Below are 144,179 nucleotides of genomic sequence, written 5' to 3' on the forward strand. Positions count from 1 at the left end.
TCCTTTTCCTTCGCCCCCATTTGGTGTTGGCAATGTGCGAGTTTGCCCCTCTCATGTTGCTTGGCACTTGACAACAATGTTTTAAAGTCCAAATACACTTTAGGATTGTACAAAAGTGTGACTTTGCACACATTCAAAAGTAGTGTCTTTAAACTTTCTCTTTATGGTTAAGGAACCAAGTATAGTTTGCAATAAAAAGTTGCATAGAGAAAATACTAGTTTATCCAGAGTCCGCATTGCTAGTGTTCATTAATAAGCATTTTGTGTAGAATTTGTTTGCTATAATTAGTCAGTAATGCGATCATAGATTTTTAATTTTTGACCATCTGGAATGATGCAGGAATAGGTGGATTTTGACAACTGTTCAGGAATTAGGGATAAAAATATGGGTGTGTCTAAAACAAAATAAAACCGATTTGTAACAGATTGAAGGTAGGATATGTAGAATTTGTCAATATTTCATAAAAACAGGTAAAACATTTTCAAATCCAATATTGCTTATACTGATAACAAGTCTAATGTCAAATTCAACGTTTGTGTTGTGTTGCTAAAACCTGTTTTCAATAAACCTATAAGGGTCCTCTCTCACCTTTATAATCTCAATATTGTCCTTATTAGCACTAGTGCAGCCTTCAGTAGTAAAAACTCTGCTTTCAAATGAGAAAATGCTAAGTTTATGTAGCAAGATACTAGCTAGGATCAAATCTTTTTACTTATTTGTGTGTAAAGAAAAAGAATCATAAAATAGCAGCTTAGTTTGTTATGATTTTGTGGATGCCTTGGCATTTCTTTTATAAATGTGTTAAAGTGAAGTAAAATAAAGCCCTATTCAAAGGGGAAGAGTGGAGGTCTGGTCATTGATCAAGATGAGACTGCCCTCTTGTGGTTGCGTTGAAAATTGTAAGTCATATTAAAGTTTTTTTGCGTTCATAAAGTAAATGCATTGCTCTAATCAAAACTACTAAAAAGCGTCTTTCTAAAAGCCATGCTCCTCTGGATCAGACCAGCATTTAGTCACTGTATGCTGGAGGTAAAGTGCTCTGAAAAATACTGACATTTCATAAGTAACGCTTCAGAGCAAGTATTTGCTCACTTCGCTAGGAAGGGTTTAAAAAGTCCAATATTATGCTACATAATATGCCATTTTAAAACAATGCTATTCATACTAGGGTGACCAGATTTCCAAGTAAAAACAGGGCACAATGGGAGTTTGTGGTGGGAGCCAAATTGTGACTTTTTTCACCCACGTTAAATGGTCAAATTACATGTTTATAAAAGTCCAATATCAAATAAATGGACCAATCAGCATTGAGGTAATAGACTTTCAGCCAATTTATTGGCATAGTCACTATGGAAACGGTGCGTTTGATGTTCACATCGTCAACAGTCATAACTTTTCAAGGCGTGATACTGGTGAAAAAAATGGGCCTGGGACAGAGCTTATGTAAAATTGGGACAAATTAAAGGTTTTTACGAAATCTACTGGGACATGGGACAGAGGGCTCAAAACTGGGACATCTGGTCACCTTACTTTCGACATTAGCCATGGTATAGTGTAACAGAGGAAATGATATGTTTATAAAAAATACCCCGAGGACTGAGAAACGTTCATCTGTTTTACAGATACACATTATTTTAAAGGTAGTGTACCCAATTCCCCTCTCATAGTAAAGTGAAATCTATTTTGCCTCCTTGCTGTATATTGTATTCGCAGACATTTGTGGGAATAAATAAATCTTTACATGACATCTGCGTCGTGTTATTAGCCGTTTTAGCAAACCTGGAAGTAGCGCTAGCAGTTAGCAGGCTAGTAGTTGTTAGCATTACTTTACAATACAGCTCCAGTGTGCTCACTAAAGTTGTGACATGTTCTAATCAGCTCATACCCATGAACTATTGGGATGGTAGGAATGCGTTGGAAAAGTTAGGAATGAGTTTGGACCAAAACTAAATTTAAGATTAAAGTGGTCTCCTTGGGGGAAAAACTGGGTACAGAGCCTTTAAGTTAAAAGCCGGAAATGCCAAAGTAAAAGCCAAGAATCATAATATTGGACCTTGAAAACGCCCGTCCTACCATTATTCCACCAGTTTGACTTTGAAACGTGTTTAAAATTGACCATAAATTAGTAAAAATCATCAAGTTAAAATGATCTCAAAGCTGTGGTCACAGTTTGGTTGTACTTCATAGCGGTTTTAAATGTGATTAGTAATACTACTTTATACAAAACGTTTATCTAAAGAGTTTGTTTTTTCCGTATTTATTTTTTTTGGCAACAAATAAGAAGCGGCTTTAGTTGGAACACATTTACATGCACTTGAATCTGTTGAGTGTCTGACGGTTCCCACGGTCTTCCGTTCAAATTGTTGTTGTGTACTTTGGCGAGACACTTCTTCCAACTTTTTTTGTATACAGCACTTTTCAGTACACTCAAATGGTTTAGAAAGGTAACTGAGGCGACTGCAAAAGGGAGGAATAAAGACTAAAGGAAAGACCAATGCAAAGACTAATGCAAAGACTAATGCAGTGACCGATACGATACAAAAAGACAATGTATTTCTCTGACTATATGTTAGTTACTGTTTCTGTGAGAAAATTTGTCGGAGTGAACAAACAAATCACATTTAAATTGCAATTACTTACAATTGGCAAATAGGAACAGCAATTATTTTGAAGTCCAGTGTAGAAAACTTGACGCCATTGGACTTACTGTATTCATATGAAGACTATAATTAGAAATTTGCTATCGCAAAACCTGTCCGAAAAATTTAATTATTATGTCAGATAGAATCTGATGGCAGTTCAATCTCCTCCTACGGAACATGTTCCTAAAAATCATGCCGCCTATGCTTGTCCGATCCCTCCAGATGTCGGAGGGTAAGCAGGGAAGGGCCTGGTTGGTACTTGGGTGGGAGACTGTTTGGAAACACTAGGAAATCTAGGTGAATGTAGTAAGTGAGTGAGTGAGTAGTTGGTGGTGGTCGGAGGGGCTTATTCCGTCAATCTACTGCAAGGCAGCTGTGGCTATATACGTAGCTTACTAGGGCTGGGACAAAATATTGGATCGGACTTGGATTGCAATACTTTTTGTTGTATACCAAGTATCGCAACACTTCCACTTGTGTTTGGAGGCATTTTCATCCATTTTCCAGTGTTAATGCACTTTTCAATCTTAACACTTAAATGTCAAATCGTGTTTATTTTATACACTTTTTACACTTTAAAAGGTTAACAAATAACTTATCATAATTACTTACTATATTGTGATACGTATCAGATCGGCCCCTGAGTATTGTGAAGTGTATCGTCCCAGCCCCATAGGTTACCTCCACCTAATAAGGAGTAAATTAATAATGCAAAAAAGCTGTAAAGCGACTTTGAGTGTCTGGAAAAGCGCTATATGAGATTGCATTGTCATTATCATCATTATAATGAAAACGACCAGAAAGATCGGTAACTTTGCACTTGTGGGGCGGAAAAAGCTGCAACAAGCCATTGCAGTTCTCCAGGTCCTGTCAATCAAAGAAAAAAGTTCAAATTTTAAAAATCAATAGAGCAAAAACCAGCACAGTTAATAAGGAAGAAACTCTAATTTCTAGAAACAATAACATTTTTTGGATTCCATATTCTAAATAAGCCTTCTGGGGTTGGCCCAAGCCACCCACCATGAGGACCAAAGAGAAGTGCTTTCCTCGCCCATTAGTGTCCTCCCAGTGCATCAGCTCCTGACCAAAGATGGACAACCTTCACGTGCAATAACAAGATACTTTTAAATGTAATCATTATATTTTCAAGTGCATGTAAACGCAGTCAATGTAGGTCTGAATAATGTCGAGTTAACATTTTGTCCGACCTACCTGCCCTACACATTCTGAATTACACAGGGTGATAGCACTTAGCAGCACCGTTAGCCCGACAGACCAAAGCACGAGGCCCTTTTGTTTTCAGTTCTTTATCACAACACTGCCCAGCTTCGGGTGTATTTGGTCCTTCAGACGTGCCCCTTTGGTCTGACCAGCATCTTCACCACATGCTACAGAGCTTCAGGTAGACGCGCCCCAGTTCAAAAGTTCATGTTTGGGGCGCGTTCGCAGTTAGCATGAGAGCTAACGGAGCATTAGCCGCTGTTAGCTTCTCAAGGCGGGGCTTCCGTTTCTGTCTGTCTCTTTATTTGTGTCTTTCATCAACGCAGAGAACACCTGGAGGAGAACAGAGGAATCAGAGGTTGAAATTTCAATATTCACAGAATGTTTCTAGCTTTGACGGGAGATTGTGAAGACCGTCCGTCATTTTGACAGATTGAAAATCAAGCCTTCCTTGTGACATGTTTGATAACTGCCCGCAGACTGACCTGTGTCCAGCGGCGGTTGCGGCTGACCATGTGGGTGTTGGCCATGGCGTAGAAGAGCGTGTGTGAGTGCAGGTCTTCGGGCAGGCGCGACAGGAACTGCGCAATGTGGATAAAGTCCATCTGTAACAGAATGTCCTCGTACAGCCGCAGGATCCCCAGCCCCGTCCGGAACAGGCTCTCCTCCCCGTCCCGGCAAAACACGTCCCACACGCGGCACGCCACGTCCAGAGGGAGGGACTTACTGTACAGGGTGAAGATCCTGAGGGCAGCGCAAGGAACAAGAGTTACTTTAGTCTATGTCAGGCTTTTTATCTGGACTTTGTTTATGTAAAATGTTAGGTGAGGTTAGAACTTTTTTAATTGCAGTGTGTATGGATATTATGTCATTCTCTGTGTAAATATATCTGTTTTCATACTATTAACTTGGCAACATTAAAAAAGTGAGACATTAGGGGGACAAAGGCCACCATATATACAGGCGGCAACATGTCATACAAGGGGCAAGGCCTAGCTGAGTAGGAAGATAACCTCGCATTGGAATCACAATTTTTCAATCCTTTAGCCGATATCTGACGGACTATAAATATATTCATCACACACAACTCGGGTCCATATGGAGAGTTTTTCAGAGCAAATTGTTCAGTAGAAGCCAACAACGGCCCTCGCAGCTAACGTTAGCGGCACAATAGCGCAGCAGTTAGCGCTCGTGCCTCACAGCTACAAGGTCCCGGGTTCGATTCCCACTTGGACGGGGTCTTTCTGTGTGGAGTTTGCATGTACTTCCTGTTTCTGCATAGGTTTCCTCCGGGTACTCCGGTTTCCCCTACCACTAAAAACATGTACAATAGGCCAGGATGAAAGAGAGTGTGTTAGAGTGTGACTGGGGACAACGGGTGCAAATTAGTCCATGGCTCAATCCAGCGTGGCCTGTTTTCATGCATGAATCCATGTGTGTTCATTAACATGCACTGTCCCGACCAAATAACCAATAAATAAAAATGCAGCATAAAGCTAACGTTAGCTTCCTGGTTAGCATTTGTAGTTTTTTTTAAGTTATGGGTTGTTGACCCACTTTTTCCATGTCTCTGTATCTTTATTTCGTAGAAAAAAGGGCAGGGAAAAAATCTATTTGACTTAAAAATCGAGTTGGTAGGTCAGATTCATATAAAAATAAAAATAAAATAAAAACATCTTTTTTTTTCTTTGTTAGCTCACTGCCCTCTGCTCAGAGGAAGAAGGCCCTGCTGTACCAATGTGCCAAGAGGAACAGAGCCCACCTAAGAAGAAAACTTTAGCTGCCTTCTTTAAGGAAGATCTGCATCACTGTCCCACCAGCCAGTCAAGGACAAAATCAAAGCAGAGCTCACTTTTTTGTTGTTTTATTACTCAATCCAAATGCAGTATAAATAATGTGGATGCTTAACAAACTTTGTTGCATACTGCACTGTGACTTTTCAGTAAGAGAAAGTTTTTGCCTTTGCAATTTTGTTTATATTCATAATTCAGCTTTTTTTTTTAAACAAGGAAAGTCCCGCTGAGGTGAAGGATTTCTTTTTCAGGGGAGGCCTGGTTCCAGAGGGGAACCTATTGCACATGTTTTCGTGGTAGGGGAAACCGCAGGACCTGGAGGAAACCTTGGCAGACACGAGGAGAACATGCAAACTCCACACAGAAAGGCCCCGAGTGCTAACTGCTGCATCACCGTGCCGCCCATATTTGTTAAAGTAATGATGGAGAAATGGTTCATTTTTTTCTTTTCTTTGTTTCCCCTCCATGGCTGTTTTGAACATGACCATATATGGGCAGTTCCAAACAGAGTGAGGAGAAAAATGGTTCAACAATCCATAAATACTTAAAAACTAACAATGCTGACCAGGAAGCTAATGTTAACAATTTGCTGCAAAAAAACATCCACACGGACGTGATTTTGACTTGTCATTATTTGTGTGTGATAAATATATTCATATTCCATCAGATATCGGGAAAAAAAAAAAAAAAAAAGAGAGAAATATTGTGATTCCCATGAGAGGTTTTCTTCCCCCTCGGCGAGGCCTTGCATGACATGTTGCCGCCTGTATCTATGTCCTTCCTAATGTCTCACTTTTTCAACGTTGCCAAGTGAATAACATGAAAACAGATAACATAATATCCATAAGCACTGCATAAAAAGTACAATGTTGGGTGTTCTAACTTGATAATTTGTGTGAGGCAGTTTGAGTTGCCTTGTGAATGAATTCTCTTTACATTCGGGGCGGCATTTTGTAAACTTTGACAATAAAGCAAAATGAAAGCGGTTTCTGTTTATGTGGATAAACCCACCAGTCGATGAGATAGAGGTCAGGGGTCAGGTTGTTGCACTGGAAGTGGTTAAACAGACGAGGCAGGTTTTCCTCGAAGAAAATCTCGAAGGCCGCGAAGTACTTCAGCATCTGAGGGTAAAGAGAGGCAAGTGCTTTACCATGACGACAGTGGATAATGAGACGGCTATTGCGGGCGAGTGAAGGGAGTACCAGCTCGTGGTCCACTCTGAAGAAGGCCATCTGGCACGGCTTGTTGAGCAGGTTGGCGAACGTGATGAACGCGTCTGCCTCCTCCAGGTTGAGAATGAGAACCGCGGCGATGAAGGACATGCCCTGCACCTGAGCAACACACACGGGCGAGAAATAGTCAGCAAAACCAAATGTGGAAATAAAGCAAGCAAATTTGGGTCGAATGATTCAGGTTTATGCTTCTGAACATCTGAAATCAAACATCAAATACAATATCAAAAGTAGAGCTGTGTACTGTACATTTTTTTCTGATATCAGTACTTTAACTATACCTGGTTTTCGATACCGATACTAAATTATTTGTCTAATAGAACCTAGGGCTGGGGGAAAAAATCGATTTGACATAACAAAACAAGTTGGTAGGTCAAATCGATTAATATTTAAAACAAAAATATATGTTTTAGATTTTTTTTTTAGCTCTTTGCCCTCTGCTTAGAGGAAAAGGGTCCAGCTGTACAAATGTACCTCAGTTACCTCAGGATTTTTTGTTGTTTTATTAGCTCAATCCAAATACAGTATAAATAATTTGGATGTTTAACAATCTTTGTTGCACAGTGACTTTTCAGTTAGAGAAAGGGTTTGCCTTTGCAATTTTGCTTATGTTGATTTAATTAAATACAATAAATATATATTTCATATTTCATATTATATTTAAAATATATTTACATTTTGCAGTTATTTGGTTTTAAATGGGGGGGGGGGGAATCGAATCTTAAATCGAGTCTTTTATATAAAAAAAAATTGCAGCTCTAATAGAATCAGAAATAGAACAGATTAATAAAATAATTAATAATAATTAATTCCTTCCATAATAAAAAAAAAAAAAATCATTTGTATAATTTGGTGAAACAACCAAGAAACTTCATTTAACATCAAAAAAGTGGAAAAAACACTAAAACACTCTTATTTCCCCAATTTCTCCCAAAATTTTCCTCAATTTTTCCCCCTTGTTTTCAATTGTATTTCAACTTGAGTGTCACTTTATTTTCATTTAAACTGTAATGAACAGCATCAAAACTTGAATATCAAGTTTTTATTTATTTTCGCTACCTGCTTTCAGTACTTTTATTTTTTTTTCATACCAGACTGATATCGCTTAACGGTACCCAGCTCTAATCAAACGATGTCTCAAATCTAACATATAACTTTTACAACTGTAATAATGTTGACCCAGCATTTTATAAGATTTATTTAATTAGTGGATGAACATTCATGGATGAATTTCCATCCATTGTGCCGCACTCGCACACACTGGCCCCAGAGGAGATCCTATTGTTCATGTTTTTATCACTCACATAGCCGATGTCTGGCCTGTAGCAGGTGTAGGCCCCCAGCACGCTGTGGAGGAGGTCATGGTACGGGCCGCCCTACAGAGCACAACATGGACGTTTCTTTTAAGTCACCAAAGTAACCCGGAGAGCAAGGTCACACACGGATTCACTCTGAACAGGAAGTGTTTACCTTCTGGAAGATGAAGAGAGAGGGAAACGTCCTGGAGATGTCCAGTTTGATGAGGTCCAGGCTGGATTCTCTGTCAGCCAGAGAGGCTCCCTCTGCTGGAGACAACACAAAAGCACCTCATTTTAACATCATAATAGACCCATGTCATGTGACGTATGCATACTAAATTAGGTGTGTGTGACTTGAACTATTTTGAGCCTCAACAGCGGTTCATTCATTGCCATTATTCGAGCGTAACCTAAACAACTGATATCTAGACTAATATAAATAACTGATATGCGATAATGGAAGCACATGGTTTCAGTACCGACTATGAGCCCGCACTAGGGGTGGGTGATATGGAAAAATAGAATATCACGATTTTTTAATTATAAACTTACGATTTCGATTTTATCACAATATTTCATAATGGCGAAATTACTTAAATTACACACAAGAAAAATATTACACTAATTTATTCAACTTCATGATCAACATAGCAATAATAGACTTGGACATAAAGCAAACTCACTTTATAAATGAAAAACACAATAAAACTCCAGATAATAAAATGAAGTAGAAGTAAGTAAAAGAGTAAGTTTGGTAAAAGCTTGTTTGTTTGTTGTTGTTGAGCTGCTGTAAATGTGACGCTCTGTAGCTGTTGGACCCTTTCATAATAAGAGTCTTACTAAAGCGATAACATGCAGTGCCTTTTATTGTGTAAAACTCAAACAGGAAGCATTTGGCCCTGTTGGGCGACTAGATAAGGAACTGAGAGTCACGGTGTGAATACAGTCCAGGATTTCAATGAAACAAATGAGAAGGATGCGGCGCCTGACAGAACTGAAAGGACGAAGGACAAACTCGCTTCTTCTTCGCCAGGCAATTAAAAAAACACACGCTGCGATCTACACGGAGCAGCGGCGTGTTACAGTGGAAAGCTGTAGACAGGGCTTAAAGTGAAAAAAAAATCCTGAGCCTGAACTTTCTGTGGCTCAACCAGGACTTTTATCGATACTCCTTATCGATCCGGTACTTTAACGGTACTCTTATCGGTACTTTAATAGAAGAAAAAAACGTTATATAAAGGCTACTGTACATGTAGCCGAGGCTAATATTTTTATTACACTTTTTATTACACATTTACTCTACATTTTGGACCTAATGTATTTCCAATTTGTGCAAACACTTAATATATGGGAGGTAAAATACAAGTATAGACCAAAATATAAAGTTTAATATTTTTCAAAATAATCTAGTTAAAGTAAAGTAAAGGATTAAGTGTCATACATGTTTTGTTAATCAGGCTGTTGGTTAGATTTGGCTGGAGCTATTGGGACTGAGCCTAAAGGAAAACTGCTGTAAAATAATGACCTGGAGCCGGTCACTTACAGCTTGTGTCCAGTGGGTCAACACCGGCTCGCACACGTGTTCACGCCACTGTGTGCGCCGCTTGCGGAAAAAATAGACTCCACTGGAATCGGGTATTTGTGACAGTGCGAGGCTCTGTTCAATATGAAGGAGTTACGTTTCGCTTTTTACAGCGGGTTAGCGGCAGCAGCTCGGGGGGGTTTACACCGCGTGTCTTTCCCGTGCACACCTGTCTCACCGCGCGCATGGCTACAGAAGGGAGGCGCGGAGTGGGGCAGGTTCGGGGCACCGGGGATGGAGAGATCCGATGCAGGGAATGAATTCATGTGAGCGACAGAGCCTTTTAGTGCTTATTTTAGCGCGGGTGATGAGGGCGGCAACACAGCGACCCCGTTAGCCCGACTGTACTCACAGAATACATAAACTCTACACTCACTGTGGATCAGTCGTAGAACTTGCTGCTCTTCGCTCTTTATCCGATGATTCTCACTGGTCTGGTCATAGCGTCCATTTGGCAAAACTTAATCCATAACAAAAGGCCTGTCTTCACCTGCCCATCGCCGCTTCTTTTACGTGTAAACTGTGCTGAAGTGCTTAAATCCGTGATAAAACGATACCCACATAAATGACAGATCATCAGCTCTAGAGATCGCAAGACTTTCTCTAGAGCCGTCTCACGCCCAGCCCTAGCCCGTGTCTCATGTTTGTCCACACTGAAATCCGTCTACAACTCCAGATGAATTATTGCAGCGCTCAAGACACTCACCGCTCTCGCTGTCATTGACCGAGCTGGTCTCGCTGTAGCTCCTCCACTTCTCTTTGGCCCGGGACAGGAAGATCTCATACAGCTCTGCACATATACACACACACAGTAAGAGTAAAGAAACACAGACTTATTTCCCACTATACATTTTTTTTTTTTTGCTATGCCGCTAGTCTGGCAGCAGCGTTCAGAAATCTAAATAACCACCAAGGAATTATTGACATCAGGTGAAACATTTATCAAATGAAAGAATAAGAGGAGGATTAAGGATAAAGTGAAAATTTGAGAGATCAATATGGAAAAATTCCATCTTTCCATATTTGCCAAAAAAACACAAGAGACTAACAGCCCATTAAAACAAGACGCACTCAGTAAACAGGATCTAATACTTATATCATTAATTACACATTTTGGTTTATATTTGTATTTTACATGCCTTAAAATAACTGTATGGGCTAAACTTAATGTGACAGAAAATCGTGAAAAAAAAGAGCTTTATTATAAAATATTTGTATCGTTTTGTTTTTTTTACAGACCCCATGAGTCATCTTTATAGACCCAAACGATTCTTTTGTCTGAGTAGTTAGCCTTAATGTTTCCACAGGTGAAATTTGCGCTCCTTCCTAAGCGCTGAGCCACGTACCTGGAGTGATGTTGAGCTCATTCCCGATGGCCAGACTCCACACTCTCCCCCTGACGCTGGGAGGAAGGCCCTGCCACCAGAGGTCCCTAACACGCCGCGTTCCTTTCCTACAAAAGCAAAGACACTGTTTCAAACCACCGCTGTTCAGGTCAGACCGCCCCAAGGAACGGCTGGAGTAAAGAAGGGGCGGACACACAATGAGGGCTTATTATAAACATACAACAACGTATGTATACTGTACGTATACAGGGTTTCTACAGGTGCCAGCAAGTTAAATTTAATGCTTCTTAATGCCATTTTAATGCCTTAATAGGCTAGTCATTCTTCATTTGGTATGATTTGAAAACATTGAATAAAACAGAAGATGAACCACATTGGAAACAAAGAACCAAAGATTGTGTCAAATTTCAGCGAGAACTGCAGTAGAATACGTTTTTTTTGTGTTTTTGATGAATGACTGCAGTAAAAATAATTGAACAATGTGATTGAGTGGGTTCTGCCTCAAAGGGAGAAAATAATGATTTAATGCCAGTTTTAATCAAATTAAATGCATTTTAATTACTTTTTTAGGCCTTAAAGACACACTGCGTAGAATTTTCCCCAATAAATAAAATTTAAATACAAGTATTTATTTTATGATGGATATTTTCATCATTGAAAAATACCTCATAAATGTACAAGCAAACATTTATGAGGCTCACCCCTCCTAAGATATGACTGTAAACTTTACTGGGAGTGGGTACGTCTCCAGCTCGTCGCCATGGAGATGTGACGAAAGGCAGAACAATTTGAGATTTAAACAGGTTAGTTTCTCATCCAAATCCATTCTTTTATTACACACTGCAGTAACATCATTTTCTGTGTTGAGCTGGCCATTAGGAGCATGTTTTTGTTTTGCCGCATCAGTATAGTCTAAAATGTTACGCAGTGTACCTTTAAATTTTGGCATTTAACTCATTTAATAACTTTTAATGCTTTTAATGCCGCCCGGTAACCCTGGTATATTCTAATAAATAAAGAAACAGAGACATGGAGAGGAGCAAATTGGAGCAAAGTAGTTAAACGGTTCAAAATACTGAAATAAAAGAGAATGTTTATCATAATACTAATGTTAGCTCCATGCTACATGCTAACCGCTAGCTTCGAGTGCAGTTTTGATCACTTGCACAATCTGCTTGATTTTCTAATACTAGAATGATACGACATTCAAATGGACTTGAATTTGACGAGACTTTATTTGTGTGTGCTTCACAAGCTTATAGTCTGCTGGAAAACGATTTTTTTTTTAAAAGTTAAAAATTGTAATTCCCTAAACAAGTTACCTTCCTCCTGGCTCCTAGCATGACGCGTGATAGAGCCAGGTTTCAATTTATGGTTTTATTGAGTGGATAGATTAGTTACAAAGATTTGTTTCTTTAGTTTTTTAATAAGTGGAAATATCAGCAAAAATGTCGCGATAAAACGTCTTAAAATAAGCATCGTAAAGTCTCGTCTTTTTTTTACTCTGACATTAAACCTAAGATGTTAAGGGAGGGAATGAGCTAAAAATCTCAACATTGACCATTAATGGTCACCTGCCATGGCTCGCTTTAATGCATAAAAACATACAGTCAGGGTTTGTTTTGTTGACATATTAGACACAAAGAAAGCTTGTTTAGATTTTGAATAAGCAAGAGGAAAGGTGCAATAATTAAAAACCACCATCTGTTGCCAAGTGAAAGTTGATCCAAAAATGTGAAAAGTTAAAGCCCATCCCTAGTCCATACACTAAAGTAAAGCACAGAGCAGTTGAAACGTAGTAGAAGAGTGGCTGTGGACGTACACAGAGTCCCAGTGGGGGAGGATCTCCGTGTTCCAGATCACCATGGCGTTGGAGATACTGTCCTCATGCCGGTGTCGCTCCTTCATCTGCAGCTTCTTCTTCTGAGCGTCTTTCATCTCTGTAACACCAGAGCAAAGGGCTTTAGAATGGTGTCTCTCACTTAAAGGTGCACTATGCAACTTTTTATGTAACAAAAGTTGATATTAGTGCGTATTTGACCTTTGACCCAGTGGCTGTATGGTGGTTAGCTTGGCGCCTTCGCTTTCCATCCCGTGGCTCCTATGAACCTCCAGGACCAATTTCATTTTAGGTTTTGAAGGTTTCTGGTAGGTTTTTGGAATGGAATGTATATGTATCCATGGATACGGTTCAATCAGCAGCGAAAACCTAAAAAATAATTGATCCTGAAGCGTCCTACGGACCATCAGGGTGCAAAGTATAGGCGCTATGCTAACCACTCAAGCATCCGTTGGGTCATTGAGAGGTCAAATACGTATTAATACCAACTTTTTTTTTTTTTTTTTTTACATAAAAAGTTGCATAGTGCACCTTTAAGGCTGTACTTTCTGGACATTTTATTTTCTGCTGCATTGCTACAAGAAATATTGACTTTGTATATTTTGACAATGTATTTTTGACATCAGGAAGGCCAACCATGTTTAATATGCCCTATGTTAGTATCAGTATTGGATATTTATATTTTTGCAATTGTTATTTATCACATTTTTTATAACTCAAAGGATTCTTCACTCATGGCCAGGATATGCCTCGGGGATTGATGAAGATATTTTAATGATGTACCTCTCCTCTTGGCCCCCGCCACCATCTCCTCGTACTCCTGCTTGTGTCTCTGCGTCTCCTCCATAGACTTGGCCGGCAGGTTTCTGTAACACAACACATCTGTTTATTCATACACTACAGTTCCTTCAGGCTAACAGCAGAAAGGTCAGTCCACTCGTGACTATGCACTGATCAGACCTCATAGAGAACTGTATTAGAGATCTGTATTCTTTTCACAAAATAATCGATTAGGGGATCTAAGAAGTCCAATTCATCCTTTAATAAGGTTTTTACTTAAGGCGAGACACTGCGGGTAAATAAGGAAAATACGTACTACTGCTGAAGTCATAAATTGTTATTGTACTATTATCGACAATCATATCTAAATAGTGGATCTAAATAGACTGTATGGTTTTATTTTGCTGACTCATTCTTAATGGATTCTTGTGCACTGTAAATATATCATTATAGATGTATAATGTATATCTGATGCCTGTTTGGTCCAGAGACAGCATTAAAGGAAGTTACTTGGTTGTTTCAGCTCAAATAAATGATACACATTTAAAAGAAATAGATAAATAAATAAATTCTGTTTTTCCTCCCCTACATGTTCCAGCCATGTCCTGATGTGTAGAATGAGCCCAGACGTATTCACCACAACTGCCTCTAAATCCTACACTGTCACTCTAAATGTTGTTACTTCGGGTCCAAAGTGCCGCCATGCACGAGCTTAATATAGAAGATGCAGTTACACGTATGACTTGAGGTGGCAGTAGTGAGTAAAATGGCCAACTTGCATCTAGCCCCTTCAAAGGAATACATTTATGTTCATTTACTACAGGTATAGAAAAAAGCATTGTTCAGGTATCACGATTTATTTCAGAGGGGTCTGAATAATCTATGTATCAGTGAAATAACAATCTAATTTCACTTTGTTTCAAAGTGACCTCACGATTTGATACGATGCACCATACATGGCTTACGAGAACGATAACCTTACAATACGCCGATAATCGATTTATTGCACAAAAATGATATACAATAATTCACAATTCATTATGTATATTAAAAAAACTATTGTTAAAAGTAATATATTTGTGTGACTGGTCCAAGTGCTGCCCTCTACTGTTCTGACTCAATTCTTGATCATTATTGGCCTCTATTGACTGTAGCACTGCAACCTCATTAATATGCATGACATGGTAATTTGTACGCATGACATCAGTGAAAGTATCGTATTGCAATATATCATGATATATCACAAACTTGATATTGTCACAATCTTATTTTATAGCACTCAATAAATCAGGCCGGGAACTAGATAATGGCAAAAATCAGAGGAAACATTGAAAAGAACAAGACTGTGAAATACGAGGTCTGTCGGTGCTACTAAAGTAGAGAGTGGAGTCGATCCTACAATGATAGAGTCTGAGAGCGGCACTCACGCGGGCCGGTCCTCCAGGATGAGCGCGGTGGTGGACAGAGGCTCAAACTCCAGGTTCTTCCTCCGGCCCGAGGAGGAGGGGCACTGGGGACAGGATGCTCCGCCGGAATCCCTCGGCTGCTCCTCCTGAGACATACAGGGGGACATTATCACGAGATGAAAAACACAATAAAAAGGATTAGTTTATTCACTAACTTTTGTGTTTGGGTGGGGTCTTTAACATACGGTAAAAGCAGGAATAGTAGAAGAAAATATATTGTACTTATAAATTCATCTCCTCTTTTGCGCTCTAGTCATTAAAATTCATCGTACTTTGCTCATCAGTTGTTTATTTGTGATGCTTCTTTCATGGCACAGATTAAAGACGCCATTGTCTCTGTTGAACAGAGCCTGTGTCCTCCTCGGCACCGACAGGGCACAGCTGCAGGCAAACGCCACAACGGGCCTTTCATCAGCACCACTCCAGCTCACAACCAGCAGGGGGAGCCACATGGACAGTCTTCAAATGACAGAGCTTAGGAGTCCCTAGTTTACTATCAAGTTCACATGACAGGAGTATGGGAACACTGCAGCAGAACATGATAGCAGGAATCTCGGTTTGAAAAAGTAACAGCGGACAGAATGGTCGTACATTAAATTAATGCTAGATTTCTTTTGTTTTTGCATTTTCTATGGAAATATTACGATTTTCACAATACTGTATTTCATGTTTCTCGTAATTGATGTCACTATACTTGTACGTTTCCGCTCCACCAGTTACGCTACGCATTTTCTCTTACTGTAGTAAATATTTGGGTCCCTACTGAAATTTACTTCTACCTATGGTCTTATTTTAATACAATGGCTGTTTCCCAATTGCCAGGATCCTCGGCGTCTCAACCACTTCGGACGTCATTCGCGTCATCACGGCGCCGCCAAGTGGTGTTCCATTTCACCTGGACCACTCGCCCCCTCGCAGCTCGACTCCTCCGTTTGGCTCATTTACGAAGGATACAGCTGTGGATCCTCCGCTGCCTCGGAGAGCTGAAATTACCCATGATGCACTGCAGCATAGTTTTTTTTTTCTTGTCTCGCAAAACTTTATTAGTTTTAACTCACTTTAAAAAAGTTTTGTTCCACATAAACAGTTTCCTGGCCTCTGTTATTCATAAAACAGTTGTTTTAATAAGCATAGATTGACATTTGATTATATGATTTGGCACGTGACATGACGCAGCCGCTCGCTCCGGAGGCCGTTCCATTTGAGCTCAAGGCGGCGGGGAGAGGACACTCCGCTCCGTTTTGGAGGAGCCACCACCGAGGACGTCAATGAAGTGGCCAAACGGAGGACGGATCCTTGCAATTGAGAAACAGCCATTGACTTGATTTTATGGTTTCAAATCAGTACTCATCCCACAGCCAAAATCGGGCGCAAATCGATGCTTTTTCACTGGTAATTGTTCAGTAAAAGCAAAAAAACAACAACAACAACCTGGCACTTGTTAGCATCACTTCACTAACGTTAGCATATGTAGCATGAAGCTCGCATAAATCCCTGGTTAGCATTGTCTGTTTTTTTTTAATTTATGGGCTGTTGAACCACTTTGCTCCTCTCAATGTCTCTGTATCTTTATTTAGTACAAACATATATGATTTAGCATTGGTTAAAATAATGGTTGAGAAATGGGAGAAAATTCATTTTTTTGCTCTTCTTAGTTTTCCCCCTCAGGCTGCGTCGAACATGTCCATATATGGGCATTTGCAAAGATGCCGTCTGTATACATAAGATTATGTTTAGTGGCTATTGGATGTGCATCCGACCCCACGAAAAGAAGAAACTTAACTGAATATGAGCTAGCATTTAGCTCAGCGGACACTTTTCTACGCTAATTCTTATCTAAAGTAATATCTAAAAAGGTCGGTAGATTCATGAATGAATTCTAGCTAGGCTTTGGGCTACAGCGGTGTATCAGCTGAAAACATCTGTATCGTTCATAATTTGCGATGTTTGTTGGCTAATGCTAACGGCTATAGGAAAAATAAATTACGCTTAGCAGGCTAACAGACTCTGAAAAGTTTCCCGGACTAGTTGACTTGCTAACTGTCCGCATAAGATTCGAATGCCACTTCTCCTTGAACTATGGTTTTAAACACGTCCAGGGGTATTTCCACATGAGAGAAAACTGAAATATATGAACAGCGAATACATTTGTGGAGCTCCATTATAGCAGCTTTTAGGATATTTTGCTAAACTTTGCAGGGACTTGTATCTAGCATCTCCAGCACAAAGCGATCTCTATCTGGGTGTTTGTGGACTGAGATGTGAAATGACACCACTGTCTCACGGAAACACAAGGAAACCCAACCTCACAGGTCACAGAAGGACTAGAGCTTTGAAAAACCTGTAATGTGGAATTTAGCCAGGTGTCTATCAGGTGTCTATAAAACAAATCTGATGCCAACTTGCTAATGTTTTCTACGACGCAGGCACTTGGTTTTTGATGCATTTAACCTGTGGGAAATGGATATAGAGGTGAAATGTTGAGACCAATGGGCAAGGATTGTACTTCTCTTTCTGCTGACATGCTGTTCGAAATCCACGCAGTAATCTTCACTTTACTGCGCAGTAATCTTCACTTTACTGTGCGGATGCCAAATTACTCCTGGTATTACTACGCCTTACATTATAGTTCCCCCTTTTATCCGCTTAGAAAATCCACATTGTTTAATTTTGTGTAATTATACTTTGTAGTGTAACATTTCACGTAACCATATTTAAATAGGGAAAACGTGGAAGAGCTTAGTAGCTTCTATCTTGACCTGTTTTGGAGCTATAGAGGAGAGAGGGAGAGGCTAAATGCTAACGCCGTCTGCGCTGTGTTTACGTGATAGAAGGCACGGGGGACGACCAGACAGGTCCTAAAGAACTTGTCAAAGCTAAGGTAAGAACATATCTCAGTATGTAAAAACGGTGGCCTATTCCTTTAACACCTGCCAAAAACAACTTAAAAGTATGGCTCCAAAGAATATTCTTGTTTCTAAAAAATAGAGTTTCCTCCAGTGACACAACTGAGAGGAGGATAGTATTATTAACAATACTGGTCTTTGCTCAGTAGATTTTGAAAATTTGAGGTTTTGACATTGGCCCTGGAGAACTGTGGAGGTCAGATCTTCACAACTTTTTGGGAACATACTCTGCAGAACACCGAGCTACCATGTTGGATTCTCTCTTGATTCATTGTAAAAGGGGAGGAGAGGGGAATAGCCTATTTCCAACATGTCTATGATGGAGACCCTTGCTAATATGCTTTATATCAAAACTAATTATCAAATGAAAAACCAGTTTAAGGACATTATTTTTACAAATATACAGGAATTATGTCAAATGTACGACCTTTACTTACTTTAAAGACAACTATCTTGATAATCCCAGAAGGGACAGAAATTAATCTTTGACACAGCTTTCAAACACAATAAAACAAACTGTTCTGATCTGGGGTGGCTGCAGTTGGTCAGGTCTAGGTCTAGGTTCATGGACACTCTGTGCCAAATAATGAGATCAGCTGACGACCTGAACATCCTGAAAGACCAGGTTATTCCATTGATGGATTTCTTCTTCCCTGATGGCACAAGTATATTCCAGTATGACGATGCCATGATTTATCAGGCTCACATTATGAACGAGTGGTTCAGGGAGCATGAGATGGATCGAAGTCTAGATCCCATTGAAAATCTTTGGGATGTGCTGGAGAAGGCTTTGCGCAGTGGTCACACTCTCCCATCATCTATAGAAGTAGGACTGGGTACCGTAAAAAAAAAAAAGATTGAAAGCAGGGACCGAGAAAATCTTTCAGTGTAGGTAGGTATCGGAAAAAGGTAATGTATTGGTATCATAAAAATACAACCTTTTTGATTTTGTTCATGCTTGAATATTGGACGTGGACACAAAAATAAGCTAAACAAGCAGGAGCGACATTTTCCTTTTGAATCCCCTCCTTCCTCCCTCCCACGTTGGTAGTACTTTAATCCTCCTCTCCCATGAGCTAATTACTGTTTATGTTGTCTAACTCCGCAGCTTTTCTTCTCTCCCTCGCAGTTTTGACGTGTCAGCAGTGTCGCAGCCAACGCCACATCTGTCCTTCCTGCCTCCCTGCGCTCTGTGTGTCATGTGACTTCAGCTCCGGTCATGTGCCGTGGCGAACGCTCACGTCCAAAGGCCATCATGCACTTGACCGTTAAAGCTGACTTCTGCTGCTCTCTCACCGGGGCTAACCAGGGACACGGGTGACATTCAGCTGAACAAGGCAAGGTTTTTGTCAGGGCGTGAAAGGAGGAGGGAGTGGAGCATAGACTGCTAGCTGCTGCCCCCAACTCGTTTAGAGCTCACAGAATGCCTATCTCAAACTCACAGCAGCAAAGTGAAACACATCAGCTTTGGCGGTCCTCTCTGCCTCAGACACTTTTCTTGGAAGTTATTGATAAAATATATGCCAGATACAGACAGCACTACGATTGCTTCCTCTTCTTCTTGTAATTCCAAGATAAATTTTATAATAAAGCATTTTGTCTGAGGGGGTTGTTGCGTTACGCAGTGAACAGCTGTGGAGGCGACACTTCTCTCTCACTCCCTGGAGCGCATTTGACAAAGCAGAGTGAGTTCTCATGAAAAGATCGAGACATTTCTCTGAGCGCTAATGTGGCTAAGAAACATCCTCTTCTCAATCTGAAATAGGCTATTTAAATAAGCACACTATATTTAGGGATAGTGATCGATCGGCGCCAACAAATCGGAGCCGATGGTGAAAAAAATACAATATCCGGTATCGGCTATAAATAGCCGATACTGAACAGATACCAATTCTGGCTCTTATCGCCTTAAAAGCAAGCTAAAGCTAGTGGCAGCATGCTATTGCTAACGGCAACTGATCAAAGCTGGGACAAAAACTAGAAACTAGAAATACCTAAATCCGACTAATAAAATGAAATGACCACTGCTGGAGCGTCCAAGTGTTTTAGTTTATGAAATGCTGTTAAAGAATAACTGATATAAGATATTTGTTAAGCACAAGTTGTAATGAGCGGAGTTTGCAGGTTCTCCCTGTGTCTGCGTAGGTCTCCTCCAGTTACTCCGGCTTCCCCTACAACTAAAAACATGTACAATAGTATCCCCTCTGGGACCAGAACTCCCCTGAAAAAGAGAATATTAATCTCAGTGGGACTTTCCTGGTTAAATAAAGGTCAAATGAATAAAAAAATGATCTGATAACTTAATGTGAGCTGTTAAATAGCCTGTCCCAAGGATATCCAGTGATCCTTGTTTAATGTTTTTCCATTAGTTTATTATAGTAGACTATAATTGATAATTGATCTGTAACAGCATGACAAAAAAAGACTTTATTGATCTCACATTGAAGAAAAGAGGACCATTCACTTTTTCACTCAGAGAAAGCCACTTTTAAGAAAGTAAAAGTATCTGTTAATATCGAGCAGCCAATCATTGAACAGAAAGGAGGTCTGGATGGCCAGGCAAAGTCTTTCTGCTTTGCACTTTCTGTATATGCTGAATATGTTTTAATGTATATTAGAAGTAGACATTTTTACTAATCCAAGTTAAAGCAGTGCACATTAGGCCATTAGTGCTGTAGGTTTCCTCACCAGCCTGGACTAAACTAAGGATCCAAACAGAACGGTATCTGGTCTGTGACAAGAATTAAGCCTTACATGGATTATCAAATAAAAACTTAATTTTTTTTAAGGTAATGTTGCAACATAACCTGCATAATCCAATCAATGTTCCTGAATTTGTACAAAACAGCTGTGAGACACATTATCACATCAGAGCTGAAAAGGTTGAGAACCACTACAATATAAGACAGTCGTGGCAAGAAAAAAATAAAATAAAAATAATCCACTCTACTTGAAGAAAATAAATCGGGTACATCTTCTCCTTTTCTCCCATCTCTTCACATCCACCAGACTCACTGCCCTGAATAACTTTTTGCTTTGCAGCCCTTGAAACGATCAACGGCATGTTTATGACAATTCAACTCCCGCAGCTCTTGTGAGAAGTCCCAGTCCTGCCCGACCACAGGCCCTCAAACTGACCTTAATCCAAACGATTTAGAGGCTGACCGGCACACAAAAGAATCATTGCCTACCAGACATTTACCCGTATCTATTTATCTTAGAGCGAACCAGGCCTTTAGCTGCCGTCAGTGTGGGATGTTAGCCTAATTTAGTGATAAATAAATCAGTTGTGTGTATGTCGTCGCTAGGTAACAACTTAGCCTTCTGTTCTCGGTCCGCTTCTCAGCACAATCGGTCCTCCCATCTCCAAAGGTTCTTATTAAAAGTGCCATAGCAGCGAAAGATGTTTTTCAAGAGAATAGGGGCGTCTATCCAGGATGGTTTTGTAATTATTGGATTTCAAAGTCACAAATTTAAGTCCACTAGAGGTCAGTCAGTAGGTACATTTAAAAGCACTATATAAAGCAGCTGCAATCTAATCAAGAAAGCTATTTCAGCTGTCATAATCAGCAATCGCGAAGAAATTGATCGTAGCATTTTTTCATTATCTCGCTGCACTTTCAGTCGAGCTACAGCAGCATGATTCTGCCAAAGGTCTGCTTCTATTCTTCTACTACTGGGTAATAACTTCTCTGTGATTGGTTGGGTATTGTCTGCAGAGTGTTCAGTCAGTGTGTTTCTGCTGCTTGGGGGTGCTAGCGGTAGCTTGGAATTGCTACAATGCTAAATTGTAAGCGTATAGCTTCCATTCCATTTTAAGTTAAGGCCCTGTCCAGTCAAGCTGAGGACCAAACGCAAAGATATTTTCTCAATCCAGTGTATCGTCCATATGAGCCCGGTGTTTTGGGGGTCTGTAAACAAACATTTTCCAGACTAGGTCCCAGAGTGGAAAGATCTCAAAACGCTGTTTACGTGGCGCCGTTTTTACAATGTCTCGATGACATCACAGCACCATCACAGCATCAGTTTCATTTTCACCGTTTACATTCCATGCACAGTAAACGTTTGTGGAATGTGGAAATGGTGAAAATGAAACTGATTCAAGGATTTACGAAGTAGAGAAGAGACGAGGAGGCGAGTTTATTCTTCAGATGTAACGGGACTAAAGCAGAAAAACCTGTCAATGACTTTTACTGTCAGTCCAAAAACACAGACTGACTCGTGTTTTTCTACTTGTCACCTGTGGCTTGTGGACTGCCGTGGAGCAAAGAGGAGCGGAGTCAAACCATCATAGATCCATGAGTATAACTCATTATAAGGTCAGTAGATTATGGAACACCACTCTGGTGCTGCGATGTCATCGAGACATTGTAAAAACGGCGCCACGTAAACAGCGTTTTGAGATCTTTCCACTCTGTTGTTGTTTTAGTTTGTGTGGTATTTTATCATAACTTTATATATAATTTGTTCATTTAAAAAAAAACGAATTTTATTTTATATTGACAGGTGGAGGCGTCATTATAAGCCCATTTGGGTTTTCTGCCTCTTCCTGCACTTTTATGAGTATATCTTAATGTTATAATGGATTGTTTGCTATTATGTGCAAAACTAATAAATAAATAATAAATAAATTATTTCTTTGAGACATGAAATTGCCCACCACAGCCACCGGACACGACGACATTGTGGTCGCTCGTTTTGTGCAATGACTTAGGAAATACGAACACATGGGACCCTAATCTGCAGAGATTTAGTGAAATATGTCCAGCAAAGCAAAAAGATAAGAAAATTATTTAATAACCATCGCTAATCACAAATATTCTGTCCAAGCTAATTGTGCAACAACATTTCAGCGTCAGCCATGAAGCTGAAGAGGTTTATTCCCACAGCGCTGTACTTTGTTGATCATGTCTAATTAGCCAGACAAATACTAGGCAAGTTTATTTATACCGCGCATTTTGTACACAAGGCAACTCAATATGCCTTATAAAAGATGATCAAGAAGACAAAGGGAGAAATAATAATGATACTGCGCTTTTTCAGACATTCAAAGCCCGCCTGGATCCCTGTAATTAATTTACAGGATGCCACTAGCTGGCAGAATCCCTTTTCCGTGTCAACTGTCCGTTCAAAGCGTGTCGTGCAGGTACTAACCTGTGGAGAGGAGTCCCCCGAGTCTCCCGTGGGCTCGCCTTCCTTTACCGGCGCTTTGCTGAACAGCCTCCAGCCTGCAGCATTGTGGGCCGACGCCTTGGGCTCTTTGGGCTTCCTAGTGAACAGGCTCCTGAAAGAAAAAGAACAATCCGTGTTACATAAACCCAGGTTGTGGCAAATGTGTATGATGATCAGGCGACAAAAATAAATGTTAGTGGGATTGTGTTTAGATTTCCATCTTTCCAACTGCGTATGTAAATCAAGTTTGCAAACAAGCCATTCACGTATTTTTGAGTAATCTGTAAAAACTCTCCGACACGCCCCCTCCACACGCCGTCTGTGGCATCAGTGGGGAGGGGGTTCTGCTGAGGAGCAGTGGTTGGTTACTCGGCTGGTGACGAAAGCTCGGAGGCGTCTCCAGGAGGTGGGGGCGTTCCTAGGAGGACTCAGGCAAACCTATCCCTAAAATGGCTGCCATCAGAGTTTTTACAGATTACTCAAAAATACGTGAATGTGCCAAGGCAACACTTCAGGCATGTTTTTAATGAGGGAATGACATAATGACATGATGTAAAGCTTGAAAAAGTCGATTTTGCATAATACCCCCGCTTTAAAGAAACACTGTTCTGGTGTCTTGGTATTTGTCAGTCATAGAGCGTCGTAGCATCAACTTCCCAACTTTTTCAAATTTTATTGCAAAGGTCATTGACATATATGACTTATAAAAGAATTTATGCTGAACTGACACTTTAGAATTGGTCTAATATGGCATTTTCGTTGAGTTAACAAATGAGGTAAAGTCACTGTAGGTAGTGCAGGTTACAGGCGGTGTTGTTGCACTATATTGCTACAATAATTGATTTTGTTCTACTAAAACTTGGCTTTTGTAGCATACTATTTGCATAGATAGAATTAAAAGCAAATGTATACCAAAAAAGAAAATAAAGTGACTATTATTATTTGCAGTTATATGTGTCTCACCCTGACATTGCCATGATTGGCCCGCGACCCTTAGGCACTTTTTCATTTTGGCCCTCGGAGACAAAAAGTTTGGGCACCCCTGCATTGGAGAGACATCACAGTCTCACCGCTTGAGGTAATATATACAAATATTATTTGTGACACAACTGTTTGAGACCTCGTGGTGACCATGAGCAAACATGTTTGCTTTCATCGACGCTACCTGGAGACTCGCCTTATCTCCAGGCCCAGGGGATGTCACTGTAACCAGCAGCAACTCGAGTCTTCAACTAGTCTCCAGGTCAGGGAGATAGGCCCTTTATTGAAACAACGCCACTGAGAATGATGTTGTAATTAAAGCCAAAAGGGCTACAATGACAATGAATGAATGAAAGCAATCTTTTACGAGTGACTCAATCATCTTGTCCCAGTCTTGATGCGTTAGAGCATCAAGACGTTTTCAGGGCGACCATTAGTATTTGTGTAAAACTAAGCCACTACATTCTCGAGATTAAAAGAGAAGAAAAGGCTGTGAAGTCTTAACTCAAGTGTTAGCAGGTTTATAGCTACCAGACTCAATGGATTTGAGATTCTTCATTCTCTGCAGAGGACATTACTCTTCCTAATAGTATATCATAACCTTTGCAATTAGCCAAAAGTAATCTAGATGAGATTTTTTGATCAATTGTTCACTCCCAAACCAACGCACATAACCTAATTGAAGCCAGTAATCAATAGCCAGTGCACACGTGTATTGATGTTACGGTGTAGCGGGCAGCTGTGTCGATTGGGGAGATCATTAGATTGAGATTTTCAATACTTCAGCATGGTGATGAAAGGTACAGTGAATAAACTGAACAGAGGAGTTTCATTACAGCAGAGACTTGGGGGCTGCATTTTAACATCAACTCGATTTAGACTTACAATCTAGGGTTGTGCCGATGGACGATATCATCATCCATCGGATTGGATGAGCAAAATCACGATGGAGAGTCACCATCGTGATGCCACGCCCCCTCCTGTCAGAAACACGCACTGATATTCTGTAGGCCTTGTAAACCTACAAACTTTGCAGGGACTGCACTGTAAATTAAATCACGGATGTAACTAATATGCGCACTAGTTTCAGTACCTGCCAGAAGCCATGATGTGTTAGCCGTAATTATTAAAGTAAAGACGCAGCGCTGCTCTGTTTCTGACGCGGGGCTCTGTCTCTCTTTCTCTCTGCAGCTCAGAGTTTAACAGCACGTGGTTTTGTTTTGCTTTGCTGCGTACGGAAACTTAAACCGTTTTAAAATGACGAGATGGCTCTCACATCGGAGCTAGATGAGCGCGCGGATTATTCTCACGAAGGACTGAGAGAGGAAAGAGAGAGGAGAGAGAAAGGTGTGGTGCAGGAGGTACAAAGTTACGAGCACACGGACCGGGCGGCACGTGGAGCGGCTTCAAAAATGTAGGCTACGACGCAAACTTCTAAATATTGTCCCGTTTATCCACTGTTTCTTAAACATTACGTTAAAACTGAGCAAATGCATATAATGAGCTCCGATTTACATTTGTATTAGTGTGATAAGAGCCTTGGAGTTGACCCTCTGAATAAGTCGTTCTCCTCTCAGACTTTACGCACGAGTTTTAACACATTTCTTTTGCAAAAGTCGTGTTCCATGACTCTGTTCAGATCATGTTTAGTTTAGATCCATTTATCATGCAATCTCACATTTTCCTAACATAAATAGTAATATGCAGCATATATATAGGCTATGTAAATGTCTTTAAAAAATGCTTATAATGAGAAATGGACGATATCATCGTCCATCACGATGGTTCACTGTAAACATCGTCAATGGCCAATTAAGGGGACATCGCCCAACCCTATTACAATCATCTATTTTCTCGCTGCTACGGACTCATTTTTCACTTAATCAATCCAATGAGCTTTATTGTCAATTCTTCTATCACATGTAAAGCACATGGGAAAAAAATAAACCAAGAGTCTTACACAGTTCACTGAGAAGAGCGTAGTTCAGTTTGATATCCAAAGAGCATACTCTGAAAGTATGGACCGACTCCGATATCCATTTTCTGCCACTCCACTTAAGTCTGATAAAATGTCACGATTTAAGGGTTTGGTCAATGAAGACAGAAGACATGTTTTCATTGACTATATAAAACATTAGCATTAGTATTGGCATTGAAAATTATGATTTTTTTTTTTTTTACTTTTTACCACGTCGCACCGTTGTTCAAAAACAGACCTGGAGTCGTGTTTTGAGCCACTCACACATTTTTGAGTAACATTTGAATCTTCTCCATGTGGCAAACCTTCCAAGGTCCAACGTATCCAGGAAATGCTTTCCTCACGTCTCCACCTCTTGCTAAGCCTAATCCTTTTATTGCGGAATAAAATCATCATCACGACTTCACTAAAGCCATAGGGGGCCTAGGGTCTATTTTCTTTGTCTTTATTGAAACAGCTGCACAGCGAACGAGAGCAAGAGGAAAAGGTTGAGAGGAACTTATGGGGAGGTCGTGTGGAAGTGAAACTACTGTACATTTTTGTTTCAGCTGTTTTAGAGCAATATTGCTATTTCAAACCAACAAAGTCTAAGATGGTGATTAAGATACTACATTATCATCAAATACCTGAAAAAAGCACAATCTCCCCCTTTAATGTTGTGGTTTATAAAGGGTTATTACATTGTTCAAAGAACAGGTCTAGGTTAAAAAGAAGCAGCATATGAAATGAGCTGAGTTCTGGTTAAGAGAGAGAGAGAGAGATGTTAAAAAAAGCTTAATGTTCCTTTATGTTGATTTATTCAAATGAGGGATTTGCTTCGTTGCTCTTCATGCTTTTATGTAGGACTCCCTACAAAATAGTAAAATGCTCAGATGTGGCCGTCTCCTTTTTGGATGGAACCGGGTGCAAGTCTCCATCAATCCATTAATGGATAAGCTCACAATCAACAGCTAAAGAGAAAGTTGTCGTAAACAGCTAAAGTATTACTACAACATGTGCATAAGTGGATCTTATGATCAATAAATGATGTCATACAAACTGCTTAGCTTTCAAACTGGAAATGAATCACACGAACCGCAAAGCATTTGCAGCACTTTTTGCAGCGAGACTGAAGTTGTGAAAATGGACACTCTTACACATGTTCCGTGGAAGAAAGTTGGAGCTGAGCGGGAGAGAGAAGTGCGAGGGGGAAGTGACTCCTCGAACGCACACGCTATAACTGCTGCTGTAGCAGACAGACACCAAGGCAAATATTATCCCTGCACTGTGCCGCTCCCCGCAGCCTCGGGGAAGCTCCCTCACAGACAAACCTGTCTGGGAAATACGTCCACGTGTCACACTCTGGCATTTCAAGGCCCAAGGACACGTGCAGGATGTTTTAGACACAAGATTTATCCCACAGAATGCAAGCGCTGACAGCTTTCCAAAAGGCAGAGAAAATTCAAAGCATAAGCTGAGGTTGGAATCTGTAACGGTAAAATGTCAGCTGTGCCTGCATAGCTGTACAAGGGATACATATATATTACTTCTAGTGCACTGTTAATCCATCCATTAATTTTCTTCCACTTGTCCGTTGCCGGGTCGTGGGGGCAGTTGTTGGAGCTGCCCAAATCACATTGCACCAGCCCCTATGGCTAACCGCTCTTTGTCTGACCTGTCACCTAGGACCTCTTTGCCATGGGAGACCCTACCAGGGGCACGAAGCCCCCGACAACATAGCCCCCAGGATCATTCAGGTGCTCAAACCCCTCCACCACGTTAAGGTGGCAGATCCAGGAGGGGTGCACTGTTAATATAATATAATAATACAACTCCTGTAGCCATTATTCTCCATTTGTCAAACAGCAACAGAAAGAGGAAATTAGTTAAAACTGGTAACTGCTGACTCAACTCGTTTGTAGAAATCACTAATCTTTTAGCTTGGGGTGCACTGATCCAATACTGGTTTTGATACAGACATCTCAGGAATCGCCCATATACTGTATGGTCATGGTCAAACAATTTGGAGAAACTAAACTTTCTCTAATTATTCAAAAACTACAACAAATGCTGAATTATGAATATAGTTTCTACTAAATAAAGTTACAAATACATGGAGGAGCATAGGGTATTGGCTAATATCTGATGCTGAACCAATATTCGTTTAGGCTCTCAACGCTTAAAAACACAACTTTCACCGACTAAATCTAAGTGAATATGGACATGCTGCACCTCATTTTCAGTCGCCATGCAAAACACCGTGGCTAGCAATAGCATGCTAATACTAGCAGCAGCATGCTAATGCTAACGTCAACTAAACAAAGCTGAGACGGAAATTATGATTGGATCACCAAATAAAATAAAACAGCCACTGCTTTCCTTTAGTTTATTAATAGATATTGATCTGTAAGGGTTAGACTTTATTTATCTCACAATGAAGAAAAGAGGCCCATTCTCTTTTTTCTTTATCTTGATATATTGAGTGATAATATTATACCAGGCCATATCACCCTGGCCTACATGAAGAGATGGGAGAAGACATTAAAGTGGCCCTGACACACAGTACTAGAGCTAAAGTAGGAGCCCTTCTACAGCTCAGACTCAGCCTTTATCCTCCGCGCATCTGTCTTGGAGCTCCAAAAGGGCGCATATTTAGGAGGCACATTCCTGGCCCTCTCTGTGATGCAGCGTTCACGAGGCGGCCCTCCGAGCTCTTGCATGTGTGTGTATGTGTGTGTGTGTGAGGAGCTTCTCTGCGTTCCCCCGTGTCTGTCTGGGACTCCTCTGAGGCGCTGCAGTGACGTTCACACCAGCTGCTCAGGCCCAAACCTCAAACCTCAAACCAAAGCAGGTCATGGCCGCAAACCCAGCTTCCACACAGCTGTCAGCGCAGATTTCAATCACTATATATCACAAAATATCTCAGCCAGATTTTACTTTTAAAAAGTCTTGTTTGCTGAAAAAAAAAAGCCATGTTGAAATGCTTTTGTAAAAGATAAGATAATCCAGCTATTTATATTTTTTCTTTATTCCGGAAGTTCGTGTGGGCACCGCCATGAATTGTGCCCGCCCCTTTTCTCCTATCAGTTTACATAGGACTGGAGAAGTCCAGATAAAATCAGTTACTACACTGAAACAAAGCCGTTTTCAGGCAGAGAAACGGTGCAGCGTTGACTTGTTGGTGCAAGTGAATATTGGACATTTTATACAAATCAATCTAGTACACATCAGATTTGAGCGGCGAACATTTTCCCTCATTCTCCGTTTAAATGAACAGGCCTCTACCGGAAGTGAAATGACGGACACTACTGCTAGCCAATGCTAGCATGTAAATTTAATTTACCATTATGTTTGCCGCTTATGTGTGTGGAAATGTATGTGTAAGTAAAACCGTATTCCAGTTAGGTCATTATGATGACACTTGTAAATCCTGTGACTAAACGATGCTTCAGGCAGTGCAGTTCCTCCAGGGCTACTGTCCAATAATATCAGAAAACTATGTATAGATCATAACAGTTTATAACTCTGGTTGGACTTTTCACCAAATATAATCCACAGACAGACTGTAGAAGTCTTTTTCCCCTCATGCCATTAGACTGCATAAAAACTCTCTCACTTTGCCAAGAGATTCAAATTGATTAATCGTCTTTTTTTTAAATTCGTAACGTTTTTTTTTAACTGTATTTTAGTTTTTTGGTAATTGATTTGTTGTGCTGTGTGAGTGAGAGCGGCCAACAATATCCTTTGGGTTCAATAAAGTATCTATCTATCTATCTATCTATCTATCTATCTATCTATCTATCTATCTATCTATCTATCTATCTATCTATCTATCTATCTATCTATCTATCTATCTATCTATCTATCTATCTATCTATCTATCTATCTATCTATCTATCTATCTATCATCCATCCATCCATCCATCCATCCATCCATCCATCCATCCATCCATCCATCCATCCATCCATCCTTCACTGACAAACATAACTGAACATAACTAAACCAGGATTTATACAGAAAGTATTTGAAACCAATGGAATGTGCTTTAGTGACATTTAAGTCACAATGCATGTGAATGACTTTTATGCCCCATGGAAACGCTGTAAACAGACCGTCTTACATAAAGTTTATATTGGCATAGTTACGGATGGAGAAATGCTGATCTGCTGGTCTGTGTTTGACAGGTCAAGTTGACAAGCCCTCGCTACAGAAGTGAAAATAAAGCTCCGATAGCCCACACATGCCACCATATTTCCAGGTACTGTCACTGTGGAAAAGAATGTGTAAGGGCCAACGTGTGGACGCGGTTGTTACCCGTCACGAGCGGTTCGGTCTAAACTAGGTCACAAAGATTATGTGATACGCTGACAATAGCAAAATACCGGCTTTTCAGGAACTGAGAGTCGGGCTGCACGTCAAAGCAGTCAGAGCAAATATATCCCGCAATCGGGACACACTTGTACTGGCAAGAGTTTGAAGTGCACTAGAGATTGTAGGGGGTCCCCAGAGCTTTGCTTAAACCAGACACGAACATCTTTGGGAAGACTTGCACTGACCAACACCACTCACGTGTTTTTGAATATAGTCACCACATTTCCAGAAGTTCATATTATCTGACAGAGAAGATGTTGAACTTTGTCACTGTTTTGTTTCATGTGGATAGGCAATGGCAGAGATAGAACCCTTGAACAAAGTCAGAGAACCCACATTTTGATAGTTCCTGCAGTTACTTAGACGTCAACTTCAAGTTCTTTAGAATTGTTCAACTCAGTTCGGATTTTAAAAGTAGGAGAATTCAATGTGACTGTGTTCATATCTCCTGTTTATTGGAGCTTGTGTGGTATTTTGGATATGACAACACACTTTTAGAACAAAGGTTTACTGTAATTTTTATGCCTGAGAGTTGACAGTATCTAGTATTGTTTTTTTGTTTGTTTTTAAACTTTATTTATACATTTTACATTTTACAATTATGCAAAACCATAAACAGACAAAGTATAACTTTCATCAAAACACACTCTACCCCTTACCTAAACCCACTGTACATGCCCAATTAGTCAAAAAGGCAAATTAAAAAGATAAATCAATCAATAAAGGGAGGGAGAACATTGAATAAGAGTGGTAGTTGCAAAGAGACAAGTAACCCAGTAAGAAAAAATAAAAATCTTAGCCCGAAACATTCTGAACAGGAATATTTTCAACATAAAGTAGAAAGGGGTTCCAAATTCTTGAAAATTTGTCCTGAGAACCACCTGCACTGAGTCTGATTTGTTCACATTTAAGAAAGTACATCACATCTTTAACCCATTGAAAATGAGTGGGAGCATGTTGAGACTTCCACTTCAGAAATATCAGCCGTCTAGCCAGCAGTGTAGTGAAAGCTACAACATAGTATCTAGTATTGTTGTTGTCAATATATTGAACTTCAAATTTGTGATCGTGACAGGCCTAGCCGTTACAAGTTCTGGGATCTCTCAACAACAAAATGCATCTGATGATTTGTATTTGCTAATGCTATGCTAATGAATTAATCACACACACACAAAAATCCAGAAAGTAACAATAGACATCTTAACAAGCTCTGTCTCCCAGATCAGAGATATATTTTATATGTGGATACAAAGTGGTCTACCGGTATATCACTTAAACGATTGTTTACTGTAAAGTGCTTTTTTTAGCCATACTTAAAGCAGTGCTAAGTAACGTGTTTACCTTAATAAATCCTTTACGTAGTCCCTGTGGGGGTAATACAAGTGTTAATGGGATGATTGTCGGGTCATTCATCTCCCCCTGGTGTCTCTGGCCAGAAAACCATGTTTGCAACTTGACTGCCACCGGACCGGAGCGACCAATACACGCTAATAGAATCACAAAGAAGAAGCTAACATGCTAATGGGCAAAGCTAACTGTGGGCTAACGTCACTTTAAACAGTATTTACAGCCAAGTTTGAGTGAAAAATAATATTTCCATTGTATAATTGGATGCACAATATCGCTCTCTCCCTTCGCCTTTCCTGTCAGCGTAGTACTTTATTTTCCAAGACAATTAATAAGTTATAAAATCGCAACTTGCTACTACACCTGCAGGTGCGCTTATGGCCTCTAGGGGCAAGAGTTACTTAGCACTGCTTTAAGGTTAGCCTAACCTAAAAATCAAACAAGCTTTTTCCCCATACAAGTTCTGACGGTTTTCTAAAAATAACAGATTACAGCCTCAGATGTAATTGAACAGGTGCTTTCTTGTGTTGTGTCTTTCATGTGTTAACAGGTGCGCGCTCCCAATGAATCTATGATTCTTTGATCAAAAGGCTCCGGAGCGATTCCCTGTCAGATCCTGTGTGCACATCCGTTTGCCTGCTTCACTGTAATGTCCCCGGACTGTTGTTTGTGAAAAGACGCGTATGTGCACATTAGCACATTCCTTTCAAGTTAAAAAGGCTATTAAACACCTTAAAGTCTGTCGTACGGCCTGCAGCTGCTGATCGTTACCACGGGACACCGTTACAAATGACCTTGTCAGGCTCGCGCTCTGATCAAAAACATCGTCTTTAGTGGACTGGTCAATATTAGACTGCAGTTACTTAGGCAACATAATGTCCTCTGATATGAATATAATGTCGCCGATGGGATTTGTCATAACATAGTTGTAATCATTCCCTCCTGGAACCGCCACCGTAACGTGGTGGAGGCGTTTGAGCGCCCGAATGACCCTAGAGCTCTGTTGTCGGGTAGGGTCTCCCAGGGTGATGGGTCCTAGGTGACGGGTCAGACAAAGAGCGGTTCAGAAGCCTCTTATGAGAGACCAACAGGCCAGATTAATCGTGAGGCCGTCCTTCTGTGGACCCACCACCTGCAGGAGGAGCCATAAGGGGTGGTACAATGTGATTTGGGCAGCTCCAACAGCTGCCCCCGCAACCTGGCAACGGACAAGTGGAAGAAAATTGATAGTTGTACATTCAGTTGATTTTCTTGTAGTAGAGCACATTTCATTTGCGACCATAGACCTACATTGCAAATGCAGCATATAGTATGTGCGTCTATATAGATCGCAAATACAGGAGTAAGGGTCTAAATAAGCACTATGTTTTATGAGGTCCGACTGAAACACTCGTCAGAGCTGAGGAGGAGGAGTCTGTAAATCCGCCATGATTTTTCCATGAGTTTTACTCATGGATCTATGATGGTTTTACTCCGCTCCTCTTTGCTCCACTGCAGTCCACAAGCCACAGGTGACAAGTAGAAAAACACAAGTCGGTCTGTGTGTTTGGACTGACAGTAAAAGTCACTGAAAGTTTTTTTTACGTCTGAAGAATAAACTCTCTTCCTCGTCTCTTCTGTAGATCCTAAATCCTTGAATCAGTTTCATTTTCACTGTTTACATTCCACGCCTGGAAGATGAATTGTGCCGTTTTCACAGGCCTGAGTCGACCCATGTGGATGCTCACATTTGCTGAGCTGGCTTCAGGCTTACAAAGAAAGTTTCTGAAAATATAAGCGTTTTGTCTTCGTGTAGATATAGCCTAAATGTGCTAAAGAAATGAAGTGGATTGAATACTATAGTCTATAATGTACCAAAAAGAGTAGGAAATATTCATCTACATTGACCTGTGAGTTCGATTCACTCTGAAGTGGGTGAATGGGTGAATCTCAGTCATGTTGTGATTATATTGTGACTTGTTGCAATAAGGAAAATACCTATTATAACATTGTGCAGCCTGAGCGTGAATGAAACGACACACAACCTCAGTGAATTATGATTTGACTAAGAAACAAACCTTAATCATCATCATCCCGTGACATGCCAACGGGCGACAGTGTGTTTGACTGGAATAAGCCTCAGATTCTTTTATATGAGACCGGAAATTCCCCCCGGCTCGTAAAGTCTGCCCGTCTTTGGGGAAGCAGAGAATCGACTTTCTCCACTGCAGGCTGATTGTTCAAGCAGACAAGCACAAACCAGGATGTGGAATGATCATTAAGCCCGATGTATTCAAAAGTTTGCAAGTAAACTCAAAAGAGACCAACAGGAAGCTACAGGCTGGATGAAGACATAAGGTTTAGAAGATTTGGGGGAATTTGTGGATTTCCTTTTACCGGATTCCAAAGATTCTACAGGAGAAACGTGCAGCTTTGTTGGCTGCCATTTCCAAAGAGGATTTTCAAAGAGGAAAGACCAATGCTAAATCGCTTGAGACGGAAAATCATTCAGACGAAAGGGTGTTTTCTTTAGTTATTCATTCAAGACATTGCTTTACCTGCCCAAAGGATAACATCACATTCTCAAACATTCTTTTGCTCGATCCAAAGACAAGGCATTGTCTCAGATTCCTTCTAAAGCCCTGGATAAACTAAGGCTGCGGCTGTGAGAGAGCGCTCCGTTTAGATCCGTGCACTCAGAGACGGGTCAGGTTCAGGTCAAGGCTCTGCAGACACTTGGTCCGGCCCAAGCTCTGAGACCCATGTTTGTTCCCACTAACTACCACTTCTGTACGCAGTGACTGGACTTTCCTCTTTTCAGCTGAGACGATGCAACAGTGTGTGTTCCTGTGACAAACACAAGCACAGCGCTTCATCATGTACACACGAACCCATTGTGTCTATAATAAGATGACATTTCTTTTTACTTCTGATGTTTTTCATTAGCGGAGGAGCTGATCTTCATAAAACCTAAAGCTCACTTCTTTTTTCTTACGAATCGAAGACCGATTTGGTTTGATAAATTTAACGTCGCAAATGAACAAGCCGGGAGCAGGGCTAGGCACCGTTCCATTTTTTTCCGTATCAATACTTGAACAATACTTCCCCCTGAACGATACTTTTCCCAATACCTATGTTACATTATTCGTCACCAGTGTTTCCCAACCATGGGTAGGGGGACCCACTGAGTAGGGGGTACTTGGAATTACTTCAGATTAAGAAAAGAAAGAGAAACTGCGAATTTAAACAATAAATTCTAAGGAAAGATAGTTGGTAACACTACCCTTGACACATTGTACCTGCCACATTAAGTACAATGTAATGTGCTGTGTAACAATGTGTAATAACTTGCACCTCGATACACAATGGAATAATGTGTATTAATACTTTGGAGATACATAATGTAATGTAATAAGACATAAGGCCCTCAGGGTTAGAGTTTGGGTCTTATGTCCTATTACATTATGTACCTGCAAAGTACTAATACACACACCGTGTATGTAACCTGTAAGTACAAGTTATTACACATTGTTAAAGAGCACATTGCACACAGGGGCACTCGGAGTTTAAATAAACAACTCAAAAGGTGGTTTTCCACAAATGCAGGCGTGTATCAGTCAAATGGCTGTTTCAATCAACACAACTTTATTCATCCCAATGGGCAATTCTGTTCGCTGCTCTCTGGTCATAAAAAACAATAAATGCAGACACATACAACCACATTGGATACATACATCATGAACTGTAACTGCATCAGGACACCAGAGGACCAACACCAGAGACACAGCTTTGTTTCACCTGCTTTGTCAAGCTTTTCCATAACAAAGGCCAGGGCCAAACCGGTCTGACCAGGTATAGGTTTTGGGACTGACCTCTGGCTGTGGCCAAAGCGCTGACCCGTGTCTGATGTGACGTGAACAGACTCTGGCCTCTGATCGGCAACGAGAGAGAGAACAGCCCTCACTATTAACACGCAGGTCATAGGATTTAATATTTCACAACATCATACCGCTGTTCTAAAAGGGGATTTTGCCGATATTAGCATTAAGCCACTGTTAGCGCAGCTTTAGCTGACGTTAGCATGACATTTGCACGTAGCTTACCTCCATACTTGTATTTAGCAGTTTCTTTTCTGTTTTAATACAGCTTGGCACCTCTGAATGATTCTATAACTCCCACCAGAAGGCAGTATTTGTCCACATTTGTTCTCATCGCGGTTTACAAAACTTTTAATGACGATCTGTACAACGTGCTCCTCCAACAAAATCTGCGGGCGTGTGTGTGGTGGAAACAGAAGTGTGTGTGGGGTTTAGTCAATACATGCACGTAGATCGTGCCCTGCGCGGTTTGGGTCGCGCGATGTGGAACCACGGCTAAAGGGAACGAAAGACAAATATGGTTGAAAACCACTGATATGGTAGATCCATAAAACACAACAATTGTATTTCTATTCCAGACTCTTTTCATGTTTTTATCATGGACCAACCAGGCATCAACACTTACTATGTAAACAGGAATCTGTTCAGAGGTCAATCACTACCTGTAACATTTCTCCTCAACACATACGGGAGGGTATCAGCTCTCATGATGTTAATATTGTACATTTATGATACTATTTTACAAAGAATTTTTACAAAAATACTTTGTAAAATAGTATCATCATCATTAAAAACTTTAACCATTAAAAAAAAAAAACAGGGAGAATGTTCATGACCAAAGGCAGTACATATGGTACTGCTATACACAATTTGGAGGCAAACGTGGTGAGTTTAATTATTGACTTAAAAATAAAGTTTAATTCATCATCCTTATGGCTGGGACAGAAATACACTATGATACACTGCGACGCACCTTTACAATCCTAACAGAGCTGGAACCTTCCCAGCAGCAGATTGAGCGGAAAATCAATGAAAAACACTGCGGACTCAGTTCTGTGCATCACCAAACTTGGAGACAAAAAACTAAAGTTTATTCCTTAAAGGGGCTAGACGCAAGTTAGCCATTTTATACTCACTACTGCCACCTCAGGTCATATGTGTAACTGCACCTTCTATATTAAGCTCGTGCATGACGGCACTTCGGGCCGAAGCAACACCGTTTTTAGTGACAGTGCAGGGTATTAGAGGCAGTTGTGGTGAATATGTCTGGGCTCTATCTACACATTAGGACATTGTTGGAACATGTAGGGGGAGGAAAATACTTAAGTTTAACATTTTTAAACTCCGTATAGTCCCTTTAAAAGTAATGCATAGGGCGGGGTACCATTAAACCATCGATAGAATCGATAGAATCATTTTTGGAATATAACTGACCTTGATCACATGAATGATCTTATTTTGAGGGACTATTTTCTAGCAGATCACTCCGCCACTGCGTAGCTACAACCACGAAGCTGATGCTGCTCAAATATAAGTTATTTTATAAGCAAAATGGTTAAAATTATTCTATCGACACAGACATTTATATGGTTAGTCTGGTGTTATAAGTGATTTGCCTCAGGTGCACTGTGGAGCCGGTCACTGTTTTTAATGAAGGCTAGCTGATACCATAGAAATGCGCTAGCCTTGCATTAGCCTAGTGCCACAAAACTCTTCAAATATAAGAACTGCATGAATTACAAAAAAAATATCTCCAGAAATCAGCAACACTTTGGATAACTAGGAAATGAGGCCCTACGTCAAAAATCCTGAAATATCCCTTTAATATAGAAGGTGCAGTTACGTGTATGACCTGAGGTGGCAGTAGTGAGTATAAATGACCAACTTGCATCCAGCCCCTTTAAGGCCTTGATTTGGGCAATGTAATGTAAATGTTTTGTCTTCTAATGCTTTTTCAAACCCAGCCTAAGGAGTCTCTCACCTGGTGAAGAAATCCGCGATACCGAACCTCTTTGGCATCAGCTTGGGGTCCCCTCCGTCGCCTTGGCCGATCAGATCGGGCAGTTTGTCCGGCGCGCTCTGCCGCCGCCCCGCCTCCAGGACGTTCCGGAAGTCCTCGCTGCCGTAGCCCTCCTCCCCGTAATAAAACCCCGCCGCCTCCTCGTCCGGGGACAGCGGCGTGGCGTCGCAGCTTAGCGAGACGGTCAGGTTCAGGTTAGTCCTTAAAGTCTGAGGCCTGACGGGCAAACTCAGCTCGCTGATGTCCTCGTCCTCCTCGGAGAGCGCGCTGTCGCCGTCGTTCGCGCCGTGGTCGGGGAGTTTGGCACTTGTCGATGAAGCATTCGGGGTGAAGCGTAAGGAATCGGACGCGTCCTCAGGCAAAGTAAAGCCCGTTTGCGCCAAATCCGTATCGGCCATTTGATCGAACGCTTGTAGGAAGTGTAAACCGCCGTTGGCCATTTTCACTTCGTCGCTCGACTTCCAGTCCACTGCGAACAATCCGCTTAGCTCGCATTTCGAAGAGCGCAGATCGCCGTTCGGCATGTTATAAGACAAATCCGGAAACGGCGTGTCCACGTGGGGGTCCCAGATCTCCCCGATAATGTCTTCCAAATCAGCGTCCACGGCCTGGACAGATCGGGTCACGTCTCCGCTGAGCCCACCTTCATCACCCCTCCCTCCTCCACCTCCTCCTTCCCTCGTCTGCTCCTCCGCCTCCTCCTCCTCTTCTTCTTCTTCTTCCCGATCAAGCGATGACTCAAGAAACCCGTTGAAGCCGCTGTGGTCACCGCAGATCCCGGAGATGACGCAGCCGTCCGCCAGCCGGTCCGGGAGACACTTGTCCAAGTCCAGCATGACGTCGCTTCTGAGGAATGAGAAATGAACACAGCGCGGAATGTTAATTTACGGTTTGACACGCTAAGTACGCTTTAAGTGGTTCTGAGCAATTAGGCACAAAAGAAAGGCGGCCACTCGGGTCTGAGAGGGAAAGATTTGTGATTCGTAATGCTCCTGAAGTGGGATTTGGACGACTGACTGCGGATGAATTCACAGGCAAATAATTTCGTCTCTGGGCGGCCCCCTATCCCGCATTACTAAATAAAGGAGACTTTTTGGTTCTGGGACTTAACTTAACAGCACAGTGACATGGTGATAAAAGAACTACGGATTATATGGAATGAAGCACCAAAAAACAGTTTCCTGGTCATTTACAGTGTTAGAGTTAGGATTATTAATGTTAGCATAGGATAAATTAGGTGTGTGTCCCATGTAATTACCGTGATTATAATGGTATTACACTTTTTACACAATTTAAAGGTGCATTATACAACTTTTTATGGGAAATATATATATATTTGTGTGTATATATATTTCAAATTGTAGTGACTCAGTGGCTGTTTGAGTGGTCAGCCTTTACCTTCCATCACAGTGGTCTCTACAACGCTCTAGGATCAAGTGTTTTGTAGGTTTTCTAGTGAGAGGCTCCGTCAGCGGTGAAAACCTTCCAAACATTTGATCCTGGAGCGTTGTAGAGACCACTGTGATGGAGGGTAAAGGCGTCATGCTGACCACTCATACAGCCGCTGGGTCACAACAAGGTCAAATACACAATAATATCAAGGGTCTTTTTGCATCAAAAGTTGCATAATGCGCCTTTAATCGAAATCGCAATCCCTACTTTGGTCAATCTCAACAATCATTTGGGAGTTTGGGGACAATGGACGAGTTTTGTGTGTCAACTGAAGCTAGAGGAAAAACATTTGTGTTTGTTGGAGCTGACATCAAGTAAGTTCAATAATCAGAGCGTGTATTAATTTATGTTTTGACAAAAATAAAATAAAATCCAAAATAGAGATCGATCAACATGACAAAAATATTTTAAAAAAATTGTGATATCGGCCAGCCCTATTTTGAACCAAAGAATAAACTATCCTTCCAGAAGGCAAGCAATATGCAAGTTGTGATGACGTTTCAGTTTTGGAGTGCTTTCCATTCTCTTGTGTGTGTGTGTGTGTTCTTGTACTTAGAACATTGTGAGGACCAGTTTGAGTTTTTAACCAACAGAGTGAGGACATATTTGAAGGACTGTTTGAGGGTGAAGGTGTGGTTTTATGGTTAGAATTGGGTTAAGATTTAGGGTTAGAATTTAGATTAGGGTTAGGATTAAGGTTAGGGTCTGGGTAATAAATTATGTCTATGAGTGTCCTCACTAAGATAGAAGTACAAGATTGTGTGTGTGTATGTGAATTACTCCTCTCCTTTTCTAAACTTTTGGTTATTCCTATTCTATGGACACGCTGTCGCTGTGCTGCCTGGCATCGGGCCCAAAACAACATTTGTTCTGTCCTACCATATATTATAAAAGCAGACATTTGTGAAAAAAGTCTTTAATGTGTTGAGCAGGTATTTCTTAAGCCTTACTGTCCATGGTGAATTAGCATGCTTTTTAGCATTTACATGACCGTGAAAGAGCTGCTCGCTGAAAGTTGCGGTACGAGCTGTAAGAATCGGGACATTGGGAATGCGTTTGGAAAGCTAGGAATGAGGATGAACCACAACAAACATCATGTTTTTCTTTCTTTAAAAGTTCACACCAAAATACCAATCAATGCTATCACAGTGGGAAATATACTCTTTGTTGAAAACTTTGCAAAGAATATTAAAACAACTTATGAGCTATATAAATATAATCTATCTAAAATATAATCAGCAACTAACTGTCTGGAATATTGCGATAATCAACACTTCATTTCACTACATTTCAAAAAGAATCATAGGTCATTTGTGTTTCAGCAAAGACAAACTGGACCAAAACAGGCTAACTGCTTTCTGTTTACCACGCAGCACACATCATCACAACAAACACTCAAACTGATTAAGAAATAGATACAATTTATCGCTAAAATATATAATTCCGCTTAATAAGATGCAGGCGCCAAATTATATCACAAAAAAAACGAAAAAAATCACAAACGGTTTCCATCAGACTAAGATCAATCTGTGCATGATTCGGTTTTTTTTTTTCATTTCAAAATAAAATGCAAAAACCCAAATCATCGGTTTGTTTTTTTTTACTTGAAAACAAAACTAGGAAATGAAAACACATAAATCTATAAAACTGGCATTTTTCTTATTTCTTGGTTTAGTGGTTATGGCAAAGCAAGTTTATTTATACCACACATTTTGTACATTCAATGTGCCTCTGGGAAATATAGGTGCCTGTGCGTCAGCCATGGGATCTGGACATGACCCCACCAGGATGGCCAAGTTGTCCACACAAAGCCCATGTGGAGATCTTCTCATTGTGTGATCTTTCACAAAGATTTTACGCAGATCAAGGAAATGTAGGCTCGGAGAGAAGAAGGCGAGCATTACAACATGTTTTGTTTTTCGTGTTGATTGGTCAAGTATTCACAGAGATGAGACGGATTGCAACTGAGCTCTATGCAGTCTGTTGAATGGCTTGGTCTTTATGAGGTCCTCGCGTCTACCGACTTAATCCACACCTTAATCCACACATTAATTAATACTGTGACCGGAAGTCGTTCGCACATAACTCCAAAACCAAGAAACAAGGATAATGCCAGTTTGATTGATTTCTTTTTTTTCAATTTCCTAATTTTATTTTGAAAGAAAAAAAAACAACAAACCATACATGGATTGAGATCACCACATTTTCTTGTAATTTCAGCCTATAATGACAAATGAATGGAAAAGTTTTGGTCATATTATCCCAAATTTAGTTCAATTTCAGCTAGGGTTGTCACGATAATTACTATATCGACTTATCGTTCAACAAATAACAGATAAACAATATATTTTTGGGCTCAATATTAATCGTCTGTTCATTTATTAGCATTCCCCCCCCCTATTTTTTCTTTGTAAAACAGAGATAGTAAACATCAGTTTAACTTCTACCTACTCCTTTTCAGACTATAATGTTTTATTTTATTTGTTACGGTATGTATCCAGAGAAGTAACATATTTCGAAATAAAGCTAAAGGGTATATTTCATGTTTATTGCAGCTTGTGTGGCATTTTAGGATAAGATGCACTTTTAGAACAATGGTTTACTGTCATTTTTATGCCTGAGAGTTGACAGTATCTAGTATCGTCAGAGTCAATAATATCGTTTATCGCGATACTTTCCTGCCTCAATATATCAAACTTCAGCCTTGTTTTGATCTGGATTTATTAGTTTTCGAAGCCATGTTTTGACGTAATTTGCTGAAAAATAAAGTATGATATGTGTTTATATCGAATGCATCGTATTGTGTTGAAACGGTTTAGTAGAAAATCAACATAATGTTATCGCGCTTATTATACCAGTATCGCATATCGCATTTTCTTTTTCAATAGCAGCCCTAATATAAACAAAAACATCGTGCCATAAAACCGAGTAAACATAATAAATGTAACTTAATCAAATGATAGCTCTGAAGGCTACGCAATACTCGTCTTGTTTCACTTCTACTTCCCACTGTGTCCTATCAGCCCAGCTACCACGACAAACGCTCTTACAGATTTGGATATTCAATCAGCCTGTCATCTCATCGATCCATTGATTTCCTTTACCTTTCTTCCCGGCTCAGTAGTCCGCCCTGGAGCGATGCATTCGCCGTGTTTACATCCGCCCCGTTCCCCGTGGTCACACAAAGCTGACCCTTCCCCGCTTCCTCCTCCTCCTCCTCCTGACCACCACCGCGACCACCAGATCGGTACGCTTTCCGATCTGTCACCTCCTCCCCGTAGGCCCGTATCGCCTCTTCGTTCTCGTTTAAATCCACGCTGACCGGTCCTCCTCCTCCGCCGCCGACCCCCGCTTCCATGACCGCTTCAGTCCGCCGAACGAACCTCGACCGCGGGCCTCGAGTCGGGCAGCGAGTCGCAGGGTTGGCTGTTGTCTGGCGAGGGGGGTAGCATTTTTTTATTTATTTTTTAGCGGCGCGGGCCCGTATGGGGCGCGTTGTGCGGTGTTGTGAAATGCGTTGGCCGGATGAGCGGTTTAAATCCCCTGAACGGCTAGCTTTGGAGGGGCCGCGGCGGCAGCAAAAGCGGCATCCCGGCCGCAGACCAGCGCCATCTTGAAAATAGCCCATCAATGACGTCAGCCGCCCCCTCGCTCTCTCTCTCCTGTCCTGTGCGGTGTTGCTGCGGCACGACGGAGAGAGCACAGCGCCGCCCGCGGGAACTACTGCGTTACTACAAGTGTCAAATTTAATGATACTTTTATTGAATTTATTTTTTTACTTTGACTATTTTTTATCTATCTGTACCCTCTACTTCACTACATATTTTAAAAGAATTTTGAATAGTGGTTTAAATTATTTTATTTCACAGTGACATCCATTATGGCGTGCTGCAGGTGAATCTAAAGCTGCAGAACAGTATTTCTAATCAGAATCACAGTTAAAAAAAAAATTCAGATAAGATAAAAAATAAGATTAAGATAAGGTCCTATCTTATCTCATACTTTTACTTAAAGCCACACTGCGTAGGATTTTACCCAATAAACAAAATTGAAATACAAGCATTTATTTTATGACAGATATTTTCATGATGCAAAATACCTCATAAATGTACATGTAACAAACATGTGCTTTTGCTGAGAGCAGCTCAGACATGACTGCAACTTTACTGGGAGTGGGTTCGTCTCCAGATGGAGATGTGGACTAAAGTCAGCACAATTTTAGATTTAAATAGGTTATGTTCTCATCCAAATCCATTCTTTGATTATCCACTAATGTGTCGAGCTGGTCATTAGGAGCATGTTTTTCTTTTAGTCTAAAATGATACGCAGTGTCACTTTAAAGCTGCACTCATTTTAGATCATACTTTTGCCCATACACGAGCAGCACAGTAAGTAATTAAAGAATGGATTTAGATGAGGATCTCACCTGTTTAAATCTCCTATTTGGCTGCCTTTCGTCGACATCACCATGGAGAAGGGTCAGGTCTGAGAAGAGGTGAGGTGTTTTTCAACAAAAAAAATATCTGTAATAAAGCCAGCCATTTTAGGGATAGGTTTGCCTGAGTCCTCCTAGGAACGCCCCCACCTCCTGGAGACGCCTCCGACCTTTTGTCACCAGCCGAGTAACCAATCACTGCTCCTCAGCAGAACCCCCTCCCCACTGATGCCACAGACAGCGTGTGGAGGGGGCGTGTCGGAAAGGGTCAGAGGTTCTTAAAGAGATAGAGGCCTATTTCAAGACATTCACTACAGCCATTTTAAGAGAGCAATTTTATACAAGGCAGTTATTCTAATTTACTGCATTTACAGACCAACAGAAGGTTTCGTCATCATTGTAGTGTGCTATAGACTGGTGCTATGTGATTGAAAAAAGCATAATACCCCCTCTTTAAGGGAGAAAATTAGACTTAATTTGTAAAACACTTTATTGTCCCAGATGAAGATATTAGCAGAAAGAGTGGTAATGTAGAAATCAAAGGCTGTATTAATGTGCAGTACTGTTATGCACCACTTAAGGTCCCCCAAAACTTTGAAACATGTAGTAGTCTGGATTCGGATACAACACTGATTGTACCTTGCTAAGTTCCTCTGTATTTTGCTCAAAGCTGGCCAAAAAAAAGGGGGTTCATTTTGAAATGTTGAAAAAGCACAAATAAAGATGAAAGTGACGAGCAAGTCTCACTTAAGGAGGTGACAAACACACACTTCATATAGTGACATGTCAACAAGGAAAAAAAAAAGAAAAAAAGCATTTTCTCTGGCATATGGTCAATTCAAAGCCAAACACGGCCCAAGCGTTTCAGCACCTGGACAGCGCCTAAATGCTCATGATTGCCCTTTATTGCTCTTTATGCACCGACCTGCTCAGTGAAATCCCAATCCAAGACAAATCGTTGAATAGGCTATGTGGGAAAATATGCTACAAATGCTCGAGTCCAGAGATGTCCCAGGGTGCAGTACCGTTACGCACCGCTAGAGGCCACACAACACCTGAAAGATTTGCGTTCAAGCACCGATTTTACTCTATGCCAAGTTTTCTTCCGACAAGTTTACCACATCTCGTTTACTTCTGTTTCCTTTTCTGAGGCGGGTGTTGGTAATGCAGTTACATTTACTACATGTAGCCAGAGGTGACGAGAGTGGCCAAAATACTGACTCAAGTAAGAGTAAAAAAAAGTACTTGACACTTTTACTTGAGTGTTGTGAGTAGTTGGCAACAGTTTGACCACAAAAGTCTTATGGCCCAGTGACTGGGGCAAAATATGTTAAACAATACGATACATGCAACAACCTTGAGTGATTTGTGTATCGTAACACAATACATTTGATATTCTACTGTGTTAAATCCAGATTTGGTATTGATTGGTTTCAACAAAAGAGTCAGACTCAAATGGAAACTCAACATGTGCATTTTATTATAAAAAAAAAAATCATAGTTTAGTTATTTGTGCTTTGGAATGTATTGTATTGCAACACTTATCGTATCAGGCCCTGTGATACGTATTAGATCACAACTAAAATGTATCGCCCCAGCCTTAGCATAAACATAACAACGAATCATTATGGAGAACAAAACACTTCTATTTTACACATCAGAATTAAGATTTGTCACTTAAAGATTTACTCAGTGACACGAGTAACTATCTTTTTTACTCAAGTAAGAAGCAGATTCTTCATTTAGAAGTAGAAGTCAAAGGATATGAAATAAACTGTTTGCAAAAGTACAAATACTTCAAAAAGTTACTTAAGTAAATGTAATGGAGGACTAACCACCTCTGATGTAGCCTGCTTGTAGTACTTGTAGTATTCAATACCATTTAAGTAGGACATTGATGAAAAAGACCTTTGAGCGCTACTTGTCTAATCCATCCATCCATCCATTTTCTTCCACTTGTCCGTTGCCGGGTTGTGGGGGCAGCTGTTGGAGCTGCCCAAATCACATTGCACCAGCCCCTTATGGCTCTTCCTGCAGGTGGTGGGTCCACGGGAGGACGGCCTCATGATTAACCGGGCCTGTTGGTTTCTCATAAGGGGCTCATGAACCGCTCTTTGTCTGACCCGTCACCAAGAACCTGTTTGCCATGGGAGACCCAACCAGGGGCACGAAGCCCCCGACAACAGAGCTCCCGGATCATTCGGGCCCTCAAACCCCTCCACCACGTTAAGGTGGCGGTTCCAGGAGGGGTACTTGTCTAATCCTGAAGTTTTTTTATTGATGCTGAACAGAAAGTTGTGAAATGTGTACTTGACAAACATAAATTAGGCTGCAAAATGATAGAAAGAATTCTCCTTTACTTTTTCCAACATAAGTTATGCAGTTATTTTACAGTTATTATACGTTTTTTTTTACACATTATGACAATACACAAAGTACAAAATTACATCTCGTCAAGCTTGAGTTAAATCAAAACACTGGAAATGATTCCATTGTGCTAAAAACAGCAAAGGCACGGGGGCAGCTAATATACGGGCCAAGCTATGTCCCATTGGTCCGACAGTATACGGTAAAATGGTAACTGGTCTTAGCTTACAAAGCGCTTTTACCCAAAGCGCTTTACATCAAGGAACCACTCACCCATTCACTCTCAGTCATACACCTATGCACGCAGACACATACATAACATATATGGTGGAATGTAGTCGTTTTAAGACCAAACACATGAAAGTGACACACATGATGTCCATTTTAACCTGGGAGTTTTCACACTCCACAGTAGAGAATAAACATAGTAAATGGCCTTAGATAAAACAGGAATTGGTTCATAAACTACTCTGCCATATAACTCAAAGTGCAGATGACACATTAGACACATTCTTTGCTAACAACACACGCCAGTACAAGGGGGAAGGAAGTATCACACAAATAAAGTCAAGTCTAAATCTGACCCTTATGTATGTTCTTTCAGCAGTTTGTTCAGTAGAAGCAAAAAAAAGAATTAAAAAATGGCAGCTAGCGTTAGCATGTAGCAGGATGCTCAGTTATGTATGGGCTGTTGAACCGCTCCTCTCCATGTCTTTGTATCTTTATTTAGTTGGAAACTATATGCGTAATTCAGCATTTGTTAAAGGAAAGGTTTTGGAGTAAATATAGGAAGTTTATATTTCTCCTGTTTTCCCCCTCAACTGCTTCAAACATGACCATATATGGGCGATTCCAGAGACGCCGTCTGTATTGATAGTTAACACAAATATATTTAAGATTTTTTGTACCCAGTTTTCTTTAGTTTCACTATTTTTGTGATGTTTTTAGTTTCACTTCCTTATTAGACAGACAGGAAGTGACATAGAGATAAATCTGGTCACCCTAGGCTAATACCTAAAGACTGAATTTTCAGCCATGAGAATAATAGGTCAGGTTTGTGAATCCAATCACTACCAAATAATAATCCAGTTTCCTTTTGGAGATTTCTTCCAAAATTTTCTTCCTGCCCTCCATCTGAGTCTGCTACAACCTATTTGATCCAACAACTCAAAAACGACTTCTCTTGAGAGCGTGCAATACTGACAGACATCATTTTGGTGCATTATTTCAATAACTTCACACATTATTGGCTAAAAATATGATGTTATGGAATTACATTATTGGCATGTATTTGGTCAACAGCTCATTACATTAATGTCTCTTACAAGTAAAATAATGATGCCTCAAAAATGGACACCATATTCACATTGCAATGGAATGTAGAGAAGTGAATGAGTCAATTACAAAACAGAGTTCATTATCATCGGATTCCGAAGAGTTTGGCACTGGATGAAAATTCCAAGTCGTTTCCCTTCAATAGGACTTCGTAAAGAGGTATCAGGTGGAATTTTCAGTCTCGCCTGCAGTAGATCCTCCATTTGTACTTGGATGTCCGTCATCTATCTTCGTACAAAAGAGGCTGAGAAAAAATACAGACAACAGCAGTTTAAGATATTGTCACAAACGACATGCATTCTTAAGTCTGGTTCACACGGGAACATTTTAAAATTGTGGGCAGATTTTCCAAACCTGAAAGATGGAGGATAAAAAATCCCGGATATAAGTTTTGGTCGTGCAGTGTTCAGCCACACATTACACACACAAACCGAATTCTCACAAAACCTTGACTTCAGCGTAAAAAAACATGGCGGCCGGAGAAGAGGCAGTGGCCAGAGTTTGTAGATTGTTTTCAACTTTCTGGTGTGCCATGACGGCTGTTTTGATTTTGGATTCCCCTCTGTGCCGCCAGGTGCTTCCCCATTGCCTCGTCACCTCACTTTCTGATTGGCTACACGTCACCGTCCACAGGCTGCGGCTCGTTTGTCCTCGGGCTCACCACACACCAGGAGAACAATCCAACATGCTGAATATCCCGATTTGACATCGGAACGGTCCCAACATCCCTCTGAGCATACGAGAACCGTCTGAACACAATCCTTAAGACTGGAGAAGAAGGGGAGAATCGTGGCTAATATTGGCCTAATTATCCTGCTGTGTGAACCAGGCTAAAGTCAACTTTGAGAAAACAAACGTCATCTCAATCAAATGACAGGCCTTTGTTTTCTTAAATTATCTTGAGTTAGGGTCGTCAGAATTATCATTTCCTCGATACTAAAAGTGGTATGGAAGCTAGATATTCACTTGAGCAGATAGTGATACTTTGTGTTTCTTTTGCTGTGGCTAAAATTGGTATTGAGAATCAAGTTTATTTGCAATATTGAAATAGAGTTTAAAATTTGAGTATAATTGTATTCATTCCAATCTGTCTGTAAAAATTATCCCAAACTTACAAGCCAAGTACAAAACAGCTGATATTAGAAAGACAGACACACTGTAGGGGGCAGTATTGCTCTTTTTAATCACCTTCTGCAGCATGGGCTGTGTGAAATTGAAAGTGTGTTTGTTTTTTAGGGTTGGCAGCTTTCACCAGCCATAAGAGAAACAAATGAACATGGCTCCATTTTAGTTTTTTTCAACATTGCAAAGTACAGTGACACACATGTTCAAGAAATAAAAAAGTAGGCAGTAAATAACTGAATGAATAATTGTTTTTAGAGTATCTGCCATACATACATGGTACATTGAACAAACAACCTGACATGTTTCTGGCTCTGAGTCAGGTAAGTCTCCTTTATTGGGACACACTGGTATGTGATGACACTTTGAGTGTGTGTGTTTCTGACCTTGCTCTCCAGGACTCGGTGTGGCGGTGTCCTCTCCAGCTCCTCCATGGTGTCCACGGCGGGCTGATTCAGAGTCTCAGGCAGCAGCAGGCCCAGGCAGCCGGCAGTGAAGCCGCTCAGGCAGAACACGGTGAAGGGCATGGACTGGTGCACCGCGCGCTGGGACAGAGGACATTCACAATGACTGGCACACTTTCAAACTAGAACAACTGGATTTAACTATTGTGTCACATAGCGCCCAAGTATTTCTAAATAATCACCTTACGTTCAGATTTGCATAAATCCCTGAAAGTACTTGAAATAGCTAACTACCAAACGTTGAATTGTTTTCTGGATTTGAACCCTTAAATGCCAGTGTTATTACATGAAGGGCAAAGGTCATGTTCTTGGTTGTTCAAAACTGAACTTTCTTAAGCTGCAGATGAGACACAAGCACAGGTTACTTTAAAGACATTTTACTCAAGTACCAATATAATAATAGCCAGAGGCGGGTAGTACTCAGTTACTTGCACTGGAGTAACTTTCTGAAGAAATGGTAGTAGAGTAGTTTTATCATTCTCGATTTTAATACTGAAAATAAACTCAATTGTCAATGCCGATGTATTACTTCTACTTGAGTAAAATTCTAATGAAGTATCTGTAGTCTGACAAGTCTTACTCTTAGAGTAAAAATAATTGTTACCTTTTCCACTGAGATTAAATATGTAAGTGGTAAATGATTTGGATCAATAAAATAAATGTAGTTCGTCTCATGCTCCTTGTTCACCACTACTACTACTACTACTACTACTACTACTACTACTACTACTACTACTACTACTACTACTACTACTACTACTACTACTACTACTACTACTACTACTACTACTACTACTACTACTACTACTACTACTACTACTACTACTACTACTACTACTACTACTACTACTACTACTACTACTACTACTACTACTACTTCCACTCCTACTACTACTACTACTACTACTAGATTTTATATAGCACTTCTCTGGACACTCAAAGATGCTTTAAATTGCATTATTCATTCACTCCATACTTGGTGGTGGTAAGCAACTATTGTAGACTGACGGAAGCGAGGCAACCGGTCTGCACCATCGGCCCCTCCGCCCACCAACCACACACTACATTAACACAGGTGGGGGTAAAGTGTCTTGCCCACAGACGCACACACTCAAACAAATGTAAACATAAACAACGTTTCCATCATGTAAAATGTTTTACTATTGTGTGAATAAATCAACATTGTTACTGCTGTCACTCACCTGGGAAACATGAACACAGATGTGTGTATGAAATATTTACAAAGACATGTATGTACATTACCTTATAAAAATCTGAATTAGAGGGCGGTGCTGTTAAGAGCCTTGGAAGTGACTTTTCTTTTTTGCTTCAATACACAAACCCATGAAATTTATTTGATGTATTTATCAGTTAACCAGTCTTTATTTTATTTACTTTGTGCGTTGGGGGGTGTTTTCAATTCTTAAGCATTTTCCATCATGTGACTCCCACCGCAGACTCCACCACTAGGTGTCTCTGTGTCCTCTGGGCCTACTGCAGCTGAGGTGAATCCGGTAAATCAGGGATAGGAAATCCATTTAAAGCTTTCTGCCAATCTGTCGCACCACACCTGGGACAGAGTCAGCTTCCCAAACAAAACCAAGACACTATGACAAAGAGCTCACCGGCCCAAACAAACAACGTCCATTCAATGGAACCAATTAGAAATAGCATTTTTATTTCTTCTAAAACGACAATATTGTATAAATAACGTTTCTTACTGAACTTCTTCAACACAGTATATGTCTCTAAATCAGGGCAGGCAGGTTTTTGCAATCATGAGACAAACCTCTCACGGTGACCCCAACTCAACGATTGCTTGGTACAAAAAGTAAATACATACACAATACATTTTTTTAGTATATTATTAGTATTTTTACAGCAGTTTAGACAAAAGTGTCGGGAGACCAGAGAATATACACTGGGGGGACCCTGATTTGGCCCATGGCCCTGACATTGCCTACAACTGTACAACAAACAACAAAGAATTATCCCAAAATATGACTTGAAAACACCAAACCTGTAACGAAACAAGGCTAAACTAAAACTGGCAAAGTCATGACTAAACAGAACTTTCGCACATTGTCAAGTTACTACATGTTTTTGTTTTTAGCGACGTTGGTAAAATAAATGTGTAAAATCTCAGTCAGATGGAAGACGATGGAAGTGATTTTGCGATATATAACTTCATGCAATACTGTGATCATGTTCTTTCAACCATATATTGTGCGGCCCTAGACCCAGAGGTGGCCTTATTGTACGTACATGTTTTTGGTGAGGAAACCCACGCGGACAGGAGGAGAGCATACCAACTTCAACACTAAACGACCCCATAGAGTTCATTACCAAAGCGTCTAAAGGATTAATGGTACGGCTAACTGGATTATCCCAAATGTCTGCCAACAACATATACTAACACACTGGAGTCAGGAGTCTTTACATGATCGTATGAGGACATTCCTTAGGCTGCGTTAAACGATACTGGTCTGGTATCAGAAAAAAAGTTTAGGTACTTCTGGTATTGGAAAAATTAAAATTGGTACCGAAAAAAAAAAAAGAACCAAGTTTAGATCCAAGTTTCGATGTTGTTGGTCCAGGGGCAGCATTAAAGGAAGTGACTTGGTTGTTTCAGCTCAAACAAATTACATTTCCCCCCCATTTTTTTTTTATTTTGTCCCTAATTTTTTTCCCCATTTAAAAAAAACAAAACGAAAAAAAGAAAAATTATGTGTCTTTTTTCTATTTCTTTTACACTTTTTTTTATTTATTTTTTGTAATTTTGCCCCAATTTTCTAATTTTCCCCCTAATTTTTGCAAATTTGCACAATTTCTCCCAATTTTACTCCAAATTATTCCCATTTCCCCCCCATATCTTGACTTGACATTGTAAATTATGCAGATCATCCACACATTATTGTTCTGTTTTCTGGTTCGAGATGACAAATAGTTTAGTAAACGTATCGTGCAGGTATCGGTATCGAAAACCAAGTATACTTAAAGCAGTACTAAGTAACTTGTTTACCCATAATAAACCCTTTCCATAGTCCCTCTGCGGGTAATACAAGTGTTAATGGGATGATTGGGGAAAACCACAATTGCAACTTTCCTGCCTCCAGGTTGGAGTCACCAATACACACTGATGAAATCACGAAGAAGAAGCTAACAGGCCAACTGCGGGCTAGCGCCACTTAAACAGTATTTACAGCTAAGTTTGAGGGGCAAAAAATATTTTCATTGTGTAATTGGATATACAATATCCCTCACTCCCTTTGTCTTTTCTGTCAGTGTAGTATTTACTCTCACGGACAATAAATGAGTAAAAAAACGCAACATACTACGACACCTGCAGTGGTGCTTATGGCCTCTAGGGGCATGAGTTACTTAGTACTGCTTTAAAGTGCTGGTATGAAAAAAATTTAACGGTACCCAGCCCCAGTGTGATATTGCGTCACAAATAACCATTCGATGCATTTCACGGCCTTTTTTCCCACAGTGCGTCACCACGTTTTCCTTTTTAGGTGAAGGTAATGAGCTCAGGTGTGAGAGCAGCCGCGGCGCCAGCTGAGCGCGGATTGGGAGCAGGTTAAAACTAATTGGTTCTGTGAAAGCGGTTAGTTCGATTAACACTCTGCCAACCCCGCTCTACTTTAAACAAGGCCGAGGTAAACAAGCACAATGCCAATAACAACCTTTCATGTTTCACACTGGCTGTTAATATAATATATATAATACATGATAATACTTAAGCACTTGCGCTGTTTAATCCTCTCATTGTGGAGTAACAACACTCGCCATAGCTTCACTAAAGCCACTAAAGCTTTTACTTAAAGTGACACTATGTAACTTTTTATGTGAAAAGTTGATATTAGTCCATATTTGACCTCTCAGTGATCCAGAGGCTTAATGGGTGGTCAGCTTGGCACCTTTGCTGTCCATGACCAATTTTATTTCAAGTTTTTTAGGCTTTCTGGTAGGTTTCTAGATGAAATATATACAATACCACAGACACAGATCTATCAGCAGAGAAAACCAAAAAATAATGGAGCATTATAGAGACCACCCACACAGCCGCTGGGTCGCTGAAAGGTCAGACACGCACTAATATGAACTCTTTTTTTCCCCCATAAGAAGTTGCATAATACACCTTTAAAACAATGAGCGGTTTGGCCCTTTTTAGAACATTTCATATCAAAATGCAGTATTTCTTTGGAGAATTCACATGGTGTAGGCATTGATCATATATCTTCCAATCAGAAAAGATTTCAAAAATGATCAAATAGTCAGGTTAGGCAAAGGCCCGAGACCCACCTGTTGAGAATCCCCATTTTAGATCAATATTGCGTTTTCTAACTAACAAAGTCAGACTAGATAAAAATGTAAAGAGGAGACTAAAATCATCCAAACTTCCAATTACAGTTTAAAAATGTCCTGGAAAAGCAAAAATGTGATGAAAAAGTGACAAAAACATGACAAAAGAAAAAAACACAACAAAAACGCTTAAAAAATGCAACAAAAAAGTTACTATCAGTTTAGTAGGACTTAGCTTTAAAATGGGGCATTACACTGGACATTTTAGATTTGGGTAAAGATGAACTGGAGAAAATGCGCTCGGTTTAAGGGACTGGATGCAAGTTGGACATTTAATACTCACTACTGCCACCTCAGGTCTTACGCGTAACTGCAGCTCCTATATTAAGCTCGTGCATGACCCGAAGTAACACCTTTTTGAGTGACAGTGCAGGATTTTAGAGGCAGTTGTGGTGAACAGGTCTGAGCTCATTCTACACATTAGGAAATTGCTGTAACATGTAGAGGGAGGAAAATACATAATTTCAACATTTTTAAACTCTGTATACTAGTCACTTTAAGGTTCCACTTGACATCACTATTTCTGAACCCTTATGTTAATATGAAACTAAACCAACATTAGATCTGCTTCCTCTTTTCTGGAAATGACAGAACACTTGTTAGGCTAAGTTCCTCTTCGCCCTGGCCTGGCTAAGCACTTACCATAGAGGGAACAAACGGTGCCAGAATCCCCCCAAATCTGCACGACATAGAGCACACGCCCAACCCGGCGTTTCTGCAACACACCACAGTAAATGTCCAGGTTACAGGACGTTACGGGGATTTAGCTGCGTTGACACAGTGGAAGTGAGAGTTGTGCCTGGTTTACCTGATGACTGTGGGGTAAAGCTCTGCGGTGTAAACATAGGTGATGTTAAAAGCCGCACTGACCATTAGTTTGCCAAGGAGAGCCAGTGAAGTGACATTCAACAACATCCCTGCAAGAGGAAAACAAGGAGATACAACTTAATACATGAAAGAGACAGAAGTAGCAGTAGTAGAAGCAGTCGTTCTGTTGTAGTAGTACTATGTGGGTTTTTGAAAACTGAATCGCCACCCGGGGATTACTGGGGAAGTCCCACTACTAAAAGTACAGTACTGCACCGTCTACTTTCTTTCCCGATGACTCATCGATGAGTCATCTGCTCGTGTGACTTGTTATCGGTTTAAAAGTGCATCCATTAACACTATGCAATCTTATATTGCAACATTAAATCTTTGGATATGTTTACTTCCAATAAACAGAAATGTGAGCAATAAAACTTGTCAAAGGTGCATTATGGAACTTTTTAGGTGAAAGAAACACCCCTTTATATTAGTGTGCATTTGACCTTTCAGTGACCCAGCAGCTGTGGGGGTGGTTGGCATGGTGCCTTTGCTCCCCTCACAATGACCTGTACGACACTCCTGAATCAATTGTTGTCAGGGTTTCTGGTAGATTTTCTCTGATGAAACCATCTCCATGGTTACAGATAGAGTTCATCCTGACAACCGACCAGCACTCGAAAAGAATTTGATCCTGGAGCGTCATAGAGGCCACCGTAATGGAAAGCAAAGGCGATATATGCAGACCACCTATCAGAGGTTACATTAACTGAAAATTCTATGATTTTATTACCTTTTTAAGTTGACAGGACAAGACAGTAAGTAGATACAAACAACAACGACAACAAAAATTCAGACAGACAATTCAGTGTCAATTTGACCTCCAATAGTCATAATAAACACTGCACAGAACAGACACAAAAAATAAAAACACGCCACAAATACACACCGCAGAGACAACCACACAGTTGGGGTGGGGGAGGTACAGTATGTTAGTTGATAAGAAATTGCACACGTGTTCTATTGATTAGTGATGTCACAATCTTAGATGGAGGCAATTCCTTCAAGGGCTCCCAACAACAGTATTTACAAATGTTGTACCAACGTCTTGCTCATGTTTTGAGTATTGTCTCCACTCTTAAGCATTATCTTCAGTGAAAACGAATTGGTCCATAGTCCAAGCAAAAACAGTGAGAGTTCAGACATCTTTGTTGTTAATATTTATTAGTATGTATTTGATAGTTTGTTGCATGTTTCTATATTTTTATGAAGGTGACCCTAGAAATAGGTTCCCAGGTGTTCAAAGGGTTTCCTATCTTATACCAGCGATGCTACAGAGTTGCTCAAAATTTAATGTTATGTTATCTCCATTTATAACTTGCTCCATGGACAACAGATCAGAGAATTCATACAGCCATTTGTTCACTGCGAAACAGTTAAATTTACGTTTTTTCCAATTAATCATGATAGTTCTTTTAGCAGCTATAAAGGCAAGATTGGCCATTTTATAGTCTCTTTTATTATATAATTGAGCATCTTTGGAACCCACTAAACACATGGCTGGACAAAAAGGAAGGGTAATATTTAATATTTTAGAAACTATCCTGACTATTCGAGTCCAGAAATCTTGGATTTCAGGACATTGCCATAGCATATGAATAAGAGTTCCTCTTTGCCCGCAGCCACCCCAGCAAAGATCAGAGGAATTTGGATCTATTAATTTAAGTTTGGCTGGAGATACATATGCTCTGTGTAGCGTTTTAAACTGTATCATCCTCAGTCTTACTGATTTGGATAACTTAATTGCTTTCTGCCATATTTGTTTCCAATCATGAATTTTATGGCCAAAATCGTGTTCCCATTGGGCTTGTGTTTGGTTTTTCAAAGTATCGTCTGCACTGATAAGCATTTTGTACACTTCTGATACAGTTCCTCTTCTCACACACAGCTTTTTATATTTCTTGTCCTTTTCAATATTGTAATTGAAATATTCTTTTGGAAGCTTAGAGCAGATTGCTGCTAATTGCGCATATTGTGAAAAGGCATTAGCACTTAAGTTATAGTTGTTAACTAAAACATCAAAAGGCAGCAGTCTACCATTCTCGATTATTTGAGAGATATATAATACATTATGTTGCCACACTTTATTTGTTAAAGGGTTACCTGCTGCTGTGAGGGCCATATTGTGCCAAATAGGACAAGATGTGAATACAGCTTTCGTGTATCCCAATTTCTGATGGAAGTTTTTAACATGACATGTTACTCGCATGACAGGATTATAAAATTTTTTGGGTAAGTAATGGTGGTGCCATAAGGATGATAGGGAAACTGGTAAATTATTTTCCTTCAGCAAATGTTCCTCCAGCCAATCCCAGCTTCCTTTTTCACGTACATTTGTGTAACCCCATGTCAGCCCATATCTGACGTTAAAGGAAACATAATACAGGAAAATGTCTGGTATACCAAGGCCACCTTTATCTCTACGTAAAGTTAGTTTCTTTAAGCTAATCTTGGGTTTTTTGTCCCTCCATAAAAAGGAGCAGAACATTTTTTTTTAATTCATCAAACCATGACTTTGGTATGTGTAAAGGCACCGAAGAGATTAACGAAATGATTCTTGGAAGAACATTCATTTTAAGTATTTCGGCTCTTCCCCACAAGGATAGTGGCAGGGGTGACCATCTCTTCAGGTCTTCCTTTATGGTATTAATTAATGGTTGTATATTCCATTCAATTATTTTGGAAAGTGGCAGTCCAATCTTTATCCCCAAATATTTCATACCATCATTTTTCCAAATGAAAGGAGTTGATCCCAAGTCTTTTCTAAATGTGTAATAATTAAGGGGTATTGCTTCACTCTTGTTCCAATTAATCTTGTAACCTGACAGTTTTCCAAATGAGTCAATGGTTTGGAGCATTTTGGGAATTGATTGCTCCGGTTTTGCAAAATATAATCTGCATACAATTTAAAGTCATGATTTCATGTTATTCCTCTTATCTCTTTATCCATTCGAATCATACATGCTAAAGGTTCTAAAGCAAGAGTAAATAAAATTGGGGACAACGGACATCCTTGTCTTGTGGAACAGAAGAGCTGAAAAGGTGTGGAGACTATATTGTTTGTTTTAACTGATGCACAAGGGTTTTGGTAAATGGCTTTCACCCATTGCAGAAAGTTTGGGCCAAAACCATATTGTAACAGAGCAAAAAACAGATACGACCATTCAATTCGGTCAAACGCTTTTTCAGCATCCAGTGACAATGCAATCACTGGATGCTGAAGGGAGCCCGACCTGTGCATTATCTGCAAGAGTCGCCTCATGTAGCTGGTCTAAATTAATTAATTGGGAAATAATTTTCTCTAGTCGATTTGCTAGAATCTTGGTAAATAATTTGTAGTCATTCACGCTTAAAGGGTCCTTTCCTGGTTTTGGTATTACTGATATACTAGCTGATCTCATTGTTGGGGGCATCGACTGATTTTGAATTATATCATTATACACAGTAGTTAGAAGAGGAGCGAGTTCGTTGGCGAAAAATGTATAGAATTCTGTCTTGACTGACAATTTTGAAGACATCCGTCATTGTGCCGTCAGCACTGCTCAATCTATGACCACGGCCTCTCCAAAGAGAGCTCACGTTCCCTATTAGTGGGTGAACAATCCAACGCTTGGTTAATCCTGCTTCATAATGATAAGAAAAGCCGACATCGAAGGATCAAAAAGCGACGTCAAGCCACTTCCTGCTTAAAACCCCAAAAGTCAGAAGGATCGTGAAGGTAAACCATAGACGCAGAGCGTCCTGTAGTGCAGGCTTCAAAAAGCACGATGTGAACTCTGAATAAGGCCGCCTTCTTTGAGGCTTTTACGCAGCTCCATTTATCCTGCAATCACAGATTATTTAACATAATGAACATAATGAATTGCTATGTCTCTTTAAACACTTAAAGAAATGAGATTCACTAATGATGATGGAGTTTCTATGACCCTGTCCGTGAAAATGTCAGAAATTATCCCTCACGAAATGACGGCCCCAGGGTCACAAAAAGATCAAATAGCATTAATATCAAGTTTTATTTCTTCCATGTCAAAAGTTCCATAAAGCACCTTTAATGTGAACGTGAGTCAAAGAAGTCGCATAAAGATTTATTTCTGAGAAGTGGCATCAACGTTTCTCAAGTGCAAGTCAAACCCTGGGTCGTCAAATTAGTCACGACTTACAGGTCAATGATGAAAGCTTTCTTTGAAATATATAAATATACTTTTCTAATGAATCAAAGAAACAAAAAGAGTGTCTTACTGTAATGTCATTCTGCTCAGAAATGACTTGGGAGACGTTGTAAGATGTGTGACTTTCTTCACAACATACAAATTGTTTAACAGTTTAGAGGTATATTGTTGTTGCGTTTTGGTAACTGAACATTGAAAAGAAGCCACCCTCAAATACCACAATTTCACAAATGGTAAACAGACAGACTTCTAGGTAATACAGCAGAAAAAGCAAGTGCATTTTCTGTGCAGCTCCCCGGCCTCACGCCCCACATACTCTGCATGGTTTCAGCTTGAGTAATGCACAGGATGAGCGCGTCATGAGAGAGTCAGAGTCAGAGTCAGAGTCCCAGAACACATGAAGACATTGTGAGTTCTGTGGGCCTCTGTGTCTTTTATTTTATACTCATTGTTATTTAATTTTTTACTGTGTTTATTGGCTTTGAATGTTTTATTGTTTAATGACTTACTGTTTCTGGTTTAATGATAATTTATTTACTTGTGCAGCACTTTGGAAACTCTTGTTTATGAAATGTGCTATAGAAATAAAGTTGGATTGTGTTTAATCTCGACAACATGAGTTTAGCAACACAACAATTCAACAACCCTGGCATCATGACATCACTCCTGACACGCCCATTTATTTTGAGCTCTACAAACATGTTCCATAATAATAGTTCAGCAGCTCATATTTCAGGCTTTCACCCCTTCATGCTTTACTGGTTCACTAAAATGTTGAAAGGAACATTTACATTTCAAATCTCTGTGACCGTCTGACCTGTGTTTTCTGGGATGAACATGGTGAGGAGACAGGCTGCGCCGGCCAGTCCCAGGAAGCTGGCCATGCTCTTCCTCCGCCCGGCCCTGCCACGGAAAACACACAGTGACTTTTCAGGCGTAACATCTTGCACCCTAAAAGATGCAGTTACAGGGTGGAATTTTTTGGAAGTTGAAAACTATAACGTTCAACCTATACAGTTGCATTTACTAGAAGTGAAAGTGAAACTGGCAATAAGAAAGATCATAGAGATTCACTCACTGAGTCAATCTAACCTCACCTCCATCATTTTCTTATTACAAACAGAATTTCAGTTCAGTTCAGTTCAGTTTAACATCTATTGAAGGAAGGATCTGTGAGAGCTCAATTACAGTACCTTCACAATAAATAGATTATGATAACGGGTTCATTCAGGTAATGAAGCTTTGAAAGCTTTATTTTTACTTCATTACTTTGCTTTTTACCAAAAAAGCCCATGGGATGTATAGGAAGCAACTAAAAATAGGCTTTCTTTTCCCTTTTGTTTTTGTTAAAATATTTGCTTGTTTTCATGTTGATGAATGGAATATTTCACAAATCTTGGCACAGGATTTTTGTGCTACTTCTTCTTTGACTCACACACATTGAAATGGGCCCATGTGTTGAATTGGAGGCCAATAAATGAATAGAGGTCGTCCGATATGGCTGATGTCAATTTCTGTGGATTTTGATTAGTCAATGCCGATATGCACCGCCGATATAAAAAAAAAAAAAAGTCTTGTCTATAATCATGTGCATGAAGCTTCTTAAGGCGCACTCACACTTGACATCCGAACCGTGCCACACTCTAGCTCGTTTGAGGAAAGGCCTGGATGCCCCGAACGGCCCGCGCTCACACTTACACAAACGAACCGAGCCGTGGCGGAGCACGAGGAGTTGTTTACAAGTGTACGTGTGCAGCAGCAGCGCAACATAATGCGGAAGAAAACAAAACCCTAAACAGCTGCATGAAATAATGTCCACTATGAGCCCTGTCAAATCTCTTCACTCCACTTTTCTTTGCATTTTACTACAGTTTAACAAAAAGGGCTATGGTGAATATAATAGTCGATTTTAATAAAGCAGAGAAATAGAGAAGTGCGCGTCCCCCGCTCAGCTGAGGCGGGGGGTGGAGCAGCACCTGCCGCTCTGAGCCTTTCTTTGGAGTCATATACAGCCTTCAAAAAAAGGCTACAAGAACAGAAGATATGATGCTCAGTTTATGTCATTCATGGCTGCTTCGGCCACTGGTTAAACAGCTTTATGTTGGCGAACTCCTGGAAGTATAGACTATACTTCGTATACTCTACGTTGCGACAAAGCACTTAACACGAACGCGCACCAAAATCACAAGCGATAAATGCACCCGCAGGTTTTATCTGTCCGACTAAAGCTTGCGGCCAAACCAGGTACAGCAGCAGAGAAGCTCAGACACAGGGCTGCTCTGTTTGATAAATACAGCCTTTTCTCACTGTTTAACGTGACAAATGCAACCGCCCATATAACAGCCACTTGTATCTGTGCGTGTGCGCAAACACGAGCAACCGAGCCGCGCTCTGGCCCACCTCCTCTAAGCGGGCCAAAGTCTGGAACCGAGTCGGGCACGGATTGATTGCACTCACACTGCACAAACGAACCGCGCAGAAGGGGCTTCCAGCGCTTGGGCGCGGTTCGGATGGACAAGTGTGAGTGCACCCTAAATTGTAAAATGTGTTAGTGTTAAACAGTGACAGCAGGGGGCGCTTTATGAGGAGCATAGGCTGATTTATTCAGGACATTCATGTTTAGAAGGTACCGTAATTTTCAGACTAAAAGCCGCTACTTTTTCACAGGCCCAGATCCATGCAGCCTCTACAATGATGCGGCTAATTAAAGATCTTCACACGCCAACTGCATGGACTAGAGAGTTTTGGTGCCTAAGCACAAACAGAATATCATATAATATGAAGACCGCTCCCAGACTGCAGTGTGGGGAGAGGGGTGCAGCTGAGTGAAGCTGGCCCCCCTTTAAACGTAAATTTATATTAAAAATATGTCAATCTGCCGTGCGCCACTGACACGTGCGCTCACCTCAGAAGAGGACGATGGTGGACACCTCATAGCTCCGAAGTTTGCAATAGTTTAAAAATAAAAATTGAACCAGCACAAACAGAACTCTTTAAAGCACAGACGTAGGTCAAGCGGTTGACACCATTTTCACCTGGGGGGCAGGGTTACCTCAGATCTTACCAATAAAACAATCTTTAATATCTCAAAAAACAATAACAGCACAAACCAAGATTATGACAGCACGCACATATGACTTATATTTTATTATTGAATTTGAGCATGATGGGGGCCAGGTTCACGGAGGTGGGGGGTGCTACAGGAGGACCACGCATGCTGAGTGTATCGGTCACGTTTTAAAAAACGTTTTAAACTGTTATCTCACAGTGGACTAAAAAAGTAGTTTGGTGTCCATTTATTGCATATAAGTATGAAACCTGCAGCGCGATGGTGCTGCTCATACGACATGCACATAACCTGTTCCATACCGCGCTCATCTCTCAGCACTGGGGCAGTATGTGTGCGCTCTCATATTACAACATGGACAAACTCCTTACAGCCTGCATTCACAATTCCAACTGCTCCCCTCAGGCAAGGTCCCACAAGCAAATAAAAGCGCTCGTAAAAAATTCCCATTTGCAATAACGACCATGAACAAGCAGCATCAACATTAGTACAGCAGCCTATATTTGTATGTGTTTGCATTGTGTGTAAATTAGGTTTTTTTGGGGGGGTTTTAATGACAGAATGCCTCTTAAACCGTGTCAAAGATGAATTTATTTATTTATTTGACAGGGACATTGCACAACAAATGTGATGCACAGACCAGAGATAGCTACAAGCTAATTTTCATCTGTAGTCCCTGGGCAGAGGCAAAGTGGCAGCAGGTTTAAACAGTGACCAATGAGCATCTGACTTTAGAGTCCGTTCACAATATAAAATACATACTGTATAAGGCACCGGCAAAAGGATCACCTCAAACATTCAGATACAAAATTTACAGTATTTACAATAGCAATTACAATTATATACAGTTTTTTAAAAACTTGTACCTTCTCATATTTTTAACACTACCCCCGTGTTAATGCTCACAAATCTGACCATCTTTCAACCACTTCTTCATTCATTCATTTCTGCCTCTATTGGGACAAACAATAAAGATCTCTTATCTTATGGCCTATATATGTGCTTTTTCTTTTCTCTTTGACTTTAGTTGGTGCAGCTTATATACAGGTGCGCTCAAAAGTCCGGAATTTTAAAGGGCACACTGCGTAAAATTTTACTTAAAGGTCCTATATCATGCCAAATAGACTTTTGAGAGCTTTTAGCCATGTTGTTATGCTATTTCCTTATCAAAAATACCCCCCCCCCCCCCCGAGTGGTTTGTGGCTTCATTCACGCAGCTCTCAGCAATCCTCCTGAATCCTGCGCTCTGAGCAGCTGCTCATAATACTTTATTATCTTATCTTATCTTTTTTGACCCACTGTATATATATCATATACTGTAAATGCCTATACTTAACTTTGGAATGGCTAAAATAGCATGATACAGATCCTTTAATAAAATTGAAATACTAGCATTTATTTTATGATAAATCATTTCATCATTAGAAAAAAACCTCACGAGTGTACAAACAAACATGTGTTTATGTGTGAGCGGCTCAGCTCTCCTAAGACATGAGTCACATGACTGTAACTTTACCGGGAGTGGGTACGTCTCCAGCTCGTCTTAATGGAGATGTGACTAAAAGTCAGTAAAATTTGAGATTAGCTCCTCGGCTCCTCTGAGGCCGAGGAAGTTGTGGGAGAGCTCCTTTATTTTAAGGCCCCCTACTGTGATCTTTTAAATGCAAAAGGAAGTCTTTATCACTTTCGGTTCCGGAGATACCGACCTGTAAGTGACGTCATATCGTCCGACTCCTAATATGAATATGAACATGAGTGATGTGTTAATTTAACTGATGATGAGAATAGGTGGTGATTTGACTTGAACAGGCTCCTCTCTGAAGCTCGTTGTTGTTGTTGTGGCCGCTCACCAGTCTTTGTTGATGAAGTAGATGCAGAGTGGGTATGCGGGCAGCTCCACCAGGCCGTACATGGCCACGTTCACAAAGCGGTTTCCCGACGTCTCTCCCGCTCCCAGAGTCAGGCCGTAGTACACCAGGCTGCAGGCGTACCTACAAAACAAAACATGCACGGGCATGAATGAGCTTTATTTGCAGACAATCAGAGGGATCATGTTTGGGTTTAAAGTGCAAAAAAGGCACAAGTTTGTTTACTGTAAATTGTAGAGGACATAGAACATACAGTACGAAGGTTGGCGATGAACATTCAGTGCAGGAGCGCTGGGAAAAAGAATTTGAAATCCTTTATGATGTAGAGCGATTTTAAAACTTGACAAAGCAAAAATGATAATAAGTCAAGGTTGTGTAGATTACCGACGGCATCTTTTGGATCCCTCATGTTCGAAGCAGTCAAAAGGGAGAAAAAACAAAACTTTGTCCCATTTCTCCAAAACAACTTCAACAAATTGAATTATGAATATATTTACAGTGGGGGCAAAATCCAATACAATGTCTATGTGAAACTGACCAAATACTTTTTTCCCCCACTGTATATCTACCAAATAAAGACACAGAGACATGGTTCAACAGCCAATAAGTACAAAAAAAAAACGGCAATGCTAACCATAATGCTAAGGTTAGCTTCAAGGCTACAATCCAGTGTGGTATGTTTACATGCACTGTCCCATGTGTGTTCATTAACAGGCACTGTCCCAGCCAAATAAACCAATACATAAATAAAATAAAATGATAAATGTTTATACTCCGTCAGAAAACGAATAAAAGTGTGAAAAATGGTGTTTCCAAAAATACACTTCTTTCCCCTTTACTTTATTGTCCTTGTGGTAAATGGTAAAACGCACTAATTTGAATGTGATTCTATAGTTAGGGAAAATTCACTGTTACCATGGAGATCCGCCATGTTTGCGGGTGCTAGCATTGCCTGCTGAGTCACTACTGGTAAACACATCTAACTCACCGTAGTGTTTCAAAGTGAACAATAACTCCAGTATTTTACCTTTTAAAACCTCCATTAGTTTATTATTGCTGCTAATCCCATGATGCTTCCTGAACTCTTTAGAGACATTCAGTCCAGTATATGTGGAGTAAAGCTTCTTTTCTTGGTTTAGTTTTTGCTCGACGCCTGAAAGACCAAGGCCAGTCCATTCTGCTAACCACACAAAGAAGCTCTAAGAGCACATAATGAAGATCCCAAATCAGTTTGCGGATAAACGGATGTGTGTGGATTAGTCAGCACGCCGCTCCAGAGTGTCGTCCTTGGCTGCGGGCCACTTCCACTGAGGCTTCGTCAGGGAATCATCCGGAAAGATCATGCTCTAAATACTGCTCTCGCTAACCTCGCGCTGATCGGATTACTGCGGCCCCAAGGAGTAATCATCGGACAAAAAGAATCACTGTCACCAAAGCAGTCTTTAACACTATGTAATAGCCAATAATAATGATGTAGTGGAGATAATCTGAGCGATGAAATTTAATACTCTGAAAAGGTTTGAAAACACATGATGTTGGCAGGCTGCGGAAACCCTGATTTGATTTATTTGACCTATATTCTAAGAACGTCCCAGTGAGATTTGAGAATCTTGTCCTGGGGAGTCCTTGCCCTATAGGGAAACCTATTGTACATGTTTTCTTTCCCTTATCACTTTAGGGTTGTTCATTAATGACATCAGCCTGCTGTCTGCCCATTGTATTTAGGTGGTGTATGTGTATTAGGATAAATACTGAATGAAACGCCTTCACCCATGGGTTTTACCCACGAAACACGGCAAAAAAGACATTTCTCAAACCATGAAATGATAAATTGTTTTTAACAGATATATTTTTTGTGCATGAGGAAGTACAGTACTTTTGCACATTTTGTCATGTTTACAACCCTAAACATAAAGATTTTATTTTGATTTTTGAGCTGGGGGAATCTGTACATGGGACAACTATACACAAATCTGGCCTTCATGAACGAGTGGCAAGAAGAAAGCCATTATTGAAAGGAGGCCATAAGAAATCCGGTTTGCTAGAAGTCATATGGAGGACACAGCTCCATGTGGAAGAAGGTGCTTTGGTCAGATGAGACAAAAATGTAACTTTTTGGCCCAAATGCAAAACGTTATGTATGGAGCAAACCTAACACTGCTAATCGGCCTGAGTGCACTATCCCCAGTGTCAAATATACGGGGGGAAGCATCATGCTGTGGGGCTGCTTTTCCTCAGGGGGGACTGGGGAGATTGTAAGAATAGTTGGGAACATGGATGGAGCCAAATACAGGGACATTTTGGAGGAAAACCTGCTGGAGTCAGCAAGAGAACTGAGGCTGGGGCGGAGATTCACCTTCCAGCAGGACAATGACCCTGAACACAAAGATAAATCTATAATGGAATGATTCAATAAAAACATATTAATGTGTTAGAATGGCCCAGTCAAAGTCCTGACCTAAATCCTATTGAAAATCTGTGGAATAATCTGAAAACTGCTGTTCACAAACGTTCTCCTTCTAATTTGACAGAGCTTGAGTTGTTTTGTAAAGAGGAATGGGCTAAAATGTCAGTGTCTACATGTGCAAATCTTGTAGAGTCAAACCCCAAAAGACTTGCTGCTGTTATTGCAGCAAAAGGGGGTTCCACAAAGTATTCATTCATCTGTATGAATACTTATGCACACCCCACTTTTCACTTTTCTATTTTTTGAAAAAAAAAAAAAAAAAAAAAAGAATCTTGTATCATTTTGGTTTCACTTCACAGTTGTCTGTTACGTGTGTGTGAACGTTCAGTAAAAAAAAATCAAAATAAAATCTTTATGTTTAGGGTTGTAAACATGACAAAATGTGCAAAAGTTCAAGGTGTATGAATACTTTCAGGAGGCACTGTAAATGGTAAATGGTCTCAACTTATATAGCGCTTTTCTGCCCAAAGCGCTTTACAGGAAAGGAACCAGTCACCCATTCACACTCTCATTCATAAAACAGAGTAATCAGTCACTGGAGGCAAGTAAGGTGAAGTGTTTTGCCCAAGGACACAACAGGAAAGTGGACCTGCGGGAGCTGAGATTCAAACCCCCGACCGTCTGATCACAAGATCAGTAACCCACATTAACCTTAGAGCCCATCCAAGATCATATTTGGGGAAAAATTAAATACGTTCTCTTAATGAAAATGTTTGTATGTTCAGAAAATGTATGTATAACAATATAAGAATTAGACCACATTAACAAAATAGCGTGTGGTATTAAGAAGAAAGCGTAGACAAAATGCTGCAGTCAGTCCAGTCGGGACCATGATCTGAACCAGCAAAAAGCAGCTGTGGTCTGCTCCGCGGACTCAACGCTGGAGCCGGGCAGGACTACACGTCTCTCCATCTGAGCAGAGCTTTCCTTCTAAAGGGAACAGATGCGCGGAGAGCTGGCAGCCGATCGGAACATAACAGACTATCCGGACCGAAAACAGCCCTACGAGACATGCTTCGATCATTCCCCTGAGTGTGCAGTCACCAGACCCTGTGCACCACTCAAAGCAGGACATTACGAACCCGTCCAGACCGAAGAAACCTGAGGTACTGTCAAAGGATTTGTTTGACCTCCGGGCTATTTGCGAGCACGGATTTACGGTCCATCCACACAAAGTTTGTGCTACGGCGGTGTGTGTTTGTGTTAAAAACAAAAATACAAAAAACACCATGAGCGTCTCTGTGACCCACTGTCCAGCTTCTGATGTCTCTAATCTGGGCTGATCTGGACATAGATATCCTATAATAAAGGCTAGATGTCTCGTACGCGCTGCTGGCCAATGGAGGTTGACGTCCGCACACGGTGGCCATCTTGTCACAGGGAGCTCGCTCACTCATAACATTGTGTTTTATATTACATGTACTTTTTAAATAACCATAACTTGCTAAATTTTCTAATGATTTTCAAACAGTTTGGTTTGTTATAAACGTCAGAGATGTAGTTATGACACTGCATACATATGAACATGAACATAATGAGCATGTTCAGAATTATAGCCACGTTTTTTATCTCACACCTCACATACGCTCTGATTTCGCCGTACACAAGTTTGATAAATGAGGGCCATTGTCTTGAGAAAAAGAGAAGAGGAAGTGTGTGTGCCTCTCGATTGCGGGGGAGATTGAGGGTCAGCAGCCTATGGTTACAGGTGACAGACCACAGACCTGACTCAGACTCGGTCCGTGGACATTCTAAACTCAGGCCGAGAATAGTCAAGCACTGCAGGGGAGTAGAATAGAGAGGTGTTGTAAACAATCAAAGTTAATTAGTGGGACTCACCAGACATACATGAGCACCAGCGTCCGCAGCCTCAGCACCGGGTGGAGCAGGAGCTGGAGCAGCCCCCCGGAGCAGCTGGAGCCAGGTTTGGCGACACCCACGCGCTGGAGCAACAGGTGATTGGCTGGGTTTCCGTTCCTCACAGCCATGACGCGTAATACCTGCACACAGGGTTTATTTAATATCCAAGGAAAACTGAATAATAAAAAGTAAATCAATATTACATGACATACAAGAAAGTGCCAACAATTCATTGAAAAAACAAAAAAATAAGAATTTGTAAGAAGATGACAGGAAACAAACGGGTTGAAATGAAACACTAGTTATGGCTTAGGAGACATCATTATGCATACTAATATACTAGAAACCTCCTGTTTTAAATATGTTAAATATTCACCTCCTCGGCCTCCTCTGTTCGGCCCTGGGAGTACAGCCAGCGTGGAGACTCGGGCAGCGTACTGGGACATAAGACAGAAAACTTAAAATGACAAAGCGGTAGGACAGCGTTTACATGGCTTGTCTCCTCTACACACACGACAAGGTATCCTTCATATTAGGCGCTACGCTGTCATGTAGTCACACTCACATTTTTACTATGAAATATGTACGGCCACGCAATGTGTTGTTTCACGCTTTAATAGATGTACTTTGAGCAGTCAAGTCATCAAAAGCTAAACTGGTATGTGCAGGGTGTTTCCACGGTTGCTGGCAGTATCCATAATGGTTGGTGTATGGAAATTCCCCTCGTGATTTAAAAAAATTTTCTTTCTTTCACCATCTTCGATCATTTGATTGTAAACCATGTCTTTATTGGAGTGGGTAGGGTCATCATCTGTTAAAAAGACACACTGCATACATACATATTGTTTTGTTATATCTACGTTACAGCCCTCATGTCTTATGTGATCATGTGTCTCATCAAAAGAGGAACATCGATAGGATGATGCAGGTTATGTTGGCCACAATAACCTTTAGAAAAAAAGTTCTTATTAAAATTCCTTGTAAACTGCTGGCCCGGTTTAATTCTTGATAAGTGCCACATTCTATTTTTTTTGGCTCCTTTTTTTTTTTAAGTTTGGGGTCACTAAAAAGGCCTTATATTATGATTATGATTATAGAAACTATAGAACTGGTCTGGGTGACGATAGTGTAAATATATATATATATTAGGACTGGGACTTTTTTCGATTAATTGCGATAAATTAATTACATATGGTTTGGTGCGGAAAAAAATATGAATAGAAATGAATCATTCATTCTTTTAGCGGCACAGACACTTTTTCAGTTTTTCCTGCAGACGTTGCTTAGGGACAAACACAGCGTAAAGCTAATCGTCGACAAACTTATTTAAAAAGAGCATTCTCCAAAATAAAACCAATGTAGCTTGTACTATTGCGAAATGAGAACTTTATTGCATCGAGTTTGGGGTGTGCAGTGGGCACTCATAAGCTTCTTGCTTTTACTTTACTGCTCAAATAAACAAATTAAAGTAAACTATATAATCATTTTAAATAAATGGAGAAATGGTGATGTGGTGATTATTCTAATTAGGTAGAGTTGTTGGTCTTTTAACTTTTGTTAGTTCAGCAGGCGATTCAGATAAAGTTGCGGTTTTTGCTGCGTTTGTTTATGGAACTATGCACACATCTCCATGGAGACGAGCTGGTGATGTCACACTCACAGTAAAGTTATGAGTCATTTCCGAGAAAGGGCAAAATAAATGCTATTGAATGTTTTTGCTTTTTACTGGGTGAAAAGTAACGCAGCATGACGTGTGTGTTTACATTTTTACATGTATAATAGGTTTCACCCACTTGACATAAAAACGAGAAGTTCACATTTAAGGAAGCCTTAAATCTTTTGCGCGTTTCTTTCAGCCCTGACAAAAGCTAGACAGAAGCTTCATTTCCCCGCTGTCACATCCGTTATGCTGACCCCGCCCTGGAACTTATCGCAGCACGCTTTGACTAAACTCTGCAGTCAGCACTTACACAGACAGGAGGAAAATGAGCACGCCCGATGAGTTGGCCGCGGTGGCCAGGCTCCTCCAAGGTCGAATGAGGTAACCCAGAGCTCCGAAGAGGGAAATACCCACCGCGAATATCATACTGGTTAATGTTCCTGGGGGAGAAACAGAAACGTGTTTGTAATCAGAATCATGTCACGATGTTACCGTCTGCTCTTACGCTAAATTGAAATGTTTGCATTTACCGGTTAAGGCCCAGTAGGACTTGCCCACGTACTCCTGAGCGAGGACAAAACATACCAGGCCGATGCCCCCGTTCATCAGCCCGACCAGGAGACGAGAGGCCGCGAACACCTCGTAGTTTGGCGCAAAGGCAGTCACGTAGCCAAACAGCACCTCGAAGAACAGGCCTGCAACAGAAGAACACGTGCAATATTGTATAAAGCTCAGCACACACTACACCGCTTTTTTGCCTGATTTTGTTATAATTTTCAGTCGCACCGAGTCATCTCGAGTGTAGGGGGGTTCACGTCTGGACTCTCGTTCGAATTGTGTAATGTGGGCAGCAGAATGACCCGACTAAAGCTCAGTCGCAGGGAATCAAGGAGAAGGAAATTTGACGTTTTAGCCCGATTTTGGACGCACAGTAGAAGCGTGAGTGATTTTAGTGTCCCAAACGTGACACACAGGAAAACGGCGGCCAATGACAGAGTGTAATACAGAAAGAAAAACACTGCATTATATAACATCTTTTCTAGATTTAAACCATAAACAGACTGTGTTTGGAGTCGAACTATTCAGCTGCTTCTCTCCGCTGTCTCCTCCGTCTCGGGGCTGAGGTCTGTCTCCTTTCCTTCTCAAATCCACTGAAATATGTCCCGCTTCTTTGTGTCGCCGACGTTTATTTCCATTTGACAGAACTATAGACAAGTTCAGGAAGACTCGTAGCTGCAGCACTGAATTGCATTGTGCCGACAGTCTTGCTGATCTGGGGTCATTTTTTCTCCTCTAAAGAGAGAAATAATTGCACTCAATCCAGTTGTGTGGAACCTCACATTTGTGTACTCTGTGCTCAGCTTAAGGGGCTTTTGCTTTTGGCTAATGGACCAAGTTGATGAGAATATCGCCGGGCCTCCTGGTCAACATTACGCTCAAATAAAGGCATATACTTCAATAATAATGTCAAACACACATTTATCGCTGTTGATTAGAAAATGCAATATTGATCTAAAACAACTTAAACACAATATCCAGCAGCTTAATGTCCTGATTTTCAAATAATCTCTCCATCAGCCCCTCCCAGTTGCTCCCCTTTGCTGTGCAGCTGTTTCAGAGTCAAAAGAAATAGTGGCTATGGCAAGTGTTTTTAGTTCCCTATAAAGGGATTAAAGCAGCTAGATGCAAATTGGCCATTGTATACTCACTACTGCCACCTCAGGTCTTATGTGTAACTGCACCTTCTATATTAAGCTCGTGCATGACGGCACTTCGGATCCGAAGTAACAACTTTACAACTTTTGAGTGACAGTGCAGCATTTTAGAGGCAGTTGTGGTGAATAGGTCTGGGCTCATTCTACAAATTCGGAGATCGCTGGAACATGTAGGGGGAGGAAAATACATAACATTTATAAACTCTGTATTGTCCCTGAAAACTGAAACACAGGAAATTGCTGCACCTATTTTGAAATATTTTGAGCAACACTCTCCCCTTGTCTTTGTCTGCTGTCCCATATTGTACTTAAACTTTATTGAACCACAAGGGAAATTACATCACCACATTAGCTCAAATAGTTTGGAAACAAAAATGGAAATGAAAGAATAAATGAATTCGTAAGAAGTATTGAGCACAATCTGGAAATATGTAAGGCAATGCAAGGCATGTTAATCTAAGTATAAAATAGGATGATATAAATTTGGCATTTATATATACAAAAGGAGAGAGTAAACATGCAGTAAAATGCAGTGGAAATGAGAAAATGAACAGTGGAGCGTTAGTAGTTTCAACTTTCCATATACATTTTTTCAAAGCTAGACCTGAACCACTTCATATGTCGCCTTTAAAAGCAGGAGAATACATGGTGCATTCGCCAACATATAGGTCAAATCGAGCGGCTGCACACAAGTGTGGTGAGTGCGAGGTTGGCTCAAACTGCGGTGAGAGATGACTAACTTCCGACCTTCCCCTAAATCCAACTGCCTTTTCGTGGTGTTTTTGTGACAGATATTTCTCACTACGTGATAGCGACGAGAGACGGTGATGTGCGCCTCATCATGTGCTTTTGTTTACTTCTTAGACTATTCATGAGGATTCACACCAACCCACCGCACTGATGGTATTTAAGGAGGCCGGTCTCCTCTAGTCTACCCCCGTCTCAACTGCTCAGAGGAACATCTGCACTGAAGCGACCTGAACCCCAGACCGTTCAAACGCCGTGTGGTGGTTGTCTCAGGAGACTGAATTGTCCCGTCGCCTTTTTATTTCTGATTATGTCACAAACAAGTTTGTATAATATCCAGCTGTTTCGCCGACCAGCCGGTAACACTCGGCCAATCACAGCGCAGACGCCGTCTACGACCGACGGAGCTGTCCACACCAAACACACACGTCCCAACGTCGACCTAAACCTGCCCGACCAGGACCGACTGGAGATAACGGGTTGGTGTGAAAGGGCCTTTAAGGTGCGCGGTAGATGGTGCATACGTACAGTGGATAAAGGACAATGATAGGAACTTATCCCAAAGCACAATTAAGAACAAACATCAAAAATAATTAAGGCTATTTACAAACAATATGTCAGTATAAGATTACAGCAAATGAAATAAATGACCATGTGGGCTATTTTGAACAATATTTGAAAACATGATTACAAGGGTTAGTTGACCTACTTCATTATTTGTGCATAATAAGTCACTAAATATTTCATGAGCAATAAAATGGTCTCTGTTTAGGCTGTATTTTAGTTATTTGCAACTAAAATGGTAAATAAAAATAAAAAAAGTGCATATTAAATCGCACTTTGATGATTTTCCAAAATTGTTCAGCCCTACAGCAGGACTCAGAGGACTGGGTTACACATTTACCTGTTAAATACACTGGCCTTCTGCCGATTTTATCCGAGAGCGGCCCGAAGATGATGTTTCCCAGCAGGAGACCCGCAAAGAACAGGGATCCTGCCAGGCTGACTTTATAGGCCTCCTGCTTGATAAGAAACCACTGAAACACACGAGAGGATACGAGATGGCACAAGCTTATTTGCAATTGTGATTTCAAATGCAAACCAGCAGCAGAAGAAGAGGAGTCAAGCCTATACAAACCTCAGTCACTATGCTATCTACGTCCTCGGTGAAAATCACTTGTGGGCCGAGCTCCCGCGGGCTGGCCGATGCGCCGTCCTCCGGATGCTTGATCTGGTACGCTGGTGTGGTGCCGACGAGAACTATCAGCATGGACTGGCATGCCATATACACCTAGAATTCAGGAGATGGTATGGGCTATTTTTAGTGTGAATGTGCAGAAACTAGGGCGGCATATTCAAATTGTGTGTAGGGCGTTGGCTCTGAATGGGGTTGTCCAGCAAGAACAGCTGGTTGAGTACTATTATAATGAAGTATCTGTATGTATGGGCCATATCGTATCGCATATCGTTATCGAGATCTAATTTTTAATATCATTGTAATTTTTTATATTGTTGTGAACACAATATTTTTATGTTACGCTCAGCTCCATCAGAGCAGCATAAACACTGTAGAACACGCGGACAGGTGCTTAAAAAGTCAAATGAAATGAAGGATGCAACTGCTTGAGTAGATCATATTTGCGAGGATATTAGTATGCAGTAAAAATAATAATAATAATAATTATAATATATCACTGAATTAATCTTCCCAATAGGCATGAGGCTGGGATTTTGAAGTAATTTGTCCATTGTCAATTATATTGTCAAATAATTCGTTATCCTGATTCTTTTTTATATTGTGATATAGATTTTAAGCCATATCGCCCTGCCCGACTAGTTTCTCATCCCACTGTGACAAAAGCTTGGCGTTGACATATAAAATAGATATTTTGTGCATACTGTGTACAGCAGGGGTAGGCAACGTCAGTCCCCGGGACCAAATCCGGGCCGGATAGCATAGAAACTTTGACTCTCTAGATGATTTCAAAATCATCTTGGAAATAACTTTACACAATCATCATCAGAGGTAATTTAACCGTTGTACATTTTCTCCAGTTTGGCTTTACCCATATCTAAAATGCCTCTCGACTGGAGCTCACAGCCTATAGGAGTAACGCCTCATTTGAAAGCTTAGGGCGTCAAAACTGATTTTCCCTCCCATTGCCGCCACGTTGACCTCACTTTTTTCTTTTTTTTTTGCTGCACGTTTGTTGCTTTGGTCACTTTTTTGTCGCTCGTTTTGTTGTCAAACTTTTGATGCTTTTTTTCCCCAAGAAACTTTTTAGATTTGGGAAAGGTCGCACTGGAGGTAATGTGTTCACTTAAGGGCTTAAGTACTGAAAAAATGTGAGAAATACTGTTGATTCATTTCCAAACAGAACACCATACTAGGTCACATATTATGCACAGCTCTGGCATTTGCAAGCTTTACTTTTGGCTAAAATCGTCAGGTTCGGCCCTTGACCGAGTAAACTTGCCTACCTCTAGTGTACAGTGTTGGGGAGAATACTTTGCAATTGTGTTTAGTTACAGAAAACGGAATACTTGCCTTTAAGTGTGTTTTGTAATGTATTCTGTTACTTACTGTTACTGTTACTGTCTCTCTCTCTTATTGTGGGCTATATAAACAGGAAACTGAAATGTTATGATTGATTACATCACTGTATTCCTTTGATATTTGGAAAGTAACTGCATTCTTTTTTATTTATTTTTTTACGAGTAGATTAATAAAAAAAAGTTAAATTTAAGATCCGAATGTTCACGTACAATAAAAAACAAATGTGTCAAGTGACGTCGACGTGTCAACAAGTAGCATGTGCATACAGGAAGCCCCATATGAAGGATTCTCATATGCATCCAATGTTTATATTACAGGCATTGTTAAGTATCGGTGTTTTACGCTCGAGTAAGAGCCAAGTTTAGCCAAGTGTTGTCATCCAAAAACTGATTGAAATAGACACACCAAAACGTGCTCAAAAGTGTGTTGTGTCACATATTGAACTGGAAGATATAAGCACAAGCCCCCCTCAAGCACACACACAGAGCCACGTAGCATTAGCACGGCTTTAAAGTTAGCTCCGACTCAGAGACAGGAGCATGTGTCAGGAGAAAGACTGACCTGGGCTAAAACGAGGACAACCACGGCTTGCTTCTGATAGGTGCCAAACTCGCCGACAACCTGCAAAGCCTCCTCTAAATCCATCCCAGGCAGCGCACCCGAAGCGCCGCACGGTTAGCATCACCTACACCGCCAAAGAGCAGCACGGACCAGGAGGTGCGAGAGGGTGGGCTCAGGCGCACTTCCGCCATCGCGCGCCACAGCAATCAAGCTAGCTTCTTCTGCGCACCGTCTGACCTTCTTAAATGTTTGTTCGGTTTTGTTTGGGAGGGAAAAAATATAGCTACATTTAAAAAAAAAAAAAAAAAGTCGGCTCTTGCGAGTTACAAAGCCAAAAGAAACAAGGAATGAAAACATATAAAGGAAGTCCACTCTGTGTATCACGCAATTTTATTAAAAGGCACTTCAATCCCCAGACCCAAACTTAAACAAGCTCACAGGTTGACGTACTCAAAGCAAAACGTGTAGAAAATTCACAGATTGTAAGAAAAGATGGAAGAATCACATTGAGACCTGCCAACTGTAGTCCATGGATGTGCAGTGCATCGTTGGTTCAGTGCTAAACGTAGAAGCCAGAAGAGACGCAAAGCCGGATAATACAATACATTCTCATTTAGAGGCTGAATGGCCTACAACATTTTTTTTTTTTTTTTTTTTACATTTTCCTCTGTTGGGATATTTGAACATTTTACTTGAGCCATTCCAGAGTTCATTATAAATATATGATTTCTAAAGGCATACAAGAATATCACACATCGCATACGCTGCACAATTAAAAACAAATTACTACTACGTATCATTCATTCATTCATTCGCTGACCTACTCACACTGTTGCAGTCTACCCCATCACACATTAGTCTATATAATATGCATGACATGAGCATCAACTCAGTGCCCGTCAAGTGGTTTATTGATAATAATAATTAAAAAAAACATGTATATGACTTATAAATTACTAATTCCTCACCACGTTAATACTGCTTATAAAAAATATGGCCAATTCTAATTTTAGAGGGCTATGCCAATTTCTCGAGTTTACATTTAGAGTTAGTGAATAGAATCAAGACTATCGCGGTCCCACGGTTCCGCCATGCTCACGCAGCAGTCACGGTGAGAGGAAATGGGTGGCCTTTAACATCTCCCATGATGGCACCAAAGTCTTACAGAAAGTCCTTGTTTCCCCTCCTCAGTGGCCGAGTTCTTACAAACCATGTCGTAGCAGGTTAAAGTCCACCCGAGCCATTCGGCCGAAATGCTGTAACATGCGGAGGTCAATCGAGGCCAGTAAGCTCTGCACGGGGGCTCAGCTTGCTGGGTCTGCGTTTAGGGCAAGTGTCTCCGGTTTACTACCCTCCGCTGCAACAGCATTATTCCCTGCATTATCTCCAGACCCAGGACTGAAACACGCAGCCTTCTTCTTCCAGCACGCTAAAACTCCCAAACCCCCCACCACCGCTATGGGTATTATCGCTAGAGCAGCCAAAGCAGAATTGGCCGGCTGTTGGAAGAACGGGTTGGGCCAGGGTTTGCTCTCTGCCTCTCCCGCTATGTTGACTAGTTTGCAGGAGAACGTTTCCACTCCTTGCACCGTCGCGTTCTTCGCTATGACGATTTTCTTTTCACGTTGAACCCAGTCCCCGTCCGTGTTCCACCAGTACGTGACGGGCTCGGCTTCCACCGCGACTGTCCATTCGCACTCCAGCTCGCGTTGATCCGGTGTCGTCTCGGGCTTTGGCCAAACATTGGGCGTCGGTGGTTTCTCGACAGTTTTAACCACGTACTTGTCCTCTAGCCGCTTGTTGTTGATTTCCACGGAATACTCCCCGGCCTCCGCTTTGGTCATGTCGCGTATGGCCATGACACCAGTGGTCGTATCCAAGTCCGTACGGTCTTTGAAGTTCCGGTAAAACTCCACCGCTGTATCCCCCTCTGACCATTCCGCGGCAAGATTACCGCCGTGCCGCCATATAACACCGGTAATAGTGGCCTCCAAACCGGAAGGAGGCTGTAGAGTGGCATTTTTACCGAGTACACTGTAGACGTTTACTGTTTTGGCTCCAGCAACGTGGAGCCCGATACAAATAAAAATGAGTCCAACAGCCAAAAACCGATCCATTTCTTCCAAAAGACAGCCCGCTTTCATGTCACAGATTCATAGCAGCGTACGTGCGAGTGTTCGCTATGCAGCAAGCCGTACCACACCCACTGAATGACATGCCCGAAATGGACGCACTACAGGGCGGGACCGCGGGACACGGGAGGGAGGGCGGACCTGCTGTATTGACAAAGTTGGCATCCCCTTCAAGATTGTAACTAACCAGAATCATTAACCTCTTAAACCCCTACACGAACCGAGCACATGTTCTCCAGTTTGGCATTGCACACATTTAAAGTAAAAAAGTAAACGACCAAAACACAAGCCTAAAAACGGACAATAACGCGATAAAAAAGCGATTTACAAAAGTGGAGAAAGCAACAAAAACACTTCCAAAATGTGACAAAAACACGGCAAAAGAAAAAGAAACGCTGGAAAAGCGACTAAAAGGGTGACCAAAGTGCGATGAAAAAGTGACCGAGCACATTTTGTTTTTCTCTAATATTCCATTTTAAAATGTGTACGAAAAAGTCTAGAGATATTGAAGATTTGTAAACTCTTAAGTTGTATCTTTTATCTGTGCCCAATTTTATTATGGCGGCGAAAGTCGTTGCAACACTAGCGAAACCGAAAGTAAATAAACCAGTAATACGCATGCGTCGATGATTGCCCTCTTATGATGAAACCAGACTGGTGCAAAACGGAGTTTTAAAAACGTTATGAGAAGTTGAAAATAAAACCATAACTAAATATTGCATCTTGTGTTTAAAGTGTTCTTCACCGCTTGGCAAGAACACGACCTGTAAATATGCACATGTGATAAACCAAAAAGGCGTGACACATCCATTTATTAGTTTTAATTAATACAAAACATTTAAAATAGAGTTTAAAATAGACGGCAGTTCTTCAGCACAACATTCACACAGTTCAACAACAAGCTACACAAAGAGAGCATACAAGTAGAAAAAAAATATTTCAGTTCTGTGTACGCAGCGGTAGCCTGGACATCCTTTGTGGAGAGGATTCGTTTTCTGCCACTTTCTGCCTGGTCGGGATCTTTGTCTGTTTACGACTGCCTTTCTTTTGCTGAAAGAGAAAAATAAAAAGTTTAGGGGCATCTAAACCGGTGAAAAAATGAAATTCAGTGTTTTATTGTCAGCACACCTTAAAGAACGGGACCCGTTCGCTCTCATTGAAGACAAGGTTCTCGTCGATGAAGGACGGCTCCGTGGCAAGACTTTCATTACAAGTGCTGGGCTCATCCTCCAACGAGTCCTGGAAATTCACAAGTTTTTAGTTTTTAATTTACAATGCATTTACGATAAAAACAACAACAAAAAACATGGAAAGTTCCCTTTGCTTTTTAACGATTTACATGTAATACTACTCATCATGGGTTGGGGGCCTCTTCTGGTGCAAATAACCTTTTATAGACATTCCATACACACATACAGTTTATGTTTATGAATTGGTCATACATGGTCCACTTGGCTGTGCTCGTCCTCGTCCTCCAGCTCCTGCTCCTCCTCTAGAGCAGCTCGTAGCGCATCCTGTCGGCTCCTCAAGCAGTGAAGGAGCTCACTGCGGCTGCGCGCCTTCACCAGCTGCTGGGGGTACGCAAACTCGCGCCGCTGAGGGGTGGCACCTGCGGGAACAACATGCTTTAACCAACCAGTTTTTATAGATTTATCTTTAACAAATTGCTGTTATGAGATGACCCACTACCTCCTCAACCACCATTTCTCCTATTATAAGCTTTCTCTATAATAGGAAAGCCTATAATTGAAATTGAATTGATGCAGCACAAACATGCCATACTATTCTTATGGCTGAAAGTCTTTTCCATAGACTAACATCACGCACATGTTTTTGAATATTGTCACCACTTTTGGATGCCTTTTCGACCATAGTTCATATGTGCTGGAAGAGATGACTTTAAACTTTGTCACAGTTTCCTTTACATGTGAATTGGCCCAGGAATTAAATAGAAATTAGCAATGAACTAAGACTAGAAATCTGCGTTACCATACCACCAGCATGGAATTTTCTGCTGCCCTCCACAGCATTTCAAAAAGCCTATAGTTAAAAATGGAGGTGATGTCACGTGAACGTAACCTATTCAAAGTAGCCCTTACCAGTGGGGACGTCTTGCTGCAGCTCCTCATGCAGGAAGCTGCTCACCAGTCGCTCGGTGCTCTCCACGCGCTGGTGCAGCTCAGTCTGCTCCTGCTGCAGGACATCACGCTCCTCTGAGCTACTCTCCGCAAGAGCTCGGAGGGACTGGTTTAGCTGCCGTGTGTGAGAGGAGAGTTGCTCTGTCGTGGAGGCGTGCTGGTCCGAGCACAGCACCTCGACATTCTGCAAAGACAAAAATGCACATGCTAAGCAAATACATATTTTCAAGCAATTTTCCAATCCATTTTGCCTCCTTGTAATATACATTTGTGGCAATATACGCTGTTCACAAAAACTTAGAGCACACTCAGAAAACACATCCTAGATGTCAATCAATTCGATTTTTCGGATGAAAATCTTTATTCATAGTGTAGGGCAATGTGTTGAGAACAAAATAACATAAGAATGATAAATGGAAAGCCCCTGGAGGTCTGAATCCAAAATTATAGTCAAAATCAAAGTGACAAATCAGGTCACTGGTTGATCCAAATTCTGTAGAAATTCCTCAAAACGAGTCTGTATCATCCTCAGTAGTGTGTGTGGCCTCCACGTGCCTGAATGCACTCCCTACAACGCCTGGGCATGCTCCTGATGAGACCACGGATGTCCTCCTGAGGGATCTCCTCCCAGACCTGGATTAGAGCATCAGTCAGCTCCTGGACAGTCTGTGGTGCGACGTGGCGTTGATGGATGGACTGAGACATGATATCCCAGATGTGCTCTATTGGATTTAAAGGAATAGGCCACCGTTTTTACATACTGAGATATGTTCTTACCTAACCTTAGACGAGTTAATATATACCTGTCTGGTCTTTGTCCGTGCGCTCTGTCACGCAAACGGAGCACATACGCAGCCTCTCCCACATGTCATATAGCTCCAAAAAAGCTCACGATAGAAGCTACCAAGCTCTTCCACGTGTTCCCTATTTAAATAAAGTTACGTGAAGTGTTTTCATGCGAAGTATATTTACACAGAAATGTAACATGTCGATTTTATAAGCAGATAAAAAGGGGTACTATATTGTGAGGCGTAATGATACGAGGAGCACAGCGTCCACGCAGTAACTCCTAAAGACTTCCCCCGCTCACTTCCGTCAATAGAAGCTGCTTGCTAATTGCCTCTCATTTCCACCTGTTGTCTGTTTAATTTCCATAACACCAAGTGAAATTGATTCACAATAAGCGTGGCTTCCTAACTGGACAGTCTGATATCCCAGAAATTTTACTGACTTGGAGTTACATTGTGTTTTTTGAGTGTGCCCTAAGTTTTTGTGAGCAGTGTATATAACTTGCCACAAATAAGCAAGTAAGTGCGTTATTTGAAACCGTAGCACCCAGAGGAAACCTGGCTGCCTTCAGTCTCCTCTGAAACGGTGCTGCGCCTCCTGAGTTTGTCCCTGTTGGCCCTTCCACAACAGTCTTTCACCATCATCTCCTCATTTGTCCCTTTTTGTTTCCTGTAGCGCTTCCACTATGGTGTAAGTGTAAGGGGCTCTTTGAGTCTCTTCAGTGTTTCAGAAGAAGAAATTTGTAGGTCTCAAATGTTTGTGGCTCACAAGCTAGCTGTTTACTTTTAAAAAGCTGCTTTCTTCAGGACCATTATGGAGTCTTTGCAGTAAGAAATATGGCCACCACGTACAAAAGTATCCAGTAAAACAATGCGGAACACTGAAACCAAGCAAATGCAAATCCAAAAGTGCCTGGTGCAAACGATACTGTGCCGCTTTGCCTGGTGTGGAACGAAAACATGGCTCTTTAACTTCAAATGGACTAAAGGAGCTTGTTATATTTTTGGGTGGGTGGATGAGCGGTTGGTGGTGATCAGAGGGGCCGATGGTACTGACCGGCCACCTGACTCTACCCAGTGTAGCGCTTTAAGAATTGTCAAGGCTCATCAAGTGCAATACAAGTGTTGGCAATTATTATTTTTGAAACTACAGAAAGACGTCTACAATTACTTCTAATAATTTTTGGCTCCATACAGACAAGCGTTTTGAAAGAATGTACCTGTTGTAGACCCTGGACTTCTGCAGAGACACTGCCCATGAGGGTGAGATGTTCCTGGGCTTGGCTTTCAGCATGTTCCCTGGTCTTGGAGGTCCACGCCAAGTCCCGCTCCACCAAACCTGCACAAGACAAGACACTTGGTAAATGCATCTATTCTTTCATTCTTTGCTACATTGTCTGAATCCAGTTCAACCAACCAGATTCACTAATTTCATGTTGCTTTTTTCATCAAAGCTTAGTTCTGAAGACACAATAGAGATCTGAATTGTATTTACCAGAGACGGCTGTGTGGGCGTGTGAGCTGGTGGCCATCATCTCGGTGAGCGCGTGCTGGCTCTCGTCGTTGGCGTGTCTGAGTGAGGAAGCCAGAGCGGAGGCCGTGGAGGAGAGGAGCTCTGCCTGGGCCGACACCTGCTCCTCTGCTGACCGCCAGCCACTGCGGGGAAGGGCTTTTGTTAAACCACATTTTGCACTTTTCAGACAAAACTGGTCTGTTCCATTTAGGGTTACTTTTGTTGACTAGTGACATACTTTTGCAGCCAATAATTATAATGTGTGGGAAAATCAGCAATGTGCGGATGGACTGCAGATAGAATACATTTAAGCCTAGAGACAATCTGGCTATTTGGAGAGACTGTTGCATCATGATTCAGAGCCTGTCCCTTTAATGGTGTTCTAGGTCAAATACAAATACTCCCTCTTGTTCTGCCTCTGTCAAGCTCTGAGTGACACAGTAATTGATCCAATCAAAGCGAACTGAACTTTCAGAAGTGGTAAATAGTCTAAATGTCAAGATCATGATGCTAAGAACACATGAGCAGTGATAAATCCGTATTAAAAATTATTGCTCTCTTCTTCAAACCAGTGTTAATTTTGATAACATATTTTATTTTAGTTTTAGTCTTTTGACTAAAATGTAATTTAATTTTAGTCAAGATTTAGTCAAAAAAAACTTTTCAATTTTAGTCTAGTTTTAGTCGACTAAAATTGCATGTCAATTTAGTCGACTAAAATGAAGACTAATTTAGTCGACTTATATTTATAATATTCATTATAATCATATTTAAATCAAGGTCCTCGACTTCATGGAGCTGCTCCCACATGAATAAAGCACAAACCTGTTCATTTGGCTGTGAATTTACATGATATGAGGCTCTTTCAGACGGTCAGTAGAAGTTTGGATGATTTTTGTCTCTCCTTTTCATGTTTATTTAGTCTTATTTTAGTCGACTAAAATATCTGGACATTTTAGTCATAGTTTTAGTCTCATGAAAAACTTTTAATTTAGTTTTAGTCCAATTTTAGTCACTTTGACTAAAATTAAGACTAAATATTTTAGTCAACGAAATTAACACTGCTTCAAACCACTAAGGTGCAAATGAGTTGGCTGCTTTAGCTTCTCTTCACACAACCAGTGTTAATTCTGACAACATATTTTAATTTAGTTTTAGTATTTAGTCAAAAAAATCTTTTCAATTTTAGTCTAGTTTTAGTCGACTAAAATTGCATGTCAATTTAGTCAACTAAATTTAAGACTAATTTACAACTTTGCATTGATAATATTCATTATAATCATTTAATCTTGTTCCTCTGCTTCATGGAGCTGCTTCCACATGAACAAAGCTCAGAGCTGTTCCTTTGGCAGTGAATTTACATGATATGAGGCTCTTTCAGACGGTCAATACAAGTTTGGATGATTTTAGTCTCTCCTTTTCATTTTTATTTAGTCTTATTTTAGTCGACTAAAACTATGACTAAAATGTCCAGATATTTTAGTCTCATGAAAAACTTTTAATTTAGTTTTAGTCCAATTTTAGTCGTCAAAAATAACACTTTGACTAAAATTATATTATATTTTAGTCGACGAAATTAACACTGCACACAACTATAAAAACACGCTGCTTTGTGTGGCATCATATCTGCGCATTCTGGTCACTTTGGGAACTCGATCGCGTCACGCAGGACAGGAGGCCAATACAAGTGGCCGAAAAAGTGTGAATGACCTCGTGTTAAGTTTGTGACCCGCCGTAGCAGGTGTTTGAGACGGACCTGCTGATGGCGTCCTGGAGGTTTTGCACCGGAGCCTGTAGAGCTCTGGAGTCTGAAGAGAGCTGGCTGTAGTCCTGTTCCGTCTCCAGGCTAATCTGGTCCAGCAGGTTCTGCATGGTCTGCGCGGTCTGCTTCATACTCTGGGAGATCACAATGCACGTGGGATTTGAGTAGGGCTGCACGTCATCGCCAAAATATTGTTATTGCAATATTAGCAAATGCAAAATGTCACAAATCATAGCAATCAATGAGATCTTCCATCTGAGCCCAAAACAAATAAAGAAACCCGGCAACTTGGTGTGCAAAAGATGAGTTTTAGTCATACTTTCGTTAAATTCCCTTGTTTTGGTCCTGATTTAGTATATTTTTAAGACCTAAAATTTCACAATATTGTTCTAATATTCAAAACAGTAATCAAATATTGCAGGTAAAGCTGCTACAAAAGTTGGAGAGCTAGTGTTATGCCTAATTTGAAAGAAAACGGATCAACTTTTTAGATACGCTGTTGGTGCGTTTTGTCACAAACAATGCAAAATGTAGTCTTTGGATAGTTAGTTTGGATAGTATGTTTTCTTTGAGAGGGGGAGGAGCTTGTGCGGGCACTCATTTAAAACATTGCAAAGTTAGAGTTATTTGTTTGTCAATCGTCATTTTTGTTTGTTTTTCTTTTTCTTTTAGACAACCAAGAGTGCATCATAGAACTGCACAAATAATGCAAACTCAGTCAGCGCACAAATCATAAGTAACTAGTTTTTAATATGAAAAATTATTAAATTAAGAAGGATCAATATGAGAAAAGAAGAATGTGCAAATAAAGGACAGAAATGTGAGCACGGGGCAGGTTTTTGAACCCTTCCTACCGTTTTGTGTTTTGCTTGTGCCTGTCGGATCTTGTTGTCCAGTAAGTCGTGGTCAGCCTGCAGACTGCTCAGCTTCTGGACCGCGCTCTCCCTCAGACTGGACAAGTCTCCGCCCAGCCTGCTGAAGAACGCGCCCATCTCCTTCATGGCTTCGACCTGGAATACAACGACCAGTTAGTAAACAAACTAAATAGTGTTGAATTTCACCATAAAACCTAGAGTACAAAACATAATAATATGAGGCAAGAACTAAATTCAGTGTGAGGCGATGTAAAACTGCAGTAGCTGTGGTCAGACCTTGTCAGCCAGTGCCCTCTGTGTGTCCACGATGTTCCTCAGGGCGTCTCCCAGCTCTTTGACTGCAGACAGACTCAGCAGTGTCCGGTTCACCAGCACGTCCTCCATGTCCTGCTGATGTTCCTCCTACAACACACACATTTTAGGTCACACTGCTTGGTTGGCTTGTTAATATATAGCATTAATGACACGTGTTTGGTTGCAACATGCATCAGTTTCACAATTCACACTGGTGTCCAAAAACTCTGAATGTTTCCAAGAACTTTTGGGTTTACACGATTTCAAAAATGCACCGTTTTCTACCCATCATTCAGCAAAACTGCTTCTGCAGTAGATAAAAGAAATGACCAAAGTCACTGAAAACTGGATGAATGAAGCAATGAGGGAACAATGCAGTAACATGGTTAAAAGCATGGGAAACATTGTATGACATATCCTCAGTTCCTCACCAGCAGCTGTAGGAATGTGTCCCTGTGCTGTGCACTCAGACTCTCCTGCCTTTGGACCTTCTCTCTGCAGCGGCTCACTCCTTCAGACACCATCGCCCCTATTCCGCTCACAAAAGACTCCACTGTGGACAGGGAGTCTGTCAGGGCGGCATTGCCCTGTTCCACAACACCGTCTGAGGGTAAAGACAAACTGTCAACACCTTACCGTATTCTACAGGCAGAATACGCCCTTGATATGGAACCAAGCTTTTAAATCGGGGGCAGCTTATCCCAAAACAATTGGAGAAGCAGATTCTCCTTTACATGTTATCTCTGCCTCCTCTCAGGGGGCTATACCAGTTTTTTCCCAAAATCTAAAAAGAATAAGGTGAAACGGAACAGTATTTTGATATTATGTGTTTTTGCTTCATTAACACAATACAAAACTAAATGTTATAATATAATATAATATAATATAATATAATATAATATAATATAATATAATATAATATAATATAATATAATATAATATAATATAATATAATATAATATAATATAATATAATATAATATAATATAATATAATATAATATAATATAATATAATATAATATATTATATTATATTATATTATATTATATTATATTATATTATATTATATTATATTATATTATAATATAATATAATATAATATAATATAATATAATATATTTTTTTTTAAATAAAAATAACTTTAAAAAAAGGTTGGGAGCCACTGGGCTATACTGCAAAGCTGGTCAGCGACAGGCTTCATTTGATTGCGATGATGTCACTTCCAGAGCTATAAGCAGCATGAATAAATACATAAAGAGTACTACAGAGCCAAGGAACTGAAATGCCAAACCAAGACCATCTGGGCTTAAACACAATTGTGTCAACTATTCTGCACTTTGACATATAAAGCATAAAATATTGATACAAATTTGTCCTAAAGAGCTAAATAAACGTATCCATTTGACATCGCAAAAGTTTTGTTTCTTTAAGCCTCACCGATGGCCTTGGAGTAGCTGCTCAGCATGTCCTGGTGTTTGGAGCTCTGCTCCTGGATGCACATCTGGATCTGGCTGAAGGCTCCTTCCATCCTCTGGCCAAAGCTCTGCTGGATCTGTGCGTTGTGCTGCTCCACCTGGGAACACCGTAGTAACACATGAGAGTGAGGCAGCTGGTCTTTGAGCTCGGACTCTGTTGGTTTCAGTAGAAACAAGGTCCCGCCTGTGGAAGATTAGCATGACCTGCCTTTTAATGTCGACGGACGAGACTCTCAAACTGGCTGCATTCTTTGGGAATTAACATTTGCATGAGCCTTGTAGCAGCTCACTGGGAGTCTATAGAGCTCCAGTGATGTTTTTAAGTACATGATATCAGTCAATAAAGGAAAGACAAATTTGAAACTTTTGCTAAACATTACAAACATGAATGAGGAAATTGTATAGTAAGTTCTTTCATTTAACCTCTTGACCCCCGCCATAACAAAGCACATTTCTTCCATTTCAGCTTTACCCAAATCTAAAAGCTTCTTTAAAAAAAAAAAAAAGCTTCAAAATGGCGACAAAAAACAGATGTAAATTAGGGTGAAAGCGCAGCAAAACAACATCAAGCAAGAAGAAAAAGTGACAAAAATGCAACAAAAAAGGTGACGAAAACACAGCAAAACAAGCAACAAAAACGCGAGGGAAAAAAAAGTCTTAGATCAGTTTTGTAGGTCTTCGCTTTCAAATGAGGCGTTACACTGGCCTGTAGGTTGTAGATCTGGGTAAAGCTGAACTGGAGAAAATGTCCGTGGTGAAGTTCTGCTTTACCCAAATCTAAAAGCCTCTTGACTGTAGCTCACAGTCTTTAGGCCAGTGGAACGCCTTATTTGAAAGCGGATTTTCTCCTCGCATTGTTGCCATCACTTTGACTTTCTTCATCTTCTGTTCCTTTTTGTTGGTCTTTTGTAGCTTTTTGTCACAGTTTTGTCACTTGTACAATGCTTGAAAAGTTCTGTTTAGGGGGGATTTTGGATATAACGTTTGAATAGGCGGGTTATAACTTTGTCTTATTTTTTTAAAGTTTGACACTCCAAAAATAAGACAAAGACTTAGCAATATTTGGGAAGGTTTCCTTTGAAGGATCTGTCAATATCTAAGTACAAGACTGGAAAATTTGGAGTCCGGAGACGGGAAAAAAATATGGAAAAACTAAACAAAAAAACACTATTGTGAAGATTAAGCAATTTCTTTAAAAGGTGAAAGTTTATAAAATGTTAAAACAGCAAATAGGCTCAAACTGCCTGAAGAGAATTGATAATAGCTTGAACATTATGATAAAATTGGTAAAAGCAAAACAAAAAAAACACACTATAAAACTAAACCATCTTTGGATCAAAAGGAAAATTGAAAAACAAAATATGAAGTGTCAAAAGCCTAAATAGAGCAGACAGTTAAGACACTGCCTTAACCCTTATGCAAATTAAACCACATCTTTATGAATTTCTTTTTTTGTATTAGAGCTGGATCGGTGCTACTTTTTACCATGCTACAATGTTGCTTTGTCAACAAAAACCTGCCTGGAGCCGTGTTTCTCGAGCCGCTTGCGCATCTATCCATCTCCATCTCTAGCTAAGCCCAATTCATAGCGGAAGTAATAACACTCGCCATAGCTTCTCTACGTCCACTCGTGCCAGGAAGTGCATTATTTATTTATTTCAGGCTAAAGAAACACATGTCGGGCGTTTTTGATGTGACGTGTGCACGGTTAATGACCTTTTTCTTCCTGTCCAGCTTGTCATGGAGCCCGGAAACGTCGCTGGTGCTGGCGTCCACCGTGTTCAGCAACTGAGGGAAAACAGACTGTTAAAGCTTACACAATAAAGGGATATCAGCACCGCCTTTCTAAACTTCCTCAGAGCTATTTTTACCTACGGTGCCGTTTTAGTAGGAAGTTGAAGCATTGAAAAATACAAACGATACACAATCCAAACCATATTTTCTAAGTTTCTAACCAGGTTTCATTTACTGTAAAGAGTATGACATGAAACACATACCCGGAGTCCGATATTGATAGTCCGAATGATCACATCTGTCATAGGCAAGAGTTTTTATAATGCGACTGTGCTTCACGTGTCGTGGGTCAGTCACCTCTGGTATTATTTGACTAAAAAAAAAAACCTTAGGACTATGTTGCCAAAGGTTTATTGGTTCTTTCTTCAAGACAATACTTAAGTATGACTAATGGGTGCAACTGGGCATGTCCAAATAACAAAACTCATTAACTTTAGGGTTAAGTGAGTGAAGTATGATCAAATATGGTGCAGCCTCTTTGTTGCTGTAATTTCTCTCATTTCACTAAGTCCTGCAAAACCAACACATGTCACCACTTAGCATGATTATTCACCAATAAAATGTGTGAGTTTCATCAACATACCATGGTTAGTTTTCAAGTTATGTAAAGAAATGCACCATGTAATGAAATGTAGCCACACTTTTTCAGACTTCAGTCGTGCTCTCAACTTCCTGTCTGTTCCTTTCAGAGAAACAGCGGTAACATGTCAGTAAAGATCCACCCGACCTCTGCTATCACTGCTGCGACGTGAGGCCCCTCCCTCTCTGCCCCCAGTGTCTCGGTAAAACCCTCTGATTATCGCCTCATGTTTAGGTAAATCTCATTCATAAGTTAGTTTGCATGTCCTTATATGGTGTAATGGAGGCGTGTCCTGAGGAGGGGTCATGTGCGCACATTTCTGCTCCAGGTAGAATCAGTGAAGGGGAGATTACGTTGAGCTGCACGTACGGAGGGTTTCACGAATCCCATTTTTTTTTCTCCGTACGTGAAGTTTGGGTTTTGCTCGTATGGACTCTTATAGGCAGAGTTTCACGGACAGTTTTATAAATGAGACCCCTGCTGGTCTCTGCTGATTGTTCTAATGCCACAGTAGTGGGATCTGTCCATAGACCGTTAAAAAGAAGAGACAACCCCTCCTCACTCCTCCCAGTTTGCCACAAGGACTACGCTCGAGGGGGAAATCATGGCAGGTTTACAGACTCCCTCAGCATGCTCCTAAAGGGGCACCAGGGCGGGATCTCCACTGTAGACTCCGCCCTTGTGTGACGTGTAGTTCGCACAGCTCCAATGCTCAGACCCTCATTAGTAGATTTCTACATTCGTTTTACGAAAACCAGCCTGGTTTTCGTGGCTTTAATTGTAACTAACCCAGCGTTATCACAGGAGGAATATCTAGCTGTAGAAAGCACTGCATTCCAATGGGAGACTGGCGACACATTGCTGTAGTACCTCCATATAGCCAACGCCACAAAGCAGAGCAGCCAGCGGCCATTAGATCTGTGATGCAGGGTGATCTCTTCTGATTGGCTGAGTGAGGACTACATGCTTCTTTACCTTACTGATGTGCAGCAGGAAGGCCATATGTAAACTGTGCTGAAAATACCAAAAGTAGACACTAGGGGCTGTACCCAATTTTTTAAATTCATAATAGAGTCAGATCCATTTTGCCCCTTGCAGTAATAAAAATATATATATACATCAACAGCATATTATGAACTATTTTTAGTGATTGTAAACCCCCAGTAGCACAGAAACTGCGTGTTGCCACTGGCAGGCCCTACCCAGCCAAGTTCAAAACGGAGCAGTGCAACGAGTAAAGAGGTCCCAGTACCTGTCCAGCCGTGCTATAGAGGGACTCGTGCGCTGTGGTGATTTCAGAGCAGACAAACTTCTCCTGGGTCAGCTCCTCTGTGGTCTCCTCCAGCCTGGCAGCGCAGTCAAAACGTCAGATTGTACATAGAACTTTTTTTTTTTTTTAAAGGCTGGCTCTGACGTACCTCTGCTGCTTCTCTTCCAGGTCCACGGTGCACTGCTCCAGTTTAGTCTTACTGTCCACGAACAGCTCCGTGATCTGCAGACGCAAAAGTAGAGTTTATTTTTCCGACAGATTGTTATTTAGTAGTGGAGTCATGGTTCGGCTTTGACACACACTTTGAACCGTAAGCGCGTTTCGGAGAGTGTGTGGTGTTCAAAGTGTGACGTCACCGGTCAGACGTCCCACAAGTCGTGTTCATAGTAATTTGACAATCATTTCAAGAGACAGGTGTGAATGCTTTTGAAAATATGAATTATTTAGAAGGATGTTCAGTTTATTTCAGTGAAGCAGCAATTTTAATGAAGAAATGGTGGGCAGAAGTGTTTTTTATTTCTATGCTGCTGACAGGAAGTTACATAGATAAAGGTAAAGTTCCATAGCAGTTTGACTCATCTCCCCATTGGCACGTCAACAGTTTAAAATAGTCTCCAATTGCCTCCATTTGTGTCACTTCCTGTCGGCCCCCAATACAGAAGTGAAACTAGAAACGTCACAAAAATGGCCAAACTAAAAAAAGCCGGGTACAATCTTTAGAAAAATCTAAAATTATATTAACTTGCAAAAATGGTGTCTAATGTGTCACATGTACTTTACCAGTACGGTATTGTGTAAAAAAAAAAAGTTTAGGTACTACTGGTACTACAAATCTACGCATTTATAGCTTCTACAGACATTAGATAAAGCACAGGACTGCAGCAAAGTTCTGATATTTTAAAGTAAACCTGACACTTTTTGTTTACTACTTTGCTGACGTTTTTGCTTCTGCTGCACACTCGCATCACTCACCTTCTTGATCTCTTCCTCCATGGCAGCGATCTTCTCCGTGGACTCCGTGTACTGCTCCTCATGGCTGCTGATCTGCCCCACCATGCTCCTGGAACATAGTTACATATCCCGATTCATATCAAAGGAGGTCACAATGAAGCAGAGATGAAGAAGTCAGGGGGGCGTACTCGTAGTTTTCCGCAGACAGGTAAACCCCGTTCTTGTCCCGATTGGCAGCGAGGTCTCTCTTCAGCCTCTCGATCTCCTCCGTGTACTCCTGCGCAAATGTACAGGCAAAGATTCAGCCAATCAGAAAGTACTCTATCTTCAAATATTTTGAGTTGAGCACTAGCTGTAAATTCTTTGTGGGTCACTCTGAACTCTTTCGACGAGGAGTCCACAGCACTTTTTACAGAAACAATCATATTTTCGCACCTTGATTAGCGTCCTCTTGGTGAGTTTCTGGTTGACCTCGGGTTTGTTCATGATGTTCTTCGCTCTGCAGGCGTACTCCAGCGTGCTCAACGTTTCCTGTACAACAACAAAAACAAACAAACATGTGTCAGTCATCTACGCTTCGTACAGTTTTAAGAAAAGTGTCAATCAAACCCACCTCCATGTTGCTCGACGAAGGAGAAACCGTGGCGATAATGGAGGTCTTTGTTCGTCCTCCCAGAGAGTCCTGCAGTATCCTGGTCAACTTAGACTCTCTGTGGGGTAAAATACAGTTACTAGCCATTCAAACGTTTATACTGCAATGTGAAGAGAATATTTCACCCCTTTTCATTAAGCTAAAAAACATGATCTGAAATAATAATGATCTCTAAATGTTGTATTTTGGCTAAACCTTCTTAGATCTTAGAAGTGCAGTACTGCCCTCTACTGTCCAGACAGAGCCTTGGTTGCAACTCACATTTTTTTATAACTCTATTAATGTTTAAGCACACATTCTTAGATAACTTTAAAGACATGCTTTCTCCCCCAAAAAATATCTAGAAATGTGTAAACAACAATACTGATACACACAGCAAATGTTCACTATATTGTTAATCATGATCCAATTTGTAAAACACTGTCTAGTCATGAGAACTCTTTGCCTGGCCTGTCAAACTACATGCTTTTTCAAAGATATTTCAAAGACATATAGTCTGGGAGAAAGCAGGATCTCAATGATTTCCCGGTGGGCGTGATTGACAGACGGCATCAACCAATCAGAGCAACGCTAGATACGTCGCAGTAACAAGCGGCCGGAAGCCGTTTCAAAAATGTCCCTTTTTAAACTTTTTAATATTTTATATATTTTCCATGATTTAAAACAGACAAAAGTGTAGAAGAAAACAGTGCATCGGTCGCCGCACCGCCATGTTTTATGTTTTGGAAGAGTGTGTGGTGGTGACAGGTGACGGCTTCCTAATTTAGCCGGTTTTGGTCCGGATTTAGTCGCATTTTTAAATTGAATTAATTTAAGCCTTTCATTGCAGTAGTTAGAGAGAACGTTGGAACATATTGATTTCAAATATAGCCCAGATGACAGAGCAAGAATGTGCCCAGAGGTCTGACAAACAGTAGAGTTTAGGGAGCTGTATGTCAACCGTTAAAGAGGGGGTATTATGCTTTTTTCAGCCACATAGCACCAGTCTATAGGACACTACAATGATGACGAAACCTTCTGTTGGTCTGTCAATGCAGTAAATTAGAATAACTGCCTTGTATAAAATTGCTCTTTCAAAATGGCGTTAGCAAATGACTTGAAATAGGCCTCTGTCTCTTTAAGAACCTCTGACCCTTTGCGACACGCCCCCTCCACACGCTGTCTGTGGCATCACAACAACACTCCGCTCGTTGTCTCAAGTATTGAAACTACGATCGGTGCATTTTAATTTTTATTGTTGGAAAGGACCTACTGTTTATCACTTTGTGAACAATGGCCACACAGGATATTATTTGGAGACAAACCTTCCACACCGGACGCTTGGAAGGGGCTCTTGCCTGAAAAATAACTGCTGTTTGGAGGCTCTCTCTTTGTAACTGCCATGCCCTATGGATCTCTAAATATACCCCCATGGACGACACCAGGATTTGCAGGAGCCCATACGATTCAAAAGACGGACATTATCTGTGCAGGTGGACAGTGGTTTTTCGAGGTTACCCGTTAGCTTGTTATAATCGACTACAGGTCATTGTTGATGAAAAGTCTGTAATAAACCACAAATGTGTAAAGCCAGGCTCATTGTGTGATCATCGTAAAGGCTGCTTCGAGTAGTTGCTGCTTTATTGACGTTATTTGTGCATAATATGCTGCCTGTTTTCAATGAATGTTGTGAAGGTGAAGGTTGTTAGCTTGTCGCGGCTAATAGTGCCTTAGCTCCGAGAGAAACCACTCGGCTACGACTCACTGTAGATGAAATGTGAGCAATAAACTACACAATCAACAAGCCCGGCTCAGTGTGTGATCATCATAAAGGCTGCTTCAAGCAGTTGCCTGTTTTAGTGACGTTTTCAATGCATAATATGCTTGTATTCAGTGAATTTTCCCGTTAGCTTGTCGCGGCTAGCTTGTTAGCTCCGGGAGAAAACCACTCGGCTATGACCCATTGTAGATGAAATGTGAGCAATAAACTTCCAAATCAACAAGCCTGGCTCCGTGTGTGATCATTGTTAAACGGTTCTTTATGTGTGTGGTGGTTTTATTGACTTTATTTGTGCACATTTCTCGTTTTCACGTGATGACTCGAGGTTTAGCTTAGCATTAGCTTTCTCCGGAGGCTCTGTGCATCATCAAGGCCCAGCGCAGAACCAGACACTGAAATAAGTGTTCTTGTCACCGGTTTTAATCCTGGGTGTTTAGGTAACAGAAACACTGATGTGTGTCTTTGTAAAAGTCTGCTGTGGCTCCGGTTCACAACACATGAAGCTAATCATCCATGATGACTCTGTTTACATCTTAGGGCTAGACACTGCGGGGAGGGGGTTCTGCTGAAGAGCAGTGGTTGGTTACTCGGCTGGTGACGAAAGGTCGGAGGCGTATCCTGGAGGTCGAGGGCGTTTCCTGAAGGAATCAGGCGTTTTATCCCTAAAATGGCTGCCATCAGAGTTTCTACAGATTACTCGAAAATACGTGAATGTGCCAAGGCAACACTTCAGGCATGGTTTTAATGAGGGAATGACTTAATAACATGATGTAAAGCTTGAAAAAGTCGATTTTGCATAATAGGCCCCCTTTAAGTGTGCTCGAAGTTTTGAATGGAGACTCATGTTTTTGAGAACCTGTACCTGTATGGAATATGAGGCCTCTTCTCCACCAGAGCAGTGATGACCCGGCCCAGGGTGAGCAGAGACTGGTTGATGTTTCCGGCCTCTCGTGCCCGTTTATCCACAGCTCCGGATCGACCGATATTCTCGCTGCCCGCAAGATCCACCTACAGCAACGGAGATGAGAGAAACATCAGAGTTGGACAAAAAGGGTGGAAACAGGCTCTGTGCACGGAGTGTTTCATTCCCAGGTCCCAGTTTAAAGTAGGAAACGCATGTTATATTTGATATAAATAGAAGTGAATGAATTGAAATGTTTGATAGAGGAAAATCCATGAACAAATGGAGCTAAAGTCTGTGCCTCATAAGCAGGGGCATAGCACCAACTTCTGGGCCCTGGGTACAAACTATCTTGGTGGACCCCCCCCCATATAAAATTCACATTTCATATTCTATGTTCTTTGACCACATAACAGTGGTTTAGTGGTTTGACAGTGCAGTTAATTTATATTCTATTAGAACTTTATTATATATACCTTAACTAAGGGAAAAAATGGGTTGGCCAAAAAAGTGCTTCATAAACGCATATCCAATCCAATGGGTACTTAGTTCATGGTTTGTTTTATTGTTTGTTTGTTTCAAGTCAATGTTTGACTTGAAATTGCATGTGATTTGGCTTCAGTTACAGAAATTGAATAACCATTAATCCTGTAATGACATAGATATTTAGATCAGGGTGGAATATTCTACTTTCATTGGGCCAGTTGAAATGGCTAGTTTTAGGTAGAGCATAATGATTATTAGCATATCACATTAAACAGGAGGACTGAACTAGGGGCATGGGATATTTGTGCTGAGAATAACACATTTGTCACTTTAAAATAGGCATTAAAATGCTATTTTACAAAAAAAATGATACTATGATGTCTCAGTGGCCCACAGGCCTGAACACAAAACTCAAGGGCTTCAGTCTGATTTAGTCTCTCACCATATTTGAAGCCTATACCTTTAAGTGTATTGTCAGTAAATTGTTGTTGTAAAAAGTTACGTTGGAATAGACTAAATGGCACGAGCTCCACCTTTCACTAGAACCAGGTTGACTCGTCTCCAAAGCTGCACATTTATAATGCGTGTCTCCAAATGCGCACGGCTAATTAGCATAATTAATTAGGCGTGCGCGACCTGCGGCTTTTGTCACTGTATTGGCCTGATGGCTCAATTATAATAAATATGAGGAAAGAGAAACTTTAGAGGTTAAAACGAGGAGAGAAGGAGCTCTGTCTCTGACTCTGCACCATCCTCTTCTCAGCGCAGGCAGAAGCAGGACTCGCCTCACCTCATGTTTAACTGTCATTTATGACAAGAAAGTTTCCTCTACGGTCCGCTAGAACAGGCTAGTGTTAAATAAAAGAACATTAGCACATAATTTATTGTTTAAATGTTGTGTTTTATACGGTCTAAACTTCAGTATTGACTCCAAATAAAGGTTTTTAAAAGCACTTCTGACTATTTTTATACATGTTTTTGTACTACTTGAAATTAAGAAAGCACTAATCTTCACTGGACGAGATGCCTTAAGTTTCTTTGGAGTGATGTCAGAAGGAAATGATCACAGTATTTGTTCTGTAATCTTTGTTTTTATGTGTAAATAAATATGTACATTTAAGTTTATGTTTCCATTTGATGACATTGCACTGGGTTAGAAGGGCCAGGCACAAGATGGCCGCCAGAATTGCCATTCGTTCAAACGTATTACGATGTCTACTATCGTATTACTATCACGTCCTATATAGAGTTTTATTAAAGACTTTTGCTGTAGGCCCTTAGGTGCTTCACTCTATAGTTTTTATCACAACATGGAACAATAGAGGCCTATTGCTGCTTATCCAAGACTGTAACACTTTGTTCTAAAATACTTACTCATGCCATAAAATATCACATGTTGCAATAAAACCAAAGAAAATGCAAATCACTTCAGTAAAAGATAAGGTGTTATAAAGAAAAATAGGAAAAAATAAATGCAAACATATATAAATCCCAAAAGATATAGTTTATGTATATATTGTATTTTTGTTACCATAATGCAAACTCTCCCAGACACAATAGACCAACCGCCATCATTGCACCAAAACCTTAGTCATTGTCTTATGTGGGGCAAGCAGTTTAGAAACCACTGTACAGCACAATTGCTAGTTCCTTACCAGATTGAGTTTCCCGATTTTCACCAACTCCTCTCCGTCCAAAGTGATCTCCTTCATGTGGATGGTGACGGAGAACACAGAATGGGAGCGACTACAAAAGAACACATCTTAATACGAACGCCTGATCTGGCTAGAAAATGAGAAAATGCGGTCATCTGAAGGCCTTTACCTCGAGTACGCGTTCATCAGCGTAGAGGCCGTCTTCCTCTTGGCTGATCCCCTCTCCAGAATCTGATACACCTCGTTCTTATTGTGCACCGTGATCTCCTCCAGGCCCTTGACCACAACTCCGCGCTGAAGAGGTTGTTACACAAGCATTCACTTAAACCGATATAGACACTGGATCATATTTTGTTCAGATGATATTTTTTGAAAACTCTAAACCCTGAAATGGTGGTGAGCATATTCAAAACCTGAAATCCAGTCGTCGTCATCATATCTCTAACTTTATGAATATTATGGCATGTGACAATTCCAGGTTTTTCAGTGGTGCTGACCTTGTTGCGGGGGTCGTCGAACAGCTGCAGCCTCTCGCTGACGTCGTCCCCAGGACTGAGCAGATCGAATAGCTCCTCATTGTAGATCTCCAGCAGGGACACTTTCACAGAGAATTCCGTGCCGTTCTCAGAGAGCTTCTCGAAGATCTGGTGGAGTGTTCTCGGGATGATGCCTGCCAGTGGGTCCTAAGAACAGCAAACGGGAGGGGATTCACAACGCTTGATCTTCAGTCGTTTAACTGATAGTTTTTTCCATTTCATGTCGAACAGTGCAATTAAACTTGGATTGTGAGATACAAGCGTCAATAACGGTATGAATGCTCTCTGGGTCTGTGATAAGCTGTCCAAAAAAACTTTTTTTTAATCATGTGTTTAATGTTAGAGCACAAAGAACCTGTTAGTTTACCTCTTACCCCTGCCTTAACCGTGCGCATCGTCTTAAGTTCGATTTCATCCAAATAAACCTTCTTGACTGGCTGGAGAGCAACAGTGTAATGCCTCATTTGAAAGAAAACTGATTGTAACATTTTTGTCGTGTTGTACGCGCCATTTTGTCACATTTCTATTTTGTTATTTCATATAGCCCAAGTGTTTGTTGCAACAAATAGTTCAAAAGAAAACTAAAATATTACTGACAGAGGTCTGTGGCTGGCTAACAAGTTTCTGCCTGAAACAGCATACATTTGATTGAGTGATTGTGCCCAAAAATTAAAGCAAGCTTTTTAACTATAATTTGTTGCAGTTGATAAGATTGATAAACACTTAAAGGGCAATTATGCAACTTTTTATGCAAAAAAAAACAAAAACAAAAAAAACACATTTGTGTGTATTTGACATTGTAGTGACCCAGGGGCTGCATGGGTGGCTAAAATGGCGCCTTTACTTCCCATCACAGTGGTCTCTAAGGATCAATTGTTTTGAAGGTTTTCTGGTGAGAGGCTCTGTCAGCAGTGAAAACCTTCCAAACAATTGAGTGTTCGAGAGACCACTGTGGTGGAAAGTAAAAGCCCACATAAAAAGCTGCATAATTCACTTTTAAGTCTACTATATTAAGTGCTCGTTCGTAAAACACATACAAAATTATTTACCTCTTCCCAGGTAAACTGTCCATCAGGGCTCCTCTCTCCTTCCATCGTAAACGTCTTCCCTGTTCCAGTCTGTCCATATCTGAACCAAAAAAGCAGACTGGATTCAAGCACTTACACAAAAGCTTTGTTACTTCAACTTCATGTGGATGGTGAAGTTGACTGACTAATTGGACTGAGAGAGTTTTTCAATCTGTCCACAAAGGGAAAAGCGTCATAGCTAATGACTACTTACGCAAACACAGTGCAGTTATATCCCATGATGACTTCATCCAGGATGGGACAGACCACACTGCGGTACACGTCTATTTGTTTGGCTGCTGGAGCGAACACCTGACGAGAGAAATATCAGTCACACATATTCCATTCAATATCAACAAAGTGCATCATAAACGGCCTCATAATTCCACCACTCATATTAGGGCAAGTTAACATTTACTTCTGGTTCCTGTAGGGGAAACTTGACAGTTGCTGAATCTTACCATGTCAAAGGTATAGGTTTTCCTGGAAGCCTTGTCATTGCCTGTCCTCACCATCACCTCACGTCTGTTCTGGTCACAGTCGATTACGCTGTGTGAGCACTTGCGTTCCATCGTGTTGAACGGCCTGGGAAGAGTTAGGATTAGTAGCAGGAATTGAAGCCCAGGTAATGAGGCGAGGCAAGGGAGGGACATATAGCAGAGTGGACACTGTGAGGGCTTGACATTCACATTAAACCAGCAAACCAAACAGTGGTATGTTCCCATTTTAACTGTTTTACTCTAACCTGCCACTTTGCCAGTTGAGTTTGGTAGCGCCCATCTGACTTTGTTTACAATATGAATTGTACTACTGTAGATTTGGACTGCAAAACACATCGCCAAATTATCCTTATCGCAACATTAGAGGACACAATATCCATATCGCAAGAACAAAATCACTGAGTTTTTTTGTTTTTTTTTACTTATCAGCAAATATTTGCTAACACAGCATTCAATAAAACACACAGCATCATAACATTGTGTAAAGGTTCAGTTTTAGTCACGATTTTTCCAACTTAGTTCAGTTTTTGGCTTGTTTTGGTCTTGTTAGTATTTCTCAAACCATGGTTTTACACATTTTATTGAAAAACACAAAAAGGCATAGACTTTTTCAGAATTCAATGGCTGTGCTTTCATTGCTGTGTTGAAAGTGCCAATATCGCATTAATATTGTTACCATAACAATTAAGACCAACATACCATGCAGTACTATGTTTTTGGCTTATTATACATTATTAAAACAAAAGTAGCAAAAACATCACAAATGATTCAATTGTGGCTAGTAAAATATAAACATTACGTGGCTACTAATATTTGAAAATTACACAAGCCAGAGAGCAAAAACGTTTCTAGTGAGTCATTAAAAAGCAACAAAATGACACACACTGTACTATGTGAAGACACCATCATTAAAATGGCCCGAGGTTTTTGACCTGTACTTCCTCAAAAATATTCTGCCAATGTCACAAATCCTCGCTCGAGATGAAGGGTGGCTTTATGATGGAGTCGTAGTGTCAGATGGGAAGAGTAAGACTGGTCTTTACCTGCATCTGACCACCACTTGTATATTTCTGCCCTTTTCATCTCGTTTCACTCCGTTGTTCGAAGCCATCGCTGCAGAGCCGTTCCCCTCCGCAAAAGTAGGCTAAAACCTGAAGAAATACAAAATAAATTAGACTGAGCACATGAAAGTCTGCTGCTAATTATCCTATGCTAAAAGAAATCATGAGATTTTGATATAAACATAAACCGGATTAGTTCTGACAGTAAAATAGCTCAAGATAAACAGGGAACGTAAAAAATAAACAGGGAACGCTAGAACAACAAATCCTAGCGATCGTGCTAAGAAAGTGACCCACCTGACACACGAGCACGCGATCCTGCGGTGTTTTATGTGATGAACAAAATGAACAGCGTTGTAAACATAAAAACCCTTCTCTTCACACAAAGTCTGCTGTCAGACAAACCTGCGCCCAGCAGCGAGTGGAAACTTTTGAAAGTGTACTTTTAAAATCAGCCCAACCAATAGGACTCATGTAACGGCCAAACAGACGCAGCCATTGGTCGCATTCGGTCACGTGATGGCGTTGGCGCACAGCACCACGGGAAATACTTTAGCTTAGCAGCTATGTTAGCAGCTAACAAACTATTAAACACACCGACGTACTGACCTGATTTGAACAGCATTGAGCCAGAACGGACGATATATTTAAATATAGCCTTTTAATCATTCAAACATAAGTGAAGTGGGCAGAAAAAAAGCACGACAAGCTACGTCATGTTTTTGTGCCTCTAGGTGGCGACATTGTGCTCCCCAGAGGAGAGTAGTCTGGTCATTGACTTGTTACTTTCTATTAATGGGTTAATGCGGTTAAAACAATGTCATATTGCTGGCGATATTTTAAATAACTCTGAACACACATAATATTATTTCTTGTGTTGTGAGAACAAGGAGAAATGTAGCTGTCTTATGCATATGATATGACCCAAACGAGATGATCCTCATGAGGCTAATCCTCCATTAAACATGCTAAATACGAGTAGCCTTCCTAGCAGCAGAAACAACTTCTGAAATGTTGTTACAGGATCCAGCATTAGTGTGTGTTCCCCAGCTGAGCTGTCCAAGAGCTCCCCCTAAAGGTAACAGACATGTGTGTGTTTCAGAGGAGAGGAGAAGCGCTGAGGACGGGTGTCAAGTCAACCATAGAATTATCAACACAGCAGCAGGACTGGAACCTCCTGTGGAAAGGTTAACATTTATGCTGTCAAAACATGTACTAATGCGTTGCTAAAACGTCAGAAAATATGTAGCACATGCATCATTCAGCTGAGTAAGGGAAAAAAAGACAAAACAAATTGCACCACCTTGGTCATTTCTGTTTCCAAAAATAAATATCGGAAGCTCAAATCATATCACATACATGTTGGGACATTAACCTCTTAACCCCCACCATAACCAAGCACATTTTCTCCGGCTTTACCCAAATCTAAGATCTTCTTGACTGGAGCTTACAGCTTATATGCTAATGTAATGCCTCATTTGAAAGCTAAGACCTACAAAACTCACCTAAGATTCTTCTTTGTTTTTGTTATCACGTTTCAGTTATTTTTGTTACATTTTTTTTATCACGTTTTCATTGCTTTTTTTCTTGTGACATTTTTGTGACGTTTTTTGACGCGTGCTTTTTTGTTGTATTTATTTTTTATTTTCTTATAATATATTTATTAACGGATTGCCCAGCATAACAGCAGTACTGCCTAAGACACTTTAACAGGCAGCCTTTACATTTCTTTTAATAAACAAAATAAATAAATAAATAAATAAATAAAATAAAAAACAGACAGAGAAGAAAGATAGAGAGAGAGAAAATAAAAATATAGGAAAAATAAAAATATAGTATTTTTTGTAATTTGTGATTTTGTTATGGGTTTTTTGTCACGTTTTCGTTGCTTTCTTGTAGCGTTTTTTTGTGTGTGTGTGTAACTGTGATCAAGCAACAAAAACGTGATGAAAACACAGCTAAAAACGCCCCCAAAAACGACAATTATAATAAGGCAGAAGCTTAGATCGGTTTTGTAGGTCTTAGCTTTCAAATGAGCCGTTACTCTGGCCTATAGGCTGTAAACTCCAGTAGAGAAGCTTCTAGATTTGAGTAAAGCCTAACTGGAGAAAATGCACTGGGTTCAGGCGGGGATTAAGAGGTTAAACCAGTTACACTGTGCATTCAATAGCATAGAGTATATTGTGAACCAAATTAAACTGAAGTGTAGCAGTGAAGCAATTTCAATAATCACAATTAGCAATTCACAAAAACTGCCATTATCTTAAAAGTTGAAAAAGTGAGTACACCGTGTGGAATTTCTTACATTTCTGCCTAAATTGGTCACTAAATGTTGTCTGATCAGTGTCTGCCTAAACTAATACCATCCAAACATTTACATTTTGTCATATATTTGTTGACCATAACTTGAAAACATTCACAGGACAGCGTGGAATAAGTAAGTACACCGCCTTAATCTCACTGAACTGCATCAGTTTTGTAAAGAGGAATGGTCGGAGATTCATCCTGATCGTCCTGAAAGCAGTTATTGCTGCAAAAGAAGTCAGCCAGATATTTAATACAAGGGGCCACACTGGACATTTTTCCAGTAGTGCTGTGGAGCGTCCAAGTGCTCTCTCACAAACCAAAGTTGAATAGTTTGGGAGGAACACACTATGTCATGTGTGGAGGAAAAATGGATCATCACATCAACATCAAAACCCTCTCCTCTGAGGTCTGGAGTAGGAGAATCATGGTGTGGGGCTGGTTTGTTGACTCAGGGCCTGGACAACGTGCTATCATCAATAGAAAAATGAATTCACAAGTTTAGCAAGATATTTTGCAGAAAAACCTGAGACATTCACAACAGCGTGTGAATAAGTAAGTGAACCCCTGTATTAAATATCTGCCGATCCTTCTTTTTTCTTTTGCAGCAATAACAGCTTTTCTGTCATTGCAGATTAGACGCTCACGATCAGGATGAATCTTAGACCATTCCTCTTTACAAAACTGATGCAGTTCAGTGAGATTCAGGCGGTGTACTTACTTATTCCATGCTGTCCTGTGAATGTTTACATGTTGTGATCAATAAAAATATGATCAAATGTAAATGTTTGGGTGGTATTAGTTTAACCAGACACTGTTTAATCATTCCATTAAGTTTTGGGTAAAGTCAAACTGGCTAAAAGAGATATGTACTGAGATATGTTCTTACCTGAGCTTAGACGAGTTGATGCGTACCTGTACCTGCAAAAAAACCAAAGATGTTGTTAGCATTTAGCCTCTCCTCCTCCAAACACTTCCGCGTTTCCCCTATTTAAACACGGTCACATGAGCAGCTACACTATCCAATTATAGTTACACAAAATTAACTAAGCGGATAAAAAGGGGTACTATATTCCAAGGCGTAATAACACCATAGGAGCACTTCGGCGTCTGAGGACACGCATTTAGTGACCAATTGAGGCAGAAATGTAAGAAATTCCACTCACTTTTTCCTCCCACTGTATATTCTTTGCAAATAAGCAAAATATAAAAACATATTCGGAAATGCCTTTGATTCTTGGAGTTATTGTGTACCTCATATTTCAATTTTACGACTGGGCCATTTTAAAATGTGCTCTATATAAACCCGATTGGGATTTCAATATATAAATTGCAATTGCAAAAAGCATTTTGTCCAAATGGTGCATTGTGCGCCACAAGACAAGAAAGAACAACCAAAAAGGCCAATTAATTGTTTTAATGTTGTAAATAGAGAAGGAAACTACACTGGCACGGTCTCCTGTTGTTGTCAACCTCTTAACCCCCGCCTTAACCGAGGCCAGTTCAGCTTTACCCACATCTCAAAGCTCCTCGACTGGAGCTTACAGCCTATAGGCCAGAGTAACGTTGCATTTGAAAGCTAAGACCTACAAAACTCATTGTAACTTTTATGCCGTGTTGTCGACGCATTATTGCAGTTTTTTTGTCGCTCTTTCATGCTTTCTTGTTGAGTTTTTGTTGCTTTTTCATCACTCTTTAGTCGTGTTTTTCTCACTTTTTGCTTTTAGATTTGGGTAATGCCAAACTGGAAAAAATGTGCTAGGTTCATGTGGGGCTTTGGAAGTTAAATGTGCTTTTGTTTTTCCCTTTTAAATATAATTTCAGTTTGTTTTCTTTCTTTCTTTCTTTCTTTCTTTCTTTCTTTCTTTCTTTCTTTCTTTCTTTCTTTCTTTCTTTCTTTCTTTCTTTCTTTCGTTCTTTCTTTCTTTCTTTCTTTCTTTCTTTCTTTCACCTGCTCAAAAACCTTTCAGACACATATATTTACCATTAGTGCTCATGTTGGTGTCAGAATAAAGATGTTTCAAACCCAGTGAGGATAATTGTTTTGTGTTCCGAGGAGGTGGTGGAGGAGAGCGGAGCAGCCATCCATCTGGTGGGCAGTGTCCGCCCACTCATCCACCCCCCCCCACACCCAGAGGAGGACCGAGGCGCTGGCCTTTCAACTGCAGGAACACCTCTCTCAAACAGATAAACACCCTCGCACATGCAATTAAACATGGCACTGCTTTTAAACACATTTTTCTTGTTTCTGTCAGCACAAGGAGAATGACTCAGCCTGATTTCTGACAGTCCCACCCGGTTTGGGGATAATTATGGATAACGCCCTAGAAATGGTAATTATCAACACTTAGGTCTGCAGGATTGATCACGAGGAATTAACACATGCTGTTTGGATGACGGTAGCAACTGACTGACCTGCACAGGCAAGATAAGGACAGAGAAGTAAGTTTAGTGCCTCTGTTATCAAACACATATCCACTCAGACTATAACTTCCCTACTGACTAAAAAAAAAGTTCACAAAAATAATACATTTAAAGTCCATTTTGAATAGATTTTATAAGGATACATCCTGGTGAGGAGTATGGAGAACTATAACAAGTGAGAAAAAAAAATAAAAAATAAATGCATACCGAAAAACAAATAACAAATACAGGAATCAAACATTGTTGCAGAATAGTACACAGGTATGTAACGTGAACGAACCAATTCATACAAAACATACACGTAGTGTACGCCGGGGTCAGGGCGATGCTCCTTGTCATGATGCGTTACATTTATGTTACTGCATTCAAACATATTTAATCATATTCACTGCTGATCTTTATGAGCTGCTTTTTGAAATTTGTTTTTAGTCCAATTTCTGTTTGGAACAATATAAGTTGACTTAAAATCTGATGAATCAGCATGAGCATCTACTTTGTTGCGATACTTGGACAAGGGCGTGTCATGATATATATTGTAATATTTTGTTCCAGCCCTAATGTGTATGAGTGCATGTTGTAAACAAAGATATACAGATATTTACAGGCGAAACTCGGAAAATTAGAATATTGTTCAAAAGTTCATTTGCTTCTGTAATGCAACTTAAAACATATGATATAGACTCATGACATGCAAAGTGACAGATGTCAAGCCTTTATTTATTTTCATTCTGATGATTATGGTTTACAGTCCATTTTCTAAATATTCTAATTTTATAAGGTTTGTAATTTGGGGGTTTTACAAGTTGAGCAATAATAATAAAAATGATAAAAAATAAAGGCTACGTAATGATCGACTCTTTGTAATGAGTCTATCATATATCAGTTTCACAGTTTAAGTTGAATAACAGAAGTAAATGCACTTTTATTTATTCTAATTTTCCGAGTATGGTAATGTCTACATATATTCCAATCCAACATTCTCCAATTGCCCCAGCAACTCAAACAATCTAAAATCAAACCAACCAAACCAACTAACCAAATACAGATATGAGATTTAAATAGGTTAGGTCCTCATCCAAATCCATTCCTGAGTGGACTTTTCTCTTGAGAAAGTCATGTTTTGCATCGGCGAGAGTACACAGTAATCCACAATGTTACGCCGTGTGCCTTTAACATCTTCTCTATGACACTTCAACATTATACCAATGACAGTAAATAGAGAGACAGACATGCATTACTTTGGTTTGTGATTCATATCAATAGACACGCAGTATATTGAGCAGGTTACAAAAGTAAATGTGACGTGTTTTGTCATTCAAAGGTCACGTGTGTGTTGCATACTCCACAGAAACAAGTCAAATCACTACTAATGTTGACATCATGCTCTTAAGTGACTCACACTGCCTGATACTGGCAAATCTATCTCCTCTCAAACATAGCATATAATGGATGCGGCAGTATGTCTATATTCTGATAGGAGTATACTACGAGACGAGACACTACGCTAACGAGAACCAACTCCATAATTCCGATTCAGGACAGAATCCTCTAAACCAGGATCATTTAAAGATGGCTTCGCCCGACGTGACCTGTAACAAATGTAAAGCTTCAATAAACCGCATTATTTGGCAGCTGTTTCCCAAATAAACTTGTTCGATGTTAACGCGAATCAGAAGATTTACTGCTCTGTGGCTAACGTCTATATTAACGGTTAAAAGGAAAATATAAAAGTACTACTGCTGAAATATCACTGTATTTACATCATGATACTACAGTATATTACTCTGTTTCAGCCATTCCCAAAGTCCGGGACATCGCGGACCCCTTATTGATCAGAAAACCTCTCTGGGCCCCCCAAGTCATAATAGTTTACTCCATTCAAAGGATTTTTTTTTATAATTTTACAGCTATAATGACATAAAAAGTCTCTCAAAAGTCTCTCAAAAAAACATCTAGTAATAACAGTAGGCTAAATACTGGTTTAAACTGGTGTGTTTGTCCAGACAAATGTATTTTTCCTTTCAAAATGAATTATTTTAATTGGGGTTTTTTTGCAGACAAGCTCTGGGGCCCCCCTGTAGTGCCTCTGAGGCCTCCCGGGGGGCCCCGGACCTCACTTTGGGAACCACTGCTCGGACAGTATGCTTTCTCCAGTGCCTCCGACCTGGACAACTGGAGTGCAGAGAAAACGCTTGATCGAGGTCGGATTCTCTGACTTCCAACATAAGTGGAACGCTGCATAAATGACAGAACGCAGTTCTGTGATTTAAAAAAAACTACACAGACCATGATCCTTTGCTGTTTCTTTGCCACAGATTTTCATGTAATCTCTTGAATTACAAACCACACTATTTAATGGTCATGGAATGCTCTCACCTCTTAAAGGAACAGGCCACGGTTTTTCCATACTGAGATATGTTGTTGCCTGAGTTTAGACGAGTTGATGTGTACCTGTCTGGTCTTTGTGCGTGTCCTCAGACGCCGAAGTGCTCCTATGGTGTTATTACGCCTTGGAATATAGTACCCCTTTTTATCCGGGTACGCAGGTACAGGTACGCATCAACTCGTCTAAGCTCAGGTAAGAACATATCTCAGTACATATCTCTTTTAGCCAGTTTGATTTTACCCAAAACTTAAAATCTTCTTGGAGGAAAATAATCAAAATTAGCAACAAAAGCGAGAAGAAAACAAGGATGGAAACGCAACAAGAAAGCATCAAAAGAGCAACAAAAACCCGTCAAAAAAAGCAATGAAAAAAAATGTGACAAAAAGGCAACAAAATAGTGTCATAAAAAGATGAAAAGGTGGCAATAATGCGATGGAAAAAGAAAAGTAAAAAAAGGGACGTTTTGCAGAGCTTAGCTTCCAAATGAGGCATTACACTGGCCTATAGGAGGTGAGGTCTCCAGTCAAGAAGCTTTTAGATTTGGGTAAAGCCGAACTGGACTCATTTAAAGTGGGAGGGTTGACGTTCAAATCAAGCAAAACACATGAAACCCAAGTATTCCACCAAGCCTCCTACAAAGTGTTTATATCCGAATCTCCGTTTGCGGGACAACAGCCGCCACAGTGTCCAAACTTCATTTCCATAACAATTTTAAGCGAGAGGGCGTGAGCAAGTCGAGGTGGGCAGATTGGGCATTGTTTCTTCATCCCACTCTTCCCTCACTCTCTGTTTCTCATTCTTTCTCTTCTTCTTCTTCTTCTTTTCAGCCCACGCCTGGAACCCCGGGTGACGACGATGACCCTTTTTCCGGAGGCGGCTGGAGTAAAGGGGGGAAGAGAGAGAGCGAGCGGGCAACTTCGCGGTGGGACGGGCCAAACGCTGCCGTGCCATCGCGACGGAAGCATCTCCAAAATAAAAAAAAGCTCCGTGTTTTGCGGCGAAGCCGGAGAGAGAGGTGACCAGGTCTGGGGGTGCCCCGAAGAAGGCGTTGTTGGACTTTTGAGGATTGGAGGATCTTTTGGCAGGTGAGAGGGAGACGAGGGCTTTCTTTTGTCGAGTGACCAAGTTGAGCCGATACTGTGGCCTGGTCACAATGGGGGTGATGGTGGTGGTCGCGTTGAATGGGTTCATCCTGAGACGGAGGCGGCGGATTATGGGTGACCACTGCATACAAAGAGTACAGAGTTTGAAAAATCGGATTGTGAAAAGTAGTCATCCGGGCGAGGGCTTTGATTCTGAGGGGTTTCTGAAGTAATATCGCCTTAAAATTGCTCATAGGTGGGTCTTTTTCAAACTCCACTGGCAGCAAAGTGGACACAAAAAGTCACAAAAATCCAACAAAACATATCCAATAATCTCGGGCAGTGAGCATTTACCAAGTCAAAACGTTCAAATGAAGACTAACATTCTGAATTAGAGTCATTTCAACTCATTTAGAGGTTGTAGCCTTGACACAATTTGTCAGACTTTTTGATTTTGGCTAATGTGTCATTGCTTTAGTCAGCTAAATATGCATCAGGACTTTACCCAAATCTACAAAGCTTCTCGACTAGAGTTTACAGCCTATAGACCAGAGTAAAGCCTTATTTGAACGCTAAGTCTGACAAAACTGACTTTTTTGTCTTTTTTTGGTCTGGTTTTCATAGTTTTTTTTTTTGGCTCATTGTTTTTACTTTCTTCCCTTGCTTTTTTTAATTTTTTTTATTGTGTTATTATTGCTTTTCCAGCACAATTTTGTTGCTCTTTTGTTGCTTTTTTTAATGACTTTTTTGGTTGTGTTTTCATCCTCGTTTTTGTGGCTAATTTTGACGCAAAGCTTTTAGATTTGGGTAATGCCAAACCGGAGAAAATGTGCAAGCCTTGGTTCAGGTGGGGGTTAAAAAAATGACCAAAAAAATCTGAATGAACTTAGACATTTTTGTCCAAAGAACAAGGTGACTAAACAAGTGCAATCCCAAAAAAATGAATATCTAGATTACTTTAAATGTCTCGAATTGAGGATAATCATTTAGATTTGAGTTGTTTTGATGAATTAAGATTTGACCTAGATTATTTGACTCGCTCCAACTCTTTATTTCAGGTTGAGTTATCTGCCAATGGGGCAAGAAAATTTGACTTGTCCCATTGGCAGTTTGACTTTCCTATTTCAAGCAAGATGATCATCAAACTAGCAAAGTAGTCTGGGTCCGATCAGGAAAAAAGTCAAAATGAATATTCTCAAATGAAGTCATTCAAACCCATGCTTGATATTTAGTTTTTGTAGTGTAGTGGTGCGCAATATATCGTCCTGTTATGCGAAAAATATGCGGAATTGCAATATGGTGAGAAATATATTTGTATATTTTAAGAAAGAGACAACATTATTTCTTTAGTTTGGTGTTCATTGTTTAGTGTCAATTCGTCGTATTCTGATTTCAGTTTTAAGCGACAAACAAATCACCAACTTGTATATGTGTAGAAGTGGGGCCATTTTGTTTCCCCATAACACACAATATTTTGTTGTAAAGCGCTTCTTTGCTTTTCATATTTCATGGATCTAGAACCCTTAATACGATTGAAATGTGAGTAAAAACATTTGATTGCTTGGTTGTGCTGATATCTCTTGGCCAAACCAGTCAAATGGGGGTCGCAGGTCCAACTCTAGCTTTAGGTGTAACAAAGACCACAAGCAAACAATCCTCGAGTAAAGTTCACGTCTGTCTGAGAGATGTTTTAGTCTTCAGCTGTTGGTCGTCTTCAAAAACCTCATGGCAAAATCCCATAAGACAATAAGCCAGCATATACTTTACGATTTATCAGATTTTTCACTTTGTTCATATTTCCTTTGCTTTACTTTACAACAGTCAGTGCTGTAACTTCATTAAAGGCTCTGTACCTGATATTTTTTTTCACGGTGTCCTCCTTCAGTAAATTGTAAAAGTAGACATTGTGAAATCGCAACAAAAACGCAACTGAAAATGTTGGTTACAGACAAAGTTACAGAAATGCAGCAAAAAAAGACAGCAAAAAACACAAAAAAGCAACTAAAAGTGACGACAATGCATGAAAACACAATGGGGAAAAATCTTAGATCAGTTTTGTAGGTCTTTCTTTCAAATGAGGCGTTCCGTTAAAGTGGAGGTTAAGAGGTTAATCTCATTATAATGCTCTGTTGTTGTTGTTGTTGTTGTTGTTTCTTTCCTCGCTAAAGAGTTAGCAAGCTAATTTGTAGCGAGCATGATTGTGACTGTGGTCCTGGAAGTTGTGAAACGCACTTATCAGTGTGGAAAAATGAGTTGTTGGGAATATGTTGGGAACATTTAAAATGGGGTTTGACTCTGACTTTTTTCGATTAATTACAAGTAATTAATTTTAGTGCGGTTTAGCGCGATTAAAAATATTAATGCCAATTATTCCCACTTTCCTTTAGCGGCGCAGACACTTTTTCAGTTTCCCTTTTCCTGAAGACTTCGCTTAGGGATGAACTCAGCGTGCAGCCAAAAACTATTTCACTGTCAAACTTGTTTATTCACACAGTTCAGCGCTGACATAAACGTATTTAAAAAGATCATTCTCCATAATAAACCAAACTGCATCTGTATTTGAAGTGTTTGAAATGATCACACAGAAAAAATAAGTTCAAATGGAGGAAAATACAAAGAAGCATTGGAAATATCGCTCTAAAAACTAAATACAACCCCTACATAAATAATGCTTAAATGCGATTAATTGCGATGAATTCATTACAAAGGCCATAATTGACCCGATTAAACATTTGAATTGAGTCCCACCACTATTGACGCGACTGTAACATTTCAAACTTAACAAACAAATCATTTAGCATCATTTTCCATGAAAGCCCTCAAGTTCCATTAGTATTATTATTCTTCCCCTCCTACTCGCCCGTGTTCCTGCCCACTCCTGGGAAGCCGGCCCGCTCGCACCGTCGTGAAAAAAGCTAATTTGACGCGGCGGACATGCCTGGAGTATTAGCTGCAGTTCGCTCCTCGCTCCTGCTCCCACAGATAGTGTCCGGGCCCCATTGAAGCCCGTGTGCGCCTGTCTATTATCTGACACGCAGCAGTCAATCCCATCCCCATGAATATGCAATCAGACCCACGTCAAACTTTCCATCGCTGCCTTTCCTCCCCCCCTAAAGAGACAACAACAACAAAAAAACCTGAGTCACTGCGTGGGCGCGGAGCACGACACGGCAGAAACGAAAGTCATTATCGCAAACGTGTCGATATCGCAAGAAGACACAATATGTCGCAAAAAGCACTTGACTGAGATTTACACATTTTGTCCAAACACAAAACATGAGGAACTAAAAATGTGCAAAGTTTTAGCCACTACTTTCCTCATTAAGTTCAATTTTACTTGGTTGGTTTTGGTCTAGATGTATTGATTTTTGCCGAAAATGTACTGCCTTGAGTTGAATATTCAAGACTTCAAATATCACTTCTTTATTTCTCCTCTCACGATGGAGCCCTTGTTTTGACTTCTACACTCATGTTATGGAATAAATGTGATTTGTGTATTAGTTTAGCAGTTTGTATTTTAGTCTTTTCTCAAATTCGTATGCGTCTGCACATATTCAAATGTCCATTATTTAAGTGCACTATGCAACATTTTATGTAAAAAAAAAAAGAGGAAGAAAGAAAAGAAGAAGAAAGATAATAGATAATAAGATAAGTTTATATTAATACGCATTTGACCTTTCAGTGACCCAGTGGATGCTTGGGTAACAAAAATCCTAAAAACCCTGAAATAAAGTTGATCCTAAAGCATCATAGGAGCCACCGGGATGTAAAGCGCACCTTTAAGATTTTGCTAAAAAACAATTATCCAGCTTTCTTCAGATTGACCGTTTTTGTGATGTTTATAGTTTCACTTCCTTATTGGACACTGACAGGAAGTGACAAAGATAGAGGCAAACCATTTTAAACTTTTGCCGTGCCGACCATCATCATAGATGCTTCGCTGAGAGGAAAAAGAGAATCTTTCGGGAAACACAATCCACTCTTTTTAGCAATTTTCTGGTGGAATATGAACTTATTTATCACACATAAATAAAGTCAAGTCTAAATCTCCGGTGGATTTGGGAACCAATCACAGAGCGAGGAGGGACGGCAAGACGATGACGCGCTATTCGATATATGGAAGCTTGTAGTTTATTTACGGATAATTTAAAAAAAAGTTTATTTACGGATCCAACATGACAGCAGCAGACACGATGGTATTTTTTGATCAAGCTTTAGACCTTGTTCTAAATAATTTAGCTCAAAAGTTTACAGCGGGTACGTCATACGTCATCTCATACGATGATATGATTGGCTGGGGCTACGTGCAGACGCATGAGACTTTTTTTTTTCTTTTTTCGTATCGCCCAATAAACGACTATGGACGATCGTAAACCACACCTCTCCTACGAGAAAATGAATTGGTGGTCCCCAGACTAAATATCACTTGTGATTTTAGTCTGGTGTTAGCCAGGCTAGGAATCACTATGACAATGGTCAAACATCTTTAACTAGTAAAAAAGATTTGTGCAGCCGTCATTTGCGTCAAAGGCTCTGCTCCTGATCCTTTTTTTTTTTTTCATGCAATACCTAAATGGTTTGTCCGACTTCCATATGTTGAGCTACGCTTACAGGCTAGTTTTTGTTTGCATCACTGTGACAGGTGAAAGGTGTGAAATGCTTACCATCTGATCCCTGTGAAGAACTGGGATGTTAGAAATGTGAGTTTGGACACAACTAACAGATTCAACAATTGTTCCCTCTGCCACAATTATAAACAAAATAAAATAAAGTGTGGGGCCTTTAAAGTGATAGTCTGTAAGTTTGCAAAGCGAGGAGAGATCAGAGCAAAATTTAAAATTAAATTCCTCCCCTCTTTAACTAGAAAGCCTGTCTTAGTTTTCAAAATGAGGGGAACAGGAACAGAGATTTTCAAAACTAAAGGATCAAGCTCCTCCCCCTCCTCCTGATTGGACCTGACAGGCTGGTTCACAGGAAAGGCCCGTCTCATTGGGCAAAGTGGTATCCCGGGGAAGGACTTTAGAAAATATATTATTATTGAATATTATTACTTCTGTTACCTCAAATTTCAGACCCAGGCGGTCAATTATACACAATCTATGACATTTGTAAAACATTTAAACTTACAGACTATCACTTTAATGTAAACAATCACAGTTTTCATTCACCAGTTCAATTTCATATCATTTCTTTTTTAATGATCTTATGAAGGTGCCTTTTTTACACATCATTAGGCTGATGAAGTCTATACAGAGACTTCGACTAATGTCTAATTTTGGATTTTCAGCTTGTCTTTATTAGGGCTGAGTACCGATACCCCTATGGTATCGAAAAAAAGATTCAGGTACTACTTGTGTCAAAAAAATGAAACTGTCGAAAGCAGGTACCGAAAAGCAATTAAAGCGTTAGATTCAATTCAAAATATAATGGGAAACAAAGTGAAACACAAGCTGAAAAAAGAGGAACATTTTGGAAGGGGAAATGGAAAAAAGTGGAAAAAGAGTGGAAAACATTTGAGAAAAGTCTAGGTTTAGGTGTCAAAAAAGTGTTGTTCGGGTATCAGTATAAAAAAACAAACAAGTATTGTTAAAGTAAAAAAAAATTTGAACAGTACCAAGCCCTAGTCTTGTATAGTATAGATTGAAGATGGCTCCTGAAGCTGGATCACGGTTTTGAAACACATTGAGGCAGTTTGCTGCTCATATTTTCATATTCATATTTTGCTGCCTTTACAATTTGCTAATTTCAACAATAAAAACATACCTTTTTTTGTTCTGACAATTAATCATTCAGCCTAGCGTCATTTATTAGACCTATATATGAAATGTTGAGGAAAAAGGTGCAGATTTCCACGTTATAGTAGATGTTGTGCAACACATTTCCTCATGTCTTCTTGCAGGATCTTGCTTTATGCTCCATTATTCTGACTTCGCAAATCTTTCAAACAATTATCTTATCAGAGGATGTTCTGATAAATAACCTCTACAACACAGCTTCAAGTCATATAAAGCCATGAATACTTTCTACTGTCTTGGATGGAGTAGCCTGAATGCCACACCGAGTGGTTTACACGTTGCCTTATTTTTATATTTACATGTTTATCTGACAGAAGAGAGAGCTTTGTTACGTTTTCTAGCACGATGCTAACTCTCAGACCTCGTCCCTTTTGAACCATAACAACTAAAGTTAAGAACTGAAATTCATCTAGGAGTTTATTATCGTTATTTAGACAGTTAACGGTAAACGGTCGGCGCTCCCCAAACCAAAAAGCAATTTGACTTGGGCGTTCAGTGAGTAATTAGATTTGAATCGCGGTCATTTATTAATGTCAGAAAAGCACCATCCATTGTCCAACGTCAGGAGTCAGTCCCCCCCCCCCCCCCCCCCAGATCCTTATGTTTCATTTAACAGAGCACGGCTTTTTCCGGAAAACACTGCACACACGAGACGGAAAGAAAGAGTCGATTTGTTTAAAGTAAAAGATATATATACATATGTTTTCCTCAATTGATAGGGCATATTTTTACCTTAAATACCTCACATTCTTCTCTTTGAAAGGACCCGATTCACAAAGCACTGCACACTTTGGTCAAACTTGGACTTTGTTGAAGACGTGTTCACTTTCTGCACGGGTATTGTGAATCAAAGAGTGACAATGTGGCCAGTTTCAGACAACGAGATAGTCAAGTTTTATAAATTGAAAAAAAGTAATAATAATCCTAATCCTACATACTGTAATTGTAGGATTTCAAATTCCTCTGTGCTTATTTTGAATTTTAAATCGTAAAATTGCAACAACTGTTTGGTCTTTATATTGTGGGATTGAGCTGTAGTTTCTTCTGCTTAGTCTCGTGATTTTGGAGCTATTTTGCCACATTCGTTTTGTAATATTCAACCTAAAATACGCCACACCATGACCAGTGACCTGAGGAAATAGGATTAACTAGCAGTGCCTTTCGTCTTCCAAGCTAATTGCATTCTAATGGGGGAATGTAAATAAGGAAAACACATCTGGTTACTTTTTTGTTACACGTTTTCTGACTAAATGCTATTTACAGCACTGCAAAAATACTATCTTGAGTTGAAATGGCTGAAATTCAAAATATTTTACCTTTACTTGAGTGATCCATCTAAAATTAGATTTAATATCTGATTCTCATGTGCAATAAGTTGGACTGTCACAATAATTACTACAAGTTACACATTGTTACAGAGCACATTATATTGTACTAAATTTGGCAGGTACAATGTATCCAGAGTAGTGTAAAATATAGTGTTACCCTGTATCATCTTATCGTGCAATAAATGACAGATAAATGTCATTTTTGGCCTCAGTATTGATCGTCAGTACATTTATTTTCATTTTCCCTCCATTTTTGTAACGTAATACATCATTTTGTTTGCCTCTAGAAACTATTTTCTAAATTAAGCTTCACTGTTGTAACTTTTCTAAGCTTAAGACTTAAATAATATCGCAACATTTTCCTGCGTCAATATATCGACCTTCAGATTTTGTTATCATGACCGGCCGAGCAATAAGATATTTCATCTTTTTTTAGGTGCAACAAGATGCAAAAAGACTTCCACCACTGGCAGAGTTTTTAGTAACCTACTCAAATCAAGATCAAAATTACTTTTTTAATTATTGAAATTATGTCTCTCACTTTTTTATCACTTTTTACAGTTGGCACTAAACTGCTCAGTTATTTGTCAAAACCAATTTAGGAACCGGTTGACACGCAGTTCCCGAAACTTTTATCTATCTTTTTCATCAAAGCACTGGACGTAAAAATCAACTTCTTCCTTTGCGATTCCAGATTCATATATTGACTGATTGGTGTTTAGTGTTTTGCTGCAGTGTGTTATATCTTCTCTGTGCTTCAACAAAGTGAGCTGTCGATCAAAGAGAGCAGTGTTTAGTGATTTTAGCCCCAATGGAGAGAATAGTGTGGAGTGTTTAGGGAAATGTGTGCTATGTGTCAAGAAAAAAAAGTCCCATAATTGAGAAAAACTGTAAGGTGAAAGTATTGCCAGATGTTTAGCTTATTAATTTGTATCACCACGTTGGCAATGTACGGCATATTTGGTGTGTAATTGTCTCGTTACAAAAATGGGCACGTCTGAAGGAGGTCCTGGAGGTCATGATAATGGCTCGGACAGCAGATGACCACATAGATCACACATGTCAAACCTCAGGCCCAAGGGCCACATGAGGCCCTCTGCACTGTTTATCTGGAACGCCAATCTAATTAACAGCAAATGTATTGTTTACCTCAGCTGCTATCTACTTTTAAGGACAACAAAAGAAAGAAGAATTGTGTAATGTATATTTTCTAATTACACGTCTAGTTTGTCGCAATGCTAATGCTAACAATGTAGCAAACTAGCCACTGAACGAGCAGGCTAGATTCTGATGGTACGGCTAAAATATGTATTGCGAATTGAGTGACAATATTGGCATAGTTCTCTGCATCTTCTATGTGCATCAATAAAAGCATTTCGGAATGCGTCTAGTTTGTTGCAATGCTAATGCTAGCAATGTTGCAAACAAGCCACTGAAAGCGCAGGCTAATTTTTGACAGTACGGCTAAAATATTAATCGCAAATCGAGTTGACAATTTGAATCAGGATACTTCTCTCTACTTCTGTGCATTGACAAGAGAATTCCGCAATGCATTTTCTGTAATTACGCGTCTAGTTTGTTGCAATGCTAACGCTAACAATGTAGAAAGCATGCCACTGAACGAGCAGGCAAAATTTTGACGGTACGGCTAAAATAGTTTTCGCAAATGGAGTGAAACTTTGAATCTGAATATTTCTCTGCATGTGGTTTGATGTATGAACGTTTTTTCGAGCTTAGACCTTTTGATGTGCAACTGATTCTAACATTAGCTTAGCGCGTCAGATAAGAGTTTCTGGGTGAGATGAATGTTCCTTGTGTGTTTAAACGTGCCTTGTGCACTGAAACTTGATATTAAGAGTCATATTGTAAATCTAATAACCATATTTATCTAAAATTCGCGAGTACACATCGGGCAGCACAATACACTGGCATATTAGCGAAATTAGCCTTATCGAAATATAAAAAGTGACGCAATACCGGTATCTCAAGAGGCTACAAAATTTCACAAAATCACTATGGTTAGCACGTTTTTTGCTAACGCAGCCTTAAAGAAAACCAAATGGAAACTTGAAAATGTGCAAAAGTTTTGTTATAGTCATGAGTTTCCCAATTTAGCTACATTTTAGCCTTGTGTTGGTGCTAGTTGAGTTAGTTTAACGGGATTTGCTGAAAAAAAAAAAAAACATTTAACACAGCTTACGAATATGGCATTATTTCTTGTATTCCGCTGCCCTAACCTTTTCCCTAGCTCGTTCAGCTCGAGTTGCGAGCGCACAGAAGTGTTTCGCCCTAAACTTCGGTTGCTAGCGGCGTTCGTTAAGGCAAAGACAAAGCTGCGTACGGAACAAACGGCGCGGGTGACAGATGATTAATCGGCGTGGTGGGGTCTGGAGGAGCCGGCTGGACCCCCGGCCGACACCCCCGAGGTCCGCGCACAAAACGAACACCCCCCATGGAGCCCTGAGCGCCCGGAGGAGCGTGGGCGAAGGGTGCACCAGGGCCACCGTCCCACAGGGGAGAGGGGGAGTGAGAGGGGGGGCGGGGCAGCAGCAGACGCATTCAAGACACACACACACACACACACACACACACACACACACACACACACACACACACACACAAACACCCTGTGATTTCACATAAAAGCTTAACTCGCAGTATAAGGGTTAGACTTTGGGATCATTCCAAATCTCGGCATAGACTGGAAAGTGGAAGTTGTTCGACCAAATGGATGTTGTTCGATCGATCGTATTCATTTGAGACGCAGGGGAAGAGCATTGATCAATTTTGAGATGTTTTTGCTAGTTTTGCTTGCTACGATGTTTATTCCGTGGCGATTTTTGACGACTCGCACGTTGGATTTTGTCACTCCAACATGGCCGCCCTCCGCCGTGTTTCCCACGGGTATCCATTCACAAATATTGACATCCCTGGTATCCACGTGACGCATGGAATCAAGGAGACAAAAAGAGCTTTTCATCTTACTCTTGCAACTATATTGTCACTGAATTAGCTCCGACAGACTCCAAACTTTCCTAATATTTTGAAGTTTTTTTGGAGTGATTTTGCAATATCAAATACCTAGCCAAGCAATATTTTCAATTTTACATATTTTTTCACTACTTTCTGGCTCATTCAAAAACTAAACATGACAATTGTGTCATATTTCACAATTGTAAAATGCCTTATCTTTTATATGAAAACATGGAATTGCAGAAAACGTGCAATACATTTTTTCTCCAATATATTAAATTTATATAGCTACATTTTTACTCGTTTCTAAACAATTCGCTCTTCGAATGGTCCCAATAAGCAAATCGATAAGTCTTCAGTTTTTTAGGACAGGGGTTCCCAAACTTTTCAATCCACGAATCCCAAAATCACTCTGCCAACATACAACAACAATAAGGATTTGTTTTTGATCCAGCACACTTTTTCAGACTGGGATGTGCGTGTGTTGGTTTTGAAACACTGCATAAAAGTGAACACAAGCGGCTGGAATTTGAAATAGATTTTTGTAATACATATGCTGTTTATTCACTTCGCCTCATTAGATGGGCGCGCATGATCCTTAACAAGGACTTATGTTTGCTTGACTGACGGATTGCAAGAAATACCTGACTGGGATTTGGGAAAGTCATTTCTGCCCATCATTATGATACTTTCTATCTGACACAGCGTGACTGATGCAACTGTTACTACCTTTGACACAATCTGATGCCTTTAGGCGTCCCAATCTCAAATAGTGTGCAGTGGAACCAGAGCAAATAAGAATTAAGGTTTACTAATTGTTTTGTTCATTGTTTTTTCTTCTTCTTTATTACAATGAAACTACAATGTGGACAAAGGGGAAGCCGTTTGATTAGAATTAGTTGTGGTCCAAACTTTCCTTAACATATTTGCTCGGGATGGGCCAAAATATCGTTTTGCAATATATCGCAATACTTCTTTGTTGTGATATGTGTATCATATCGGAAACCATGTATCGCAATACTTTTGATTCTCAACTCAGATCCACAAACAAATATACAAATGTTTCTCAAAGATGGTTTTGTTAAATCCAGGTTTGGTGCTGATGAAACGAAAGAACCAGACTTTTAAAATGCTTCTGCCATTTGCGCTTTTCAAAATGTTTTAATCAATGTCAGACTGATTTATAATTCCACATGCAGAAAAATATACAAACAACTGGGCCGCACTCAGTAGAGGTCAGATATATAACTTCACCTCTATTATATTAAAGTTAGCAACTTCAATAAAATGTTTACTAGGCTTTTTAGTTGAATATGCTTAAAGTAAAAAAAAAAAAAACAGCCTTCATCACAGCTTTCTTTTAATGGATTTTCATTTATTTTATATATATTCAATTAAAACAACAACAAAGAAAATTCAATTCGATTTTTAAAGTTTGCAGTGGGCCAATTAAAAGTGGGCCGCAGTTGGCCCACTGGCCGTAGTTTGGGCACACCTGATTTACACATTTTGGAAACTCAACTTGCGCTTTCTTATTTAATCAATTCAGGGTAAAATATTGCAGTTTGTCATAATTAAAAATCATACATTTAACACTTTGTGCACTGGAATATATTGTATCGCAATACGTATCATATCGGGCCCTGAGTATCGTGATACATTTTGGATTGTATCGTCCCTGCCTTAACATTAGCGTCACGATTTTTCCCCAAGGACGGGTTCATATAGGTACGTTTCGCAACTCACGGTGTCACTTTCATAAAGTACATTTGGTTCCACTACTAAAAAAAATCTGGTATAGTTCCTTTAAAGCAGTACTAAGTAACTCTTCCCCCTATAGGCCATAAGCGCAACTGCAGGTGTAGTAGCAAGTTACGATTTTTTAATTTTTTAATTGTCTTGGAGAGTAAATACTATGCTGGCAGGAAAGGCGAAGGGAGAGAGGGTTACTGTGCATCCAATTATACAATGGAAATATTTTTTTTCTCACTCAAACTTGGCTGTAAATACTGTTTAAAGTGACGTTAGCCCGCAGTTAGCTTTGCCCGTTAGCCTGTTAGCTTCTTCTTCGTGATTCCACTAGTGTGTATTGCTTTCTCCGGACCGGTGGCAGTCAAGTTGCAAACATGATTTTCTGGCCAGAGACACCAGGGGGAGATGAAAGACCCTCCAATCATCCCATAAACACTTGTATTACCCCCACAGGGACTACGGAAAGGATTTATTAAGGTAAACACGTTACTTAGTACTGCTTTAAGTCCAGATTGTATTAGAACGTTTTCTGGTTTTAGTTTCAATGTTGTTGACTTAATACATGTATATGCAGCAGCATTCAAATAGTATTATTGATATGACATGACTTTAGGAATTGTACAGTTTTTGTATTGAATGTGCAGTACAATTGACCGGACTTGTTTCTTGAACAGTGAATTTGTTGGGTTTGGAGCACTTTGATTGAAATGGAAGAAATGTAATTCAAAGTGTGGCATCTGGAGCTCAGATCTTGTTTCCATCTGTCCTTTATTTGTTATTTTTTTTGATTGAGTTTTTTCAGTCAACAAAAATATCTGCCTAATTTGTGTTCAATCAATCTTCAATCGCAATAGAATTGAAATTTGGACGCAAAATTTGAAGAACAATGAACACATATGGGACAGACGTGTATCCTTAAAGGCCCTGGAATAGATTTTATTTTCTATATGTGGATTAAAGTTTGTTTGATTCTTTAGTACATATGTGTGCATCTAATTATGAAGCGTTTTCATCTGTTGTGAACTATCAGCCTGATTGTTTACATCACTGTGTCATATTTTACTCCTGCTTTCAAGGAGCTTTAATCGGCAAACGTATCGCTCTCTAACCATAGGTGAACTCCCGTTACGTAACCCCCCAGCGCGACGGGCCTTGTTTGGGTATTGTGAAATGTAAAGTGTGTAGGAACAGCTACAGGAAGAAGGCAGTGTTAGCGGCGCGTAGGAGGGCACCGTGCGCTCCTCTGTGAGCGCGTCGATGTGTTCGCGAGGCTCCATCTGTCACGGGGTGGGCGGCAGGCAGCCACACACAACAGCATTTTTGTAAGTGTGGGCGTCTCAAAAGGCTTCTTCACACGGGGCCCGCTCCTCTCTCCCCGAACGCTCCCTCGCGAAGCATCAGAGCACGCTTCAAATATGCTGCCGCTCACTCAAAGCTGCCGTCGGATCAGCTGCCAGGGATATGAGAAACAAACGCCGGATTCCAGAACAATCGGTGGTGGTGGCAACTGCTTGTATTATGTAAATGCCCATTACCTTTGATTACAGAAGCCACTAAATGAAAATGTTAAATGTGGTCTAAATTCACTCCTGACTTTCCTTACATCGCAATTCTGCACAGGGACGTGTAAACAAGCAGCAACTTCCCTCTCTCTTGGTACAGCTGTGTTTTTTAAACTATTATGAGATCTACACATTTCATCTGTTGAAACGCTGAAGAGGCACAAAGAGCCCCCACACCTGCAGCACAGAGGAGGCGTCACAAGAGGAGCGACAGGAAACAAGGAAAGGACAAAGGAGAAGATGGTGAAAGACTGTAGTGAAGCGGAGGGAGCTGTGCAGGAGGAAGAGGAAGGCGGAGGTGGAGGAGCTGACCAGTGCAGGACACCACGCTCTGAAACACGGACAAACCCAGTAGGCAGTGCTCGGGGAAGGCAATATGATTTTTGATTTATAAACTCTTTATAAACATTTTTTTTTTATAGTAACAAAAATAACACACTGAACAAGAATGAATATAATAATTTATTCAACTTTGTGGTAATCAACACAAAAATAGTTTGAACTACAGTACAGCAACTAACTTTATACATTCAAAAGCACAATAAAACTTCAGACAATAAAAGTAAAATAGCAACACTAAGGTTGGTAAAGGCTTGTTGTTAATGTTGCTGTTTGGCATCTTTTCTGAGACGTCTCGCTCATGACGTCAAACTGCTGTGATATGACGCTCCGTCACTGTCTGACCCTTTCACAATAAGAGTCTTATTAATAACATACAGTGACTAACGGTGATAAACAGCGCATTTGTGAACACGGTCCAGGATTTAAATTAGACAAATTAGAAGGATGCAGTGCCTGACAGAACTGCAGGACTCCCCATCCTGCTCAGGTCTTTATATTGTCATATTTATTTATTGTTTTATTGCAGCCCTGTGAGGCAACTTCTGTTGTGAAATTGGGCTATACAAAACCATTAAACTTAAACTTAAACAGGTCGGCCCACAGCGCCTCAGGACGAACACCTGAACACAATTTTGTTGCACGGTTGCAATGACAAATACAAATTATAGACATATTTCACAATTGCAGGGTCACTTTCAATACAAGTAAATTAAAAAAAAATACAAGTAATTCATTTTGAAAATTCTGCTACTGCTTAACAGAATGTTAAAAATGAAACGATCAAGCTCCTCCCCCTCCCCTCCGGATTGGACTGGTTGACAGGAAAAGCTCGTCATATTGGTCAACGCGGGATAGACTGATTAGTTGCTGAGACTTTACAAAAAATGATATATTATGACATCAAAATGCGAGACCAGGTGGTCTTGCATTTTATAAAATGTTTTATATTTTTATAAAATTTGTAAAACATTTAGACTTCCAGAGACTATCACTTATCGCCTTAACCTTATTCCTGGAGTTCAGCATTACCCAAATCTATATAAGCTTCTCGACTCGAGAGCCTCATTTCGTGTTTTTGTTGCCTTTTTTGTGTGTTATTGCTGCTTTTCCGGCACATTTTTGTTGTGTTTTTGTTGTATTTTTCACAGTTTTGGTTGCTTGCTTATTCCTCTATTTTTTGCCTCATTTGAAAACAAAGACCTTGTAGTTTCTGAAAAAATGTGTAAGATCAGTGTGAGTAAAACACAACTTAGTGGAAGGAAGGTAACTGGTTAAAAGGAACTGATAAACCTTTCCTGTTTGCTGATTTTTAAGTTTAACGCTGCATAAAAATGAATGAACCACAACAGAGAATAGGGAAGTGCGATGCTGTTCCTATTTCGGTCGAATATTGTAAAAGCAATAATACGGTAATGATTCAGGAGCATGTGACCTTGACCTTTCCCGTGCTTAAAATAGTTTGTTTACTTGCCGAGTAGACATGGAGTCATTGTACTTTGGGCAATGTGACAAAATCAAGGCTACACTCCTCTGCATGTTCTCCTCATACTGGGTCACAGGTGAAGTGTAAATACATGGAGCAATTTAATTTTAAGTTATTCTATTTAAATATGAGATCAGTGTTTTGTCAACTAAGACTATAACAATACTACGGTGACGCACCTATTTTTAATGACGATAACGTTACGACAGAAGAATGAAGAATATCACAAAGATAGTTTTTTACCATCTAAAGAACATAGCCAGAGTCCGCCCCATTCTCGGGCCGACACGGAGACGCTAATGCATGCTTTTATCACCAGTCGTATCGACTACTGTAATGCCCTGCTTTCTGGTCTTCCCAAAAAGAGGATCTCAGGTTTACAACTTTTACAAAATTCAGCGGCTCGTGTCCTGTGACACTTTTACCTTATGAACCTTCATGGTCCCTTCGCTCCTCCGGCAGGGGTCTCCTAGTTATTCCTAAAGTCAACAAAAAGACTCATGGTGAGGCGTCTTTCCAATATTACAGCCCTCGCCTCTGGAACCACCTGAGGTGGAGCTCAGGGCTGCAGAGAATGAAAATGTTTTTAAGAGCAGGCTCAACACCCACCTTTTTAGTTTAGCTTTTAGCTGACAAATCTATTTATTTAATCCTAATATATAAAATATACATATGGGAGGTTGTGCCAGGCGTATTGTTTTAAATGTTGTAATCTGTAAAGCACTTTGTGATACTTTTCGGTATGAAAAGCGCTTTATAAATAAAGTTTGATTGATTGATTGACGAAAAGAGCTAAGAATAGCTCTTTGGAGAATAAAACTTGGCATTTTATGAGATGTTTATGAGGTTGACGAGATGAAAATGTGAGAAAGTAGCTCATCCGACTGTTCGCAACCATGTGTAGCAGAGTGGGGGTTACTATAAAAATAAATAAAATAAATATGTTGCCACAACGCCACCCAGTATAACTGGGAAATACCTTAAAACAAGTCTAAGGCAAGTTAACAAGTTAACAAGTTCGTTAAAAAGGACCGGGCAGAGGCAAATGATTTACAAAAGCATGTTTTGTTTTATTACACCAATTAAGTTTGGTTTCTTATAAAGTTCATTTAGGACGTTTCCTTCTTTAAAAGCTGGTTCCAGGACGTTGGTACAGAAGAGAACAGGTTGACAGACATACAGGCAGGGGAGGCATGATGGTGCTGCAAAGACCCAGGTAGCGAAAGCGAAGCGAGACACCCTACGAGCCCGCAGACCCCGAACCACGTCCAGCTATACGGCACCACTCGGACCGGCATCAGCAGCGCATCGAGGCATGGAAGTTGCATACAAAGTTGATGGCCTTAAGCCTACGTCGCTGGCTTGACGCTCACGACACGACGCACAACCAAGCAACCCCAGACTAGCCGCTAGCGAAGCCCCGCAGCAGGTGTGACGTCAGAGAGGTGAGAGGGCAGGTGATAGCGCACCCCCTACGTGCCATTGGCTTAATGCAGGGACACCTACCCCACCTCACTACACATGCATTGTAATATTAATAATGGACTTAGGGAGCGAGGCTTCCCCATAGGGTTCAGCGTGGGCTGGCTGAACCTCGTTCATGCTAGCAATTTGACTGCACTTTTGGAGCCAGCTCCATCATTTAGAATAAGGCAAAAAGTAAAAGGATGAAAGGACGATGTTGCACATGTTAAAACAAACACGTGGAGGTCAGAATGACAACCCTGTGTTCAATAATGGCTTAAAGGGATATTTCAGGATTTTTGACATAGTGCCTCATTTCCTAGTTATCCAGAATGTTGCTGATTTCTGGAGATCTTTTTTTTTGTAATTCATGCAGTTCTTATATTTGAAGAGTTTCGTGATGCTAGGCTAGCGCATTTCTATGGTATCAGCTAACCTGTATTAAAAACAGTCTGACACACTCCACAGTTCATCTGAGGCAAATCACTTATAACACCAGACTAACCATATAAATGTCTGTGTTAAGAGAAGCATGTTTGAAATATAACTGACCTTGTATCACATGAATTACTGCATTTTGAGGGACTATTTTCTCGCAGATCACTCCACCACTGCGTAGCTTATACAACCACGAAGCTGATGCTGCTCAAATATACGTTATTTTAAATGCAAAATGGTTAAAATTATTCTATCGACACAGACATTTATATCTGAGCTCCTCTCATCGTGGGTAGACGAGCTCCTCTCATTTCCCCACGCTGAAGAGACTTTGTGATGAGTGGGTCTGTGCATATAGGGATGTTCATTTGCTGATCCAAAGGTCGACAGGTTTGAGTTCTATCCGGTGCATCGGTGGAAACTTACAGCATCAGACGACCACCTAATGTAACCCAAGATGGCGAGGTCGGCGAAGGCACCAATCATTCATTGTTTCAGCAGTTTTAGATTGTGAGACAGTGAGAAAGGCAGAAACGCTGCAGGTGAATGGTGAAAACGTTTTACATTCAGAGATATCTATTTGAAACTCTCACGGTAGATATGAGGGGAAAGAAAGTATGGCAAGTTTTCTGTCATTCAAGATGAGGCGTTTGGTTCCTAAAAATGCCAAAAATTTCCCATCTTTTCCCTCCCAAGGATGGAAAGTTTGATGTCTGTAGGACAAATGTGGAGATCGCACCAATTTGAGAAAAATGGCTCTTGAAATGACAATATCCCAAATAAATCCATTACGAAACTTTAAATCAGTGAATACTTAAACATGTTTTTGTGAACATTAGGGGTTTTCTTTTGTTTCCAGGTGAACATTTATATGTTAGAATTTGGCCCAAAACTTGTATACTGAAAAAAGTTGAGTTCTGTAGTGTCTCTCCATAAAGCCCGTGGAAGAGCTTGGTCGCTTCTAACTTCACCCCGTTTGGAGCTATAGGAAAATACTGGGAGAGAAAATGTGTTCTGTTCAGACTGGGGTTTTAAAATCTAATTTGAAATATTTTGGCTACACCTTTTCCCAACACAGGCCATTCAAAGTGGAAGAAGTGTCGAAATGCCTCTTTAACCACACAGACACTCAGAAATCACTGTTCTCCAGGCGGTAATCAACCCATCCATCCGAGCGCGCTGACAATAGTCCTCTCCCCCATCCTCCTGACAGCGCTTCGACAAAAACAAAAAACAAAAAAAACAACAACAACAGCTCCGTGCCGCCGGTCTAAGTGTGTGGGCTCCGCTCCGCCGCTGCTGGCACCGCTCACACTCGGATACCGGCCATATACGCACACGGTGGGGCATCCTCGCGCATCACCGCCACCGGACACGCCTTGTATGGAGGGGGGGGGGGGGGGGGGGGGGGACACCGGAATTCCGAACCGTGCCGCTGCAGCGTGTTGTCTGTAGGTACCGTTACGCACGCACGAAACAAATGTAACAAGTTAATAAAATAAGTAATAAGTTAATAAAAAAAGGTCATGTTAAACCTTCTGCCGTCGGTGTGTTTGTTTAGTTTGTAAAAGCAGAGCGCGTCCCCTTGCTCCTGTTTGCATTTCGTCACATCACAGCGTGTCATCCTATTTACGGAGTTCCCTCTCCTTAGTCCATATTTGGAGCGTGACGCACGGGGGACACCCTGAGATCCCCTTTATAAGCATGGACTCGAATGGCCAGGAGCTATTTACTAACGCGTATACACGAGGAATAAAAGGAAACTAATGATGGAGAGCGTGTAGCAAAGCTAAACGGAGCTCAAGGGGAGGATGTTGCGAAGCGAAGTGCTCGGTTTGAAGGCGAATATCATGACGGCGAAGATGGGAGACGAGATGTGCGCGTCTCTCGGCGGGCTGATGGACGCCATGCCCAAGGACATGTTCTCCGCAGAGGGGATGGTGTTCAAGGAAGAGCCCCTGGGGGAGGAGGAGGAGTATGGGGGGAAGAGTGGAGCCGGTAAGTCACGCGCGGGACCGGGCTGGCAGTGTATAGAACATTGTAGTGTCAAGAGAAAATGTGGCGCTTATGGTGGAGAGTCGTGCGTAAAAGTCAAGTGACGTGTTTGATGGTGATGTGTGGTGCGCAGTGTCCCAATAAGTCTCTATATAATTGTATATACTCAGTCTTATGGTCTGGTTGTCTGTGTGGTCCTAATGCGCGTGCTCGTCTCTGTCTCTCAGGTGCGCTCCTGTTCGGTCAGAGGGACGTTCTTGAACCACCTGTGCACGCGGACCTCACGCACTACGTGGCCACTTTACGCACGCAGCCGGTGGCGTTTACGGCCAAGTTCTCCGTGGACTCCAGAGGCGCACGTGGGCCGTGGACACCGGAGGACTTCATTAACGTGGTGAGCGCGGACATCTCGGTCCCGGACCTCAGCGCGTCTGCGTCTCCGTGCGCGTCTCCACCGGACACGTACCAGTCCTCCTCCGGAGGGAGCGCGGCAGACGCAGCGCACGCGGGGGACGGCGACATGGCGCACGCGCAGCCTGACCTCAGCCACATGTACGCGCCCCCTCACGCACACCCCCACGTGGTGCCGACCTACTCGTGCAGCGGGGACATGTACCAGGACCAGGGTGCCTACATGGCATCGTCCGCCTGTGCCATGTCCTACCACGCGCCGCAGCCCACGGTGGACGGGGCCGCCCTGCTGTCCTTCGTGCCTGAGTACGGAGGCTTCTACCCCCAGAGCTGCCAACGCGCGGAGACGAAGTCTCTGCCGTACTCCCTAGAGCCACTGCGCGTCCCGCCGCCCCTCACGCCGCTCAACACAATCCGAAACTTCACTCTGGGCGCTCCAGGCGCGTCCACAGACGGCCCCATGGCCGCGGCCTTCCCCGCCCACCAGAACCTGCCCCTCAGGCCCATCCTGCGGCCGCGGAAGTACCCCAACCGGCCCAGCAAGACGCCCGTGCACCAGCGGCCGTACCCGTGCCCCGCGGAGAGCTGCGACCGCCGCTTCTCGCGCTCGGACGAACTGAGCCGCCACCTGCGCATCCACACCGGACACAAGCCGTTCCAGTGCCGCATCTGCATGAGGAACTTCAGCCGCAGCGACCACCTGACCACGCACATCCGCACGCACACGGGCGAGAAGCCTTTCTCCTGCGAGCAGTGCGGCAGGAAGTTCGCGCGCAGCGACGAGCGGCGGCGGCACATGAAGATCCACCTGCGGCAGAAAGACAAGAAGGCCTCCAGCTCCTAAACACCCCCCACAGTCACAGTCACATCTGACCTCTCCTCACACAACACCTGAGAGCCTGTATATGCAAACCAGCAGTACATAAACACACAAGAACACAGCATGAACCTCCCCTTACCCGCTTGCTTTTGTTCTCTTGGGCAAGGCATTGTGTCTGCTTACATGTGCCGCTTACACACTCAGGGATTCGGAGTCCAGGTCACACGCAAGAGGGCAAAGAAATGCAAAAAACTGGCCTTATGCAAACTACAAAACCTTTCTGGAAACCCATTTAGCACATACTTAAAACCCATTTGTAGCCACTGACTCAAGTTTTAGAAAGAAGCGGCCCTTTCACTAGTCACCCCACACACCAGACTGTTTAAACGAGGAAAGCAGTGATGTTTTATCTGAATTCGAACTTCAATGCAATGGCAGACTGTTCATTCCCACTTTGTAGATGCAGTTTGTGTTTTTGTTTTGTTTTTACAGCCTTATATATATTATAAATGAGCCCCGCAGGACGTTCTGAGACTGTAGCCTGATAATCTGTCCCTGAACGGGGAGAGATGACGAGTATTTTTTGAATGTTTGTATATCTTTTTTTGGTTTACGAGAGAAATCGCTGAAGGATAAGTTTCTATGTTGATTGTTTTTATGCAAACAAAGTCGAGCACGGAGCTTTTTGGATCGCGTGCTTGACGGATGATGCTTACTGTCGATGCAATTAAAAGTTCACTTGTAACAATCGTGTGGGCCTCTTGTTCATGCAGCGGGATACTAAGATTACCAGCTGTGACCCAAACAGCAGTATTTCTTACTGACACACTTACAATATGAAAGACTGTCATTTCCCTCAGATTATTGTCCATTTAAGGCAAGATGCTGCAGGTGAATAGGGAAACCTTTTAAATTTCGAGGTATCCATTTGAAACTTTTATTGTAGTTACTGACATAAATATGAGAAAGAAAATGTATTGAAAGTTTTTGATGTTTTATGCCTTAAAATGCCCCAAATTTCACATATATTTGGAATCTGAATACGGATCAATCCAGGTTTAAATTTATGGTTTCATAACATATTAGTTACAAATACTAAAATAAGCTGTTTATTAGTGGACATTTTTTTTTTTTTTTTTTTTTAGATTCAAAACTCAATAAATCAGGCTAAGAATTAGGTATTAAAAGGTCCCTTTGAAATAAACTATAATAAGATTCATCAGATTCATACCAGGTGCATAGGAGAAGTCGTGCGTAAAGCTCGTAACATGTGAAAAAATGTAACTCCTGCACACTGTGAAACAAAAGTGAGGTTTATACAACGTTTCGGCTCTAGGCCTTCTTCAGGCAAATGGCTATAGAGGGGGGTAAAAAGGGGGGTGGCCGATGACGCAAAACATGACCACGTCCAAATTGAAAGGTACACAGGCCATGTAACATAGACACTCAATCCATATCAGTGCACATGCAATATAAACATATTCCATCAATATATCACAATATATATTTAATCTAAGTAGGATGTAGTACACATATGGGACACAAGTATCACAGTCAGGGAAAACTGACTGTATATTCATATCACTATGTTCACCTCAGACAGAACAACTGTATCAGTGGTTTAAACAGCATCAGTACCATGTATTATTTTTCATAAATAGATATTCAGGTTGAACTCAAAATTTAGACCCTTCGGAGCCGAAGTCTGAAGGGTAAAAATCCAGTAGGCCTCTTGTTGTTTTAAGAGTTCGTGATCGTGATCGCCCCCTCTCGGAGGCGGGGACACACATTCGATCCCACAGAATCGGAGAGGGCTCACTTTGGCGTCGTTGAAGTGAACTGCCACAGGGTAATCCCGGTCATTGTACTTTTGTGTTCACTGATTCTCTGTTTCAATTGTCTTATCGTCTTGCCCACATACGCGAGACCACATGTTATGGCCTGTGTACCTTTTATTTTGGACGCAGTCATTTTTTGCATCATTGCCTGTTTTCTAAAGGAAATATGGAAAAAGAGTCTTGGTAATTTGTATTATATAGCCACAGCTGCCACTGAGGTAGACTGATAGAAGCGAGACTGCCAATGTGCACCATCCACTCCCCCAACCAACACCAACCGCTCACTCACAGGCAAACACACACTCATCATTGTGGCTTATGTTCTTCATGTGTTTAGAGACGGGGAAACCCGAGTACGTGGAGGAAACCTTCACACACACAAGGAGAACATGCGAAGTCCGGGGATCAAACCCGGGACCTTCCAGCTGAAGCAGCACCACTGTGTTACGCTCATCACATTTTTTAAGTTTCTAAACAAATCAGTGGAATTAAAGGAAAAAATGTGCAGTAGGCTATATATGAGTGAAAGCAGTGTTCTTAAAGGAGCTATACCTGATTTTACTTCTAGAAATGGAACTACATTTCTTTTGTCCTCCTTTATTATTGTAAACTCAAATGTTTGTGGGGAAAACAGCGTGCGTCAAATTATAAAACATTTGTATGAACTTTCAGGCTATTTTTGAAGCATTTTTGTGAAAATGACCCTGAATAAACTTCCCGTCCCTGTAAAGAATTTGGATGCTACAAAGATATTAGGAAAGTTCCGAATGAATTTAGACCAAAACTAACAGTTTAATGTTGTGGCTTCCCCTTTAATTATTTGCAATAAAAAAAAATCAGGTATAGGGCCTTTAAATAATAAATAAATGGAAAATGGTAGTGATAAGAAATATCTGTTGGGGGAATTCTAATTCTACTACTCAAAGTATGATTTTTGTACTTTTTTATGTAATCAGTTTCATCAGTTTATTTGAGTAGTACAAACTTGTTAGTGTTTACAGTGTAGGCTACATTTTCAAAAGAATCTTTTTAGAGCATGTTTCAGACTTTCAGAGAGTGCATTCTGGGACAGTTGTCAATGATGTCTCTGAAAGGGGGTGCAGCTGATTCAAGGCTTCAACTGTAGCCGAACAAAGCCTGACGATGAGACCAAAAAAAACATTCAATGACTCCAGGCAGACACATCTTTGTGACGTGACAAATCCACAGAACAAAGCCTCAGATTATCACAAATATGTTTATTCCTTGTTACTATTTGGCTTGCTCTGTTAAAGTCGGCAAGGGCAGATGTAGAGGGGTGGCACAGGGTGGCAGCTGCCGCCCCTAAAGGTCTTGCCACCCCATTGATGTCAGGTTTTGTCCTTGTCTGGAACTTTCTAAATTCTAGTGTAGTCATTAACCTGGCACTTATTACATACATTGTTTCAGCAATCCAGATCTTCAAAAGCCTGATTCATTGAATGTTTTTTTTGGTCTGTATAACCAATGCCATGTCTCACATCTGCTCTAGAAGCTACTACAGAGGGTCACTCGGAGTATATTATTATTCATTAACAGGACAAAGAATTATAACAACTTTATAGCTAAATAAGGGGCCAAGTGCCAACTCCGGTGGCTCACAAGATGATGATCTTTGTTCTTTTTTTTTCTAGATCCGCCCCTGCACAACGGCCTCTTTATATGGGGAGTAAAAAATATAGTTTGACCAAAATTCATACAATGTGGCAGAAAATTCCATTTGGCCGTTCTGATCAACAAAAGTAAATAACATGATATTTTTCATGGTGTTGCCATAGCGATGCTTCAACCATGACTCAGAGGAACTCGGGCACAAAACAATGCTACATTAGATATAAGTGACACACCCCGATTTTGTTTGTGTTTTTTTCCCCCTTGTAATTTCCTTTTTTACATAATACTTGCAACAAACAACTTTCTCAGACTCTTCCATCCAACAGGAGTCTGAAGTTCTGTCAGACGCAACATCTCCATGACTTCCTTCTTCACCTGTCGGTCAGTGACAGACTGAAGTTCAATGTGTCCTGGGCCTTTTTACTAAAAATAAAGAGTACGTTGTATTTGTTTGCCTGGTTTTACCAGACCCTCGTACTTGCCTTGTTTCGTACAAGAGTCTGGAATTTCTCAATTGAGCTCCGTTATAAGGTGGGAGGGGTGAACTCCTTTGGAACGATTGGATCTGATTTTCGCTAGCGTTTGGTCGTGACGTATGTAATGCGCCCGAGTGAGTGAAGCAGCTATTATAACTCTGTCATAACTCTATCACAACTCTATCACAACTCTATCATAACTCTAGTATAACTCTATCATAGCTCTATCACAACTCTATCATAACTCTATCACAACTCATAACTCTAGTATAACTCTATCATAGCTCTATCACAACTCTATCATAACTCTATCATAACTCTATCATAACTCTATCATAGCTCTATCACAACTCTATCATAACTCTATCATAACTCTATCACAACTCTATCACAACTCTATCACAACTCTATCATAACTCTATCATAACTGTATCATAACTCTATCATAGCTCTATCACAGCTCTATCATAACTCTATCATAACTCTTGGGAGCATTCCTTGCACATTCCAAGGCTTCAATTTAAATGTCTGGATATTTGGGAGCCAAGCCGGGACGGATTGAAGAGCTTCCTTTACTTTCGTATCCCCCGCCATTGCCAAACTACAACCCGCAAATCGGCGCAAATGCTTGACATCACCTACAAGCCCCGCCTCCCCCGATCGCTGAATGGTAGGTAGAAAGTCAACTGATGTAGCGCAGCCACTGAGATCAAGCCCAGACGTACATGTAGGGCAGGGGTAGGCAACGTCAGCATAAAACCTTTGGCCCCCAGAGAATTTTGAAGAAACATTTATTCATGAATCAGAGACCAAATAGTTGAAAAGGACTCTAAAATGTGAACATTTCCCAGCAAAACACTGCATTAGGTCATATATTATGTGCAAAACTTACATTTTGTAGAAAAAAAGGTGTTTTACTTTGGGCTACAATTGTGAGTTTCGGCTCTTGGCGTTTTGGAAATGAAGAAAATCGTCCCTCCATGACACAAACTTGCCTGCCCCTGATGCAGGGAAGTGATCATTGACCGGAGTTTACGGATAGCTAAGGCCAGGCTAATTTAGTGTCATGTTACTGTCACTCATAGTAGGTTTGGCTGGAATGAACACCAAAGGGGTTTGAACATTTAAATGTTCAATTCTGTATTTCCAGAAACTTCAAGTCACAGTTCAAGTCTCAGTGAGTCTTTCTTAAACTCATTCACCAACCTGTCCCCTCTTCATTCTCTTCACATCCTCTAACATTAGCCCGATCCATTCACGCGTTGAGCTGTCAGTCAAGTGTCTACACTCTGTTTATCCCTTTGAGAGAGTAAACATGGCCGTGCCCACCAGCCTCCGCCTCCCCCGTGTCCAAAGGGCTTCCCAGACTCTCTCTAGTGTTTGGACAGAGTAAACACGGCAGTGCCCACCACAGTTTCTTTATCGACCTCCGTGTCCAATGGGCTTCTCCGCTCTCTTATCTTTCCTGAGTCTAAACATGACAGTGCCCACCAGCTCTCGCCTCCTCCGCCAGCAAGAGGATTCCCGCAACTGCTGCTCCTCTTTTGTTTGAATATTGAAATGTTACACAATCTTTGGCTCGAAAGTTTGTTGTGTCCCTTTGTGCGTATTTGACCTTGTAGTGTATGAGTGGTCAGCATGGAGCCTTTACTTTCCATCACAGTGGACTCTAGGACGCTTCAGGATCAATTGTTGGTGAGGTTTTTCACTGCTGACGGAGCCTCTCACCCAGAGCCGGTGCTGGCCCTTCTGGGGCCCTAAGTAAAAATCCACACGGGGGCCCTACAGTCCCATGGCTATTCGACGAAGAGCGAACCCATTTACGGTAACAGTTTCCCTGTGCAGTAGTGCAGGGCAGAAGGGGAACATAATGACCTCAATTCAGGCCCCGCCCCTCTGTGTGAGAACCACTAACCACTAAGCCACTGTCAGACTGGGATTTTGGGCAACTATAGTCTATTTTCCCCACTTTTTAAAATTATGAATGGCAAATGGTCCCATTCTCTCACTTCTGGTCCCTGACCCACAGTGTGGGAACCGCTGATTTAAAACAAACCGAAACCTTCACCTGATGGTTATTTCAGTCTGACCAATGAGAATTAGCCTGTAAGTAGCCCAATTCGTTTTAGACTGTGCACATTCAGAGAACCAGAGTTACTGTAAGTAACTGTGCTCATGAGAACCGTGTGGATTCAACTCCTCTTTGTGACAAAAAAGCCTCATAGAATGGCTTTACTCTCATCTGTTCACCAAACTACTGTCCTGATTCTCAGCTAAAGACAATAAGAACAGAGTTTAAATGTGTGGCCGATGCCTCTGCACAGAAAAAACATGAGAACAGCGCCGAGTCGGGACCCGAGTGGAGAAGCACTCGCGCCTTGGGAATGTCAGGGGGAAGGCGGTCGGTCTCTCCTGCTCATCCACTCCAGCAGACTGCTCCGTTTTGGTGTTATATGTGGCAAAGTAGACAGAGAGTGAGTGAGCGCTGTCAGAGCCTGTCCCCGTAACAACACATTGATTAATCAGTGAAACACCACCATAGTTTGACTGAAATTCGGGGCCCTTGCGGCTGCGGGGGCCCTACGCACCTTGTGTAGTTTGAATATAGGAAAAAATGGGGGCTCTCACCTGAAACGGGGGCTCTCACCTGAAAGCCCACAAAACAAATGATTCTTAGAGACCACTGTGATGGTGAAAGTGCCATGTTCACCATGCATACAGCCGGTCGATCACTAATGACTTTTTTTTCCACCTGGAGAAACCTAGTTGTGGCTAATGGGGCGGTGGCGCAGATGGTAGAGCGGGTCGTCTCATGATCGGAAGGTCAGGGGTTCGATTCCCACCTCCTGAAAGTGTACACTGTCGTTGTGTCCTTGGGCAAGACACTTCACCCACATTGCCCCCAGTGTCTGCGTACATTGGTGTATGAATGAGAGTATGAATGGGTGGAATGTAGGTGGAAAAGTGCTATATAAGTTGAGACCATTTACCATTTAGTGGAATCCTTTGGTGGCTAGAACCTGACTGACATATCGGGCCAATATTTGGGTATTGTATTGTATATCAGCTATTGAAAGAGCGTCAAAGAGTGTTAAAATGAGCCCTCCCAAAGCTTCCCATAGGCCTCAGGGGAGGAACATGTTTATATTGTATAGCTTTTTGGGGGGAATCTACTGATTTTGTCTTTCAAACAAGCCTGCTCTGAAGTTCCTAAACATGAATGTTCTGAATAAATCAGCTCTATGCCCCTCACACAGCGCCCCCTGCTGTCACAGTTCAACACTGACACATTTAGAAGCTTCATACACAGGATTATAGACCAGACATTTGAAAAAAATTTGGCCAAATATGTCGTTGGTGCAGATCGGCATCAGCCTCAGAAAAACCCACATCGGTCGACTCAGTTCTTTTGTTTTTGGCTCTATAAACCACCACAATCGATTTCAGATAAAACAAAGTTGTGCTTAAACTGCAGGCTTTAGTATTTACATCCAAATCGGATGCACGGTGTAGGAATTACAACTGTTTTTATATGTGAGCCTCCCACCTTTCAAAGGACCAAAAGTAATGGGACAAGTGGCTGCTCAGCTGTTCCATGACCTGGTGTTTGCTCTTCCCTCATTATCATTTACTGTATAAGGAACAGATGAGACGTCCAGAGTTCATTTCAGGTGTGATATTTGCATTTAATCATTTTCAATATGAGATCGAAAGAGCTATCAGCCACAGAGAAGACTTCACCAGAGAGATTACAAGCGATGAACCACAAGGTGTAACTCACTGGTGAGCCTCAAAAAGAGGAGGCTGATTAGAATTTGTCAAAAAGCCTTTACAGTTCTGAGACAGCATCCTAGGACAGATGAGACAAAGATCAACTTGTGCCAGAGGGATTTGAAGAGAAAAACATGGATAAATAAAGGAACTGCTCATGATTTTAAAAAAAATCCACCTCATCAGTGAAACATGGTGGAGCAGCATCATGACCTGGGCTTGTCTGGGCCAATGGGACTGGTTTCCTTGTATTTATTGATCACTTAAGCTACTGCCAAAGCCACCAAAGAGCTTTTGAAGGCAAAGAAGTGGAACGTTTTTCAATGTCCACGTCAATCACCTGACATGAATCCAACTGAGCTGCATTTCACTTGCTTGACCAAACTGAAGGGAAAATGTCCCTAGAACAAGCAGGAACAAGACATTTACAGTAGAGGCCTGGCAGAGCAGCACCAGGGATGAAACGTCTATGCCTTCTAGACTTCAGGCAGTTCATAGGCTCGTTCGAGATGTGGTTTACGGCTCGCCTGGATGATCGACGAGAGTAGCCGACTGCTCCACATGCAGAGAACAACGAGACTGGCCTCAGATCACGCAGCGTCTCGTTCAGAAATCGCGTTCATTTCAAGTTTATCCTAAATAAAAGTCATTCACCTCCTGCTCGGTTTCCTTTACGAGCCTGTTGTAATTCCTACACCGTTCTGATTTGGATGTGAATTGCCTGTTTCATTTCAAATCTTTTGTGGTGGTTTATAGAGCCAAAAAGATGAGAATAGAGGTTCTTCGGACATCAACCTGGGATTTACAAAGCTGGCAGTCTTTCCCTGTCACTGAAGAGAATGTCTTTCCATGTACTCACTTCTGATCATGGTCTATGTAAGACTCTTCAGAAACAGGGAAAGACTACCAGCTTTGTAAATCATATGAAAACAACATTCCCGGAGCATTTCATTGAAACAATTGTAGCGAACTTCAGAAAGGTGCAGGTGGACGGATGGAGGAGATATAAACAGAAAAGACGGATGTTCAGGAGTAAATGTTTGACCTTATGAACGTTTCATTACAACTGTCACAAACTTCCACCTCATTATGTTCTGTATAATTGACAAGCGTGAGTTTAAATTACTTTTTTCTGATCAGACCAAGTTTACTTTGCTCGTTTGAGGACAATACAATGAAATGTAGCCTTGTATTTCTATTTCCACATGTTGTATTTTAAGAAGGAAGACTGTCATCTGATTTTGAGTTGTTACCAAGGTGACTTTTTAATTTCTACAAGTTGATTTATGCGCTTAAAAAGAACTACTGAGTCATGTTTTAAAATGTCATTTTTATTGTGGTGGAATCATACAAACAGCAAAACATTGGTTGTGTATAAACAAGGTTGACTCTTAATTTTTGGAGAATAGCTTAAATGCAGTACCTTTGGAATAGGTAGTAATGAGTTACATTTACTAGTGTATAGTAGTCAGTCAGTCTAAGCCATAGAAATATATACAGTCTAACCTCTGTACATAGAAACTGAACTGGAATGTGACTGAACCTTTTAACATGTATGAACTACAAAACCGTATGTTTGTCCAACCATTAAACTGACACCAGCATCTACTTGAATGCAAATTGTTTACTGCCAGTCGTGCAATACAAACAGCAATACAATATTAAACAAATATTGCACTACATGCATTGCGCTTGTCCAAATACAATTAAGTAGGATTGGTAACTAAGTCTCCCATGTAGTGATGAGCCAAATGAAGCCTCATGAGCCAATGAGGATGTTCAGCCGCTATAGTTCAAACGGAAGTTTCGCTCTATGCTGCCATCTGCTGATGATTTGATGTATTACAATTAATAAAGTTTGTTTATTTGCCTTTTTTCCTGATGCCAACTTGAAATATAATTGGAGTTATGAGAACATCCTTTAAACAGTTTCAGACTTTTATAAACCCATTATTCATTATTTCTATAAAGCAAGGCTTCAGTCATGTTCTATGGGTCCTTTGGCATGCACACTTTATTTTTGTCTCTCACCAACACCTCTGGATCTAAAAGCGGATAAAAGGGAAGACATTTCAATGACAAACTTTCAATAAAAGTTATTTTACCTTCTTAACCCCCGCCTTAAGCACTTTTTCTCCAGTTTGGCTTTACCCAAATCCAAAAGCTTCTTACAGCCTATTGGCCAGTGCCTCATTTGAAAGACCCGGAAAAGACTGATCTAAACGGATCATTTTCCTCGTGTTACCGCAGTTGTCACTTTTTGATGCTTTTTTGTTGCGTTTTCATCTTTGTTTTCTTCGTTTTGTTGTTGCTCTTTTGTTCCTTTTTTTTAATTGTGTTTTCGTCACATTTGTGTAACTTTTTCCTTGCTTTTTTTTGTTATGTTTTCATCTTTGTTTCCATCTGGTTTTTGTCACTACGTCTTTATTGGGTTATGCTAAACTGGAGAAATTCTGCTCGGTTACGGCGGGGGTTGAATGAAACAACAATCTGGTGCAAATGATTGTTTTAACCTCTTAACTCCCACCTGAACGGATCCCATTTTCTACAGTTTGGCTTTACCCTAATCAAAAAGCTTCTTGGGAAAAAAGCACCAAAACAGCCACAAAAAATGAGAAAAAAACAAGGATGTAAACGCAACAAAAAAGTGACAAAAACTCAACAAAAATGCGACAAAAAATCAACAAAAATGTGACAAAAATTAACCAAAAAAATGACAAAAAACAACAAAAAATGACAAAAATTCAACAAAAATGTGACAACAAAAAAAAAACATGAAAAAGGTGACACAACACAGCAACAACGCGAGGAAAAAGATCAGTTTTGTGGGTCTTAGCTTTCAAATGAGGTGTTACACTGACCTATATAATGGCCAAAGAGGACAGAATGCATTTGGTTCAGGCGGGTGGTAAGAGGTTAAAGTGCTGTGTAAAAACGACATGTTAAATGTGTACCAAAGAGCATAGTGAATAAGAGTGTTCCTGAGTTTTTTTTTTCTCCTGACAGTCTATAATCTGATCTAGAATAGTTATATCTACATTTATACAGGCAGGATGGTCTCACGGTGTCTCCAGAACAATCCCCATCCCACTGTCTTTATTTCCCCGATAAAAAAGTGTCCACCCTCAGAGTCTGACGTACAGGAAGCCCTCTGTCATGTCAGTTTAATGGGCGCGGGGGCGGGTGTTCCCCTGCGGAGACACTTCCAAATGAAGGGCCTACGCGCGGGTGTTAAGATGCCCGATATGGATGGCACCGCCGGTGAGTCACCGTGAGTCAGAGCTGTCTTCACCACCCACGCCAAGAGAAGAAAATTTGGGAGAATCGGCACAACTTCAAGGCCAGAAAGAGTGATGGTATGCCCACTCAAAATACTCAAAACTGATTTCAAATACTCAGCTATGCAAAGGTCTGTTGACGATTCAGACACGCCACCAGGGGTGGACTGGGACTGAAAAACGGCCCTGGACTCTGACCAGCCAGGCCCAAATTTGTATAAATACGCACTTCTAAAAACACATATATTGACCTCTTACCCCCCACCTTAACAAAGTGCATTTTCTCCAATTCGGCTTTACCCAAATCCAAAAGCCTCTAGACTGGAGAGCCTCATTTGAAGGCGTTTTTGTCACTTTTTTGTTGTGTTTTTGTTTTTCATTGCTTTGTTGTTGTTCCCCTCCTGGAACCGCCACCTTAACGTGGTGGAGGGGTTTGAGCACCCGAATGATCCTGGGGGCTCTGTTGTCGGGGGCTTCGTGCCCCTGGTAGGGTCTCCCATGGCAAACTGGTCCTAGGTGACGGGTCAGACAAATAGCGGTTCAGAAGCTCCTTATGAGAGACCAACAGGCCCGGTTTTCAATCGTGAGGCTGTCCTTCCGTGGACCCACCACCTGCAGGAGGAGCCATAAGTGCAATGTGATTTGGACAGCTCCAACAGCTGTCCCCACGACCCGGACAAGTGGAAGAAAATGGATGGATGGAAAAAATGGATGGATAGATGGATGGATAGATGGATGGATGTTGTTGGGTTTTCATCTCTTTTTTGTCATTTATTTGTTGCTTTTCCGGCACACTTTTGTTCCGTTTTCATCCTTGTTTTGTTGCTATTTTGACGCTTTTCTTTTAAGCTCTTAGATTTGGATAAAGCTTGGTTAAATCGGGGGGTAAGGAGAAAATTGAGAGGCCTGACCAACGGCCTGAGAGCCAGTGGCCTTTCTGTGCTCTTCCAGGATGGACATATGGCCAGTCCGCCCCTGCACGCCGCCAGCAAGAGACCTCAAGAGCAGTCATCGCCACATCTGCCAACGGCTGGATGAATGACGACATGGCCATGGAAACAGGTAGATGTTATGTGGAACCATTGACGGTATATGAACCAGCCCTTCAAAGCAAGCCTACATGCTGGAGATGCAGACAAGCTATACACAAGTGGATGGAACCACCTTGCCGTCTGCTTGTGGACTGGGTTCTCGCTGCTTGGGACAAGTTGGACAAGGACCTGCTCATCAAGTCCTTCAAAGTGTGTGGGTCGTCTGTGAGACCCGACGGGAGTGAGGAAGACATCATCCTGTGTTTCTGAGAGGGACGGCCACGCGTTGCTGGACTACAGGCCCTGACCGCGAGGAAGAGAACAGACACGCACAAGGCCGGATGTATGTAGGGGCTTACAGGGGCAAAGCCCGGGGGCCCAGCAGGTTGAAGGGCCCCTGGGCTTAAGGAGAAAAGTAGAGAGTTCCCTTTCTCTTTGCACATGTAAGGCTTACTCAGACTTTGTACCTGAGACTAAACCAGGACCAAACTAGGTCTAAAGAAGGTCTGAGCCATTTTCATTGAGTTGACACTGGGAAAAAATATGTACCTATTGGTCTGTTAAAATACACAAAATTGCACCATTAAAATAAAAAAAATCTCTGTGGGAGGACCTCCAGACCCCCCTTTTAAATATGTCCCCCCACCAGTCTGGCAGTAGGAACGGTTCTTCTGTCAGGGCCATGGAGCTCAAATTGGGGTCATTATGTGTGTTAAGTTTTTTTTTCTCACAAATTTGTCTTTTTTTTTAACTAGTACTATGTTTAAAAAGTTACTTCTGCATGTTAAAAAAATAAATAAATAAAACATCATCATTTATCTTTTCATTGTAGAGAGAGAGAGAAATCCGACAGACAGACATATATGGTGGGCCCTGAAAGAACTTTAGCCTCGGGGCCCATTTTACTTAAATCCGTCCCTGGACGCGTAGCGGAACATGAGGAGGACGGAGAGGAACTATATAATAATGAATGAGGCTGACGCAAGTGATGAGGAAGTTTCAGGGAGAGATGAAGAGGAGGAAGAAACCGAGGAGGATTAAACACGATTGGTAGCCTGGCTAACACCAGACTAAAATCACAAGTGATATTTAGTCTGGAGACCACCAATTCATTTTCTCGTAGGAGAGGTGTGGTTTACGATCCTCCATAGTCGTTTTTTGGGCGCTATGAATGTCTATCATGCGTCTGCACGTAGCCACAGCTAATCGTATCATCGTATCCGATGACGTATGACGTACCCGCTGTAAACTTTCGAGCTAAACTATTTAGAACACGGCCAAAAGTTTGATCGAAAAATACCATAGTGTCTGCTGCTGTCATGCTTGATCCGTAAATACACTTTTTTTTAATCCGTATATAAACTACAAGCTTCCGTATGTCGAATAGCTCGTCATCGTCTTGCCGCCCCTCCTCGTTCTGTGATTGGTTCCCAAATCCATGCGAACATTTCGGCCACGGTCCCCAGGCTGCTGTGCAGTTTGAAATGATTCGAGCGCACACAGCAGCCTGGCGTTAGCCAGGCAACACGATTGGAGGATTTTTTGGTTATACTTTGGAGAGGTAAACGGTCTGAACCAGTCCCATAAGTTGCCTTTTGTGGGGCCCATACTAAAGTCCGATTCTTGTTTCAGTTATGACATACGGTAGGCTATGTCATAACTGAAACAAGAATCAGACTTTTATGCTCAGTTGCTCAGTACTCACAGTACTCAAGTAACATTTTCTCCAAGTACTTTTTGACTGTTGAGCAAATATTTGGGTCACTATACTTTCACTCAAGCAAAATTATTCTACTGTATTTTGGCTACTCTATCCACCTCTGCATATTTCTAACAAAGTAATACTGTTTTGTGAGCGTGAATCTGAGCAAAAGAGAAGCAATGACTACACTTCCCATAATGCCCTTGGTGTTAACAGCAAAGCGCGTGGTCGGGCCGCCGGGAGTTGTGTACGTGTTTGACACATTTTCAGAAATGGGGCAGCTTAATGTTTAGCCTGCACTTCTCTGCTTACTTTATTGTCTTATCGTTGACACGGGAAACACAGGTTATATCATTTCAAGCAACCCATTATTAGATCAACTTGTTTTATTTGACTTATTAAAAGCGACAAAATGAACTGAATGAAGTAGAAAAAAAAGTCCCTATTTTAAGAGAAGAGTGTTAAAGGGCTACTAACCCCTCCTTCCAGAGCCTCAGTATCAGAGCCTCAGATTTGAAAATCTCAACAGAAAGGGGGCGTTGCCTGGAGGACTAAGGGGCACGCGGGAGGGGTGAGGGGTGGGAGGGGCTTGAGGCTTCTGACTTCGACGCTGCACCTGCAGCGCTCCTCGTAAACAAAGTCCGAGCATGGGAGCATGGAGTTCCAGCGAGCTAACTTATTTAGCAACTTGTTCCACTGGGACAGCTCGACAGCTCTCTCTACACAGGGGGGGCATCGTGGCAGACAGCGGCCTTGTACCTGAGGCGCTGGGTCATTTATTCCTCTGTCATTTACAAAGCTAGCGGCTTAGCATTGAGCTCGATCGACGTTAGCATCGCAGCTAAGGGACGTAACTGTCCTGGCTGCTTCAGAATTTACCGATCTATTTTAGATGTAGACTTTTGCTGTGGTCTACGTGAACATGGGAGATGTATCTCAGTGTCCTCAGCAGAGTGTGTGATATAGAGACGTGGCTATTTGTGTTACAAAGATTTTTATTATTTTTCTTACAGCAAAGTGCACAAAACATATCAAATAAATAAATGTAGGCCTGTATTATTGAGCAGGAACGCTGTCTTTTTGAAATTGTTTTTGGTTTGCCATTGAAGATGTGAGACAGAATCATTCAGGTCATGTTTCTCTAAAGGCTTGACTGTAACATTGTGAACCCAAAGAGCCAGTTAGCCCCAAGTAAATAGCCTGAAGTAATTTCTATTACTAAATTTAGTGAACTAAAAGGTTTAACCAACGTTAACACATACACTAAACTACCACTGAATGATGACACTGTAGAGTAAAGACTATAATGAAGTATTTATATGTATGCTTTTTTAGTTGAATATTGAAATATTAATGAAAATTATAGATCTTGTTTTGTACCAGTACTTGATTCTGCACTTCTGGCTCTTACAACAGTGCAATTTCCAAATTATAGCACAATTTCTTTGGTAAAACTTACTACAAACTTACAGCTCACATTTCACTTGAGGTTGAGCTGCATGTGGCACTCACTTGGTCTACATAGATGTGTGCAATAAACAAATTGAACAGACAAAGTTGACTGGTTATGTTATACAATACCAACTGTAATAAATATACATGCAGTAAGTTTTCAGCTTCTAGAAACATAAAGTGGTGCTGCATATACCTTCCTGTGACATATCTGACAGAACATATACAGGCTTCATTTTTTTTTTACTGCCCACAATTAAATCTTGCATGAAACATTGATTTTAATCTATTACGTTGTCCAATGGGCACAGAATGGTTCAGGCACAGGTCCTTTGTGTGCTCCTGATATGGGAGAGGATCCTCGACCACACTTTCAAACAGCAGGGCCATTAGTTGGTCAAAGTAGACTGTAAACAAAGCACAAAACATTTGTCCTTGTAAAAGCATTGGTTGTGTTGTTTTTAATGTGACATACCTGAGGTAGCTCTGGTCTTCATGGCTCTCACTGTGTAGTCTCCACGCTTGAATTTTGGATACACTATGACGATTTGCCTTTTTTAATCATAATTCAAGGCACCAAACTGCACCCTAAAATTTCACAAATAAACATTAATATGCAGTATCTATTTTCTAAACATTTCAAAGTGATAAAATAACTAGTGAATATTTGTTGAACCTTTAGGAATCATTACCTGGCCAGCATTCCTTTGAATAAGAGGCCCAGACTATTGTGAGAATCAGACTATGGATTCCTCAATATTTGAAGTGTGGTATTGTGGGCTTATTTTAGCTTAATCTTTCAAAAAACGTGGTGTTAACAAAAGAGTAAGAGTCTCTCGCATGCTGCTGTGCCTACAAAGAATTATAAAGAATTACAAAGAATAATAAATTGATATGTGAAGTGTAAATACATCAATATAAATTAGATATTGGGAGGAGTAGTTGTAATTACACATACTTGATTTTGGCCACACTCTTGCATCATCCCCAACCAAAGGCCTGTGAAGACAGCGAGGGAACAGGGGGTTTTCCGTGGACATTCTGAATGTAGTTGCCCAGATGTCCACTCAGCCACAGCCTTTGATGGTGACCAGTAGAGATGGTTCATATAGATGGTTCACAATGCTTTTCTTCCACCTCGTCATTTCCTCCGTTCACCTTTTCTGGCCCAGCGCATCATTTTTTTCCAATCTCTGGGACACAAAACACAAACCCCTCCTTCTCCATGCGCACGCTGTTTCCAACCTCATTGCTCTAATAAGACAAAAAAATAAGAATATGAGTTCTATCATAATGCACAGTTATCCAAAGTTACATATTTATGTTTGTATTGTAATGTTTTACCTGGACTAGCTCGATG

At 40.8% G+C, this 144,179-nt stretch overlaps 4 protein-coding genes and 1 long non-coding RNA gene across 6 annotated transcripts; 2 read left to right on the plus strand and 3 right to left on the minus strand.

The window, feature by feature from the left end:
* Nucleotides 1–3,726: 3,726 nt before the first annotated feature.
* Nucleotides 3,727–42,899, minus strand: LOC306965456 (TBC1 domain family member 12-like). 2 transcript variants are annotated; one of them, XM_079559902.1, is made up of 14 exons: nucleotides 42,370–42,899; nucleotides 37,775–38,659; nucleotides 23,262–23,391; nucleotides 15,163–15,287; nucleotides 13,739–13,821; nucleotides 12,938–13,055; nucleotides 11,116–11,222; nucleotides 10,476–10,559; nucleotides 8,360–8,451; nucleotides 8,194–8,265; nucleotides 6,860–6,988; nucleotides 6,669–6,778; nucleotides 4,350–4,608; nucleotides 3,727–4,197 (listed from the first exon to the last, which is right to left on the minus strand). In XM_079559902.1, exons 1-14 carry the CDS (start codon nucleotides 42,621–42,623, stop codon nucleotides 4,126–4,128), a joined length of 2,520 nt encoding a protein of 839 aa, XP_079416028.1. In that variant the 5' UTR covers nucleotides 42,624–42,899; the 3' UTR covers nucleotides 3,727–4,125. The 2 variants fall into 2 exon arrangements, with proteins under 2 accessions (XP_079416028.1, XP_079416027.1); XM_079559901.1 differs by having other exon boundaries at nucleotides 8,360–8,454.
* Nucleotides 42,900–47,495: 4,596 nt separating this feature from the next.
* On the minus strand, nucleotides 47,496–75,059 carry slc22a15 (solute carrier family 22 member 15). Its single transcript, XM_079560351.1, has 13 exons — nucleotides 74,892–75,059; nucleotides 72,912–73,064; nucleotides 72,678–72,810; nucleotides 69,842–70,006; nucleotides 69,622–69,751; nucleotides 68,028–68,088; nucleotides 67,631–67,791; nucleotides 63,307–63,447; nucleotides 59,207–59,292; nucleotides 54,165–54,273; nucleotides 53,999–54,071; nucleotides 48,911–49,069; nucleotides 47,496–47,646 (listed from the first exon to the last, which is right to left on the minus strand). Exons 1-13 carry the CDS (start codon nucleotides 74,973–74,975, stop codon nucleotides 47,623–47,625), a joined length of 1,479 nt encoding a protein of 492 aa, XP_079416477.1. The 5' UTR covers nucleotides 74,976–75,059; the 3' UTR covers nucleotides 47,496–47,622.
* Nucleotides 75,060–77,835: 2,776 nt separating this feature from the next.
* On the minus strand, nucleotides 77,836–99,154 carry kif11 (kinesin family member 11). Its single transcript, XM_079559896.1, has 26 exons — nucleotides 99,063–99,154; nucleotides 97,981–98,104; nucleotides 97,734–97,831; nucleotides 97,502–97,580; nucleotides 96,414–96,599; nucleotides 96,086–96,210; nucleotides 95,917–96,007; nucleotides 93,737–93,882; nucleotides 91,077–91,173; nucleotides 90,899–90,994; nucleotides 90,652–90,740; nucleotides 90,485–90,572; nucleotides 89,661–89,734; nucleotides 89,495–89,588; nucleotides 87,585–87,656; nucleotides 85,831–85,966; nucleotides 84,825–84,997; nucleotides 84,376–84,501; nucleotides 84,079–84,234; nucleotides 83,219–83,358; nucleotides 81,445–81,605; nucleotides 81,170–81,288; nucleotides 79,123–79,345; nucleotides 78,466–78,632; nucleotides 78,152–78,262; nucleotides 77,836–78,073 (listed from the first exon to the last, which is right to left on the minus strand). The coding sequence occupies exons 1-26, from the start codon at nucleotides 99,128–99,130 to the stop codon at nucleotides 77,963–77,965; spliced, it is 3,150 nt and encodes a 1,049-aa protein (XP_079416022.1). The 5' UTR covers nucleotides 99,131–99,154; the 3' UTR covers nucleotides 77,836–77,962.
* On the plus strand, nucleotides 84,113–86,103 carry LOC306965520. The gene is made up of 3 exons (XR_013793028.1): nucleotides 84,113–84,251; nucleotides 85,825–85,993; nucleotides 86,046–86,103. It is a non-coding gene; the product is annotated as an uncharacterized lncRNA (long non-coding RNA).
* A 26,947-nt stretch (nucleotides 99,155–126,101) lies between the features above and the next one.
* On the plus strand, nucleotides 126,102–128,372 carry LOC306965489 (E3 SUMO-protein ligase EGR2-like). The gene is made up of 2 exons (XM_079559968.1): nucleotides 126,102–126,411; nucleotides 126,636–128,372. Exons 1-2 carry the CDS (start codon nucleotides 126,225–126,227, stop codon nucleotides 127,661–127,663), a joined length of 1,215 nt encoding a protein of 404 aa, XP_079416094.1. The 5' UTR covers nucleotides 126,102–126,224; the 3' UTR covers nucleotides 127,664–128,372.
* The last annotated feature ends 15,807 nt before the right edge of the window (nucleotides 128,373–144,179 follow it).

Source organism: Gobius niger (genome assembly GCF_951799975.1).
Source record: "Gobius niger genome assembly, chromosome: 7".
Taxonomy (NCBI): domain Eukaryota; kingdom Metazoa; phylum Chordata; class Actinopteri; order Gobiiformes; family Gobiidae; genus Gobius; species Gobius niger.

Bases quoted from the DNA above. Each gene is read 5' to 3' on its own strand.
- LOC306965456 (XM_079559901.1), bottom strand. From the start codon at position 42,623: ATGGAAGCGGGGGTCGGCGGCGGAGGAGGAGGACCGGTCAGCGTGGAT. The intron at 23,392-37,774 runs GTGAGAGACTCC...TTTTTCTTTCAG, and splicing joins ATCGCGGATTTCTTCACCAG to GAGCCTGTTCACTAGGAAGC. The intron at 4,609-6,668 runs GTGGGTTTATCC...CGCTGCCCTCAG, and splicing joins GACCTCTATCTCATCGACTG to GATCTTCACCCTGTACAGTA.
- slc22a15 (XM_079560351.1), bottom strand. From the start codon at position 74,975: ATGGATTTAGAGGAGGCTTTGCAGGTTGTCGGCGAGTTTGGCACCTAT. The intron at 69,752-69,841 runs GTAAATGCAAAC...TTTCTCCCCCAG, and splicing joins GTCCTACTGGGCCTTAACCG to GAACATTAACCAGTATGATA. The intron at 54,274-59,206 runs GTCAGACGGTCA...TTCCTCTTGCAG, and splicing joins GTTCATCCCAGAAAACACAG to GGATGTTGTTGAATGTCACT.
- kif11 (XM_079559896.1), bottom strand. From the start codon at position 99,130: ATGGCTTCGAACAACGGAGTGAAACGAGATGAAAAGGGCAGAAATATA. The intron at 98,105-99,062 runs GTAAAGACCAGT...AACTCTTCCCAG, and splicing joins CAAGTGGTGGTCAGATGCAG to GCCGTTCAACACGATGGAAC. The intron at 78,074-78,151 runs GTGTGCTGACAA...TTTCTCTTTCAG, and splicing joins AACGGGTCCCGTTCTTTAAG to CAAAAGAAAGGCAGTCGTAA.
- LOC306965489 (XM_079559968.1), top strand. From the start codon at position 126,225: ATGTTGCGAAGCGAAGTGCTCGGTTTGAAGGCGAATATCATGACGGCG. The intron at 126,412-126,635 runs GTAAGTCACGCG...TCTGTCTCTCAG, and splicing joins TGGGGGGAAGAGTGGAGCCG to GTGCGCTCCTGTTCGGTCAG.